General features: G+C 36.3%; 1 pseudogene; it reads right to left on the reverse strand.

The window, feature by feature from the left end:
* Positions 1-103,286: 103,286 nt before the first annotated feature.
* Positions 103,287-103,943, reverse strand: LOC101607650 (annotated as a pseudogene).
* Between the last annotated feature and the right edge of the window lie 40,236 nt (positions 103,944-144,179).

Below are 144,179 nucleotides of genomic sequence, written 5' to 3' on the forward strand. Positions count from 1 at the left end.
TACTCTGATAAGTCATCATTAGTTGACTTTCTATCAGTAAAAATTTACTTATTGTGGATATATAACATAAAGAGAATTATAAAATGTAGAAACAAATACCTGATTTTGTCTGCTATATTTCAATTTTAATTTTTTGCTCATATTATATCATTTAATTTTATTAATTAATCTGCTCTATGGATATACCACAATGTATCCATGCACTATATTCTATACTTTTCAGCCATTTTTTTTTTACCTTTTGGCCATTATAACTAAAGATTTTATAAGCATTTGTGTACAAACAATTGTTGGGATCTATATTTTCACTTCTTCTAGGAATAAGATTAGAGGTACAGATTCTGGGCCCTATGTAGCTTCCCATAGAAATAAAAACAGATTCCTAAAACCTTGTATAACTACATTCATAATCAAATTGTCCCCAGTAGCCAATCAGAGACAAATTTCTTAAGTATAAGACTGTTTAAGACTGAAATACTATCAGTAGTAAATGCTCCAATTTCTCACAGTTCATGGCCTGATGAGACAGAAGGGCTTCTGTTATATATGTAGAGGGTAAATGGGGAAACAGTTTTTGTGAAATACAGTGTCTATAAGCTAAGGTTGTAGGAAATGAGAAACAATGGTTACCTGTCCCTTCTGGATAAAGTCCTAGGACCAGGCTGAAACTAATGAGAGCAAGAACCCTGTTTTGTTGGTATTAATGTTGGGGGTAGACTTTCTATAACAGAGGAGTTCAGAGTCAGAGTGGCCAAAATACCATTCACTCACCCTTTTATTTCTAAGATTTAGTAGACATTCACTTTTTTTTTTTTAGAAGCTTTTTGAAATTTGTTTCTAAAAGTCACAAGACATTCACCTTTTATATGCCAATACATTCATTGAAACATTTTCCCAGTATATATAATTTTCACCAATTAAATTGAAGTCTTGCTAGGAAGATTATCTACATACCTATTTGATATTCTAGAAATTTCTCCCCATTAATGTTCTAAATCACTGTCTCCTGTGCTGATTTATTTTTTAGATAAAATTACCTGAATATGATACCTGTTAATGTTAGCCATTAAACATCAGAGATGGAAGAAGCCAATAAGCACTTAGTATAGAATCACAGATCAAGAAGAAATATCCTTCAAAATTAAATAAAGACATTTTCAAATAAAAAAATTGCAAGTCATTATATTGGACCTCACGAAACATGTTTTCCAAGCTAAAATGCCAGGTAGAAATTCAGATTATTTGTACTAAATTAGGTCATGTAAAATGATAAATACATAAGAAATGATAAGAGTGAGTATTCTTTAATTAGGCCAGGCACGATGGCACATGCCTTATTCCAAGCACACAGGAGACAGAGGTTGGAGGATCACTGAGAGTTCAAGGCCATACTGAGACTTCATAGTTAATTCCATGTCTGCCTGGACCAGAGTGAGAACCTATCTTGAAAAGCCAAAAAAAAAAAAAAAAAAGAGTAATACCTTAATTACTCTACACACACACACACACAAGCATATATGTATATACATATGACATTAACTTGAGAAGCTTAGAATTTATGTAGAAGAATCAGAGGCAAATGTGGGTGAAACTTTGCAAAGATTATACATTTTATGTAAAGGTCTGAAACATTAAAGGACTGTGAAGAATTAATCAGACACATTGCATTCCCTAGATCAAGCACTGAAACATTAATGTAAATAAATGCAGCCAAAATGCCAGTAGGTAAATTAAAATTCTAAATATATTCAAATAATAATAAATAAGGCAGGGGAGAAGAAAGAGAAAGAATAAATGGAAAAGGCCAATAGAAAAATAAAAGTTATAGAACTTAGTGAAACAAGATTGATACTATATTAAATATAAATGAAATGAATACATCAATAGCAATAGAGTATAACTATATAAAATGTAAGAGATAAATACATATAGAATATAGAAAAGGTAGTTTCAATATAAGGAAACATAAACATTTTAAATAAATTGATTTAAAAACTATATAGAATAGAAATTGCAAGCATAGGGAGACAGAAATGGTTTTATTAGTTTCTGATTAAGTAAATTTTAAGTCCATTTAATTCTACTAAGAGAATAATTTAAAAAGAAAGCCAACTTTGAAGAGGAGGAAAATTCCATCACTATTTAGGACCTCTACTTTCAAATGACTCAGCATTCTTCCTGTTGTCCTAATGTTGAACAGCTGGCCAAATTTCCATGGCAGCTATCTCTCAAACAATTGCACCTGATCTGAGCAGCTGTTTCTAGCATGAAACTTCCACTTCTTTCTGTGCCATAACCTTCTGCTGCTCACACTATTCCATTTCTATTCAACATAATCCTGTACAAATTCTTAGAACATGGGAAGAATGAATTGAGCCTCACAAATTGCTCATTTCTAGCTCAATCTGGACAAAGCTTTCTTTTCTCCATAGCCCAAACCCACACAGCCCAGTTTTTGTTTTTTGTTTTTTTTTTCTTTCACTTCATCAGCTCAAACTAGAGTGGCCCATAAAACTACTTATAAGCACTAAAAAGTGTCTTTTAGACTAAGGTTTCAAATCCTTCTATATTCCTTCCAAAATATCACTTTTTAAAGGCCAAAATCCACAGTCAGGTTTTAGAGCAAAACTCCAGTCCACTGTTACCAATCTTCCGTGGCAGCTAGGTTATCATTGCTGAGAAAAAGCACCCCAACCAAAAGCACCTTACGGAGGCAAAGTGTGTGTTTTGGCTTATCGTCTCCAGAGGAAGCTCCATCAAGACAATGAAAAGATATTAGAGCTGGAAATCACCTGTACCACACCAACAGGTGGAAATAGCAGGAAGAGGAAATAGCAAGACGGAGCTGGTTATACCACCTCTAAGACTACCCCCAACAACACACTGTATCCAGGAAGCCTCTACCCCCAAAGTGGCCATCAGCTGGGAACTCAGCAGTCAGAAACATGAGTTTATGGCAGACATCTAATTCAATCTACCACCCACAGGAAGCTTAGATAGAAATAAATGAAGGAATAGATTATCCAACAATCATGCTAAAAAAAAAAGAAAAATAAACATTTTCTCTGAAATTAATAGATAAACCACACCAAAATATCAATAGAGATTTGATGGCTGGTTTTAAATAAGAATTGTTAATTACCACACACTCATAAATATTTATAATATATTATACCAAACAACTTCACATATTTTTCTGAAGCATGATGACGTATTAACTAAAATAGATAATATATGCTGAACCATGCATGCAAATAACTAATGGAATATACATAAATGTTTGTTTACTTGAAACAGGGTTTCATTATTTAGGCCAAACTGGCATAAAACTTCATAGCTACCTACCTCACCCTCCCTAGTACTGGGATTTTGGGTGTGCATCAACATTCCAAGGCTAGAATTTATAAATAAATATAAAAGAATGAGAAAAGTTGGTAGTGTGATACAGTCAACATCTAAAAGGCCTGGCAAATAGGGGAGCCAATGATGTAATCTTTAGTTATATGCCAAAGACTTAAGAAGCTGAAGGGAGAATTTGTGTACTAGCATAAGCCCTAGAATCCAAGGCTTTAAGAACCTGGTATCAAATGTCTTAGTAAAGAAAAAAGTGCATGTTCCAGCTCCCAAAGCAAGCAGATGTGAAATGTCAACATGTTTTTCTTCCAGTAGAGCCCCGAATGGTTTGGATGATACTCATACCCTCTTTGGTAGTTTCAGATCTTCCTCCACAAGTCCACTGATTAAAGTACTATTTTATTCTTAAAGATCTTCATGTACATACCCAGGTACATTATTACATGTGCAGATATCCCATTACCTAATCAAACTGATATGCAAAATTTGCTATCATATCAGATCTGGAGTAAGGCCAAAAATCCAAGGAGATATGTCTAGAGAGACAAAGGATGCTAGACTTTGCAGCATGGGGTACTGGATATGAAGATTATTCATATCAATACCGATGTGTCCATCTGTATGAGGAAACTGAGACAAGGAGAAATAGGCCTTAAAAAAATTAGAGAGGGTAGCACTCATGTCTCCCAATAACAATGTTGACAAAGTTCCAATTCACAAAGAATTATATAGAATATTTAAACTGGACTTATTTCAGAAAAGAAAATTAACCTTAGTCTAAATATTGTTCTCTATTATAGCTGACAAGTCATAAAAACAGGATCTAAATACTCAAATAACAGATAACATATAACAGATAATAACATCTCAGAAAAAAGTCCAACAGCATTCATTGCCAAAGAACAAATATACATATAGTGACTCTCACCTAAAATACCGGGCATCCAGTCAAAACTTATGAAGTACATAAAGGAAAGTCAACAAGCATTGGAAAGAAAAATCAATCAACACAAGGTAAGCAAAAACAGACAAAAATATTAGACTTAGAACAGATATACATTACAACAGTTGTCATAATTATAATCAAATTGTGCAAGACAAGAAACAAAAGATCAAACAAAGTATACATAAAATTAGATAAAAAATTTGTAGAGACAAAACTATAGTACTTAAGATGAATAACATAATAAATTGTGTCAATGGCAAATGAGATTCCAAAGAATAAAAAGTATGTGAACTGAAAGACAGTAGTAGAAACTGCAAAATGCAATTCAGCGGGAAAAAATAAGGAGTATCGCAACAACAAAATGATGATGATGCCCTTCTAAATAACACTCCAGTTAAAGACATAACACAATAAAATAGTTTAGTGAAAATATCTTCTTTGAACTGAATTGAGGATGAAGTCTAGTGATTAAGTGTTTGCTTGGCATTTTTAAAAATATTTTATTTATTTATTTATTTATTTATTTATTTATTTATTTATTTATTTAGAGAGACAATGGGTGTGCCAGGGCCTTTAGCCACTGCAAATGAATTCCAGAATCATGTGCCCCCTTGTGCATCTGGCTTACATGGGTCCTGTGGAATCAAACTGAACCAGGGTCCTCCGACTTTGCAGGCAAACACCTTAACTGCTAAGCCATTTCACCAGCCCATGGCTTGGCATCTTTAATAGCCTACTTTCAAACTCCAATACTGACCAAAATATAGAAGTAAGTGAGAATGAAAATTAAACATATAAAAATTATAGAATCCTGGGAAAAGAGTACCCATCAAGAAATTTTAGTAGTAACTCTTTAAGAGAAGTACAATCTGCATCTTAAACCTCTACAATGAAAGTTTTAACACAGTTTTTAAAGAAGTAAAAATAAAGGCAGACTATTTCCATTACTACCTTCTCTTGCAAGGAAAAAAACAGCCACCTCAAAGCAGCTAATAAGAAGAAAGGATTCATTTCAGGCTTACAGTTTCAAAGGATTGTTTCATCATGGTTGGGGAAGCTGGTTCACTTCATCATACATCATGGCAGAGAGAACAAACAGGCAAACAGGCAGAGCCCAAGCTGGCTTTGAACACACAGTTGGCTGGATTCAATATCTGTCCCAGTGGCATACTTCCTCCAGCAGAGCTCTGCCTTCTGAGACCAACTAGAAAGCTTAATCAAAAATACATGAAATTAGCTGGGCGTGGTGGCGCATGCCTTTAATACCAGCACTCGGGTGGCAGAGGTAGAAGAATCACAGTGAGTTCGAGGTCACCCTGAGACTCCATAGTGAATTCCACGTCAGTCTGAGCTACAGTGAAACCCTACCTCGAAATCCCCCCTAAAAATGAAAAAAAAAAAACATGAAATTATGAGGAATTTATATTCAAACCACCACACTGACCAATAAAAGAAGGCACAGGAATAGTACTTGCATATTTTCTGTCAATGGAAACTGACCAAAAAATAAAATAAAATAAAAGCAAATTGTAGAACTAAATTCCTCATTGCTATTAATATAGAATTTCTAAAAGTATTGGCCATAGAAACACTATTGTCATACAAATGAGGAATGGCCAAAGTATCAACAAAAAGTGGTTAATGAATAAAGAACCCCATTGTCTTCTCTGCCCTTCAGTACTAGGCTTGTGAAGAGAATCTACATTGAAAATAGTGATGAAATACCACAAGCTGGTAAGATGGGACTGTGAAAATGAAAATATTATATATGACCTTTTGTGCAAGTATATTTGTATGTAATATATATGAGTTTGTATGAATATTAATATTCATGTAGTAACACATTTGTTTGCATGTACATGGAGATTACAGATGGATATTAGGTGTCTTCCTTGATGGCTCTTCATATTATTTATTGAGACAGGATCTCTCACTGGAACCCAAAACTTGCCACTTCAGCTAGTCTAGTGACTTACCTCAGGGATCTCCTGTCCTTGCATCCACATCCACATGACATTTACTTGGGTGTCAAGCATAAAACTATAGTCACCATGTGCTTTATACACTGAGCCATCTTCTCTATTTACTAGATATGTTCTTTATGTGAACCATTTTAACATCAGAAATAAAATGTCATTCTAAAAATAATGATAATAAGATTCTACAAGAAAACATAGATGTGAATGAAGAAAATGATGATATAATTGGTTGTGTGGTAATTAACTGTAGGTTTATCTCTATTGAGTAACAATTAATCTCTTCTTGACCATACTCTAGCCAAATTCTTTTGAGGCCTTCCCTAACTAGGCTTCAAACTTGGGCTACAAAAAAAAAAAAAAAAAAAGATGTGATTCAAAGACTATCATAGTTCCTAACTTTTCAAGATCCCTAAAATAACCCTAATGTAGCTCTCCTGAGGGATGATAAATTAATTTAGTATTTTTTCCTCTTCTATAGTGATGTGGTCCATATTCCAATATCCCACCCCCCCCCCAAGATGGATGAGAATACTCATGTTACAAGATTTACATGGGCTGGAGAGATGGCTTAGAGGTTAAGGTGCTTGCCTGCAAAGCCAAAGGATCATGGTTCAATTCCCCAGGACCGACATAAGCCAGATGTACAAGGTGGCACATACATCTAGAGTTTGTTTGCAGTGGCAGGAAACCCTGGAGTTCCCATTCTCTCTCTTTCTCTCTCTTTTTCTATTTCTCAAATAAATAAATAAAAATAAATATTTTAAAGATTTACAATATTCCAGAACAGGGTTTTTAAAAAGAGTAACATTTGCTGGAGGGAGATGGTGCTCTCCTTCAAATCAAGTAGACATGAAGAACGTTGCTCTCATGAGTTGTCACCAATATTGGTGTGGTGTTTTCAAGGACATAACTATCTATAAGTCATCTATGCTTCTGAAATTAACCGCAACGAACTCAGTTTTTCACCATGCTATATTTGAGTCAAATTGTCTTTGATCTAAGGTTAGTGTCCTATCTGATGAGTTCATACCATCCCTCCAGATAAAATTACACATTTCCTCATTCTAATACCTGAAATTCAAATGTCTTGATGGATTTCACATGAACCAATCTCCATTTACCTGCATTATGTAGTTTTTTCACTTCCCTGACCTGTATTAACCTGCACTCACTTCATTTCCTAATCCTGCAGAAATGTTCACTGACTTCTATACAAATCAATGTTTAGTGCATTTCATTCTGCACACTTTGCTCTTGAAATTATTATACTACAGAATAAAATCTGACATTACCACTTTAATTTCTATCTTTACTTATATTCAGCATAGTTTAATCCCAACTTAATTGAAGTTAGGTATTCAGGAAACATTCTCTAAGATAGAGGCTATGATTTAACCATTGTACATGGACTAACATAAAGTAAGCATTTATGGTGGTTAGAATTGAGTATCTACCATAAGCTCATGTTCTTTGAAGACTTAGTTCTGAGCTGATGGCAATATGGGAGGTAGAGCCTTTCGAGAGGAGGTGTGTTGCTCAGGGTGGACCTTAACTTTTATTACTCCCTAGCTTTCCAGTGTTAGTTGGCTCACTCTCTTGCTGCTATTTTCACAGACTGCTATCACACAGTTGATATCTCTTCTCTTGCCATCTTTCCCTGCCATCATACAGCTTCCCTTTCAGACTATAAGCCAAAGTAAATTCTTTCCTGACATCAGTTGTTTTTGATTTGGTTTCTTTTAGAACAGAATTCAAATAAATTTATATTCTACAGAATAACGTTGGTGGATAGTACCCATTAATTTTTTTTTTCTCATACTATGTGTATTATTCAGAGTTCTATAGAGGAACAGAATTGATAGAATGAATTGTATTAAAAAGGAATTAACTGGATAAGTTTATGGCAGTACAGAAATAGCAGTTTGCAGGCCTAAAAGTTAAGGGACCTGGTAGCTACTCAGTCTATGAGGCTTGATGACTTAGCAGTCCCAATCCAGCACAGAAGGCCCAGAGACTTCTTAGAGAGTCACTCATTTTCAGTCCACACTGCTTTTCCCTGGTATTTAGTCCAAGCTGGTCTTCAGTATATGTTGGAAGGCATCCAGTAGCACTGGAAGCCAGGTAGGAGAAAGAGATCCTTTTTCCCAGAGCTTCCTTAGATAAAGCTCCCCTTCCAAGAGGGTCCTCCTACTCTCAGACAAGGGCTCACCCTGGGAGGATTTTTTTCTTCAGCTAATCTTTCCTGGAAGCAACCTCAGAGACCTACTCAAAAAGAAGTCTGTGGATGCCAGATCAAGTTAACAACCAAATTTTACCATAACAAGTCTATCCTTTTTCAGCTAGACACCAAACCATATGTCCTTATTGCACACTTAATTTCCAAATTAAGACAGTAACAAGGTCATAATTCCACCTAACATTATATAACTATCCCATGTTCAACTGGAAATGCACAATCTTCCCCTAACACAAAGCAAGGTCCCTTAAGGAATGCTTAGTTTCTAATATAATATGCTAAATATAAATTCAACAACAGTTAACTAGCAATATAATGTTAGTCAATATTAATTATCTAATATAGAAATACAGGACGAACAGAGACCATCTTAATATTGGTGTATATATGTACAAACACTCCTTAACAAGGTAGGACAGAATGACTCATGGCAAATACAACTATTGTTTTTCTAACTGGTCATGTAGCTTTAGCTGGTATTTGTGACTATCTTCTTCTATTACCAATTCTGTATTTCTTCCACCTTCTGCAAGCACCTCAGCAGGTTTTTACCTGTAGGTGGGGCCCATACCTTCATTCATGAAGGATATGGACCATTGATCATACTGTCTTGATTGGGTTGTTGCAGTTGTCCATTGATTTTGATAACAGGGCATGGTAACACCAAGAGACATCCTAAAGAATCTCCTTCACTCTGGACATAGTCTTCCTTACGTCCATTGTGCAGGAGTAGTCCAATTTTTTCCCTGGAAGTAGGGATCAACCACCCTTGCTAACCTTCCTTAGTCTGCTCAATCTAGGTCATCAGGAGCCCAAAGTGTCCAGGGGAAGTCTTAGCTTCCATTTCAATAGTACTTTTTGTGCCTATTGGCAAAAGTGCTCCCCACTCTGGAACCAAGACCTCTAAGCCAGCAGAGTATAAGTTTGCAGGAACAGGAACAAGAAGAAGATACTTGACTAATGGTGGTAAGCAGTACCTTTCCCATTTCCACCCCTTGATTCCTGGACCCATGAATCTTGGATATAGGAGAAACAGTACTATATACAAGATGCTGATTCACACCATATACAGCCTTCTGAATGGCATTACCCCAGCCCTGCATGTTATTGACACCTAGTTGTCACTGTCACTACTTCATTAAAAGGCAGTTCCACTGTTTTATCAAGCCAGATGCTTCAGAGTGATAGAGCACACTCAGGAGGAATGTCTTTAGATTCCTAAACAGATCAAGCTGATGACAAAACTTAGCCATCACACTATATCTTTGTGGAAAATTAACAAGTGAAAGAATGTAATAAAAATATTGCTGCAAACAAAACATCTTTAAAAATGTATGTAAAGGTAGAAATAAAAACAAATGTATATTCCTTGAAATTGTAGAACTCTACATTAAGTCTATATTCACTTAAGATATCTGCTTTTATGGTAACATGTTTTTAAAAAAAAATACTAGTATGTAAGGTGAATTCTGTTTGTATATACTATTTGAGAGTTTGGAAAATACCTTACTATGTTTTTTTCTGTAAGAAGTTAATACACAAGCTGATAGTATTAAAAGGTAAGTATTCTAGGATATAATTTAGTCATGTGCATTCCAACTTCATGAACAGGATCATTGCTCTTATGAATGAGTTCATAGGGTATATATCTTTGTCCACCTTTCCTTTTTGCCTCTCCATCCTGTGAGGGTGGCTTTCATAAGACACTGAATCTCCGAGTCCCATGATTTTGGTCTTCCCAAATATCAGAACTATGAGTAGTAAATTTATATTGTTTATCAAATACCTAGTGTAGTAGCCAGCTTCAAGTCACTGAGATGATAACTTCAAAACCAGGCACAATTATGGAGGAATGGATATTTATTGAAGCTTACCAATTCAGGGGAAGTTCATTATGGTGGAAGCAAATGGCACCCTCTTACAGAACCAAGCAGATAGAGAGAGATAAAAGCCAAAAAGCTACCACAAGCAAGCACACATCAGGAATTTCAGGCAGAAGTCAGGTACTTTGCATACTTTAGGTTAAAATTCAGATCCACGTTAGGGCTGGACCCTAAGATACACTTATAGTGACACATCTTCCAGCAAATATGCTGTAGATCTAAACTATAAATTTCAATAAAATCCTGAATATATTGGGGGTCATTCATGTAAAGTACCACATTCCACTCCCAGGCCCCAGTAGATTCATAACCTTTCACATTGTATATTGTCATAGTCAAAGGTCCTCACAGTCTTTACCAACAAGACAATTTTAAAGTCCTAAGTCTCATTTGAGACTTAAGCTTGTATCTTAGATATAAGTCCTGTAAAATCAAACAAATTATATGCTCTCAAAATAAGGCTAGGGTAATGATTTTCAATTGCTATAAGACATAACAGGGAGATATTGGAATAATGCAAACTCAACAACCATCAAGCAAACATCAAACTTCAGCAGTTCAAGTCAGATATAACTGGTGACTGACAGTCTCCAGATTTCATATATCACCCCTCCAACTGTGGTGAGTAGACTGGGAAAATTTCCATCTTTATCCTACAGCCTCCATGACAGACCTTGCATAGTTTTGGTAAATCAAAAACATCTTCAGGTCCCCATTCAAACCATGGCCCATCTTCCCTATATCTTTGCAGCCTCAAAGTCATCACACACTGCCCATAAGTTGCATCTCAGCAGTGGCTCCTGAGACTGTGTGTATTTTATGACCATTCTATGAATTTTTCATGCTTCCTATATCAATATCAGGTGTGCAGGACACAATTCTATTCTTAATTCAGTGACAAATTAAATCTTAACCTTAAAGAGCAGGTCCCTTCTTTAGTCAACTCTTTCCAGAAGAATTTGCATTTCTACTATAATCTTTCCTTAGGTATCTTCTCCATTGTTTTAATGAGAAACAGTTGGGCCATCTTCCTTAAGGTTATTATTGTGTTTGACAGTAACCAAAAACTAGTCTCAGAGCCTGTAAATTTAACTTGTTTGAGTTTTTGCAACTTAAAATCTTAAATCTCTCAGTCCAATATCTTTAGCTAAGTACATGAGTCCATTATAAATTTACCACTGATCAAACTCTCTGGGCCTGGACAACAGAAAACATCCAGCCTTTATGTTAGTAGCCTAGTTCCAACAAAGTCCTCTGCAGGCTTTCCTTCCCCTTAGAAAGGTCATAAGCCATGTTTCAAAATGCAATTTTCTCTGCACTTAGTGTTCTCAAATTCTCATCAGAATAGTCCATAAAACTTTGATTTGCACTCCAGAAGGTGTTGTCAGTTTCAAGCATAAAGTCCTTGCGCATTCCTCCAAAATTAAAGTTCCAAAAGACCAAAATCCACATGGTCACATATCTTACCCCACTCGTGGTACCAATATTGTAATAGAGAGCCTCAGGTCACTGAGATTAACTTCCAATGTAGACAAAGTTATGGAGGAAGAAATATTTATTGAAGCTTACAGATGCAGGGGAAGTTCCATAACAACAGAAAAAGTTGGCCCCTCCTTACAGGATGAAGAAGAGAGAGAACAGCCAAACGTCAACACATGCAAGCATACTTCACAAAGTCCAGGCAAAACTCAGGTGCTTTGCATAATTTAGGTTGGAATTCAGATCCATCTTAGAGTTGAACCCTAAGATCCATCCTCAGTGATACCTTCTGCAGCCAGGAGGGTCCAGATCTAAATTACAAACTTCAGTAAAATCCTGAATATATTGGGGCCATCCATTTAAGCTCCAGCACCTTGTTTGTCTTAATTTGGCATGCTAGTAACAATGCACTAAATCATATGTTAAACAAAATAAAGATTCTTTAGGAGATTAGAAAAGCAGACAAGAATTAAAAAAATATATATATAGGCAATTGTAGAATGGCTGGAATATATCAAGTTAACTGCTTTTAATGTACAAATATTAATGGACAGACAGATAATACCATGTCCCCTTTTTTCACCCTTTGTTTTTTTTTAAACAGTGGCACATTGTAACTCACTGTGTAGCCCTGGCTATTCTAAAACTCACAACAACCCTCCTGCACCTGCTTTATCAGTGCTAGTGTTACAGGTGTCAGACACCAGACAGCTCTATTTTCTTTTACTTTAATGGAATTTTCTACTAATACCTGTCATTAATATTTTGTATGAAGTCCACTTTGAAATTACATCTTAAATTTAATGAGTCTTTAAGTTTAAGTGGTCTAGAAACTATTTAGAAATGAAGCTTCTGTTTAGATCATGTACATATGACTGGCAATATATCTACTTAGTAAGGAAAAACAGTGAATCCATGTTTTACTATACTTTTTATTATTATATTTTAGTGAGATGTGTAATTCTTAGAGTAAATTATTGTCAAAGTGCAGTTACTTCCATAAAACTCCAGCATAGTTTATTCATATTTACAATTATCATAAATCTTCCCAAACCTCAGCCATAATAATCTGATTGAAGCAGAAAAAGGATGGCAGTAGAATCATGTCTGCAGAGCTGCCACAATTTTATTACAACATGTATAAGGAAAATATAATTATGCAGTAAAAATAACCTTAAAAATTATGAGTCTAGTTTACAGATTAAGACATTAATTCCTTCAATATACGAGCACTCACTGGTAGTGCCAGTTACCTAGGGCCATTCCTCAACTCAATAAGAACTGTGTTAACTCAGTAGTTACCATGGATTTTCTAGAGTCCACACAACCGGTGATTTTTTTTTTTTTTCTAAAGTGTTTTTAAGCGAAGGAAACACAGGTATAATTACTTAATTCTCAACAACCATGATGTCTTACTTTTCTAGTACACTACAGCTGTAACTCAGCCTAGACTCCAAGAGTGACATTAAAAACCTTTTTTTAACTTTCTTATTTAGTCAGTCCCCATCCTTGGGCTATACCAGACCCTGTGTTTAGCTTGATCACAAAGTTTACCCTCATGAGTTCCTCATTTTAATTTACCTGTAACCCTGAGTTCTCATGTGCCAGGCACTTTTCTATTCCACCACAACAGTTGCCCAACACTTGAAAATAAGGTGTGGTGGTAGATGTTGATTGCTAAATTGATCAGATCAAGAAATACTCAGGAGACAAACTTTTGATCATATCTATAAAGGAATTTGCAGCTTTGGTTAATTAAGGAGAAAAGAGAACTGTAAATGTGGGTGACACCATTCCATGGGCTGGAGTCCTATACTAAATAAAAAGGATAAAGTTGAATAAACACATGAATTCATCATCATCATTCTCTATTTTCTGGATACAGATTCAGTATGGCATGCTGCTTTATACCCCTTCTACCTTGCCTTCCCATCCATATGAACTATGCCTTTAAACTGTGAGCCAAAATGAGCCTTTCCTTCTTAAATTGTTTTAGTCAGGCATATTGTCACTACAATGAGAAAAATTAGCATAAAAATTATTAGTGCTGGAGTGGGATCACTGATGTGATAAACCTGACCATAAGTATCAAAGATATTTGAACAAGATTATGATAATAATATAAACGTGTGTGTGAAACTTTTGTCTAGAAAAATCCCTAGATTGCTATAATAATAGCTTAATGAGCCATTCTTGTGAGAGTTGTCTGGAGTTTTACTACAGTGGCTAGAGGACTGGGTGCACCAATTCTCTCACTCTCTCTCTGTCTTCTCTCTTTGTTAATTTTTCTTTTTTTTTTTAAGAAAAGAGAAAAATGGACAGTGAATGCTGAGTTCACAAATACTCTATCAAGAACTAAGCTAGAGAAATTCCAGTTACATTCTGGCAAGGAATCTAACTGTATCTTGTCTATTTTCTAAGAACTTGAGTAAGGGTAAATTCATAATTAATGGACTTATTTGTCTTGTGGAGGCTTTCTAGATAAGATAGCATCCAGGCAATGCCATGACTACTGCTTATGCCCTGATCCAGGTCAAGTGAGTGGGAGCAAACAAATATTTAAAATGTTCCATTTGGAAAGGAAAGTAGGCTGTTTAAAGTTACATACAGGGTGGGTATTAAGAAAATAGCTGTTTTGTTAAAAAGATTAGTCCATTAGAGAGAAGCTTACTATTTGCACTGGGACAATGAGCAAATTGCCCAGAAAGCACTACCCCATTCATTGAAAATGTCATATTGTGAAAATAAACATTCATTACAAAGGAGAGAGGGAGAATAGAGAATGCTACTGAAAGGGATCTCCAATTGGGGGGGGGGGGGAAGTACCGATGAAATTTCTTCCCCAGGCCAAGAAAATGAAAGGCAACACAACTGAGATTGAAAGGGTTCATGGTCCATCGAAAGCAGGCAGAACCCTCTACATGATTTTGTTTTAGCAAGAATAAAAGAAGATTGAGGTGTCAAGGGATCTTTCAGCATGATTATGGAGGGATCCTGAAGCCTGACAATATACAGCAGCATCAGAATCTCTGCATGATGCTGCTAAATTCTAAATTTCAAAGGAGAACCCAAGATACTGGAGATGTCAGAATCATGAGGCATCTGTCTAGGAGAGGTTCAGGCGCAGAATGAAGCTGGCACAACAGAAAAGCTAGGTGTCCTACTATTTCAGGTCTGCCAAGCTCTTGGAAGCCAAGATAATTGTATCACCATTCCCAGATTTTATTCTTGAGACTGCAGGGTTTGGACTTTGCCAGGCTGACTTTTCTGTCTTGCTTTGGCCCTATATTTCCATGTCATTTGAAATGAAAATTTTTACTCTGCGACATTATAATACAGATTAGGAGAAAGGTAGTTTTTTTCCTATAAGTAGTCAGCTAATGATGGACCCACAGAAACATGGGTGAAACTCTGTTTGCCCTGGCAAGGCTAGAATTCCAGTCAGACTCAGTCTCTTCCATGACAGATGTAAGCAGCAGCAACTTCCTGATTCTTCTTGAACTTTTCACATTCCTAGAACCTATGGGTTAAGGTCTTTCTGATTTAAACCATTATAATGGTAATCATGAAATTGATTTCAAATATGTGCTCCATGGCTTCATCAGCCCTAAGTGACTGAATCTTACTAACAGTACATCTCTCCCAAAGTGAGCTAGTGATTTTGTCTAGAATTTTGAACTGAAAATCAAGTCTAATAGAAGTGTCCATGAGTATGCCTGGAATTTTACTCTAGACACTTAAAATTGTACAGCAGCAATATGCCCTTAATGCCCTCATAAGAAGAACACTGAGGATGTGAAGAGCAAGAAAATAATGATTTAATTGACAGAGCCTATAAAATAGGAGAAAATCTTTGATGGCTATACAACTGATGTTATTATATTAGCCATCAAGAATATACAAAAAGTTAAAAAGTTAAAAAAAAGTTAAAACAAGACATTAGCAGCATATAAATTCATTAAATGAACACATAGTTGTCAAAAGATAAAACACAAAAGTCCATTGAAAGAATAAAAAATTCTGCTCAACTTCATCACCAGAAAATAATGTAAATTAAAACTACATAGAGATTTAATCTCATCTCATCAACAATGAATAAGGATTCCTCTCCCCCTTTCCCTCATCAGCATTTTTTGTCATCCATTTTTGCTAGAACCAGAATGTCTCTATTTTTGGAACCAGACTGCCATTTCATTGTAACTCTGTTTCCAGGAATGCCCCAGACCATTCATCCCAATTATCACTTTTCAGGAATGACCCAAAACCACCTGTCCAGTGATCAGTTCCCTGCAATTGCCTAATCTCTGAGGCAAGGTGGACTGCCTTGAAACCATAGCACTCCAGTGTCCCCATGGCTCCATAAGGATTCCCTAGTCTATAAGGGAACTGGCTTCTGACATGCCTAGTCAGTAGCCTTTGCTGGAATTCCCTGAAGAAAAACTGCTTCTGCTGTTGAGCTGAGCTCATTTCTTTCCTACTCTTTTTCCTAACATTTGGTCCTGAAACCCAGGACTGGTGTTCAGAGCCTCTTCAAACCCAGGGAACAGTAGGTGGTAGCAGCTTGTCCCTCCATATCCCCTGGATCCTGAAGTGTCCTTGATCTCCTCTTTGTCCTTCACCCCCCCCACCTCTCTCTCTCTCTCTCCATGGTGAATTGCATGAGAATGGCAACTCCTCTGCACAGAACTGCTAGGCCATGGCTGAGGTTGCACTTTGATGGTTTCTCAAAACTCCCTGGTGACTGGGGTAATTCTCTGATGGCCTGGTAGGGTAATTTGTCTGCGTTATAGCTTTTCCGCATCCCTCTTGTCCACTCCAATCATAGACCATTCACCATATCCACTTGATCATGCAACACTGGATCATCTTTAGCCCAAAGTGGGTGGTGAGTTGTACATGCTTCTGGAGTTTGTTTGCAGTAGTTCAGAGATCCTGGCATGCCAATTCTCTCTTCCTTGCTCTCTCTCTCATTTTCTCTCTCTCTCTCTCTCTTCATGTGTGTGTGTGGGGGGGGGGAGGGGGTATGTGTGTGTGTATGGTACCTCTTCTATCTCTCCATGCTTGCAAATAAATGATTTTTTAAAAAGGCTTTTAAACTTGATGCCTTAACTTCAAAATTAGTTAATTTCTTAATTTTTATATTGTTTAAAATTGTTCAAGGTGGGCTGGAGAGATGGCTTAGCATTTAAGCGCTTGCCTGTGAAGCGTGAAAACCCCGGTTCCAGGCTCGGTTCCCCAGGTCCCACGTTAGCCAGATGCACAAGGGGGCGCATGCATCTGGAGTTCATTTGCAGTGGCTGGAGGCCCTGGCGTTCCCATTCTCTCTCTCTCTCCCTCTATCTGTCTTTCTCTCTGTGTCTCTCGCTCTCGAATAAATAAATAAAAATTTTAAAAAAAATGTTCAAGGTATTTCAAACACTTATTCAATGATTGTTTCGTTTTTAATTTTTTTTGTTTTTTTAATTTTTATTTATTTATTTGAGAGTAAAAGACAGAGAGAGAAAGAGGCAGACAGAGAGAGAGAGAATGAATGGGAACTCCAGAACATCCAGCCACTGCAAACGTGGCCCCCTTGTGCATCTGGCTAACGTGGGTCCTGAGGAATTAAGCCTTGAACCGGGGTTTTCAGGCTTCACAGGCAAGTGCTTAAATGCTAAGCCATCTCTCCAGCCCACCTTGAACAATTTTAAACAATATAAAAATTAAGAAGTTAACTAATTTTGAAGTTAAGGCATCAAGTTTAAAAGCCTTTTTAAAAAATCATTTATTTGCAAGCATGGAGAGATAGAAGAGGGACCATATACACATACATACACCCAGCCCTCAATGATTGTTTCTTATACCACCTACCTTACCGAAAACCAATCCTAAAATATTCACAGAAATTTCAATTAATTCCCTCTGTTTCCAACTAACAGACAGCACACCATCTTTTCTTACATACTGCCTACCTATTTTCAACCTTAAGTATATTTATTTCACCTGTAAATGCTATGTCACATACAAAAAATGCATATATAGATATATAATGACCAGATCATAGTAGATAATGTAATATGACCTAGGAGTTTCCTTTGTAACAGCACTGATAAGTATAACTCTCCTGAAGAGCTGCCTCCCTGCCCATTCAGCATCATCTCTAATAGACTCTAAGGGAAAGCCTCTTAGCCACTTGTGACAATAGCCTGCCATATGCACAAAATGTAAAGTGAAGATTGGCAAATGGGATTCTAAAACTTAAGGTTCCAAGAACTTCAAAAAATGACTGCAGCACTTGGGAAGAACTAAATGTTACTAAACTCATAAGTTGAGGTAATATTAGCCTTCTAAACTAGCCAGCTTATTATATTTTTGTATATGACTTGACATCCCTGGGACCAGCTGAGACATCCATTATTTTTGGTTATATTTATTATAGACGTATTCCTATTAAGCTAGACCTTTACATGATACCTTACTTATTTCCTCCAAGGTAAAACTCATTGTCTTTTGTTTGGGATCCCTCTCATTTACTGTTTTTTTTTTGTTTGTTTGTTTTTGTTTTTTTCCTTTCCAATGTCATGACTCATTCTTTTTTTAAATATTTGATTGTTTGAGAGAAAAAGAGAGAGAGAGAGAGAGACACATATAGGGAAGGAGAGAATGGGTATGCCAGGGACTTTAGCCACTGCAAATGAACTCTCGATACATGTACCACCTCGTGCATCTGACTCTATGTGGGTACTGCTGTCTTTAGGCTTTGACAGCACTTGGCTTAAACACTAAGCCATCTCTGTAGCTCATGAGTCAATCATTTATTTGTCATTTTATATAACCTGCTTCAGCAGTCCAAGTACCAAAAGATTTAATAAATGTCTTTTGCTGTTTGGGATTGTGAAGCTGCTTTGCACTATTTTTTGCTTTTTAATTCCAGAGCCACCTATCAGGACAAACAGAACCCATGCTATAGTCCCAACAATCTACACATTCATGTCCACACTCATGACCAGGACTATGTAATCAAAACTCACTTCTGTAACATCTTTTACCCCAGGCTTCTATATAATGACAAAAGAAAAAAATATATGTCATTTTCAAAGCCAGATGTGATGGCTCATGCCTTTAATTCCAGCACTCGGGAGGCAGAGGTAGGAGGATCACTGTGAGTTCGAGGCCACCCTAAGACTACATAGTCAATTTCAGGTCAGCCTGGGCTAGAGTGAGACCCTACCTCAATAAAACAAACAAAAAAATTATGCCATTTTCAGAAAAATGAATATAAATAAGGACCATCATACTAAGGAGACTTAGGAAGACATATATGGAATATATTCTCTTATACACAATTCTTATGATTTGTAAAGATGCCTAAAATCATGAATATATGCAACATCAAAATGAAACTATACACAGAAACAAAGGAGACAAACTGGAGGTGTGAAGGGGTGAGAAAAGGGTGAATGCGGGTAAGGGAGGGCTGTGCTTAATAAAAAAATCATACTTCTATGAAAATAATGCAATATGGCAACATGTACAATGAAATCAAAAATAATAATAGGGCTGGAGAGATGGCCCAGTGGCTAAGGTGCTTTCTTGAAAAGCCTAAGGATCTGGATTTGATTTCCCAATACCCACATAAAGTCAGACGTACAAAGTGACAAATGCATCTGGAAGTTATTTGCAGTGGCTAGAGGTCCTGGTGTATCCATTCCTTCCCTTCCTCTCTCTCTCAAATAAATAAATCAATAAAATATTTAAAAAGCAATAATAAAGATTTATATGTTAATCAAAATCTACCCCCAGAATATGTTATGAAGACTAACCTTTTCTGTCTCATAATTTTCCAATTCCACATATACACACAATTAAAGAATATATATATATATATATATATATATATATATATATATAGAGAGAGAGAGAGAGAGAGAGAGAGAGAGAGAGAGAGAGAGAGATGATGACGACTAATGTTTAATATTTATAAAATAAATTGCCTAGAAAAAGTATTTTTGGAGATGGATAGTCTTTTTAACATGAAACATGATTTATCACTTTAATAAATGGGTTGGAGTTGGCTATGCTGCTGCTGATTAAATCTATTTCAGTAATTCTATTAATGCAATAAATATATTTCATACAAATTTTCTGAGCCAGTGATTGGTTTCAATTCTGATATGGAAATTTCAGGCTGTGTTGTTTTGTAAATAAACAGTATTTGTTGGCAGTGATTCTTAAAAAAAGATGTCCTTAATTTTACTAATTATGCTGGATTTTTATTGCTTAGCTATAGAAATTTTGTTCAAAGGAATTCTTACTATGAGTTCCTGTATATAAAACATGTGAAAGTAACTTGCTGTGTTGATTTTGGAGGACTTTCTACAAATGCCCATCAATGTTCCCTTCTGCCTATTATGTTCCAGAAACACTAGAGAGATAGCCACATGATGCTCTTAATAGCACAATAAACTAACCTTTAGTTTATTGAAAACAAAGCCCTTTGAAGTGATTTGAAATAATGTTGAATCATTTACGACATTGCCAAATGTTGCCTTTGGCACAGTGATATCTTGGCTGTATCTCTTAATTAATTAGCTCTATGGTTCTTTATCAAGGAGTAATACAGATTTTAGCATCATTTCTCAAGAAATGGTTTGTGTATCACCTAAAAATTCTAACCTTCCTAATGTCACATATTCTTCAGTGGTATTTCTCATAATACACTTAGAAACTGACCAAATGTTGTGTTTATTTAGCCAATCTCTTTACAGTGCATATTCATTTTGATAATTTGACTAATGAATCTTTTCTGCATTTTTTTCATGTTCGGTGTTTTTTATTGACGTCTACAAAAGGAAATAACTTTTCCAAGACTGCTTCTCATGTTATGATTTTTAACGGATCCATCTTGATTTCCTGGGACAGACTTGAAATGTGGATTTCCAAGGACACTGCTGCAGCATTTGTGTCACGCTGGTCCTGCAGCTAAGTTTCAGAGTAGTGTATTTGGCAGCCTAACGCACACAAAGTAGATCATCCCAAAACTAAGTTCAGCCATAGTTTTCTTGCATTATTAAAGCAAAATTAATGACCAACATCCACAAATTTAACATTTGTCATCAATTAACTCACATCCAAAATTAAAGAAAACACTTGACCGAGAAACTAAAGGAGCTTCAGCTGCTACTGGCATCCCTGCAGGAAGTGATGAAGATAGCAATGACAATGACAATGACTTAGAGAATGAAAATTGTATGCACACCCATTAAGGAAAGTCCTAGGAGCCATAAGAAAGACTTTCCTGATGGTGGTATCTCTGGAAATGAAGTAACCCACCACGTTAAAATAAGAGTCTGAGATGGGGAGTTTCAGATAATCGAATGTAAATCTTTTATCAGATTTTAACTTGTGGAGTACTTGAAGTGAAACACAATGAAACGTTAACAGAAATTGTCTCTTAATACGTTTACAGTCTTGTATTTACAAACTAAATATATAGGAAATCACAAATAAATCCCTTTTAAGTTTGCTGCTGTTTTGATGAATTATGTTTTCTTTTCTGTATTTTATAAAGATGTATTCTCCCCACTTGATACACGCAAGAAATTATCTTGATTGCAGTATATACTGGATAGCATTATGAGACAAATTTCAATTTGAGCAAATGATTCATAACCAATTGAACACCACAGCCATTTAAAACGGGGATACATCCTGACAAACAAAATTGGAAACAGGAGTCTAGGAGATAAGTCTGTATGCAGGGTTTTTTGATTAAATGACAGAAGTTACTAAGTTAATTAAAACTTCTTCATTTTATAATTAGGAAACTTACACAAAACTTTTGTGTATCAACAGTTCTAGAGGCTACCCAGCTTTTCCTCAGATGCTAGCACTTACCTCTGATTTCAGGTTTGTCATGACCTTTGCAATACAAAAAATTCAGCAAAACTGAAAAGAGGAGAAAGAAATCAGAAAGTGTTATCATGCAATTTCCTTTATTTTTGTATCTATCTTAGCTTATTGGAACCCATTAATTGATGAATGAGGACTTTATCAAGCCTGACAGGAGTCGTAATGTCTCTGATTTTCCTTGAAATGTAACTGTCCTGCAACTCAAAATTGAATAGCCAGTTTGGGGCTTAACCAAAGACATGGCACTGTGTTAAAACACTCTGAAGGGAATGAATGATTAATGCAGTTTATAGACAGGATAGCGCTTCCTCTGTCTCATGTGCTTTTTGTATGTAATCTCCAATGGTTCAAGTTCAGATGGATCTAATGAAAAAGGACTAGATGTTTTCCACCTTCCCTTTAGAGCTTGCTGTACGATTTATCCACTGACAAAATGTGCTAATGAAATGTCACCTTGGACAGCTTGCTAAAGGATTGATGGGCTGAAAGTTTTGCACTTTATTTAACTTTTGCAGGAAAAATGAATAAGTCCTCCAAACTCTGTATGATATAGAGATCTATTACAGTGTTCTAACTCAGGTTGTAGCAATGGCACTGATTGAGCAGAGAACAGAGAAAGAGCTGACACTAATGGGGCAAACAATAGAGATGCAGATGCTGGTAGGGCAAAGTTTAAAATACACAAATTCAGGTTGTGTGCTTGCTTTATTATGGTCCCACTCTAAATTTTTCTGAATTAAAATAAGTTTATGAAAGCCTTTCCTTCCATATACTCTCTACCATTGTTCCCAGTTTATCAATAAATAATAAAATTTCAGTCTTTGTACCTAGTGACATTCTTCTAGTTGTTTTTTCCTTCATTACCAAATTTCCTAAAATAAAAACATGTTGTGAGAATGGCTTAATTTCTTTTTATCTTTTGAATTCTCCCCTCTCATAAAATCTTTATGATTTCTGAGCAATGACTATTAGGTAATATTAAAAAGAACTGAAAATTCCAGATCAAAAATTAGGGTGTAACAGACAGAAAATTATGCATATGCCAAGGTAAATGGCAAAATCCACAGTAACCTTTTAGTGATAAAATTAAAGACAATTGTGGAAAAGATGGTGAAAAGAGTATAAGAGCCACAGGGTGAGAGGGAATACCCAAAGGCATTGCCCTTCCCCCAATGACTAACTGCTGCTCTCATAACAGATAACCCACAAGCCCAAGGTGAATACCAAAAATCACACTGATGACCACCCTCAGGGGAATTGGAGGTAGGGACGGTGGAAATAATACCAACACATGATATGTACATACAAAGTTTCTACTTAACTAAAAAATAAAATTAAAGATAAAAGTGAAAAGTGCAAAAATGTACTAGGATGGTGTAATGGTTTGTATAAGATGGTACTTATAAACTCATATGTTCCGAATGCTTGGTCCCCAGCTCATGGTAATTTGGGATGCAGAGACTTGCTGAAGGAGATGTGTTGTTGGGGGTGGGCTAAAGGACATTATAACCAGTTCCCCTGGGCTGAAATTTGACTCACTCTCCTACTTTTGTTTTCCACCTGTAAGGAAGTGATTTCCAACCTCTGTTCATGCCATAATTTCTTCTGCCATAATAAAGCTTCCCTTCTATATTGAAAGACAAATTAAATCTTTCCTTCCATTAGCTGCTTTTAGTTGGGTACTTTATCCAAGCATGAGAAGGGAACTACAACAAAAAATTGATGCAGAGGAGTGGGGTCATTTCTACTGGCAACCAGACTGTGTGGCTTTTGGATATTTTTGGAGCTGATCCACAGACGAAATGAGGGATTTGAAACCTGGGCCTAAGAGATGCTATAAGCAGAGTTTTGTGGACATTCCTGGTCAGAGAGTTGAAAGATGTAAATGCAATAAGCACTACGGACTATTCAGGCTTGGTTTATCAAGGGAAGAAAACTTTATCTAAAGTAGGATAAAAGCAATCTGTGTGAGAGGCTTGCTTTTCCACCTGTGTTCTGAGAACTGGAGCAGGGTTGAAGTTCAAAGAAATGAATGGATATGAGCATAGAGAAAACAAACTGGTTCATTTGCAAGTGTTTCAGAGATCACCAAGGTTGAGACTGAGCCAGATGTTCTGCTTTGGGATAGCCGAAGTAATGCTGATTCATCTGAAAGTCAAGGGGCTGAATGCTAAAGGAGTATCCTGCTCTACCAAAACAGCTTTATTCCCCCAGGATTAACAAATCTTGTAGCCCAGCTTGTATTGTATAGGTGTATAAAATTGATGGAAAGAAACAATGCAGTTTTGTTGAGAAAGTCCCTGGGCAATGTGAGGCAGGGTTGTTAGTATCCTTGTCTGAAGACCCAGTGGAGCCATGAGTATGAACCATGGGTTGCAGTGGAGATCCTTGAATTTTATGAAGATGCCATTACTATGGAATGCCTGCCAGGAAGAGTTGCTGGGTCAGGATAGTGTGTTCCCCAGACAGAGAGCAGCTCCATTAGAGTGGCAGAATTGGAACCCCAGAGACTCAGTCATTATCATAATTACAATATGTTCCAATTATTGATTGGATGAAGCACTGGCCAGAAACATCTAAAGGGAGAAATGGGTTTATTTTGGCTTATAGTCTCTACAAGCTTCACTGGTCACAGATGTAAGATTTGGAGTTATGTAAATTGATAGTTGGCCTATTGGCTTTATATTTTGCATTAGTTCAATCTTTTTACACAGTGTCACCTTTGGGAGTGTGAATATTTACTAGGTATCAATTGTGTTTTGGTTTTATAAGCTCACAGTTAAGAGAGCTTGGACTATGATAATATGTGAACATTGTTGGGATTGATAATATATAAAATTTTATTGAATGTATTGTCTTTCATATTATAGATGGTCATTAACTTATAGGAGCCAGGGACAGAATGTGGTGGTTTGAATCATATTTCTTCCATAAACTCATTCTTAATACTTGGTCCCCAGCACATGGCAATTTAGGAGAAGAAGCCTTGTTGGAAGAGATATGCTGTTGGGGGTGGACTTGGAGGTGATATATCCTTCTCCCCTTTACCAGAAATAAGTGTACTGTCATGCTGCTGTTTTCCATCTACTATGCAAGGAGATGTTGTCCAGCCTTTATTCAGGACACACTTTTGTCATTGTGAAGCTTCCCCTCCAGCTCAAAGTTAAATCAATCCATTTCTCCAGTTAGCTGCTCTGGCCAAGTGCTTCCTCAAAGAGAAGGTAATTGGAGCAGATGGTGATGGTGATGGTGATGATTTGTATGAACATATGTTCCCCATACTAGAAGCATGTTCTCTCCCTTTCTCTCTTGCCCTCTCCCTCTCTCTCTCTCTCTCTCTCTCTCTCTCTCTCTCACACACACACACACACACACACACACACACACACTGAAAGAAGTGATGGAACAACATAGATCATATATAAATTTATGCTTCACTTTAACTGGAATAGTGATTTTAAAAAACAGGATATTTTTTGATCCCTTCATTCAAGCATAAAATATGGAAGGCCCATACCAGGGAAAGAAAATGACCTCTGAACTTCTTTTCAGTTTCCATCTATGTTTAGATGTGAGTGATACATTTCCTAGGGTAAAAGTAGCTGATATATTAATAGAGGCTTAGTTGAATAAAAAGTGATTTTGTAAACAAAATTAAATTCCAAATGTGGAAGCCAGTCTCCTCTAAAGTTGTGGGATCTTGACTTGTCCTAGATCAAGGCTTCACTACTTTTGGTTCGTAGCATTCTAGGATGTTTTGATTTACTCCATCTAGCTGACCTAGGAAGTGGAGCATATGTGTTTCTTACAACCCAGGATTGGTAGATGTCCACATTCCTTATTCTGGTTAGTAGGCTTCACATGTAATATTAAAGGCAAAAGAAGCTAGCAAATGTTCAGCATTTCAGGGTCTAGGTAAAATAGGAAAACGGATTAGTTTGGGGATAGAAATTTCTTTAGGTTTTGTTTGAAAAATTAAATAATATAATACACATTAATAATATTACTTTCTTCTTTCCCCCATTTCTCTAATATTAAATATCCTATAAACATACAAACTGCTATTATTTGTGTCAAAATAGAAAAACTACTTTGCTATCTCTGTAAGAAAGTGAAAAGACACTACCAAAAGATTATTTACTTAGTAAAGCTAAAGCAAACAGATTATGATATGTAGATTCTGAAAAAGTGGAAAGAATTAAGTGGCAATTCCAAACTCACTGAACTTCACAATCATTTTGAAATGGAGGGCATGTCTGTCTTTAACTAGCTAATACCGTTATGCCATAGGATATTCTTCGTGCATCCATACTCTGTTTACTACACCTCTGCAGGATGTCTTAACTGTTATTTTGTACATTCTTAAATGCAGCACTGGCATCAAAGCTACTCAATATTATATTAAATATTTACACTTGATTCAATTTTAATCTGTTTCACATGTGTTATGTCCAATTTTAAATGCCAGGTTTTGAAGCATATACTAAGCTAAATTAAAATATATATATATATATATATCTCACATATATTTAGGGAGGAGAAATGAAGTACAAGATCCAAGCAAATAAGCTGATGATGGAAAAGAAAGAATGAACTTTATTTTTGTTCAATATTTTATTATTTTTGTGCTAGATATCCTGCACTTTTAAAACTTGAATTTATGATCCAAAATATTTTGTTTGTTTCTGTCAATTATACCTTCATTTTATAAAGGAGATGAGATCAGTTCCTAGTCACTGTGTAGTCAGTTTTACAACACTATGACAAATACCTGAGAGAAACAATCTAAAAGGAGAAACGATTTATGGAGGCTCTCAGCATCAGAGATTTCAGTACATGGTCAGCTTGCCATGTTATTTTGGGACCCTTGGCTAACCGAAACCAGCTTAAGGAAAGAAATGGTTTATAGTTTCCAGGGAAAGGGTTTATTATCGTAGAGAAGGTATGGATGGCAAGACTCAAACCTGTGTCATTTTCATATCAGCATGAAGTAGATAGAGAAAGCAAACAAATCTGGACTGGAACACCTCAAGGTCTACCCTCAGTGATATGCTTCCTCCAGCAAGTCTTTAACTCCTTAAAAGTAATCATTCCTTCCCAAACAGCACCACCAGCTGCAGATTAAGTATCCTAACACATCAATCATTTTACATTGAAGCCATTACATATATGATGGAGAGACTACTCCATGGAGCCTATCAGTGTACAAGAACCAGGTTGATCCCTTGGACAATGACACTGGTTATCAGATTTAAAAGTCACTGACCATCTTTCAGGATAAGAGCTAAGGTTATGATAATTGAATCACACCTTGACTAGAACTACTTAATTGCGCATGCCTCTTGCCCCTATGTCATTTTTTTTTTCTCCATTCAAACCTGCAGCACAGGTCAATAGCCCAAAGATTCCGAGTCATGAAACTCATTTCATTTGATTGTTATGAAACTCATTTCATTTGATTGTTTTCCCTAAGTGTTAATGAAAATCTCCTTTCTCCTTTGAGATATCCTTTGCAACATGCTTTGCCCTCTCATTGGTTATTTCTAAAATACATTTACAACTACTATCACCACCAATAATAGCACAACATGGCACCACACATAACAAAATTAGACAAAAAGAAATATTAAAGAACTTTAAAATGCAAGTGAGGGTCTGGAGAGTTGGATTAGCAGTTAACACACTTGCTTGCAAAGCCTAAGGACCAAAGTTCAATTTACTATTATTCAGGTAGGCCAGATGTACAAGGTGGCTCATGAGTCTGCAGTTTATTTGCAGTGGATGGAGGCTCTGGCACAACCATTTTCTCTCTCTCTCTCTCTCTCTCTCTCTCTCTCTCTCTCTCTCTCTCTGAAATAAATCAATAAATAAATACAAGTGAGTAAAATGAAAAGGACCAGCTCTCTCAGCCTATAATGTCAGTGCCATTTATCATGAGGATGGAGCTTGCAGATGGCACTTGGGTGGCCTCTAATCAAGAGCCCTGCACAATAGCTAACATATCCTTACAAAGAGTGCAGTGAGCAATTTGAGATTAGTAGGTGAAATTTGATGACGGTTTGTTATCTTCAATCATGTATGTACTAGAATGATTGTTGAAGGTCATCGCCCATAGAGTATTATTATAGGACTTTTTCCACTTTATTTAAAGATCTCCTGCTAACTTTTTATAATGAAACCATAATAATTTACAACACATGCTCATAAATATAATTTCCTGAACTTGCTTCTTCAGTTTATGTTAAGAATGGATCATCTGATAAAATCTTTTTAAATTTTTTTTAAAAAAATTATGTATTGATTTGACAGAGAAAGAGAGATAGAGAGAGAATGGATGCACCAGGGCCTCTAGCCACTGCAAGTGAACTCCAAACTCATGTGCTACCTTGCGCATGTGGTTAATGTGGGTCCTGGGGAATCGAATCTGGGTCCTCTGGCTTTGCAGGCAAATGCCTTAACTGCTAAGCCATCCCTCCAGCCCTGATAAAATCCTTTTTGCAAGAAAAATAAGCTTTGGTTTGCAATATTCTAGTATTGAAAATTTCTCTCATAGTTTCCTATGCCTGTTTATTACTTAATGTCAAACTTTCTAAATGACATTTATGACAAATGTGCTGTTCCTAATAATGAGCCATTAGACAAAAGAAGGTCATAAATGTTCAACTGTATTCAGTGTGGATTTTATTCTGTACATTTTAGTGAGAACACACAAAAAATTATAGAGATAGGATGCAAGCTTTCTGTATCATTTTTTGATCCCTTCAACTTCTCTATAGCCTTCCTTTATATGCACTGTGTAAGAACATTTTCATTACATTGAGCTTTATTTGCCTCTGTTCTGAGTCCTTGGATGTGCAAAGGATGCAACAGTAAGGATTCCTACATGAATGATGTACAGAAATGTAAGATAGTCTTTAAAATATTTAAATATTTGATGCACAAACAGGAAGCATGGGTGTGAATAATATCCTTCCACAACTTTACTCAGAATGACTAGAACCTGGGAGTTCTGAGAGTTTCCAGTCACAACAGAGAATGAAATGAAATCATAAAAATGAGTCCTAGCTTTGGAAGTCTATTTAATATTCACCAAGGGTATTCCAAAAATGTCAGGTCTTGCTCTTTAAACTTTCATTGTGCATTTGTGCATTTTCTGCCCTTTTAAAATCCTGATTCAATAAGTTTTTAAGCCAATGATGAAAATATTTCTAGATTCCATTGAGACAAATGGGGAAAAAGTGGTATTTAATGCAATAATAATTAGTTGTAGTGTGTTTCAGTACTAGTTTGAAAAGGGAAATATGGGAACCTTCCTAAAAGGCTTGCATGCAGTGGGCCATAGAACTAATAATCTGCATATAATGTGCTGAGAGGAGAGACCTCACTATATGCTATTACTAGACCATTCAAAAATTCCTGACAAGGGCTAGAGGGATGGCTTAGTAGTTAAAGTGTTTGCCTGCAAAGCCAAAGGACCCAGGTTCAATTCCCCAGGACCCAAGTTAGCCAGGTTCACAGGGGGCACACTTGTCTAGGGTTCGTTTGCAGTGGTTGGAGCACTGGTGTGCCCCGTTCTCACTCCCTCTCTCTCTCTCTCTCCCCCTCCCTCATTCTTTCTCTTTCTCTTAAATAAATAAATAAAATATATTTTTAAAAAATTCCTGTCTCCTGACGACTCTTTTTTGTGTGTGTGTGTGTTTCACTTCTTTTATTCAACATAATGATTTTGAGATTCTTTTGTAGTCCATTCTTATTTTTACATTTAAATTTTGACATAATTGCTGATTTGCATGTAATTTGGAGAAATAATACAGGCTGCAACTGTGTACATTATACCCATTTTCCCCCAATGGTAACTTCTTGCAAAACATAATACATGTTTAAACTCAAAGCATTGACAATGATTGAATCTCCATAAAGAAGAATTAGAATCACTTATGTTGCCTCTGTGAAGGCATACCCATTTTCATCATATCTGTAGCATCATTTTAAAAAATTAATTAATTTGAGATTGAAAAGGAGAACAGGCATACCAGGGCCTCTAGCTACTGAAAATAAGTTCCAGATGCATGAACCACCTTGTGCAACTGGCTTTATGTGCTTACTGGGAATCAAACCTGGGTCCTTTGGCTTTGCTAGCAAGTGTTTTTGAATACATACAGAATCCTAAATATATACAATGCATACACTGTATTGAATGAGCATCCACAAAATAAATGAAAGCACACGCACACATATGTATGCACACATACACACATACATACATATATATATATATATATATATATATATATATATATATATATATATATCCTTTCCCCTTGAAGTGAGTTTGCAAGAGGCAAAGTTATCAATTATTTTCTATGTATATTTTATTTATTTCTTTGTAAGCAGAGAGAGATATAGCAAGACAAAGTTATAGAGAGAATGGGCACATTAGTGCCTCCAGCCACTACAGAGAAACTCCAGATGCATGAGCCAGTATGCATTTGGCTTTATGTGGGTAGTGAGGAATTGAACTTGGCTCATTAGGCTTTGCAAGAAAATGCTTTAGCTGCTGAGATGTCCCTCTAGCCCAGTTTGCAACGTTATGCTGAAGTTGTATTCTTTCTTTTTTTCAAAAATTTTATTTTTATTTATTTGAGAGCAACAGAGAGAGAGAAGGTGAACTCCAGATGTGTGCACCTCCTTGGACATCTGGCTAACGTGGGTCCTGGAGAATCGAGCTTCAAACCAGGGTCCTCAGGCTTCACAGACAAGTGCTTAACTGCTAAGCCATCTCTCCAGCCCTGAAGTTGGATTTTTTATCCATACACTTAGTATTGGAAAAGCCTACTGAGGCAATGATACATAAAACTGAAAAGCATGATCCCCTACTCCAAGAATTAAATATGGACCATAATAAATGTTCTACGAATGCAAGTAATTAAAATTAATAGTAAAAATGAAACAGAAGAAGTACAATTTGAGAACGGAGTAAAGAAAATGTCCCCAGACAACCCCTCTCTCCTCTCTCTTTCAAATAAATAAATATGAGAAATGAACAATTATTAACATGTTTACTTATCAATTTTCTACTCAACTTGTCGATATGTATGTTGTTAACCATGAAAGCCATCGCTTTAGAGGTATATCTCTTTCCTATTACTGGAATAAGCTGGTAAAAACTCAAGGAGTCCTTCCTAACAACACAGTTTTGCTATTGAGCACTTCTGGAGCTCAGAAATCTAAAGCAAGTTTCTACGGCTAACATCAAAGTGTTGGCAGAACTGTAGGAGCTCTGGGCTAAATTTCACTTCTTGCCTTTTTCATTTTCTGAGAATCAGACACATTACTTTATTCTTAAGCCCTATAATAGTCAGTAATTTATAAAGAATCTCTCCCCACCCATCTCTTTTCTCCCTCTCTTCTCTCTCTCATTTTGACTCTATCAAGCAAAGATATTTATAAACTAAATATCAAAGGCTTGAAATTGAGCCACTGAGCAAATGAAAGCTGAAAACCAGTAAGGACATACATTCTTATGTTAGACAATGAAGATTTCAAACCAAAACTGATCAGAAAGGCCAGAATCACGTTCTCTCTGATATGCAGATCTCAGCTTGTAATATTTATTATGTATATAAAGCAAATGTGTACAAAACTTATAAACATAGATCTTTCACCAAAGTGAATATCAAGGGATGAGCTGGAGGAGTGGAGGTCTAGGCAAATTGGTTTTTTGTGACATGTAAGCAGAAGGGAGAAACCATAGTGGGGAAATGATGGTGGAGAAGAGAGTCAGAAGGAAGGAAGAGGGATGAGAATCAACAAAAACATACTGTATTGGAAAATGGCCTTAAAGTAAAAAATGCTGAAAAGTTGTTTGCTTGCTTGTTTTTTAAGATTCTATACAAGCATGAGTTCTAAGCGGTTTGTTCAAGTGACTTATCTTGTGTTACTTGCATGTGTTTCAAGAGTGATATACATGGGAATATTAGTTCCTTTGTTTTCTCTTACTAGTCTATTTGTTATTACAAGGCCCCTACAGAGAGTTTGGAATTGTAAAGGGAAAATAATTTTACCTACATTAGTATAAACATGCATACATATTTTAGAGTCCAAACTAATTGTGATGTACTATGCATGTGCTTCCTGTATCATCCCTTTAGATTCTCTATACAACATTTGCAAAACCTGTTATTCACTCAGTATCTGAATGGGTAATATCAGTAATGTGCTAGAATTAAACTTTCTTAACAAATATGCATGCTGGAATTTATACAGAATATATAATTTCTAGAATCCTATTCTTATCCATTGTTTCTGCTTTATGGGTTTGTTATTTTTTAGTTACATGTTAGCTATACAATGTTAGCTTAAACAATGATTAAAACAGCAGGATGTCTAAGATTATGCAGTGTATTTATTACAATTTTAATTTCAAGTAAATCCTTTGCTTCCAGAAAGTTATTCTTGAATGATAATAATAATAATAAGCAATGTTTCTAATGTTACCAGGTAGTCTGATTCTGCAGATGTAAGGCAGTTATAAAAAGAACATACATTTTCATCTTTTTCTGCTGGAAGGAATATTTTCCATCTAAGCATGGCAAATAGCCAAATTGAATATCACACATTCTAAAAACCTCCAGGGAATATTCCTACAAACACCTGTGAGATAGCAGGTGCAAACTGCATGAAGAAGAGAAGGGAGGAAATATTCAGCAAATAAAACTAGCCAGGTGCTCAACATGATGAAATTACTCATTTTTCTACTAATAACTTCATAACAGGTTAAGTTCAAATGGCTAAATCATGCTAAGAGAAGACCTAGCTCCTTTCTAGTGCAATGTTTTAGGAACTAGGTATTAGTTGTGTATTTGTAAGACAGAATGACTTCTCTAGAAACTTCTTAGAACATGTGCCAAGAGAAAAGTGTCCAAACCTGAATCTTAGGTTACTACCAACTTAAAATATTTTGGTTGAGTATTATGATGCAAAACTGTAATCCCAGCACTCTCAAGGCAAGAACATTCCCAGAAAAAGGAAAGAAAGTAAACAATAGAAAGAAAGAAAATTATGGAAAAGAAATATATAAAGATGTTCTAATAAAGCTTTTTTAACCTAACATCTGTTATCTATACATTATGATTAAAAATTTCTGAAAAGTTCACTGATGAACTAATCTTGTTGTATAAACTACAATATGAAAGGAAAGGTGATGACACTAAGGAAAATATTTTTGTACATATAAGTGTAAGAATGTCTCCATTTTCCTTTTGAATGACATTTTACTTATACCAAGAAAGAAATTAATATTTAAGGAGTTTCTGCATATGTTTATCTTTATGAGATGTTCTGTATATGCTGCTTATATAATTCCTATAGTGTTCCTATGATATACATTGTCCCTTTTAAAAACTGAATTTCAATAAAAGACAAAAACAAATTAACTGTGGTAGATTACATCATTCTTCATATACATTATTCATGTTCTTTTTTCCTGTTAGTACTAAAGGGCATGGACTTATCCCCTTAAATTTAGGCTTGATCTAAATGTAACAAACAGACCAATAACTAATTATGACAGAATTTGACTGCTTGTTTTACAACTGTTATGAGACATTCCTCTGATAACTAAGCATCTCTTGACCTAACTTGCATAGCTGGGCCTACTAGTAGGAAACAACATTAATGCTGTGGGTGGAAAAAAATGGCTGGATGGATCAAGTGCTCACTGCTGATTCTGCAGTGCCTGAGTTCAATGCCCAAACACCATGTATAAAACAGTAAGTAGTAGTGTGTTCTGGTAATCTCAGCTAGCTGACAACAGTGTGAATCAAGATGGGAGGCAGAGACAGGAGATGTTCCCAGAAGCTCATGGCAGTACAGCAAAATGAGCAAAGTGAGAATCCAAAGCAAGAAACCCTGTCTCAAATGATATGGACAGGCAAGAACCTGCCCAAAAGTTGTCCTCTGACCTCAACATGTGCACTGTGGCATGCATATACAAACTTATATGAGCATACAAAAAATAATAAAACAATGCATAAATCTTTTAATGTTGCATAATACTAAGATTTTGACATATATTCTGAAGTAGCAACATTTTTAAGGCCTTTCACCCTTCCCAGCAGGAAACACAATTTTCTAGGAATCTCAACACAAAACTCCATTTGCAATGGAAACCATGTCCTAAATCCATTATGCAACTTTAGTAGCTCCTGGTTTTAGATTAACAGAATATAATCCCATACAAGGCACCTATGAAGTCACCCTGTATTCTCAACTACCAAAAAGACAGTAAAAGAAAGTAAAAAGTTCCCAGCAACCTTTTGCGATATACCATGAGAACCACCACTGCTAAAACACTTAAGAGAGACTCTGCTTTGCGAAGACCCTATCCCATCTACTAACAGTGGCTTCCTTTATTCCTGAGCTCTCTTTTCTCTTAATCTTCATCTTTAAAAATCTACATTAAAAGTGTATTTTACAAGCAAACACCTTTAACCACTGAATCATCTTTCCAGTCCCACAAAATATATTTTAATAAACTCTAATTCTGCTTTGTCTTCAAATTTGTTTCTTGGTAAGTCTAAGATATTACCTAAGTCTGGTCATATCCTTAAAGATTAAGGGATTTCTTCAGGCTGTCACAGGCAACTGATATTGTTCTGATACTGCTGAAAATATGCCAAATAAATGCAGCTCTATACATCTGAAATGGGTTGGTAAACTTGGGTGACATCTATTGCTAACTGAAGAGTTCAGGGATACTTAGTGAGTTCCATTTTTGTACTGATCTCATCAAATCATCTAAATCTTAAAAACTTTAACTTACACTCACTAAGCAAATGAATCTTTATGAGAAAGTAAATGTCTAAATGTTATTCATTAATAAATAATTAAAGTAACATGTTTTGCTGTGTGTTCATGGTGTTCTGTGTGTGATCAATGTGTATGTTGCTGCTGCAGGGCTCCATGGACTTGCCTACAATGGGGTGCAGACACCTGCCTTTGGTGGCAGGAGCTAAATGTGAGGTGTTCTGCTCATCACTCTTCCACCTGTTCATATTTATGTGTTAGGCCAGAGCTTGCTGTTTTCCGTAATCCCAAATTATTCTTGGTATCTGCTCTCCTTTGGTGGAACTGGGGTACAGAGAACATAGTACCCATTTGTTTATTTGGGATCTGGAGATTCAGACTCAGAAGCTTTCAGGTCCCCTCAGGCCATCATGCTTGCACAGGAAGCTCACTTAACCACGAAGGCATTTTTTTCAGCCCACATGGCACTTTAATTAGGATAAATTTACATGCTGATTTATAGTTCTAAGTAGAGCAGAATCTCCTGAAAAAATCCACTTGGACTTTTTTTGTTCTTGTTTTACATTTATACCTTGTTATTTAATATTTGGATATATTCATATATATAAACAAATTTGTCAAAAATCTAAAAATCAGAAAACAACTGAAAGTCTATTGCTAGTATGATTACCATAATTACTGGCTAATAACTTTAAGAAGAGAAAGACACATTTTGGAATCAAATAAGCTACTTTACCACACTTGTGGCCTGAAATACCTATTTAACTTTCATAAATATCAGAGTTACTCTCTATAGAATGAAGCTGATATTAAAATCCTCCATGAAGTTCACATGAAATTAATTGTTTCGGTATATGTGAAGTTTCTATTGAACAGAGAGCTCTTAAAAAATTAATTTTACACCTCTCCCCCATGAATACTCACGTACCGTTTCATTAATACATAAGAAATTGTTTACCTGACATGAAGTATTAAAATGGAATTTTAAAATGGAATCTATAGACATGTTCAACTCTATTCCATATTATTTCCCAGTCCTTACATAGTGATAATTGTTTTCAGAACTTGTTGTTCTATTTGGTGTCTGTTTTGGTTGTTTGTTTGGTTTTACGATAGTGGCTTGATATAGTAAGGTACAATAAAATCAAAACCACTTAACTTAGCACGCTATTTTGAAATAAGTGAACTTTCAAAATAAGTAAGATGATTTAATGAGGTAAGTTAAACCTTTAATGGACAGGGTCTTATGTCAGATAATGTGGAAATGTGGATCTATGGTATTTATCTTAGTTTTAGATGCTATGTGAGAAATGAAAAAGTTTTTGGAATAAAGTGATTTGTCAGAAGGATGCCTTGGCTTCTTTTTGTTCTGCTTTCTTATTCAATGAAACAGTGGAAAGCACCTGTTACCTCTGTTTTCTTTCAATAGCTCTTTCCCTAAGTTTTGAAAGACCCTTCCCTTTTACATGTTATTCTAAACTCTAAATAAGACCTTTGTAACATCTCCCTCTTCTAAGCACAGAGAATTGACTTATAGAAAGCAATGTGTTTGTCTGAAAAGGAAATTCTGGTTCTGGCACCCAGAAGGTCAAGAATTTGGTGACTTTCCAAGGAAAGGAAAAAATTGTACTAAAAAAGAAAAGAACAACTGTCCAGCACATCCTATCCATTGTGATGTTGTAGCCCACTGTGTTCCATAAAAGCCCTCAGCACACCTAACCTAAAGGCCCAAGGTGAATATTTTTAAAATATATTGTATTTATTTATTTGACAGAGAAAGAGAGAGAGAAAGAGAGAGAGAGAGAATGGGTGTGCCACTGAAAACTAACTCCACATGCATGCACCCCCCCCCAGGTGAATATTTGAGAATAAAAAAAAACTCCTCTATTTTCTTCAGACCAGTCCTAAATAAATCTGTTTCTTTCCATTTATTTTGTCTACTGTGTTTTTAATGCAACAAGAAGCAGGAGAGTCTTAGGTACTGGTAACAATAGGAGCTGGTCTTAACTCATTTAAAGCATGTGTATTTGGCCTGTCTCTAAACTGCTGTCACTGAATTTTGAATGACTGGTTGCCACATTATGTAGGAGATGGAGAAAGAAGTAGGTTGATAAGCAAGTAGGATGAGAGACACAGCAATAGCTTGGTTAGAAGAGAGAAACCCAAGACAAGGCCTTTTTCAGAATTGTAGTAGGAGGTTAGAAAGTACTATTACTAAAAAGAAAAGGTCGCCTACAGGGGTCTGAAGCCAGAGAAGCTGGGGGATATAGGCTTCACAAATCCAAAGAAAAGAAGGTGGTACTTGCCATGAGTTTCTGGAGGAACAGTAATTTCAATTCCAAGTGATCCAGTATATATGCTAAGAGACATAGAGGCACTATATAGGACCCAGAAAGCCTTGGGTTTCCCTAGCAACAAAGTGCTCTTACTTTTTTCTGACAACAATGGGTAGGAGCTTGTCTTGCCAACCTGGTTTTGGACCCCACATATCAGGACCAGTTAAAGTGACCTCTTGTCCTGACATAAGTGTGATGCCAAGCCTGTGTGGTGATGCCTATGAAGTAACTAACAGGAGAAGCTGGGGGTCTTAATCTGTGAATTTGCCCATTCTCCTTCTATAGCAGAACATCCCCTGCTTCTCTGCCCTTCCAATATTTTTTCGTAAGAATCAACTTCCATTCATACTCACAGAGAGCTTCCAGTCCCTTAGTCCTTGTGCCATATACATTCTTTTCTCCTTCAAATCATAACATAATGCAAAAGGCAATATTCTTCCCACAATGTTTATCATTTTTCCTCCTGTAATTCTGTACAATTCTCTTTTCCCCACAATTAGTAATACACTGACCTGTGATTTCATCAAGCTAAACACAATACAGTTCATTATTTTTTTTTTCTGCTATCTGAAAACAGATTCAAAACACCATGACAGTGTATGAATAGTGTGAGTCTGGACTTTGTCTTCCTCACAGAAGTATTAAGTGCTGCTTTTATTTTAAGCACAGTGTGATGGAAGAAAGTCACCATAGGGCTCAAAACTGAATTGAGGAGCCTAGATTTATCAAGATATTCTCTGATGTTGAGTATTTTACTTAATTCAATAAGCTTCAGGTTTTTTTGAATTTTGTTTTTGATTGTTTGTTGTTTCTTTTTTGTAAAGCAGGATTGTTTTGAGAAAAGTAACTGATTTGCATATATGTCCCAATTATGTCATTTGATTGGTTAAAGTAAAATCTTTAGTATAGTCAGGTACTCTTGGAAAGATGTGCTATGTGGATCTTCCACATGCCCAGATAAATCAGTTCCTATGCAAATTTCTTTTGTGCATATATATGGGTTTAGTTTCCTCTGTCTCTGAAGTTATCTATGTCACTAGTCAACTTGGTTTATATCAAGAAAATTTAAAATAAAAAATTAAAAAATAAATAAAAAATAGAAATCAAATCAATAAAGAGGCTGGGCATGGTGGCCCATGATTTTAATCTCAGCACTTGGTAGGCAAGGGTAGGAAGATTGCCATGAATCCAAGGCCAGCCTGAGACTACATAATGAATTACAGGTCAGCCTAGGCTAGAGCAAGACCCCACTTCTAAAATCCTAAATAAATAAGTAAATAAAATCCATAAAGAAGTAAGGCTTATAAAGCTAAACATAAACCTGAGTCAAGAAAAAAAAATCATAATTTCCAAATCAATTTGTTTTTAATTTTCTGGTAAATCTTTTGAATTTTTCATGTAATAGGAGACATTGCAATAGATCTATTTTGATAGCTCTTTATTGTCTGTATTTAAAATAGTAGAATTGGGCAACAGTTCCGAGAAAAATGAAAGGGCGGGTGTCTTAAAAGTTCAGCATATTGCCCTTCTCCAGGGCGGTGACAGTTCTGGAAGAGCCCAGGAGGAGCATGCGAGCTCAGGCGTGAAGCATGGGCACTCTCGGTGGGTGCTCTCTGCTCACTCCTGCCTCTGTTGAAAGGAATTGGAACAGCTGTCTGCTCAGACGGCAGCCACCTGCCTACTGGTTGCAAGATAAGGTTAAGAGTAGCTCCCAACAAGCTTACAGATCAATAAGTATGGAGAAACTGTTAGGACAAACTTAAAATGGTATGAAAGCAGCTTTAGGCCAACATAACACATACCAGTAGACAGAGCTAATATTAAACTCAATGAGAGAGTATAAACAGTCAATGTCTATCATGTTTAAAAGTATATCATGTTTTAAAAAGCCTTACATTGATTGATAACCAAATGAATAGTTGAAAATTTTCTAATTTGTTGGCATTTAAAATTATGAAATAATAGTTTAAAATGAGCTAGTATCAGTAAGGATATTCATACACTCCAATATCTTCCAATTAAAGCATAATTTAGTGGCTTTATATTTTTATGTATTTATTTATTTGTTTGAGAGATGGTGCGAGAAAGAGGCAGAAAGAGGGGAGGGTGGAATGGGCATACCAGGGCCTCTATCCACTGCAAATGAACTCCAGATGCCTGCACCACCATGTGCATCTGGCTTACATGGGTCCAGGGGAATTTAACCTGGGTTATTAAGGTTCACAGATAAGCACCTTAACTGTTAAGCCATCTCTCCAACCCTACTAGTTTTACTTTTAATTCAATTTAATCATGAATTTTCATAAAGAATAATGATTACACTTGTACAGATGTGGGAACAGCTCTACCTTTTATTCCATATCTACATTTTTAGGAGACTTTATTTCCTTTTAGTGTTTAGTTTGCATATTTCAGAAAGAAAAAACTAATTTTTGAGATAGCACTATGATTTGTCATGACAAATGCTTAGTGTATGGGATTGTGTATATTTGGATTCAAATCCCAGATCCACTATTCAAATGTCATGTAAGTTTGTATAATTTCTAAAACACCTCAGAGCTTTCTTTTCTTACTTATTAAAAAGTATAAAAACATTTTTCATGAGATCAGCACACATTCTCATATGAAATAAAACAACAAATGTCTGGTGTATAGCTGAATGACCTTTAGTAGTCACTCAACACAAAATAGCTAATATTAATCTTTTAGACTTACCTAATTTTAAAAAATACCATACTAAGACCTGAGGCAAATATTATATTTTATAAAAAAAATTATGCACATTGACAATCTGTCAGCATTTTTTGAAAATAAGAGAAGAATCAGAAATGGATAAAATTGTTATCTGATTATTGTGCCTAGGAAGAGAATGAAATTAATTTCTGAGAGAAGGACACTTACTAAGGGTCATTACTACTGAGAGTATGGTCTTCAGTATTGGTTGTTTGGATAATAAAGTTAGGTTCCTCCCATAATTTTGTTTTAGAATCCCATTACATTTTGTTTGAAGGTGTTAAAAAAGAAATAGTTTCTGGTGACCTTCTAAGTAGAAGAGATATGATCCCTTTATAAAAAGGTATTCTACATTAGAGAGCACATATATCAGAACCAATTTTTTTTTTTTAGTTAGTCCTGCAGGAAGATACATAGAAAATTACCTTAACCACTACATTTAAATGTCTAGAAATGCCCGGCAAGTAGGATCTTGTAGTGAATATGTAAAGAGAAGAAATATACAGATGATTTTTTTTTCTCAGAAAACTATTAGCAAAGTGTCATAATTGCACATTTCCCATGTGACAACATGAATTTGCTTTACTTAGAATCTTATGAAATAAGAGGGAAAAATGAGGCACCAATCCTGAGTGATGGAATAGATGAGAGTGAAAAACCTACAAAGAATTTCCAATATTTGACAGAAAGGACTTTTCTCTGGCAAAAAAAAAAAAAAAAAATATTAGAATGCTTATGATATGTGATGACAAGAAATTTTATAAACTATTATTTTTATTTTAATTACTAGTTATAGAAAATAATGCATTCAAGTACAGTATATCAGTTAATATAAAGTTTTAAAGAATGATAGAAGTGTGATTTCTAATGTTGAGCTGAAACTGAGGGCCAAAGAGTACTAGATATCTGTAACTCATTCCCTAGGTTTAATATACATTCATGATGAAGTAAGCAGAAGCTATGTGGATCATCCAGAGGCCCAGCACGTGTGAAGGACAGTTTTAAGAAATTGTACACTAGAGTAGCAATAAGAAATTAGGCATGCACATATCTCTTAGGTCAGCAAGAGAGCAACTACCATAGTCATCATCCCATCTATTCAAGAGATGCCTTTCTTGGGAATATTCCAAGCTAGTATAAATAATCTCAATGAGATGGAAATATGAGTAGAAGAGTGTGATAAAGATGATAGAGGTGGGCTGTAGAGATGGCTTAGCGGTTAAGCGCTTGCCTGTGAAGCCTAAGGACCCCGGTTCGAGGCTCGATTCCCCAGGTCCCACGTTAGCCAGATGCACAAGGGGGCGCACGCGTCTGGAGTTCGCTTGCAGTGGCCAGAAGCCCTGGCGCACCCATTCTCTCTCTCTCCCTCTATCTGTCTTTCACTCTGTGTCTGTCACTCTCAAAATAAATAAATAAATAATGGACAAAAAGTATTTAAAAAAAAAGATGATAGAGGTTATAAGCAACATGACTTTCTTTTGCAGGCTGTCAGCTCCTGCCACAGGCCCAAAAGAACATAGATGCCACTCTATCATGGAGATACATTCCAAATCATGCCACCCAAGTTGGAGGGTCTTTTCTTGGTCTGTGCTCTTCTGCTAAACCCAACAGCCAATCAAAGTCCTTCATGTACATTTGAATTTGGCAAGGTAGTTCATCCTATTCCTATGCCTCTGGTAAGTAGCTTTGCTCCAGTAAAGACACCCCACCCATGCTCATGCAAACAATCCTAATTAGACCGGGTAATTAAAAAAGAAGACATGAGCCAGGCATCGTGACACACACCCTTAATCCCAGCACTCGGGAGGCAGAGGTACGTAGATTGCCTGAGTTTGAGGCCACCCTGTGACTACATAGTGAATTCCAGGTCAGCCTGGACTAGAGTGAGACCCTACCTCAAAAAAAAAAAAAAAAAAAAAGACATGATAATACTGAAAGTTGGAAGAAGGCTTAAGGCTTACTAGGAAGAAGAAGGAGTATAACAAAAGTGGGATGGTGATGAGATAGGGTAATGGAAGTAAATATGATCAAAAACATTATATGCATGTGCAGTTGTTAAAGGATAAATGATAATTTTTAAATTAAAAACTGTGTTAACTATTTTAATTATACAGTTATATAGAATTTAACTCAAAAAAAAAATTCTTCACAAGTTATCTAAGCACTTCCCACTTCTCATTTCTACTGCAGGCTGCCATCCAACATTTTTCTTGGTGCTTCTGAGTTTGACTAATTTAGATGTCTCCTCTTAGTAGAATAATAGTATTTGTCATTTTCAATTAGATTATTTCATGTAGTTTAATGACTTCAAGCTGCATCTGCATTGTATCATGTGACAGGATTTTCTCTCTTTTTAAGGTTAATATTTCACAACACATACCCTGCCTTTTTGAAATGTGGGTTGTGATACCATGTAGGATCATAACTAAATGCTTTACAAAAAGAAAACAACAAAGAAAATAGTAAAATATGTCTGTATATATCACAAAAAGTTAATTCAGAGACAAATTTTTAATGGATCTTCTGAGAAGATTCTTGAAACTCTCACGTTTCCCAATTTCAATTGCAGCCTTGGTTTGAACAGTATTTGTGCAGTATTTGTACCCTGGATATCATAATGATATGCAACACCAAAAACACCTAAGCCCAGATTTGAAAGTAGTGTATGCTAAGAGTCTCAGCATTTTACTGTGCATAACAAAGGTTTCTGTTCTTATAGAATCATATTTAAATATGGGAAACAAAGAACTTTAATAGTTTTCTACAATTATTCTTCAACATTAAGGTATCAAAATGTATATGTTTGGATTTATTTGGTCCAAAATGTTTGATTTTAAAAACGTCTGGAACTGGAGAGATGTCTTTGCAATTAAGGCACTTGCCTGTGAAGGTTTGACTCCCCAAGAGCCAGATGCAGATGCACATAGTGGTGCATGTGTGTGGAGTTCACTTGACATGGCTAAAGGACCTGGTGTGCCTATTTTCTCTTTCTCTCTGTATCTGCCGCTATCTCTCTCTCAAATAAGAAAAAATAAAATAAAGTATTTTTAAATTTTTCTTCTTAAGTTGTTAACATAAGTTTCATATAAAAAAATTCCAAGAATTTCTACATTGGCCAGAAATATTTTTCTAACATTTTTCATTATGTATTTATTTAATTCAGCATTAATGTTTATAAAATCAAAATATCAATCAACTTTGAAAAATATTGAGGATGCTGTATGTCCTTTAGTAGCAAATATTCATAAAGATTTAATTCTTTTTTTTTAATAAGTTTTTTTAATTTTTATTTATTTATTTGAGAGCGACAGACACAGAGAGAAAGACAGATAGAGGGAGAGAGAGAGAACGGGCGCGCCAGGGCTTCCAGCCTCTGCAAACGAACTCCAGACGCGTGCGCCCCCTTGTGCATATGGCTAACGTGGGACCTGGGGAACCGAGCCTCGAACCGGGGTCCTTAGGCTTCACAGGCAAGCGCTTAACCGCTAAGCCATCTCTCCAGCCCAAGATTTAATTCTTTAGGTAAAAATTAGGAAGCACATTCATCTCATTAGTATAAAAATTTGCTTTAGTTCTTAATAAATGGTGAAATTATATGCGTATTATTGTATTTTATTTCTAAAATATTTATATTTATTAATTTTAAATGAATTTTTGATTTTTATCAATAAATGTTTGATTAGTATACCTATTTCATGTACCTATTTACTATGAGCCACATAAGATTTCCTGGATGATAAGTGGTTGCAAATGACAACAGTTTAAGAAGCCCTGGTGCACCACATTTTGCTTATGTCATCAATTTATAGACATGTACATTGCTTCTAGTTTTAGCTCTTTTGAATCGTGCTACTATTACTTGGGTATACAAAGTTCTATTTCAATTCATTTTAGTAAAATTCCAAAAATGAAACTGTTTTATTTTTTCTTCTATTGTTAATTAAAAAAAAAAGCAAAAAAAAAAAACTTCTATACCAATTTCCATCGCAAAGGTAACATTTTATCTGCCCATCAACAATGCACTAGAGTGCCTGTTTCTCTGCATTTTTGCCAACATTTGTTATTTCCTGCTACTTGTGTGATTTGTCATTTCAATCCTAATGGACACAGCTCCTCAGTGTAGTTTGGGCTTCTGCTTCCCTCTTGATTAACAATTATGAACAAATTTTCATATATGTTTTCTGGCCATTTGAATATATTCTTCTTTGGAGAAATATCCGTTCAAGTCTTTAGTTAGTTTATAAAATTGTATCATTTGTGCATTTACTGAGTCATAAATGTTCTTGGTGTGTTCTTGGTATTAGCCTTTATCATATGGTTTATGAAATGTTCTCCATCATGTAGGTTCCCTTTTATACTCTGGTGTGGGCTTTGCTACACAATGAAATGAAATTTTAATATAGTTCAATTAGCCTAGTTTTTATCTACCTCCCCCTGCCCACTGCATATCTCCACATGAGTATTTCTGAATGTTTTAGATCCAGAATCAAAGTAAAACAGAACTAGCCGTCATAAATAGTAATAAACCACATTTACCGTGTGTTAAAAAGGGAAAAAGTGCTATAACTGAGGGTTTAAAATATGTATAAATATATTCAAGATGGATGAGAGAGAGTTAGAATGAAATAGAAAATCTCACAGGCTAAGATATCAAGGTCTAGCAAAATAAAACTCATCCATGATGCTGCAAAAAATAGACAATCTATCATCTTTCTAGGTTTTATCTATTCATTTGAACTTAATTTTTTTTGAACTTAATTTTTTAAACATAAAAAATATTTTACCTTTTTTACTTTTTCTACTCTCTGTGATCTAAAATCCAGATTTTATAGGACTACATAGCTATTACTGAAGTCCTTACACTTATGGCATCACCTTGGCTATGAACATTTGGCTACATTAAGAGAAAATGACGATACAAAAAGAAATGGAAAAATGAACTTATTCATAGTTTTGGCCAAAACCAGAAAAAGAAATTCTCCATTTGTCTCTGCTCTGCTCAGAGCAGTGTCATAACATATATAAAAGTTGAAACAAAGCCAGGAAATGCATATGGAGATGGTCATTCTTCTGGGATAGCTTAGCCACCTTCAAATCATGGAATTTTCCTAGTGGAATCCTAATGCCTGGTTCTTTCATTCCATTCACTGCTACAGTTCTTCATGGATCATCCATGAAGCATCAGGGTATAGAGTAGAAGTATGACCTTCACCTACTGTGTTCAAATTCATGAACTATTTGAGGCTTTCCATGATGTAACTTTAATAAATGAGGAAGCCCCAATACAAAATTTGATTAATTTTATATTTCTACTCTCATCTCAGATTTGGTGAGTTCTGTCAGTTGTCAAGATCAGATGTCCTTATTATGTTCTCAGTTGCTTTAAAAGTGACTCTAAATAGAGAATGAAAAATGACTACTATGAATGACATATGAAGGCACCCTGATCCATTTGCATGTTATATTTAATGGAGAATGTACATGATCTTCATCATTATCACTATCCCCATCATCACCAATTTTACTCTTACGCAATGGAATAATGGGTTTATCAGACACAGTCAAAATCTAGTGCCTTTCTACAATTCACTGTTTCACCTTTCAATAAGTAAACTGCTTACAGATTATGGAACAAGTTGGACTGTTTATGTTTCTCTGGAAGGAGACGGAACTTCACTAACTTCTTAGGTGAACAATAGTAGGATATGGATATTTACTATCCCATATATATCTTTGGAATGACTAGACAAAAAGAAGTATAAAGAAATGGCAGCATAATTCATAAATATAAGTCTTTGTGTCTAGTTTCTGAACACAGACTTACTCCAACACAGAGGTGCACAAGCAGTACAGTGCATGGTAAGTTATTTTATTGATAATGGCCTTATTGAATAATTAAATGAACACCGAAAGTTCATCTCAATAATGGAATGATATTTTCCATACAGGCCACATGTACCTCTGTGGAAGCACCCCATCAAGAATATGAAGAAAGATAATAGTTCTCAAAAACATTTTAAATTAAAAACAACACATTGTAATTCTAAAAGAACCAAACTTTTCTTTTTTATCTTAAATTATTCTCTCTCTTTCTCTCCTTTCTCTGAATCATTATATATATATGTGTGTGTGTATACATATATATACATGTATACAATGTATACATATGTATATACATGTATAACATACATGCATATACACATATATATGTGTATATATATATATATATATATATATATATATATATATATATTCCCCACTTCAAAACAATAATAAATGAGTTGAACAAATTTTTCATTATCTCTATCAAGATGTATTTAATTCAAAATTAGTAAATTATGTAGAAATACAGATCAGTAATAGAATACTTGATTGATATGACTTCCTACACTTAATAACTTTAAGGAAATAAATCAATTGCATCCTACACAGTTTATGAATTGTGATAAAATGTAGATATGAGTGTTGTGCAAAAGGTAAGCACCCCTATAGTAACTTTATAGAGTTTTCATTTCTTTTATGACAAATTTCTTATGAGTACTTAATATTTTAAAGCAGGAAGTATGCATGACATGTCCATCTGTAATATCAAAATAAGTATTTAGGTTTGTATAATTTATTTTGACTATAACAAAATCCACAAGTCATATTTTGCATACAATAAGGCATAAACTGCATTCTTCATAGTCAATAATCATCTTTATGGCTTTATGAAAATAGTGTGAGTGAAAATGCATGATTTTGAAGTGCTGCTCCACTTGGAGATGAGGTTATGAACAGGGTTCCAAAATGGACACAGTGATATATATAATACATGTGTGTCGTGGTTTATTTGATAATTATTTATCACTCAAAATTAAATTAAACTCCTGCAAGACACACACAATTTGAGAGCCATAACTGCTATGGAGATATCAGTTCATGTGATCGCATTCATGTAGTCACATTGCACCTCTCAATACTTCTGAATTATCTGTGTACCAAGTATAGTAACTGATGTTGGAGGCATTTTTTTATTCTACTTTATTTTTAACTTGAAAATATACCTAACTATTCAGAAAACAATTATAGATGACAAACTATTATAGTAGTTATATCATGAATAGCTGAAGGATACAGTGACAGAGACATAAACACAGCTCAAAGATATTCACTCAATCTTCCAGTACAGTATTACAATTAATTTTGGAATTATACAGGCATTAGCAAGGTACATAATTATAGTGGTAATTTTCTGCAACACTAGAGTATAAATGTTAGAATTCCTATTCCAGAATAAGAAAAATGGAAGTTTCCCTTATAATGCATTCAACCACCAATGAATCAGTTACTTCAATTGCATTCCCCAAATTCTACATATATATTTTATCTTAGAAAATATGAAATTCTGCAAGTTGCTATTTGAAGTGTTTGTTAAAAAGAGAAAAAGTCAATCCGGGCATGGTGGTGCATGCTTTTAATCCCAGTACTCAGGAGGCAGAAATTGGAGGATTGCCATGAGTTCCAGTCCACCCTGAGACTACATAGTGAATTCCAGGTCAGCCTGAGCTAGAGTGAGACCCTACCTCAAAAAAAAAAAAAAGAAAAAAGAAAAGAAAAGAAAAAGAGGAAAAGTCAAAACACTTCATAGGCTATTCTTTTTTTAAAAGACCTATTTATTTATTAGCGATAGAGAGAGGAAGAGAGAGAGAATGGGTGTGCCAGGGCCTCTAGCCACTACAAATGAATTCCAAACACCATGTACATCTAGATTATGTGGGTCCTGGAGAATTGAACCTGGATCCTTAGGCTTCACAGGCATGGGCCTTAACCACTAAGCAATCTTTCTAGCCCATCATAGGCTATTCTTGATAAAGGCAGCAAAGGAGATAATTATGTGTATAATTGTGATCTTTCTGCATGTCATAAACATGTAAATGGACAGTAAAGAATGTGTTATTTTAAATGAGTTAAAGTGGGAAAGGATGTTTTGCAATGTTAATAATCAAGTTCTTATTTGTTAAGTTCAGACATCCACATGTCAGGTTTTATTTAAAAGGGCATATCTGTATGAAATCCAAATAAAAATGAGAAGTATTCATGTTTAATGTATTACCTCATAGAGTTTTATCCATTAGTTCATCCAGTTTCTATAATGTGTGAACAAGACATTATATAATAGAATATATACTAGAATATATACCTAGCATTTCTGTTATTCAGAGGAGACCAGATCCTTCCACAAGATTATTATCTATGTGTTTAGGCATACTTCAACATTTTCAAGCTAAACAAGGATATTTTACAAAGAAGAAATAAAGTCAATTTGTCACATGGAATATGATTGCTAATCAAGTAAAAGAACTTAGTTATCAAAACTCTCAATGTACCGGGATCAAGATCCTCATTGTGTTGGGTCCTCTAAGCAAAGTTATTATGTCATACCTTGTTCTAATCTCAACAATTCCCCTGTTGTAAGACACATTCTGATGTCACTTGGTATACTACCTAAGACCCACCAACTTCCTTCTTCTATAACATCAGTAAAACATTCTCAGAGCAGGACTCTTTTACTGGAGCTCCCATGAGTTGAGTACTTTTCCTTCCACTAGCTTCTACCATGGTATGATGCCCCACCAACAACGTAAAAGCAAATGGCCAAGCAGCCATGGACCAAAATCTCTGAAACTGTTTAAAAGAAATAAATTTTTCCTTCTTAAAGTTGGATTTATCAGGCATTTTGAAACAGTAGTATACAAGTTTTTTAAAAGTAACAAAGGGCTGGAGAGATGTCTTTAGTGGTTAAGGTGCTTGCCTGTGATGCCTAAGGACCCAGGTTCAATTCTCCAGGTCCCACATATGCCAGATGTCTAAGGTGGCACGTGCATCTGGAGTATGTTTGCAGTGGCTAGAGTCCCTGGCGTGTCCATTCTCTCCCTCTCCCTCTCTCTCTTTCTCATTCTTTTTTTTCTCTCCCTCCCTCCCTCCCTCCCTCTGTCTCTGTCTCTAATCCAAATAAATAACTAAAAATAAAAAATAACAGAAACCATACTTAGCAGTTTTTGGACAAGGATATGATAAATACTATGCAAATAATACTGTTTCTTAACATTTTTGTCACTGTATATAGCATGACATGTGAAAGTAAAAGAGTAGAGATTGGATAAAATAAGTTTATTTTGGCTGGAATGGTTGCAAAAATGACAGACTGTTGCTGATCTGATCATGTTTCCATCCCATTAAATGTCCTCAAGTAACATTGCTCCCAATTACCTCAGTAAGCAAGTTTTTCTTTCTTGCCTGATAACTGCCACATTATCTGACAGGAAAAATTCACTGGGCATGGTGGCACATGTCTTTAATCCCAGCACTTGGGAGGTAGAGGTCAGAAGATCTCTGTGATTTCAAGGCCACCCTGTGATTACATAGTGAATTCCAGATCAGCCTGGACTAGAGCAAGACCCTACATCTAAAAACAAAACAACAACAACAACACAACTCTTCAAGAACTGAGTATTTTCCTAGAAGCCTAAAACAAATTTACATGTTTCAGAAAAGTATCTGTAAACTAAAATTAATAATATATTACCCAAAACTTCAAACCATATTAACTTCCTTAGCAAGTTCTCACAGACACAAGTCCATGCCCATTTGAAAGGTTCTGCCTTTCTGAGACAAAGCTCTGTATAACACAAAGGAGATTCTACTAAGAGAAGCTCTGTATCATCATGGTGATTGTTACACTCATGCTAACCTGTCCCCAGGTGTTGGAAGAAAATGAATCATAAACAGAAGGAGGAGCTGCTGGAGGTCAGAGAGGAGTAAAATCTGTAATAATGTGCATGTCTATATCAGATAACAGAAAACAAGATGTTGACTGAAACAGTTACCTTCACAAGTGTCCCCAGTGATACTGATCAAATTAGGAGCATTATTAATTCCTAAATTGTTTTTCCCTCATTTTACAAATTTAATCTAATGCATGGACAAGAAGAAAAGGGCTACTTTGTAGTTGAAACAAATATAGATTGGCTTGTCAGCTATAGGCTGTTAAATGACACTCATCTTTGGACTGATTAATCTTTGCATTTGTTTGTCAGTTCATGTTTTATGGACTCAGTCAAGAAGAAAGTATTAAAGTTTCCAATACCAGAGATCTGTGAAATATTTCCAAAATAAGCATCACGTTAGGTTTTAGATTTTTCAGTATACAATAGGACCCTGTGAATGGCATGTGAGCAGTGAAATGAAGTTGTTTGCAAAAGCTGTCTCTTGGACTAAGGCAAATGAAGCGATCTGAAACTAATGGACACTTGGCGAAGGCCTTGGAACATTACCCTGGATGGCTTGGAGGTGTCACTTCAAGCAAATCACTTAAATATTCCAGGCTGGTATCTCTCTGTTCGTATAAGACAGACATTATGTACTTGCTATGCTTTTACCTTTCAAGGCTACTTTTCACACTGATTTCTTTTTATTTCAAATTCCTTCTAAAGAAAAATGAAAATGGATATTATTAATATGATCTCTTCATATTGAAAATAGATTAAAATATATCTTGCTCTATAATTGACTAAATATTGTTCTGAGAAACTTACTTTAAACTACTTACTCAAAATTTAGAACATAGTAAAGCAATAAAATATTTTAAGTATTATATGAAAAAAGAAATATGTAAAAGGAAAATATCTAACAATTGATACTTATCAATGAAACACAGTTCTATTATTTATACAATTTTTGAGCCACTAAAAGTGATGCTAGCTGGTCATGGTGGCATACATGTAATCTCAATGCTTAGGAGGTGTAGACAGGAGCTCATTAACTCAATGCCAGTCTGCACTACATAAAAAGACCATGCATAATAACAAACAAAATAACACTTATGAAATTTTATGGTAACACTTAAATGTTACAGAAAGTAAACATGAACCTTATTTATTAATATTAACATATATGATCTATGTGTGTCAATGTGTGTGAGTGTAGCATGCAAATACCATGGACAAAGGACAGCTTTTACCAGTCTGCACCTTCCACCTTGTTTGAGGCAGCATCTCTGTTGTCCATAACTGCCTGGATAGCTTTTTCATGAGCTTCCAGCATGCTTCTGTTTCTACTGCCATCTCACTGTAGGAGGTCTGGAATTATATATGCTCACTAGGGCATCTGACTTTTCCATGGATTCTGGGAATCAGAACTCAACTCCTCATGTCTGTATAGCAAGTGTGTTTATCTACTGAGCAGTCTCTCCAACCCAAAGCTACATTTTCCTAATGATCAATACTTGAAAAGATTAAAAACATTAAAATGAATATCTTGTTGGACATGAGAAAGGACCATTCATTTATTTTATTGCTTAAACATCTATGTAACATATTTTTCTAAAATTCAAAGTTTAAGGCTAGAGAGATGGCTTAGTGGTTAATGTTCTTCCCTACAAAGCCTAAGGACCCATGTTTGATTCTCTAGGTCCCAGGTAAGCCAGATGCACAAGGCAGCACTATGTCTAGAGTTTATTTGCAGTAGATAGGGGCCCTGGGGTGCCCATTTTCTCTCTCTCTAGTTCTCCCCCCCCTCCCCTTTTCTGTGTCTCTAATAGATAAATAACAAAAATAAATGCTGGTGAGGATGTGGAGAAGCAATTATTTTTTAATTCCAAATTTAAAATTAAGATTTTATAATGAAAATAGCAGTGTCACGTAACAACATGCTGGAATGTTGCCTGCTCTTTCCCTTTTCCCCATTTTTCCTTTCTTTCATTCTCTAGACTCAGCCAATATTACTACCTGTACTGGAGCTTTCTCTGAAACTCACAGCAGTGTTTAAAGGTTTGTCATTCACTGTGTTCAGATATGGAACACATTCTACAGATGCCTCAGGCTCTGTCTAGCTGTCTTTCTTCCTGACTACCCTTGGGTCATCCACACCACTGGCTGTAAAATGCCAACAAGGAAACTAATGGAGCTTCAGCCTACACCCTGATGCCTCCCTGGGGGAGCTTGTCTCTGAGGAGATGCTGAAAGGGCAGGAAGAATATGCAGAAACCTCATGGGAATGGGGAGCTGTAAAGACAGCTGGTGGATCTGGCAAACCTACATCCCTGCAGAAATTTGTCGTGCATAAATAATGTGACCTGAATCTCTATGAATATGCATTTTACTGGGCTGAAAGTAGAGGGAACATCTTACTCTATTAATGCAACAACTTTAGAGACATTGAGCTGGGTGTACCTGAACTGTATTTCATTTACTTCTCACAACCACCTCATAGACAAAACATAAGGTCCAATTTTGTAGTTAGTAGGCCTTGAAAGAGTTAATGGCTTCCATAGTGATACACAACCTCATACACTGGAGATTTCCTGAGCCTTTCACAATTTCACATGCTGTCAGAAGATGGTATAACCACAGTTATGCAGACAACACAAAAACCAAGGAAATAGATTTCTCCTCCACATCAGGAGAATGACAGACATGCCATTTGCATCATCGTGGCTCTGAACCAGGGACTGAGGCCCATTGCTTCAACTGCTATTCATCAGTTGGTTATGCTTTAAGGATATAAGCTTTCCTAACCAAACAAGAAACTCTCAAGCCACCTCTCACTAGCAGCTGGTTCTTCAACTGAAGCCTTCCACCTAAGTGGATTCTTCAACTCTTTGTTCTTTGACAGACATTGATTCCAAGTTGACATGGGCCAGAGAGTTTGGCTGAACCAATGTTGAAACCAATTCTCAGGCCCAGTTTCAGTTACTTATTCATTGCTAGGATAGAACACCTGCTCAGAGGCAGCTTATGGAACGAAAAGATTGATTTCAGCTTGCAGTTTCTAAGGGAAGTTTCCTCATGGTGGGAAAAGCATGGCAGCTCAAGGAAGCAGCCTCACAACTTCATGCATCAGCAGGAATGAGTTAGCTATGAGTATCCAATGAAGCTCAACTAGTAAATCTCAAGGCCCAGCCCCAGCAACACACTTTCTGTATCAAGACTTCACCTGCCAGAACTTTCACAAATTGCCACAAGCTGGGCACCAAGCATTAAAAACACATAAAGCCTATGGGGGACAGTTCCTTCGACAATAAGCCACAAAGGGCACAGCATAGCAAGCAAGCCTGTGGTGAGTCTGAGTTTCTACCTTGCTGACCAGCAGCCAGTCACCAGAACACAAAGATCTTATCGGACACTCCCACTGCCACTGACAAGCACAGATGTTCATGTGTGCTTCTAGTTCTCACTCTTTGGGCTTAGGATATTGTAAATTTCCCTTTAAAATACAAATAAACCTAATGGAGATAACAAATTTCTAGCAACAGAACAACTCCTTAGAGCCTTCTATTTGGTAACATTATCTCAAGTAAAAATCAGAGATCTGTAGATAGGCTGAAGAGAAAAACAAGTTGATTTGGGTTCACAGGTAAGAAAAGACTGCAAGAGAGGAAAAACGAAAGAGTGAGGGAATAATCTCTGTATTGTTGCCCAGTTGTCTTTTGTGAAGTTGAAATTCAAGGCAGGAAATATGACTGCAATGAAACAGAGGCAATGTGGCTGTAAAGTTCCATAAGTGACACATGGTCATGTATTCCCTCCATCCTTGATTGGACAAATATTTTGAATGCTTATGCTGTCGGGCACAGAGCTGGTATGGGCAACACAGGATTATGTAAAATCGCTCCCTTCCTTCCTCATGCTTGCTCTTTTCATGTATGAGCCACTCAAAAGCTCACAGACATCTCCCAGTCAGGGGCTAATTCTCAGGAAACCAAACTTGCTCATTTTCTTCTAAAATATCTACCTGGCATGAAATGAAACTAGATTGCACTGGTTCAGTCAGTGTTTAATATTCTGAAATCATAATTTGAACCATAAATTCTGTTCCCTTCAAGTGATTGCTGTCTGGGGACCCTCATTGCAGCCTTGAGCTTAGCAGGACTCAGATCTTTCCCTGGCTGTCAGTGGCTTGTTTAAGTGACCCGAGCAAATGAGTTAAGCATCTCGGGGACTTGATTTTTTCATCTCTAAAGGAGGGATAAAAATACCAGCCACCTGTTGTGAAGATCAGGGAGCTAATGTGTCTCAGAAGCTTTCAAATATCTGGCTCTAAGCCTTTTGCTATCAACGTATTAGGAACAAAGACAAGTCCTTATTGCTTTCACCCAAATGCTGCATTCAAAGGAAGAAAAAGCACAATATTTGTGTTCCACAGGGCTCGAAGGTTATTTCGTATTAGTTTGAATTTCAAACTGTTCTTCTCTGTTGTACTCTTGGCACTGCCATTTTTTAAGTACAGCACTTCATTTGCATAGTAATTACAAAGTTTAACAAATAGCATTAATGTCTGAAAGAAAGAGGTACACTCCATTTAAATTACTGACAGTATTACATTACACATTTTTAACAGCAATTTAAAAAAAAGGAAAGCTATTCCATCCTAATGTGCTTTACAGATTTCCCAGAGCTCAGCAGTATTTGTGCTTTAAGAAGGTAAAATCTCTTCCTGTGCTCTTTAGTGACTTCTAAAACCCTATTCATAAATACTGATTAGGCACTATTTCACCATAGGACAGAGCACTGTTGGCACAATTCCCTACTCGGAGCCAGATTGGAAATGTTAGTAGAGTAAATTAGGCCAAATGACCTAGCTGTACAGTACATGGAAGATCATCTTTAATAAATAGATGCTAATGTAACACTAGGATCACTTATAATTGTAAATGTCGACCTTGGTTGTAGGAAAAAAAAAAAGATATTCACACAGTATCTGGTATTTTAAGGCAAAAAATGGGATAAAAACAAATGTGAAAATAACATTTGTTAAAATGTATTGTATTTGAAGAGTGCCTCACTAATTACTGGCAGTGTGAAGAAAGAGAAATACTTCTGATTCTCCTCACTCATGCCAGTGTAGTATGTAGTTTTGGCTTCACTTACTTCTAAGCGTCATCTCTGATAAATTTATTTATTCCATTTGAACAAATGTTTTCCTACCCCTTGAGAAATGAATGCTCAAGTTAGGGAACCTACACCTGTGTTAACTATTCTGCAAACCTGATTGATTAGAATTTTGGGATTGTGAAGAGGTAGAATGTTGCAGATCCAATGCTAAATTACTTGAGCTATATTTTAGTCCACTTTCTAGCCACTCATTGACCATCTCTATCTTATCTCCTTGGGATTATCAAATAGAACATCTTGGGAGTGTCATACTAAAGAAACCCATAGCTTTTCACAAGCTAAGACTTAGGAGTACCATCAGACAGGATCTGAAAACCTATAGCAAAGATATCACCTCCTGGATATAAATAGCCCACTTGGGCTTTCAACCATTGTGTTTGTGACTGTTTTCTTTTCTTCTTATTCTTCTTCTTTTTTTTGGTGCTATATCTTCAAATTTTTCATTAAATAAATTATATATTGAAACGTTATTTGGGACAACCTGAATCCATATTGCCAAGCCATAGTCACTCATATTTAAATTAAAAATAAACTACCTCTCCTTTTTGAGATGAGAGCTATGCTTTATATCAAAGCTCCTTTTATTTTTATTTATTTATTAGAGACAGAGAGAAGGAGAAAAAGTTAATGAGTGTGCCAAGGGCTACAGCTACTACAAACCAACTCCAGACCCATGTGTCACTGTGTGCATCTGGTTTACATGAGACCTAGAGAATCAAACCTGGGTCCTTAGGTTTCGCAGGCAAGTACCTTAACCACTAAACATCTCTCCAGCACTCAAAGCTTCTTATGCATGATTAGATCAAACCAAACCACATGTAGCAGAAAGAGAAATCATGAGCAAATAGAACATAAAAAATATGAAAATTTTGGTAGAAAATTCAGGGAAATAATTCTCATTTTTATCCTTATGCTTAGCCTAAGGTAAAATCGCCTACTTTCAGTTATTAAATTATCTTAGAACATATAGAAAATTTAATGAAAACAAACTATACATATAAAATAGGTACAAAATACATAACATAAAAGAAACTTGATATGGCTTGGTACTTTCTCTAAACAATTTAACCAACCTATTAATTGTTTTGAAGTTTTTACTTATTTATTTATTTTTAAATTTTTTACCTTGTGACAGGAGAGTGTAACACATATTCCTGATTCCCAATCAAGCGCCAACTGTTGGATGTGCCATTTCCATCACCTGAACTTTCTAGGGTTTAGTTTCTTTTGTAAACTGCTGGTTAGATTTAACTCAGGGATTCCTGGGGCAAAGCTATATTAAATGACTCGATATAGTGCCTGATATAGAAAGGAAACCCCCCCCAAAACAAATTACATTGAAATATTATTTCTAGGACCATTTCACCTCCGCAATCTGAGTTCCCTGCCCTGACAGGGTGCGGGCAGGCACAGCGATCTGGAGTGCGTAGGCCAGACCCATATCCGCTCCTCCACCTTCCCCGTGTGAGGGTCTGAGTTCCTTGTGTGGACATGAGTGGGAGAGTGCTGCGGTCTGAAGTGAGTAGTGCAGAACTCTGTTTCCGGGCCCTTGCTCTGACAGTTTGTGTGTGGGCAGGGTGGTCTGGAGTAATTAGGTCAGATCCCTGTTTCTGGGCTCCTCCCACCTCACTGGAATCCCTGTGCTGGCCTGTGTTTTGGAGGGTGGGGCACAAGGTAGGCCATATGCCTGTTCCCATACTCCTCCCAGTCCCCTGGTCCTATTGTGCCTTACCTGGGGAGGCCTGGTCCCTATGTGAGCTGTGAAATCAGGCCTTTTGCTCTGGTATACTGACTGACCACTGGGTAACAACATCCCTATTCACCTGAGTCAAAGGTTGAATGGGCCAACAGACAAAAACTTACTTCCCCTTCAATAAAATAGTCTTCCTAAAATAGGTAGACAACAATGCAAAGAAGCCAATGAAAGTCAGAAAAGTGAGAGATATCCACCAAGGATGTCTAGTCCTACAGTGGAAGCCTCCAATAAAATGGAGAAATCAACAGAAATTCCATTGCCAAAATGAAAACACAACCAATGAGACCCTGATATATATATATATATATATATATATATATATATATATATATATATATATATATATATATATATATATATATATGTGAATTAGAAACAAACTATCAAAGAACCAACAATCACATTGATGAAATTGAACAGCACTGTCTCCTAGAGTGTTTAGCTTTTTACAGTAGGCTTAACTTGATTGAAGAAAATGTTAGATCCCTCCAAAGAGATATAAATAAATTGAAGGTAAGGCAAGAAATGGAAGATCTCAACAAACAGTTGATTAAACTTAATGAAGACTTGATTAAATTCAAGAATGAACTACAAGAAGCATCAAGAAAATCAGAACTCAAATTGAAATTGTCCCATTCTTGACACATTTTTTAAAATATTTATTTATTTATTAAATCCAGAACCAGATGGCTTTTCAGGTGAATTTTATCAAACCTTTACTGAAGAACTGAAACCAATTTTTCTCAAACTTTTCCACATAATCAGAGACCAGAGAATTCTCCATAATTCCTTTTATGAAGCTAGCATCACTCCACAACCAAAACCAGACAGAGATGAAATGAGGAAAGAACTTAGATGCAAAGATCGTGAACAAAATCCTTGTAAAATGAATTCAACAACATATCAAAAGCATTATCTTCCTTGATCAAGCAGGCTTCATCCCAGTGATGCAAGGATGGTTTAACATATGGAAATCTGTCAACATACTATGCCACATAAATAAACTGAACCAGAAGAACCCCGTGATCATCTCAATTGATGCAGAGAAGACCTTTGACAAAATACAACACCACTTCATGATCAAAACACTGGAAAGAATAGGCATGAATCATTTATGTCACAACATAATAGAGGATATATATAAAGCTTCTAAAGCCCAAATAATTCTTAATGGGGAAAAACTCAAGGAGTTCCCACAGAGATTGTGAACAAGACAGAGGTGCCCACTGCTCTTCAACATAGTACTAGATGTACTAGCTCAAGTTATAAGACAGGAGAAATAAATAAAAAGGAATTCATACTGGAAAGGAAGAAGTCAAGTTAGCCATATTTACACATCTCAAAACTCCTAAGGTGATAAATTCCTTCAGCAGAATAGCAGCATACAAAATCAATGCTCAAAACTCAGTAGCTTTTCTATATGCAAAGGACAAATATACAGAGAAGGAAATCAGTGATGCTGTCCCGTTTTCAATAGCAACAAGAAAATATTAAATATCTTGGAATAACACTAACCAAGGATGTGATGGATCTATATAAGAAAAACATAAAAACACTCACTGAAATGAAAACTAATAAATTAAATTAAAAAAAAATAAGTTTACAAATAGATGCTGCCAGTGGATAAATTCCCTTGGCTGGCGCCTGAACTTCTTGTAAGGTTCCCTCAACCATCCACTTACTTCAACTTGGTTTCTATCCCCTCCTGCCCTCCACGTGGCAGGAGCTCTTTGCACTATCTTCTCGTTCCTTCACTTAATCTAATAAAGTCTCTCTAAACCTTAAAAAAAAAAAAAAAAAGAAATAGAGGAGGACTTGAGAAGATGGAAAAACCTCCCATGCTCCTTAATAGGTAGAATTAATATTAGGAAAGTGGCAATTCTACCAAAGGCAATATACAGATTAAATGCCATGTGCCACTTTGTGCATTTGGGTTGACATAAGTATGAGGAAATTGACTCATGTCATTAGGATTTGCAGACAAATGCCTTAACTTCTGAGGCATTTCACCAGCCCCATGTGTACTATTACTGAGGAGCAAAGTACACTGGGAAGCTTTCAAATCAATATTCTTTCTATTTTTATTCTTGTATTCTGAAGTTGGGAAAACCATTTAAATCTAGGATTTTTTGGCTCTTCATCTGTAAAATGAGTGATTTTTGTTCATTGAAATAAACAAGAATTAACCAAGCACATTGTATCTAACATTGTGATTCATGTAAAGTAACTTTTTATATATTTGCCCGCTATCTCCCAATCCTCACCTTTTATGACAAAAGACATTCTCTCCAGAAGGGTTCTGTCTGAATTCAATAATAACAACAAAACAGCAACTTTCAGTAGCAGTGGTCACAGTACTTGCCATGCTGTATTCTCCAGTGAAGATGGCTATGAGACAAATACCTGGTCAAGATTCATCTCATAATTGGTTATGGACCTCTGACTTTTAACTTCAATTCGATTTATGCCTTGAAACTTTTTATTTAAACAATGTATGCTGTGTAGACCATTAAAAACTCATTTTATTAATTTAATTCATTGTTAATGAGATAAGGTCTCTCTGTGTAACTATTGCTTGCTTGGAGCATGTTATATAGACCAGGTTCAGATCTGGAGTTATCCTCCTGCCTCTAGCTCCTTTGCACTGAAATAACAGACCTGCACTACTATTTCTTACTAAGTTTTACTTTGAAATTACAAGTTAAAATTGTAAATATTTAATATATTTATAATATGTAACATTGCATTTTGAGATTGTATATATAAATATGTTTAGGTAATATAGATATACTATAAATATGTCATATGTATGTATATATAAATATATGTATATTACATATAACTGTTTTTATAAACATTGAACATAAATATTCATATATTTTTTTCCATCACACAGAATTTCTATACAAAGTAAGGTAAATAATTTGTGTAAAATATTTCATATTACCTAACATAAAGATAACTCTCGGTATATATGAGCTAATATCACTTTGTAATTAAGCAAAACTATACTCTTTATTTAGTGAAATATTTATTTATACTGGTAAATGAAATAGTATGATTAATTATATATTCTAGTTAATGGTTATTATGTTTCATTTGTGAATTGATAGTTTTATAAAAACTAGAATATATAAGATGGTAACAGGGAAATTCAAATATACATATTTCCCCTATTTCTTCCTCATGAATAAAATTATAAACTTTGGAAAATTATACCAACTATACATAAGTATCCTCAAAATAGAAAGAAAGAAGACCAAGTAGGGACCTTGGATGATATTGTGCAGTCACAGAACTACAAGAGAAGCTTTGATGTATTTTATGAGTTTCTGGGTTTAGAAATGAAGAAGCCAGCAAAATTCTAATTCCAATGTGAGAGGATGAAAGCCAATGTGATTGGCTCTTTCCAGTTAGGACACTGGGAATGTGCAAACATAGCCATAGCAAGAAAAGAAGGAGGAGGAGGAGGAGGAGGAGAAGGAGAAGGAGATGAAGTAGAAGAAGAAGAGGAAGAAGAAGAAGGGGAGGATAGGAGGAGGAAGAAAAAGAAGAAGAAGGAGGAGGAGGAGGAGAAATTACATCATTGCTATGGTTATGGTTTAGCTTGGGCTTGTAACAATAGAATGAATAGCATAAACAAAGGAAACGATTTTCTCATTTGGAAATTACAAAGTCTAAGCTCAACGTACTTTCTAACTACTTCTTAGTATGGGATTTTCTTTCTTGCATATGGTCACATTACCCCTATATCCTCACATGACCCTCTTTGGTTAATGCACACAAAAAGAAAGATAGCTCCTTATTCTCATGAAGTTACTAATTCAGTCACAAAGGCCCAATGCTCATGAGCTACTTTGCCAATAATATACTTGAAAGCCTGTCTCAAGTCCTATTGAAATAAGGGTTGGTCTTCAGCATAGGAATTTGGGGAAAACACAGATATTGAATGAATACCATATGGCTTTTTCTCACCAAATATCATACACACACATATACATGCATGCACATGCACATGCACACACATCCCTCACAGCTAACTAGTAAGAACCAAGCAGTTCCCCTAGACCTTCAATAAGAGTAACAAAATAGCATACCACTGTCACTTCTTGGCCAAACCCGCTTTTGCCTTTGATTATCATCAGAGAAGGATTAACAGAATCTGGAAGTTTCACACCAATTGATACTAATGAGGCTTCAACTCTGCAGGGTCAGTGAGACTGAGCTTCCATTGCCACTCAGCAGTAGGAGTGTGGAGAAAGGTCTCCACATGATGGAGAGACTGCCAGGGGTTGAGAGGACAAGAGCTTGACTACTGTCCAAATGTAATGCAAACACCTTCTCCCATTGAACACTGGCTTTTGCTGTCAGAGGAGCTAAATATAGAAAGTCCTGAATCACTTCTAGCCTTCCCACACAGGGGAATAGGACATGGGATAGACACTGCCTGAAAGTTCTAACTTCAGTTAGAGTTCTCATCTTAGATGCCAATAACTCTAGATCAGAACCTGTTTTGGTGCCCTATCCACTGTCTCTTGATGGAACAATGCCAGTTAAACCTGTCTTAAATACAATACATAAGAAAAAATCAGACTCTCATAACATAATACTCAAAATGCAAACTTCAATATAAAAATACTCATGGAGATCTTAAAATTAATGAAAACATAACTAAGGATCTTTATATGCAGCTAACACTAAGATTACATATAAAGGCATTTAAATTATCTGCTTCATATTAGTGAAATTGGGAGAATCATCAGGACTTCTTTCAAAAGCCTCTACTCCAAAAAACTAGATAATGTGGAGGAGATGGATAAATTCCTGGACACATACCATCTGTCAAAGCTAAAGTCAGAGCAGATTAAGCTCCTCAACAAGCCTATCACACTCATTGAGATTGAAAAAGTAATAATAAAAAAAAAACCTCCCCAAAAAGAAGAGTCCAGGACCAGATGGTTAGATGGTTTCTCAGCTGAATTCTATCAAACCTTCATGGAAGAACTCAAACCAGTCTTCCTCAAACTGTGCCACACAATTGGAGAACAGGGAAAGCTACCCAACTCCTTCTATGAAGCTAGTATCACCCTAATTCCGAAACCAGGCAGAGATGCCACAATAAAAAAACAAAACAACAACAAAAAAACCACGACTGGCCTATTTCCCTGATGAACTTAAATGCAAAGATTCTGAACAAAATCCTCACAAACCGAATCCAACAACACATCAAAAGCATTATCCTCCTTGATCAATTGGAATTTATCCCAGGAATGCAGGGGTGGTTCAACATATAGAAATCTGTCAATGTAATACACCACATAAACAAGGGTAAACATGAAAACCACATCATCATTTCAATAGATGCAGAAAAGACATTTGACAAAATACAACATCACTTCATGATCAAAACATTGGAAAGAATTGTCATGGTTGGATTATAACATAATAGAGGCAATATACAAAGCTCCTAAGGCCCAAATAATATTTAATGGAGAGAGACTGGAGGAATTCCCATTAAGATCAGGAACAAGACAGGGTTATCCACTCTCACCTCTGCTCTTCAATATAATACTGGAAATCCTAGCTCAAGCAATAAGACAGAAGGAAATAAAAGGAATACAATTTGGAAAGGAAGAAGTTAAGTTAGCTCCATTTGCTGATGACATGATTGTATATGTAAGAGACCCAAGAGACTCCATCCCAAAACTCCTGAAGGTGATTAACTCCTATAGCAAAGTAACAGGATACAAAAATCAATGCACGAAAATCAGTAGCCTTTCTATATGCAAATGACAAAGATACAGAGAAAGAAATAAGGGACGTGGTCCCATTTTCAATAGCAACAAAATAAATAAATAAATAAAATACCTTAGAATAACGTTAACCAAGGAAGTGAAAAATCTATACAACAAAAACATAAAAACACTCAAAAAAGAAATTGAGGAGGACTTGAGAAAATGGAATAATCTCCCTTGCTCCTGGATAGGAAGAATTAAGATTGTAAAGATGCCAACCCTACCAAAGGCAATTTACAGATTTAATGCAATTCCAATTAAAATCCCAACATTCTTCTTCATAGAGATAGAAAAAATGTCCTCAAATTTCATATAGAAAATATTCTAGAACTGACTATATAAAAATATTTTATGAAGCATTTGCTGGTGCAGGTATGGTGGCACACACCTATAGTTCCCACTCTGAGGAGGTAGAGGGGGGGAGGCATAAGTTGCAGGTCAATCTGAGCTTTATACTTAGACTCTGTATCAGAAAAAGAAGTGGTTAATGTACTTAAAATGAAAAAATTGGAAAATATAAGTAAAGGATATCTCATCAAAAAATCATGCTTACTGGGCAGAGAGCTGAACAGGGAGTTTTCAGAGGAAGAATTACAAATGGCTAACACACAATTAAGAAAATGTTGGGGCTGGAGAGATGGCTTAGCGGTTAAGCGCTTGCCTGTGAAGCCTAAGGACCCCGGTTCGAGGCTCGGTTCCCCAGGTCCCACGTTAGCCAGATGCACAAGGGGGCGCACGCGTCTGGAGTTCGTTTGCAGAGGCTGGAAGCCCTGGCGCACCCATTCTGTCTCTCTCCCTCTATCTGTCTTTCTCTCTGTGTCTATCGCTCTCAAATAAATAAATAAAAAATTAAAAAAAAAAAAGAAAATGTTCAACATTCCTAACCATCAGGGAAATTCAAACTTAAACAACTATGACATCCCATCTTACCCCAGTAAGAATAGCAAACATTAAAAACTCAAATGAAAACAAATGTTGGTCAGGAGGTGAAGAAATAGGCACCCTCATTCACTGTTATTAGGAATGTACGACGGTACAACCACTAGGGAAGTCAATATGAAGGCTCCTAAAAAGGTTGACTATAGAGTTACCAACAGATCCAGATATTCCCTTACTGGGCATTTTCCCTAAAAGCTCCATGCTGTTCAGAGAGATTTGCTCAACCATATATATAGCTGTTCAATTCATAACAGCTAAGAAGTTGCATCAACCCAGATGTCCATCATTGGAAAAATGGATTAGAAAGATGTGGTGTATCTAGAAGGTGGAATTCTACTCAGCAATTAGAAAAAAAAAATGACACAATGAAATTTGTTGAAATATGGCCAAACTTGGAACAGATCATACTCAGCAAACTCACCCAATCACAGAAAGACAATCATCGCATGGTCTCACTCATCTGTGGCTCCTAACCTGGATCAGCCTGAGACACTGACATACTTAATAGGCCTCTTGAGGACCATACAATAAGGAGGGCAAGGCTGGAGGGGAGGGAAAAGGTGGGAGGGAACACAAAACTAGACCCAAATGGAACTGATACCATAAAATCTTATATCCTAGAAGACAGACTAAAAGGATGAACCTTCCTCAGGACCTTAAAGGGAATACCTGAATCAAAGGACCCTGGAGAAGGTGAGATTATGCCTAACTTTAATTTTCTACTGTCTCTCCCTCACTTCCTGCTTTATATTTTATTTCGCTTTCTTCTTTGCTTTACCTTGACACTGGTCTGTAACTCCTAGTACCAGGATTCGGTTAAACCCACACAGAGCTGTTGATCAGAGAGACCCCACAAGGTTTCCCAAAAGAAGACAAATTTCTGTCAGAGCAACTGAATACTCACCAAAGGTTAATGGTAAGACCCTACTGCTGAAGACACCATATGCTGTCAGTAAGGAACATGGAGAAACTTGGCTGTAATCTGGAAGAGAGCCAGTTCCCAGACAGCCCATGTAGATAACCCAGAGAGTGCTACATGAGCTACTGGGAGAAATTTCCAACATTTGTCCAAGCAATGAGAGGTTTAAGCTACTCAGAAGCAAACAGCCTAACATGATTCTCACACAAGTGAAATAGTGGCACACAGCCATGGTGGGCAACCAACTACTCTTAATTGGCTAACAGACCCACTCAGTAGAAAGGAAACCATATCTCGAACTGGGAAACAAGTCAGAATCATATCCACATAACAAGTTCCCTCTCTAGTATCAAGCTCCCACCAATCTTGGGCCCCTATTAAAGTCTCTCTACACTAACAATAGTTATCATTTATCTGGTGCTGACTTCCCCCTCAATTGCAGAATCTGCTTCTCTTTTTCAGATGTATACAGAACCTGAGGAGAAAATCAGCCCATCACACTTCAACAGGGCTCCAGCTGAAGCCACAGAATAATTGGGGAAATGAGAAAGATTGCTGCTTTCTCTGTGAACCTGATCTTAGTAAAGGGATGAAGGAAATAGACAAAAAGGATACTCAACTCCTATCAAATCAGATGTCCAGAAATAAGAACCCAACACTGAAGTAGACTGTGGTGGTTTGATTCAGGTGTCTCCCATAAACTTAGGTATTCTGAATACGAGTCTCCCCAGCTGATGGCAACTGGGAATTAACACCTTCTGGAGGCAGTGTACTGTTGAGGGCAGGCCTGTGGGTGATATAGCCAGTTTCTCTTTGCCAGTGTTTGGCACACTCTCCTGTTGCTATGGTCCACCTTATGTTGGCCAGGGCTGATGTCCACCCTTCTGTAAGCCAAACTAAACCTCTTTGTTCCCACAAGCTGCTCTTGGTTGGGTGCTCTCTACCAGCAATGTGAACCTGACTGCAACAATAAGGTGGTAAGGAGTGGGATTGCTGCTAGACACTTGACTTTGTGGCTTTGGCCTTTTGTAGCTGATTTTCAACGGGGAATGTGGAAGGATTTGAGACCTTGGCCTAAAGATGCCTTTCAGTGTTGTAAGTACAGCTGATGGACTTTTCTGGTCAGAATTGAAAAACCTGAATGCAGTAAGAACTATGGACTGTGAGGTTTGGCTTGTGAGGGTGAGAAAGAACTTTGCTTGGACTGGGCTAGGCTAGCAATTTGTGTGAGAAACTTGCTGTTATGCCCGTGTCCTAAGAAGTTGTACAGGGTTTCACTGCATGGAAATGGACTGGTGTGAGCAGAGGAAAATAGCACAGAAAAAAAAAAAATTAAATCTCTGGGCCTAAACTGATGCTTGTTTACCTACAAATTGTTTGAGAAATTACAACCATTGATATTGGGCCAGCTGACCTGAACTGAGGCAACAGGAAAAAATGTAGACTCTTTTATAAAGGGGCCTGAGTCCTCAAGAAGTGTCCTGTTCTTCAAAGTCTGTTTCACCCTCCTCCTGGTTTAGCATATTGGTACCCCACCTGGTATTGTGGAGCATAAGAAATGCAGGAAAGAGAGGGTCATTGAGTTTGCAACATGGTCTTGTGATTTGGAAATGATCATGGGCAGTGTGAAGCAGATTTGCTGGATGCCTGCATGCAGACCTCATGGAGCCATGAGGATGAACCAGATTGCAGTGGAGACCCAGTGGAGATGCCAGAACCATGAGATGGCTGCTAAGGAAAGCCACTGTTCCCAGTGAGGTTTTCCAGGACTGTGAGTAGCCTAGTTGGAAGGGTGGAATTAAAACTCCAGAGACTTGTTGCTGTTTAGAATATTGGAACTTGGAGATTTGTCACTGGCTAGTGCTGCTGGACTTGATGCTACAGAGTTTGATGTTTGCCTGGTTATTTTAAATCTTGCATTGGTTGAATATTTCTTTGCTATGCCCAATGCCATCTTTTGCAGTGTGGGAGTTTATTCTGTTTCATTACAGGTTTGGGGGGATTTTTTTTGGTATTATGGCTCATTTAAAAGACCTTGGACTATGGGGAGGTATGAACATTTCTGGAATTGATAAAAACTATGGGGACTTTAAAAGTTGGACTAAATGCATTGCATTTTATATTACGTATGGATATCAGTTTATGGGAGCCAGGGACAGAATGTGGTGGTTTGATTCTGGTGTCCCCATAAACTTAGGTATTCTGAATGGTAGTCTCCCCAGCTGATGGCAATTGGGAATTAATGCGTTGTTGGGGGTGGGCTTATGGGTGTTGTAACCAGTTTCCCCTTGCCAGTGTTTGGCACATCCTCCTGCTGCTATGGTCTACCTTTTATGTTGGCCAGGGGGTGATGTGCGTCCTCTGTTCCTATCATGGTGTCTTCAGCAATAGGATCTTACCTTTTAGCTCAGGCATATAATGAAGTGCTTTGACAGAAGCATGTCTTATTTGGGGGACCTTGTAGGTATGCCTGATCAATAGTTCAATGTAGGTTGTAACTGATTTTGAGTACTGAGAGTTATAAGCCTGAGACAACTATTTTAAGGTTAGGCTTTATCTCACCCCCTCCATGGCACGTCTTACTAGACAGTATCCCCATACTCTTATTGAGGGTTTTATCTTTACATTTTTCTAAAACAAAATAAAGTGATAGAATTAAATCCACTTGATTTCAAGACTTATATACGACTACAGTAATCATGACTACATGATATTAGGGAAAGAATAATACATATGAAGAAATAATAGGAGTTGGAGAGATAGCTTAATAGCTAAGGCATTTTCTTGTGAAGACGAGAACCTAGTTTCAATTACTTAGTATCCATGTAAGCCAGATACACAAGGGGATTTCATTTGTAGTGTCTAGAGGCCCTGGTGTGCCCATTCTATCTGCTTATCTTGCTCTCGTTCTCTCTCTTGTTAATAAACAAGGTATTTTTTTTAAAAAGAAATAATAGAATGAAAAGAAAGGAGAGGCAAGGTGAGAGGAGGATAGGAAGGGGGAAGAAGAGAAGAGAATACAGATTTCAGAAGAAGTGTCCAAATTATGCTTGACAAATGTACCAAAGCAATTAAATGGGGAAAATACTGAATGTTGAGTTAATAATGACAGAGAAATTGGATACCCATAAGTAAAAAAAAAAAAAAAGAATGAACCTCATCCTTAATCTCACAACTATAACATAAATTAATTAAAATGGATCAGAACTTTAAATAAGAAATATAAACAATGCAGTACTTAGAAAATCACTAGCAAAAATCTTTAGAATCTGGGGCTAGGGAGAAGGTTCAGTGATAAAGAGTTCTGGCTGTGCAAGCATGAGTTCCTGGGACAACCAAAGATGCCCAAGCACCCCATGACACGATGGGTATGGCCTAGAATATCTGTTACCACACCCAGTCCTGGTTGTGGGAGAAGTGGGAGAGTTAGGAGGATAGAGGCCTAAAAATAGTTGTGGCCCATTGCCTGAAAATTAAATTTAAAAAAGAAAGAAAGAAAGAAAAAAAACAATGGAAACTGCAGCTCTGGGTTGAGTGAAAGTCTCAAGGAATTAGGTGGATGATTGCAAAAAATGAGGACAAGTCATGTTTGTACACGTGCACTTATGGCATAATCATTTGTACATGCACATACAACACAAACACACACATCCCATCCACACATTACACCAAGCATCCAGGCATGCACCTGCTTCTCCTCAAAAATGCTAAGAATCTAGAACAAAGTAACCATAAAAATACAATCCAAAAAAGGAAATGGTGACCCATAGAATGTATTAAAGACTTTGTGAAATCCTTCTCAAAGTTGGTGAAACCCAAGGGGCAAAGTACACACCTAGAGGAAATATTTGCAAACCATGTATGAGAGGATGCTTATCTAGGATATATAAAGTACACTTTCAACCAAACAATAGAAACAAAAGTGATATGAGTGAAAAATAGAGGAGTAATTTCACCAATGTCGACATACAAATGATGAGAAAATGTTCAACATTATTTTCCTTTATGAAAAATTCATAATGAAACCATAAGAAGATGTGACTCCAGTATAATGGCTAAAATAATAAAAAGTTTTCAGAGATCACAATGCTATGGTAATGGGGAGAATTAGACCACTCATATTTCTGTTTAGAATGATTCACATAGTCTAAAAATGTCCTTTCATTTATTTATTTATTTATTTATTTATTTATTTATTTATTTATTTATTTGAAACAGAGAAAAAGAAAGGGTGTACCAGAGCATCTATCCACTGCATATGAACTCAACACATTTGCCACTTTGTGCATCTGGCTTACATGGGACTTTGGGAACAAAAGCTGGATCCTTGGGCTTCACAGGCAAGTGCCTTAACTATTAAGGCATCTCTCCAGCCCCCAAAAATGTCTTCTAAAGTATAATTAAAATACGTAAACATGCAATTGATCTGAGTCAGTTATATTCTTGAGCATTTTCTGACAACTGTGATCACTGAAAAGTAAGTTTATGGCAACTCTATTAAGAGTGTCCCCCAATTGGAAAGAACTTGGGTACCTACAAACGAGCAGTTAAAAGATATTGCATCATATCACATTACCACTGTTCAAATGCAACAAGGAGCAGATTAATGAGATATCTACACCGGGGAATTTGTTACATTATTTATTTATTTGAGAGAGGCACTATAAACGAAATCCAGGTGCTTGATCCCCCTTGAGCATCTGCTTACTTGGGTCCCCTAAGCCATTTCACCAGCCCCTGCACCGGGGAATTTTACTGGGTAAGCATATGGTCTAAGTGACTATACTCTGTATAAAACACTTATGTAATATCCTTGAAATTATGAAATGGAGAACAGCCAATCAGCTACATGTCAGCATTGAGCTTCACCAAACACTGCTCAGTGTCAATTCTCTTTTATGGATGGTTTTTGGAGGGCCTTGAAATGCTACACTGTGGGATGAGCCCTAAAATGCAGAGAAGTTTTCTTTCTTTGTCATCAAGAGTGGAAAGGAGTACTGGGGAGGGTTGGGAGCACAATGGACAGGACCTAGGGATTTTCAGACTCCCAATGGTTACTGTGACTGTCCTTTGAGGCAGCTGTCTTTTTATATCCTTCGCAGTCCTGGCTGTTCCTTTCCTGCATGTTGTTTATTGTACTGGAAATAAACCCCTCTGAAACAGCATCTGAAGTAGTTATTCCTTCCTTAGGTATTTTTCAAGAAATGAGACATTATTATATACATTGCCTATGCTCATATAACACAGTATTTTCTTTGACATTTTAGAAAATATTTTATTTTTATTTATTTATTAGAGAGAGAAAAAGAGGCAGAGAAAGAGAGAGGGAGAAAGGGTATACCAGGGCCTCTAGCCACTGCAAAGAAACTCCAGGTGCATGTGCCACCTTGTGCATTTGGTTTAAGGGTATAGGGGAACTGAAGCTGGGTCCTTAGGCTTCTCAAGCAAGTGCCTTAACCCTAAGCCATCACTCCAGCCCTCTTTGACTTTTTAGATGAAGGCAGTCAGGAAATATTTTGTATTTATTTCATTCTTTGGGTTTTTTCTCACCATTCATTATGACAGCAGCCAGTTAATTTGGAATCAGCTTAACATGGTGTCTTGCAATCAGGAACTATGCTCAGAACCTATACTATGTGCTTCCATTTGAGCAAATTATTTAAATTTTTGAATCATCAGATTAATGAGTGCATTGGTAATCATAAGATCAATGTCACATGATTTTAGGAGGGTTAAGTAAATGGTGTTTAGATGTACTGAAAAACCTGCTAATCTATAATGAAAATTACTCACTCTTCTAGCCTTTTTCATATTATTCTCAGATATGGTTCTAACCAGTTGCGATGGCATGATTCAACACATCATTTTCCCCAATGTATACTACCCAACTACCCCCTTGGAACAGAGCATAGAGAAACATATCTGCATCTCTCATATATAAACAGTCCCACTGCTCATGATGCACATGCAGCCATCACCTCATGCCATCAATTGTTCTTCCTATGTATGAAATGTTACTATTTAGACATAAACAAAATACATTAAGATATAAAACTCTTGATTAATGTTTTCAGGCATTACTAGTTTTAACAAATTGGTATCACTATTTTTTTTTAATAGTGAATGTTTGATGTCCCTTGGAAAGCATAGCTTTGCTCATGGTCTTAAAATATAAAGTATACCACCTCTTTGATATATGTTCCCAAAACATGACAATACAAATAGGGACAGAAATACCCAATATATCTCTTTAAGGATGTTTTGTGTAAGAAGAAATAAGAAAGAAAAAATTAACAAATAATAAAACAAACAAAAACAAAAAAATCCATTCAAAGAAGCATGATACAGCTGCTATTACTTCCAAGACTGAAATGCCATATTAAGTATAGCTACCAGTCACTGAAGTGCCACTCAGGCACATTAGCCATGGAAGAGAGTAATAAATTTAATACCAGCTTGTTTCTTCTATTGAGTTACTTGCTAATGTTAGTGGCAGTGGAGTTACTGTGATCAAATGAACACATTTACGTGCACCTGTGTTATTTAAGTGAGACATTAAATCACAAAAATATAAACAACAGTGTGTGCTATTTGTCAGAAACTTCCAGGGAAAATTGTCAACCAGGACTTTATTGCTGCTCTGAGAAATATGTGCCTGCTGCTTAACCCAGCAGCAGCCTCCAGGGTGTCTGTGGCCAGCTTTGCCCCCACTCAGACCCAGTCCCTGATGTCTAGTATGCCATTTTAGGTTTGTATAGAAAAAGAGATCTAACACTACCTAGTGTGTCCATATGACCATATAAAATGCTGTTTCATTTTGATTTTTTATGTCAAAACAACATAGACATCTGTAATCTCGGTACTTGCAAAGTGAAGGCTGTAGGCTCCCGAGTTGAAGGCTATATAGCAAGATTTAGGCCAGTCTAGGCTGCTTAACATCTTATCTCAAAAGAAAAAAAAGAAAAACTAGAGATAAAAAGGTGGTACAGAGGGTAAGTACTGGCCACACAAGCAGGAATCCTTAGCAAGTGTATAACAAGTCTAGCATAGTTGTGCACATTTGTAATCACAGCACTCAGGAGGCGGAGACAGGGAAAGCAGGAAGCTCAATGACTAGCAAGTCTATCCTAATTTTCTGGTTCGGTGAGAAACCCTGGCTAAGTTGAGAAGGACTGAGGAAGATGCGAGACCCTAACCACTACACTCTGTAGGCACATGCACACACATGTAATCACACATACTTGTGAACCTACCCCCACACACACATGTACACATACAATACATAAACCTATGCAGTGAAAAAAAAACGAACATCAGATTTGCTCAACAGATCAATGTCATCAACTAGAAATACAATAAGAATCACAAATGTAATTTAAAGTTTTCTAGTAGTGATTTATGTTCCAAGACAGTAAAAAGAAGCAAATATATAGTTGAGACTTAGAGCATATCTCAGTGTGGAACAGTGTCATTCCAAGTGCTTAAGAGCCACAAGGGCCAAGATACCACCATATTGGAAAGGAATGTAACATGATATAATCTTAAGTGCCATGGAATTCAGAGAAAGACTGTGAGTTTTATCTGAACTGTAGACAACTATACTACTAAGTAACACAGAGCAGGAATAGCAATTATTCAAAAGTTTGCTATTCCAGAGGCAAAGGATGAGTGTGCAGTGCATGCAGATGGAGAGAAAGTTGTAGTGTTTAGGCAATGACTTGCTTTACATTTTAAAGCTAATGATTTATCAAAATGACATAAAGAGGCAATCAGGCTGAGCAGTTGAAAATAATTCATGTCACTGAATTTGCAACTCAATAACAGGATTAAAATTAGAACTGGATTGAATTAAATTTTTGATGACATTTTATATGTGATACATGTTGGAATGTAAAGATGGCTGAAGAAGAGTTCTTTTCCCTGAATGACTCACTACCAAGAAGAAGAAAGAGGATGGGGAAATGGCTCAATGGGTAAAAGCACTAGCTTCATAAGCATAGGGGACTACATCTGAAACACACTGTTGCCTAAAATGCTCTGTGTAGTCACACATCCTCTCCCCCAAAAACTGAGAAGGGCAAAGACAGGAGAATTTCTACGGATTGATGGCTAACCAATCTAACTGAAAACACGGTACAAACTGTGAGTTCAGCGAGAGACCCTGAATGTAATAAGATAAAAGAGCAATATAGGAGGACACCCAAATGTCCACTCTGGCCTCTGACATCATGGGGCATGTGCATCAGCACCCGTATGTGTTTACGATATACACATGCACCAAAAAAATAATGAAGACTTTGTTCTATTGGAAAGACATAAAATTTAAACAAAATCCAGAATATTTTAAGACTAGAATAATTTAGTTCATGCATATTGTTAATATTTTTAAAAATAGTAGGATAACTTAACATGGAATTTTTAAAATATTTTGTTTTTGTTTATTTATTTGAGAGAGAGAAAGAGCCAGGGCTTCCAGCCACTGCAAACAAACTCCAGATACATGTGGTACCTTGTGCATCTGGCATTCAGGGGTCCTGGGAAATGGAACCAAGGTCCTTTGGCTTTGCAGTCAAATGCCTTAACTGTTAAACAATCTCTCCAGTCCCATGACATTTTTAAATAAATATTTCAAGGTAGGATCTCTGTCTGACCTGGAATTCACTATGTAGTCTCAGACTGCCTTCGAACACAAGGTGATCATCTTGCCTCTACCCTCCAAGTGTTAGTATTAAAGGCATGTGCCTCCACACCCAGCAATCAATCATAATAGTAAAAAGATTCTATTTTGCCATTTTCAGGCATTTAAATATTTTTATAGCTTGAGACAAAAATAATTTGTGGACATCTTTTTAAAATAAACAATCTGAAAGTAGCAAATGAATATCCAAATATACTTTTTAAAGTGTTTTATATTTATTTGAGAAAGAGGCAGAATGAGAGAGGTAGAGAGAGATGGGCATACCAGAGCCTCTAGACACTGCAAACTCTAGACTCATGTCCCACCTTGTGTATCTGGATTTCTGTGGGTACTGAGGAACTGAACCTGGGCCCTTTGGCTTTGCAGGCAAGTGCCTTAATCGATAAGCCATCTCTCCAGTCCAAATATACTTTAATATTTATGTTTTTCATAATTCACAACTTTGTAAGATAATCAGTCTTATTAATTAAACCCCTCATGACAGAAAATGCAGTTTACAATGTTCTCAAAGATAAAGATATGATCATGATATTTTGTGAATGTATAGGTACACAATTTTAGATGTACTGTAATCTTAAATATATCATACTTACAGAGTAACTAACAAATTGAGAACTGGAAATCATATTTTGAAAATTTATATTTAAAAAAATAATTTTAATGAGTCATAAACCTATTAATCATGTATATCCAAACAGAACACCATTAGTTTTGTTTAAAAATGCAATTGATTAATATTTTAATGGAAAATTACATCCTGAGTCACTTTCAAATTAAAAAAATGGACCTGAATGATATCACACTTTGTAATCATAGCCAATTAATGCAAAATTTCATTTGGATTCATATGTATAATATCCATTTAGTTGTGCTACCTAATAAAACCATATATTTATACAAATGGAACTTTGAACAGGTCAAAAGAGCAATTTGATTATATACTTATATCTCCATTTTCTGCAGACATCATATCCACAAAGCATTTTTTTCAAGGTCCTTGAGACATTATCCATCTATTAATCATTTTATTCCACTATATAGATTCTGCTTGAGGTATTTGATCCAGAATGATTTGGTGGCCTTTCTTAAGTGGCTAAAATGAGAAGAAGAAAAAATGGACAGCTGGATAGGAAAGGGGAGATTGACCTTTACTGCATCTGCATCATGTCCGCATTTTAGTGTTGTATGGTGGAAGGAACAAAGGAAATAAGGAGACAAGATAAAACCCTTAAACAATACTGAAATAAGGCATTTTAAGTTTTTATTTTTTATAAAAGTAGTAAACAGATTCCTGGATTATCTCCACATTACACAGAAATATAGTTTTACAAACTAACCTGAAGAGATCATTAAAATTAAATTAGAATCTGAGTCCTCAAGAAGTCTCCTGAATTCAGTCAACTAAATATTTTCAGAATTAAGGCCAAACTTGGGATCAATGAGGTTCAGAACTTGGGATTAAAGATTTTAGGTTCATACCCAATACATAATATGCTCTCCATTTATAAGGGTATGTAGCAGACACTAGTCCCAAGTACTGTTCTTATTTGTTGACTTGAACTGCCTGGCTCATATCCTGGCAAGCATTGCCTTTACTGATTGCCCAAGACCTAGGTCTCAGTATGGTGTGAATGAGTATATCATGGTCAACTCCTCCATGGGATGGTTTGTGTCAGAGTTTTAAATACCAAGGCTTTCCTCACCCAATCTTACTGCTTGCTTTAGAATAGACTGGTACACACCTACAATTCTATTTTCTATTTTCCCTCTCTTCTGTGAAGTACACTCACATAATGTTAAGGTACTTCTTGGCTGTTTCATTGGACACTAGTAAAATGTTAGTGCAATAACAAAGGAAGAGTCACATTGCCTTCATCTTGCTCTCTTAGGAAACACAAAAAAGAATGCTTATAACTGTGGTAGCAAAGAAATCCTGTAGCTATACCATACAAAATTTAAAATAATTATGATATCTTCAAGAGGGTAAGTTTTCTGCTTCTTCAAATGAGTTTATGTTATATAGATAGATACCCATTAAAATTAAGATTGATAAAAAACTGTAAAGACTTAATAAATATCTATCTGGAGAATATGTGCTAAAAGCATGTAGGCATAGAATATTGAAAGTCATCATAATAATATTTTGAAACATATTAGCATGTGAAATGTTCATATTTTATAAAAAATCTATTCAGATTGCTCTCACTCAATGTTATAAATACACAGTCAGGATAATCGATGTGAAAAATACATTTATTGTTGATCACAATATTCATGGCAGCATCAGTCCATGTAGTCACAGCAAACAATGAGTTAGAAAATTCTAAAGCATTGCTCTAAGAAGACTCATTTCACATTGAATAGAATCTTAAATCCTAAAAACAGCTAATTCTACAGGATTCTGTTTTCTTTATTTTACAAAAGAGAAAATTAGATTCAGAAACATAAACTGTCTCATGTGAAGTTGCCCCCCTAACAGAGATGAGTTCTGATCAGACCCTGTCCAGCTGGGCCCAGAGCTGGAGTTTCATGCCTTACCCTGAGTCATCTTCGACCTTCTTTAGCATTAGGTCATCTTCATATGAGAACTGGGACAAGAACATCTTTTCCACCTCAGCTAGGAACTTAGTGAGAGCTGACTATAAAGTGTCTCCCTGTATAGCACATGCCTGACAGTGACAGCAGAAGCATGGCCTGTGTGGAATCCCACAGTACAGTGTGAGTCAGCTTTAGAAATAGACAGGAGGAATGTATGGAGTCCGTAAGTCATTGGAAATACCAGTGTGTACGTATGGTCAGCAAATACAAAAATCTGTTAAATTTTCTTTAAATGAAAATTTTCATTAAATGAAAACATGCTAATTTTAAATGGTGTTTGACTAGAACAACTTATTGTGTGAAATCTGTTATGGAGAAAAAGGGGAACATATTACAGGCATCTATTTTTATATGTTCCTTTAGAAATTAAATTAAATTTTATATAGTAGAACAGTCACATCAAATTATGTAGCATGGGTAATCACAAGTTGTTCATGTTATGGTGTAGAGAAGGGACTCAAAAATGCATGACACACAGAAATTATTTGAAAAGATTGCTTTTAATTTTTAGAAGCATAGACTTTTGTTTGACTTCTTTATTGTGCGTGTGTGTGTACCTTTCAATGCTAAGGAAAGGAAGCATTTAAACGAGAAAGGAATATTAACATAAAATACAATTTTGATTCTAATGTCCTGACCAATATATAAAAATGACTTCTTTTTGCAGAAACTATTTCTTTTTTGGCTTGATGAAGTAAAAAAGAAAAAAAAAAAATCCCTGCATGCTCAAGTCCATTTCAAACTTCAAAGGACAAAACAGCCTTGGTGTTGGCTTGTTTCTTGAGAGCAGTTGGGTAAATTGACTACATAATGAGTCCTTGGCTGTCCCTAACCAAAACTTTGTTGGACAGGTTCATTTACAATCCTCAAACAGAATGACCTTCCATCTGGCTTAATGGCCCCTGGATTGTGGCAAATGCGACCTGACATTTCCTTATGGGTGAGTTATTAAATTATATCATAGAACCCAATAACATAATTTGGTTTCAGAGTCTAAGTGAAAGTGATAGTCCTGCAGATTAAGATGTAAAATTCCTTTGCAAAATTAAGTTATTTATGATCTGATGCATACCCCCTTGTTTTATCTGCTGTATAATAAAATTACTTTCTCCAGCACAGAAACTGCAGCTACCAACAATGCTGACAGGACAGAAACAGTACTTGAAGTGGGGCGAGGACTTCAGTGGGAAGGTAACTGACTTTCACAGTTATCTTTCTAAAGGGAAATCATTAGTAACTTTTGCAATTTTTTTCTTAGTAGAATTGATCCATTAAGCAGTGTTTCTGTTTTTGCCTAATAATATTAGACATGCTTAGCACTAAGAGCTACAATTCCTTAATTCATTCTGAAATATATGCCTTGAGATGACTAAAGCTAGTATGTTTTAAAAATGGGGTTTCTTATATATTTAGCTGTGCTAGCAATTGTAATTTAGTGAAAAATAAACAAATATCTTATATGGTACTCTTTCTGACATTTGAATTATTATCTGTGCCTCCTTATATTCTGGATAAGTTTCAAATACCAATAAAGCCAAAAAGGGCAACACATATTTACAATGATTTATGCACAACCTAAAATTTTCCTGAATCAGATCTTTTGCCTTTTGAAGAAGGAAGGTTGAAGGTAGGATTTATCTATAAGAAAAGCAAGTATAATTTCTGTTCTAATAAAGAAACTTTTCTGGTATATTTCATAGTAAAAATTATTACTCTTCATTGTTAAGTTATTTTAATAGAATTATCATCCCAGAGTATTTATTCATGATTATTCCATTCACTCATAAGTGCTATTTATTTGCCATCAATCTTTTTTGAATGCCTAATATGTGGGTGGTCTTTATGAAAATAAATATGGTTATAGGAATCATAATTGTAACTAAAATATATTTGAAGTTGTACTAAGGCAGAGGCATATTTAATCCATGTGTATTCTAAACGATTAAAATGTGTTTGAAAATGGCATGGTCTCTAATGTCAAGATACATCTACTTAGTAGGCACTATTATGTTATTGTCTCCTTCTAGACAAGTACAATTAGGTAAATATATATCAAATAATTTATACAAGATTATTGTGACTAATGAATGGCTAATAATATATTAAAGCATGAGATTCTGATTCCAGAACCTATTCTTAGAGAAACTGTCCTCATGTCTCTCCTTACTCTCAGGAAGTCCACTCACTCACATGTATGAACTCATCTAACATTAAGTCCTCTAGTTGCTTCTTTTGCATATTTTGTGTGATTTTGCACATTGTGTGTGATTATTATCATTACATCCATGACACATTATATATATTTCCACTACTTAAAAAATGCTTTGTGTCAATGACAGCTAATAATTTCACTATGAGGAATATGATGCCCATAGCAATGATTTTTTAAACATATAATTCTTCACACATTCTGTCTTCCAAACTACTTTACTTATATCTTTAACTCTAATGTTAAAGCTAATTTTTAACATTAAACTTTCCCTCATTTAACAGAATTTACCAGTTTATGCATCTCTTAATATAACTGGCTGTGTCCATAAAAATCCAAAAACTTCATGAGGAGGAAAACATCAAGCATGTGAGTCAATATCATGCAAAATAAATATTTTTAAATAATTTCTCACTAAGCTATTCAATAACATGGAAATGGTTTATATAATATCAATTGGACAGTACCTGGTATCACCTTTGAGGGGTTACCTGTTAGGCTCTGGTTAGCCAGTGAGGCATGATCTTGATTAGATTAATTGAGATGGGAACACCAGCAGCTTGGTTCCTGGACTATATGAAAAGGGCAGATGGGCTGGAGAGATGCTTAGTGGGTAAGGCACTTGCTTGCAAAGCCAAAGGATGCAGGTTCGATTCCCCACCCTTATGTACAAAATGGCACATATATCTGGAGTTCATTTACAGCAGCTAGAGACCCTGACATGCTTGCTCTCTCTTTCTTTCTCTCTTTTCCTTTTTATCTCTCTCAAATAAAAATTAAATTTAAAAATAGCAAAGCTGGATGAGCAGCAACATTCAGTGTATTCATTTTTCTCTGCTTCAGCACTGGAGACTGAAAGGAAAGTTATCAGCTGCCTGAAGCTCCTGCCACCATACCTTTTCTGCCATAATGGACTGTAATCTTGAAATATGTGCTGAAATAAGTCCCTCCTCTTTTATTTTGTTAGCAGTATTTTGTTGGAGAAAGGAAAATATAAGGACTACAAAAACCATTTCAACAGATAACCTTTTTTAAAAATTGCAATGTATTTTATTTATTTGAGAGAGAGAAAGAGGCAGATATATATAGAGAGTGGGCACACCAGGGCCTTCAGCCACTGCAAATGGATTCCACACACATACGACCCTTGTGCCTCTCTCACTTATGTGGGTCCTGAGGAATCAATCCTGGGTCCTTTGGCTTTCTCAGGTATTGCCTTAACTACTAAGCAATCTCTCCAGTCACATAGACAATATATATTAACACAAACATGGTTCAAGCTCTATAGTGTAGATCTTGAGATCAGCAAATAACAGATAACTATTGAAACCAGATTTACTCCATGCTTTTAGCATTTCCATGTGGCTCTTTTGTGAGAGCTGGAGGAACCTACAGGATGCAGAGTAAACGTCATGCATTTCTACATCAGGGCATTTAAACCTAAAACTCTTTTTCCTAACTAAAGCTAACATTTTCTAGGCAACTATTTAAAAGAAATAGAAAATATATAATGTAGTCAATATTTCATAATTGAGTAAATAGACTCTCAAGTTGAACACCCATAACCGGACCTGATGACACAGGCTTGTGATAACTACTCAGTAGGCTGAGGCAGGAAGACTGCATGGTCAAGGTCTTTCTGGGCTGTAAACTGAATCCAAAGCTAATCTGAGTAAATTAGTAATTACTGTATTACAAAATAATAAAATATATTCAATAAATAATAAAAAAAAATAAGGGCTGGAGAGGTAGCTTAGTGGCAAAGGTGCTTGCCTGCAAAGCCGAAGGACCCAGGTTCATTTCCCAGGACCCACATAAGCCAGATGCATATGGCACGTTTCTGGAGATCATTTGCAGTGGCTGTATGCCCTGGTGTGCTTATTTTCTCCCTCTCTCTCTCTCTCTCTCTCTATCTATCTCTGTGTGTGTGTGTGTGTGTGTGTGTGTGTGTGTGTGTGTGTGTATGTGTTTGCGTCCCAAATAAATAAATTAAGTTATATTAATTTTTTTAAAAAATCAATAACTCATGACCAGGGATAGCCATCTATTATAGTCATATTGTTTTGAGATAAATGGCTTAGCCAAAAGCTTACATTATTATCACCTCATTACTTAGATATTATGAGATAATTCCCTCTACCCACTTCTCTATCCTATTAAAAATCTGTCTTGTGTCACATGTACTTCAGCCAACAGAATAACCAGTACAGTACTTCATCTGCTGCATGTGTAATTCTGTTCATTTATTCTTCCACTGCATGAAAATGACAACTTCCTTCTCCTATTTGGGGATAAACCTCTAAAGACAAAGACTGAAATCTACTAGCCTTTAAGGGTCAAGCTCCATTGTTAAATACTTTCATTTGATTTAAAAGAAAAATGTAAGTTCTCCATGAGCTGTAAACCAATAACCACATTTTACTTCAAATTGAAATTACCTAATATCTTAGTTTTCTCTTTTCTCAACTTAGTTCACCTCCTAGATTACAAATCTCCAAGTGCAGGGGAAATATGTATGCCCTAGTACCTTGTCATACATCCTCATACATACATTTCATGTTATATAGTATATATATTCTACATATATATGTGATGTATATATTATACATATATATGTATATATGTATGTATGTATTATATGGTATACATATGTTGCATTTGATATTTTAACCCAAAGAAAATCAATAAATGGCAATACTTCATGATGCTTTCATATTTTCATGGTGTAAATGTTCCTTCGTGATCAAGTTGTCCAATTTAAAAAAGTACCAACTCTATCATACAGTTTTAAAAGTTTCCTATTAGGCTGGGTGTGGTGGCACACTCTTTAATCCCAGCACTTGGGAGGCAGAAGTAGCAGGATTATCGTGAGTTCAAGGCCACCCTTAGATTACACAGTGAATTCCAGGTAAGCCTGGGCTAGAATGAAACCCTACCTCAAAACACCAAAATTAAATAAGTAAATGAAATTTCTTATTGGTTTAAAAAATGTTTTTTTTTTTACTTTTTTATGAGTTGATATATATATCAATTATATTCTACCCTAGTTCCGTATACATAATCACCAATCTGTGGTAATTAATAAATTATGAAATTATGTCAGTATAAAGGAGTATAGGACAGAAAGATAGAAAATAAGGAACTTAAATAGGAAAATTTTAGTCTTTAAATTTACAGCAGTACTAATAAAACAACATAAGATACTATTACCATTGTGTCCTTATTCTTAATGAAATTTATCTTCTCTGCATCCTTCTTCCTTTCTCTCTCTCACACACAACATTCTTGGCCACTAGTTTTTTTTTTTTTTTTTGTTTTTTGTTTTTACTTGATCCTTCCCACTCTTCAAGTAAAAGTTAGCTCATTAGAAAAAGAAAGAAAGCATACTAGTATTGAAAACTAAATGAGCCTCCTGCACAGTACACAACTCCCTTCTTGTCATCTGCTCTACATTGTTTTTACTCATCCAGGCTAAGGGCCCCAGGCCTAAAAATTCACTAAATTTACCTCTCTGGCACCCTACTTGGTTGCTTCCCACTAGCCCTTGATGTCTTTGGGGCAAAATAATAATAGTTGTTTGGGAAGTCTTTTATTATTATTATTATTTTATTTTCATTTATTTATTTATTTGACAGAGAAAGAGGGAGAGAGAGAGAAAGAGAATGGGCATGCCAGGGCCTCCAGCCACTGCAAATGAATTCCAGATGCCTGTGCCCACTTATGCATCTGGCTAACGTGGATCCTGGGGAGTCGAACCTGGGTTCTGGGGCTTTGCACGCAGACAACTCAACCTCTAAGCCATCCCTCTAACCCTGTTTAGGAAATCTTTTAAAAGCTCATTTTGGCCTTGCTTAGATTCTTGTCATTGGATCTGGAGGGGATTATACTAAGTGAGGTAACCCAGGCCCAGAAAGCCAAACGTCACATATTCTCTCTCATATGTGGATCCTAGCTACAAATGATTGGATTTCTGTGGTGTAGGAAGAAAACTCAGTAGCAGAGGGCAGTAAGATAGAAAGGAGATATAAAGGGGAATGAAAAGGGAGGCAGGGGGGACTTAATAGGATGGCATTATATATACATAAGTAGAAGCACAGAACAATGGGGGTGAAAAGGCCTAAGTGAGGTCAGGGGTGGAGATTGAGTAAAGGAAAGGTAAAGGGAGGGCTAATCAAAATCATAAATAAGTCATATGGAAACCTAATTTTCTGGACAATGGAACACACAGGAGCCATAGCTCCTTACTAGAAATTTTCAGTGCCAGATATGGGATACCTTCCAGTGAGTTGTTGGTCAGGGAGGTCCCTGATGCCCCCAAAACATTACAGGCCATTGCCGAGGCCCTTGGTTTCCAACCAGGAATAGATGTTAAGACCCTTTTGCTGAAGACTCCACATACTTGGGCTGCAAGTTCACTGAGAAATCCTGGAGCTGAGCTGAAAACATCCTCCATGTAGACTGGCTGACAGAAACCTGGAAAAAGCCACACTGTATGCAGTTCACTGGAAAAGAGAGAAGTGACTCAGGAAATAATATTCAATTCTATTGGGACAAGGCTGATAGCTACAAGACATCTGTAACATTTCTTTAGTAAATCAATGGCCTTATAAAATTACATCTATCATGAAAATGCCCAGGAAATAAACCAAAGAATTAGCACATTGACTGTAAGTGAAACCTTATAGAATAATAGTGACTAAGAACTCAAACTGGATTTTAGAGCTATCATTCTTGCTGACACTGAGAAAGAAAAATAAGTAAAAATAAGTTATGTCAATAAGACTACTAGTAGTGAATTATCTATTTAACTACATAATTTCACATATCTAGATCACCTGGAATTTTCTGTCCTGGTTTGACCACATCTATTTCTGAAATTCTATACAATTCATTGAAATGTTCCAATTTCATATTCTCATCTGCAAGGACAGGGTCCGCTGCACGAGAGGCAGTGTGGCTAATTTCCGGCTTTATATTATTCCCAGTATTTGTTTCAGTTTTCATTTCCTGGGGCTTGTAATAAAAATTGGCATATCGTAGAAACTATGAGAAAGTAACACTTTCTATTGAGATGGAAATGACAATGTAAGACATTTATGCTAGGTAAACAGGTGAAGTCAGTAATAATGCCATTTTCAAAATATGCATTATTCGTTACCCACATTCACACTTAAATTTTCCCTTGTCTTTCTCCAAAGTTTATACAAATGTATATCCTCCTAGGATGTTTAGTATTAGCTCTCTAGAAGGAACCATCCTGGCCAGATTACGAAGTCTGAAGTCAGTTTATGTATTTTTTTGCTATGTTTCTATTATCACTTACTGTAATATGAAATGATTTTATTTTCTTGTTTTACCCTTTTTAACTTTTGATAGATCTTTCCCACCAAGCTCTATTCCTCATGACAAATGTATGTGCATAATTATCACCTTCACATCCCTAGAACTCAGAGTTATACCTAGTGTAATAAATGGTGATGTACTAAATGAAGGACAAAACATAACATATAATTCTACTGTGGAAATATAACTTATTCTTGTAGAAGCAGAAAATATACCCTTAAGTGTGTGGATTATAATGATACATCCAAGTAAATCAATGCAACAGGTATGACAAAACACAATCTTTCTATCTCAAAATTTTAAGTTTCAGGTAAATATAATCATTTTCTCAATTTCACTCTTGCATATGGTTTAGAAAAAAATTATGCTGTTCTGTTTAGATACAACAATTATATTTCCTTGAATAAGTTATTTAATTCACTAAGGGAGAAAAAAATTCAGATTGAATTTACATTTTCACATTATATTAATTATTTTCAACAAAAACATTTGAGAAATTAAAAGACATAGTTTGGGCTCTTAATGCAGCCCTAATATGATTTGTAATGCCTAAATAGGATCTTTAAAACTTCAGTAATAGTGAGAAGCATTTATTTACATTTTTGTACCAAATTTAGGGAAAGTTAAGTCAATTTCTCTTTCTGTTTCTCTCTCCTCCTGTACATATATACAAAGAGAGAAATATGTGTGCACATAGACATATATCAACTACCATTTCCCTTTAATCAAGTATTCTTTTGTTTTCATTAATATCCTTCTATCTTTGAGGATGGGAAAAGAACAAACAGCAAACCAAACATGACTTTCCCTTCCACATATTAAATAAAAAAGATATATCAGTCACTTGTAACACATCTTAATTGCTTCATTATATTTTTATAGAGCACCTGAACTACTTGGATTCAGCTTAATTAAAATACTGCTTGTTTTATTGTTACCAGAAATGCAAAAGGCACATATCCTGCAACACAATCAATCATGTTTCTTTGCGACAGATGCAAAGATGGTGAAAACTATGCAGACTAATAAGGCACTGCACCAATTGGGCACCACCAGAATTTAGATGTGTGCATTCTTGAACATGAGCTGTCTGCAAAACTTAACATGCTTTTACCTGAACTCCACTGCTCTACGTAATGAATTGCTGGCCATGAGGGACTCTGTACACTAAGGGAGAAAGGAAACATTCAGTAAATCACTATTTATCACTAGGCACCTTTTACCATTGCATTTACAGTCAGTTCCATTACTTTCAGTAGAAATTACTTGGAAATGAAGACATAGTTGTGAGTCCTATTTCAGTGAAGGTATGTTAGATGTCACTGACTGAATCACTTATTTATCTGTGTTTATTTCTATTTATAAATACAATGGCTACTTTACAAGAAATCAGTGATGTAGTAAAGTTTTTGTTTTTTCATGACTAAATCCTGATGAAGATACAGAAGACAAAGGAACAGAATCTAGAGATTATACTGAGTAAACTATTCTTATAGACATTGGGCATACTGTCTGCATGACAATTGCAAGATGTTTAAAATAATTGGTTAGCTAATCAAAAGACTCTTGGAATAATTTTGCTCTGTTATTATTTAACAAAACAAATTCTGTAATGCAAGTATATTTTTCTCCCCTGAAGACTCAAAGACCATGAAGAGCAAGTATGTAAGATGCAGACACTCATGTTTTTTCAGTATTCTGTTTTAATGATATGATAGGAAGTATGTTCTTAATAAAAAAAAAGCAAAAATAAAAAAGAATAAATTCCCTCTTTCCACAAAACACACATTGTCTTACTTCCATTTTTTCTGTTTATTATTTATTTATTTATTTTTGATTTTCACAATTTTTATTAACATTTTCCATAATTATAAAAAATATCCCATGGTAATACCCCCCCTTCGCACTTTCACCTTTGAAACTCCATTCTTCATCATATTACCTCCCCATCTCAAAAGGAAAATCTTTGACAATTGTTGCCAATGTTTGAAAGTGACTTAAAGTTATTTAGTTATTAAACATGTGACTTAAAAATGCACTTTGTATTTAATCTATGACTGGTACATGAAAATTTAACTTCCAAAAAATGTGTTTCTAATGAAATAATGAAACTTCTATGCAAACAAGTTGGTTAAGATAATTCTCATCTACACCCAACACTTCAATGAAAAGACAGGTAACTAAATAACAAATAAATGTGACTGACTTTTGGGTTTTGTGTAAAGGTTATAAATCTTTTGGAAATTCCATTTCAAAGCAGAATAATGAATTTTTTTCAAGTGCAACATAGTGTTAACCTCTTTTATAAATCCAATTAATTAATTCCCTCAAAAATAATATTTAAGGGCTGGAGAGATGGCTTAGCGGTTAAGCACTTGCCTGTGAAGCCTAAGGACCCCGGTTCGAGGCTCGGTTCCCCAGGTCCCATGTTAGCCAGATGCACAAGGGGGCACACACATCTGGAGTTTGTTTGCAGAGGCTGGAAGCCCTGGCGCACCCATTCCCTCTCTCTCCCTCTATCTGTCTTTCTCTCTGTGTCTGTCGCTCTTAAATAAATAAATAAATAAATAAATAAATAAATAAATAAATAAATAATTAAAAAAATAAAATAATATTTAAATTGCTTATTGCACATATATTTTTCATACCATTCATAAATATTTTCAATATACTAAATAAATAATGTGACACTGTTTAAAAAGTTGCTTTAAATTAATGTTATTTATAATATTAAAATATTTCATTAAAAACAAAATAACTTTTAAGTTTTTACAGGTCTACACAAGAACATCATGTGGGAACTTTTTATAAATGCTCACCTTGAACTTTTCACATTGTTAAAATAAACTCATAATAAAGTACTTGGTCAATCACTTACCATATATTCTAGAATGTATCCTGAGCATTTATGATGTTTCTGACATTGTATCAGTTTTGACAGTAGGAACTAATGACCAGATTCAGATATAAGATGTAGAATATAGGAGAGAATGCAGACAATATGATCCTCAAGGCAAGAATGAAAGTTCAAATATTAAAATATGTATGTTTTGTTGTAAACATTCATGAAAAATATTTCTGGCCAATAAAATACTGTATAAAATTTTCTGCTATGAGTAGTTATGTTTCTGATTTATTAAAATAGTGTGGAAGGAGACTCACAGAATAATATACTCATATAAGTGTCAGAGGAAAATAGTAAGCAAATCTTCTTTCCTAGAGCTAGTTTTGAATAATAAAAAATCTAAAGTACAATACTTAGAACTATCCATCTTTCCTCCTGGTAAAAATATATAAACACAAACCTATAAATATACACAGAGATTCTTATGAATATTCAGAAGAGGAAATAGATGTTAATTACTTTAGACATAGGATTCATAATCACATGTGGTCTTTATAAAATAACACACGATAATGGAAGGTATGTTTAGTAGGTGAATTTGGGGGATGCAACATTGACCCTAGTGTTTGGGGAATGGAACTTGGTACAGTGAGATGAATGGCAGCTAAGAAGATTGTCCACCTGGAGGGGAGGATCATGCATACAGAACAGTAAGAGAGTAGAGGTGAGCAGCCACAAGCCAGAGAATGTCTAAAGCCAGCCAAAGCTGAAAAAGTGAAGGGAAAATGTTTCCCTAGAACTTTCAATCACACGGGCACTATCATTTCAGATTTCTGGACTCCAGAATCTTAAGAAAAATAAATTTCTTCTGTTGATAAGGCAGACATTTTGTGATAATTTGTTATAGAAGTCCTAAATAATGAATACATTGGCAAATACCTTCTTCTCATAGTTCAGAACAGTGCCACTCAGTGGTGTATGCTGCATGTTTTGTGCATGCTGTCTGTACAAGCTCCCGGCTCCTGCTGTTCAACATATTTCTGCACTTTGTTCCATCAGAGGAGATTTTATTACTTCTCTGTTCTTGTTCCCTCACATCCCTCCTTTCTTTGTGCATGCTATATGGTCATATTATTCTATCATTCTTACTCATCATCTTTTTTCTTTTTGTGTTTGTTTCAAATTCTTTCAGAATAGTAAAAATGCTATGAAAACATTTACTATTTATTTCTGTTTTACATAGTAAAGCTTTTTATTTGCAACAAACACTTGGTTAACATCTTTATATCAGGTTGTAGAATAGTTTGGTAAAATCTGTTATAGAGCTAACAGAAAGACATGAGGGGCAATAATTTGTGTCTTCTTCTTCCTCTGTGTCTATGGAAGGATTTTATGGATTCCTTAATTTTGTATCCAAAAACAATAGTCATATTTCTAAGTATAATCCAGGCGTGGTGGTGATTCTTTAGTCTCAGGAAGCACCCTGACATAGCAAGAACGTACCTAGAAAAAATAATTCTAAGTACCTTACACAGTATATCATGAATTCTTCTCAATAACTATGAAATTAGTATTGTCATTGCTATCTTCATTTTTATTAGATGAGGAAACTGAGGCACAAAGTATTCTGTGATTTGTTACAAACTCATACAATAAAATCATGCCAGAGGTGGGTGCACTGCCATTTCCTGGGAAGAGCCAGTGAAGCGCATATTGCTTTATCAAAGCTGGGGAGGAAGGAAACCACTGGTAAGAATTCCCACAAGATAAACCTGGTTTTTGTTGTTGTTGTTGTTTATTTGTTTGCAGCTCTGTAATTCCCACCAATAAAGTCCTTTCTGAGAACTATCTTTAGGATACCAGATCCCATTTAAATGACCACTGTCTACGCCATTCGTGATGCTCTTCTCTTGGCCCTGATCTCTTTCCAGAACGAGGCCAGTGTAGCTTTTATTCCCAAAATGTTCATCAATGCAATTTCTAACGTGAGGAGGCTCTATTCTTCTTCCATCCCCAGTTGTCACATGTTTCTGTCTTTCCTGTCAAGTTTGAAAGAACGCAGTCTCACCTTTAGCCACCACAAATGCAAGAATGATTGCATTCACTTTTACATTTCTGTTTTACCTCCCTTCCTGTCTATTGCTGTCTTATACCCTATAGCCATTTCTGTGGAGCTTGCAGCAGGAATAGTGAGATGTGGAGGTTTAAATTGCCATTATATACAGGATTCTCAGCAGTCTGCCTTTATGAACTGCCTTCCCACTACCATTGACAGCTTTTCTTTGAAATCTGACACTCTGCATGATATGCACTGCTTTTAAGTTTACAAACAAAACTTTTGCATTCATTTTCTGTCATTCGTTTAAAATTGAAAAAATCAGTTTGTTCTTTCATATGTGTCTGCAAATTTGAATGAATATTTGCATAGCTACTAATTTACATATTAATTTGGAAACATTCCAAAATATTCCTAGAGAGCATTTTTTGTCATTTTTATGTACCTTTCTCTACCCTCTATTGTCTGATAACTGAGTGGATGGATGAATGAGTGGATATGATCTAACACCATCCTGCTATTTATGCTACATTTGTTCAAGAGGCCTTGTGCTGGAAATGTTTAACCACTTAATAATCTCCTTGAAGAATTGTCAATATTTTAAAATAAAAGCATAGTATTTTTTGTCATATGACTGAGTCTCTAATTTATTGAACCTGAATCACAAGAGTTACTCATGAAAAAAAAAAAAAATTCCTCAGTTGCTCCTGAAAGTGTCAATAAGAACATGACAAAAATAGGCGTCTTGCGATAGCACACTTTTGATACAAATTTAATGAACTATGACCTTTAGGCAAAAAACTCCTCACTAGTAGTTATTTAGCTTCCTTGAAATATATTTTATGTTCTTACATGTAAAGTATAAATCATCTATGAAACCGTGTGCTTAAGAATTTGAAACTCTTTTGGTAAATTTTGGAACCTACCAGAGTCCAGAAAATTGTTTCTTTGCAGTGTCTGTTGTGTTCATTTCTGTTCTTTCTCTTACATGCAGACATAAAAAAAAGTTGCAACCAGATTAAAAGACAAGTTATGAGTAAATGCAGGATAACTTTATGTTATTTCTAATTTATAAAATATGTTAACATAATTCTTAATAAAAATAGATTGCAATGATATTATCAAAATTGAAAAGTCTGGTATATTTAGTAACATGTTCTAATGATAAATCATTACTAATATTTTTCCTTGACTGCTAATAGCTTTTTTTGATAGTCAAAAGACAACCAGTTATAAATTTGTGCTTCTCATAATATGTTAACTAAATAAATAATGCTTCAAAATAAATAGATTAAAAAGTTAAAATGAAGGAATAATTGAAGGGATTGAAAAGCCAGTATAAATTGAGAAAAAAAATGGATTTTCCATGAGACTGCAGTTGACACCCAGCAAATGAAACATACTGTTGACTGAATACAAATCATATCAAATATATCAGAAAAGGCTTGGCAAGCAGAATGCAATAGCATCCTGAAGGGGAAGTAACAGCCATCAAACAGCAACACTCCCCAACCACTTGGCTTACAATTAAGAATAATCTGTTTGACAATGAGAGAGAGTAAAGGTTAATTAGTCATAGTGTTCAAGCACAGATGATCAATACAGGCCAAATTACCAAGATGGTAATTAATAATTTTATAATTATTTGACTTTTTGAGCTCAAATTTTAGACTTGTGAACTTCATTTCTTTTTTTTTTTTTTTTTTGCTTTATATACACTTCAGTGCATATAAAAAATGTAATGCATAGTTGCCCAAATTCTGAGGGCCTTCAGCAAATTGCATAGGCCGCTTATCTCTCAGTTTTCACCCTGACAAAGGATGTTGTTAATAATGTCTAATTCTGTGGCAGGATGTATAGTCCTTCACACAGCTTGCTCATATGGTGGTTCAACTTTCATATTTTGAGCAACTGCCTCAGTGATTTTCGTAATGGCTATATTTGCTTACCTTCTCACCAACAGTAAAAATAGTTCTGCTTTCCCCACATCCTCACTAGCATTTGTTTTCTTTGCTTTCTTCATCCCAGCCATTGAGATCTGGGTGAAGTGGAATCTCAGAGAGGTTTACATTTGCATTTCCCTGAAGCCTAAAGATGGGGAAAAATATATTTGCTGGCTATTGTGTTTCTCCTGAGAACTATTGCTTGGTAGTTTTGTCATCTGGAGATTGATATTTGCAGTACTTTATATAGTTTGATATCAATCCTCATATCTGAAAGATAGCTGGTAAAGGTTTTCTCCCATTCTCTAAGCTCTGTTTAGTCTACTTATAGCTTCCTTGCTGTGAACATGAAACTTTATTTCATGTTATCACATTTGTTGATTCTGGGGGCTATCTCTTGTGCTATTGGAGTCCTGCATATATTTGTAATTTGAAGTATATTTTGTTTTCTTATAGCACTGTCAGAATTTCAGATTTGAAACTAAGGCCTCTGATCTGCTTTGAATTGATTTTTGGGCACAGTGAGAGGTATAGATCTAATTTCATCCTTCTGAAGGTAGATAGACATTGCCATGTTTAGAATAGGCTTTTTACCAATGTGTGAAATTAGATGGCCATAGCTATGGGTGTTTATTTCTGAGCCTTATATTCTTTTGGTTTACATGTCTGATTTGGTGGTAGTACCATGCTCTCTTTGTCACCTTAATTCTGTTTTCTCCAACATGTAGATCCTAACTTTTAGTGTTTATATATGTGTAAATAAAAGGATGTGAGAGTAAATATATGCTTTCAACCTTAATTGGAGATAACAGGAAGGGAACAAGAGATGCTGGGAAAGGAGGATGAAAGAAGACATGCAACATGAAAGCTGTAAGGAGGCTCTGTAGAGAGGATGGAATAAGGAGATTAAAAAGAGAGGAAAGGGGAATTTTTTTTAAAAGTTTGAAATTTACATAATAAAACCTAATTCTTTGTATCATAATATTATTTAAATGATGCCTAACTCACAGGTCTATTGCAGAAATTAAATGAATGATCTGCTATGACTGGTAATTTTACATATCAAAGTGGGATTAGATTAAAGGATATCTAAAAGACTGAGAAATCATTATTTTGGTTTATAAGTGAGGTTATTTCCAGACAAGGTTGGCCTGTGGGTTTAAATAGACTATTTGGGAAAGAAGTTTCCTCACTGTAGACAGATGACATCCAGCCAGCCTACTGGAATAGAACAAGTACAGAAGATACTGGTAACTTTTCTAAGAGCTAGGATAGACTCCCAGTTCTGCTAATTTAGAAACCAGAACTGTAGACTTCCTGTCTTTAGTACTTTAAGACTTAAACTAGCATCCTCCTGGAGTATCAGGCCTCCAGCTTTCACTGGACTGAAAACTGCACTAACACTTCTCCTGGTGCTGCAGCCACTGTGTTTGAAGTGAGCCATGCCACTAGCACCTCAGAAAATCCAGCCTATTGACATCTGGTCTTAAAACTGCAATCTCTATTATTACATGAGCTGATCTCTATAATTAATTAGTTACTGTATAATTAATACTATCTTATCTACTTATCTATCATGTATCTGTCTAATCTCATATCATCTGTCTATCATTTTCTTCTATTCTACTGTTACCTGGCCTAGTCTACCCTATCCTATCCTATCCTATCCTATCCTACCCTACCCTACCCTACCCTGTCCTGTCCTGTCCTGTCCTGTCCTATCCTATCCTAAATATCCTATAATATCCTATCCTATCCTATCCTATCCTATCCTATCCTATCCTATCCTATCCTATCCTATCCTATCCTATCCTATCCTATCTTATCCTATTCTATCCTTTCCTATGGCATTTCATTGGTTCAGTATTTCTGGAGAGGCTGGCTTATGTAAATTTCTGATTTATATAAATAGTTGAAGCATTTACTTCCACCAAGCCAGGACTAGGTAATTGATAACAATTAGTAGTAGCAGTTATACAAATAATGAAAAAGCAAAGTGTCAAAATGACTAAAGCATACATAGCAGAAAATCTTAACTATCTATGGCAATGGATCAATTTAAATCGCATGTAATTATCAGCATAACGGCTCCTCAGTGGTGTCTATATTATAATCGCAGAAAATCTGGATATGCTACTTACATGACAAAGGGGACTTAAGATTGTACATGGAACTTAAGGTGCTAATCAGCAGAATTTGAGATGATAATATTCTGGATTATCTACATGGGACCATATAATTATAAATTCTCTTGTTAATCTGTCTTTTGTTATAGAGGGTTCAGCCATTAACCCTCAGACGAGTATGAAATTACATTTTCTTCATCAGGAAGAAATTCAGGGAAGAATTCTTTATCCCTTCTTGAAAGGGATGGGAATTGAATAGACTAGATCAGAAATAATACATTTCATCATGATCATTCAAGCAACTACACGTACTTGTATATTTGATTATGATTCTTCTTACTTTTTTAACTTAAGTTAGGTACAGGGTAATTTTCTCTAGTTGTGCTCTTCCTTGACTAGATATTCAAAAGTAGCAGTAGTTCTCTAAATAAAAGATCTACATGTCACTGGTCAGAAATGTTATAGTCATCAGATAATATATTTAAATTGTGAAAACTGTTATATGCCCAGAATTTTTATGATTAATGAAATTAAAATGGATTTCTTTTAATGTGACATTTTAATGTGTTATTAACTTATTCACAACTTAATAAATGATTTTGCTAGATTGCCCAGATAAGATGGTGGAAACAAGCAGTGGAGATATTTGTTCAAAATAGATTATTCAGTAAACTGTTTAAATACACAGAATTTGAAATGAAGGGGTATAGTTGCATGAACTTGAAATTTCTGGAAAAGCTACCAGATGCCAAATCATCTTTGTATTAAGACTGCCTGTGTGGCATCTTCACCTGTGTAGTTTTAAAGTAAATGTATACTCCTTTCTGAAAGTCAGTATACAACAAATATTTCTTATATATTGAAGAGTGTTAACCTTCTCAGTATCATTTTTGTTTGGTGAACCTATCTCTTGGCACAAATAAGTGTGTTTGAAAAGAGCATAGAAATATAACTTAGAAGGAATCACATCATTAATTCTTAAAATAACTTCCTCATTGTAAGAACCTAGGCCAGCACTGGAATCAGCATTACATGAATTTGTTATTTATTTATTGTATCTGTTTATCTGAGAGAAAGAGGAGGGGATAGAGAAAGAATGGCCATGGAGAATTTCTTGCAACTTTGTGCATCTCATTTTATGTGGGTACTAGGGAATTGAACACAGACCATCAGGCTTTGTGCAAGCAAATGCCTATAATTATTGAGCCATCTCTCCAACCCTCAAGACTTCATTTTAGGGCTGGAGAGATTGCTTAGTGGTTAAGGTGCTTGACTGGGATGCCTAAGCACCCACATTTGACTCTTCAGATCATACAGAAGCCAGATGTACAAGGTCACACAAGTGCTAGGTTGCACATGAGCATAAGGTGGTGCATGCATCTGAAATTCAATTGAACTGGCTAGAGGCCCTGGCTTGCCAATCCCCCCACCTCTCATAAAAAAAAGAGAATTAATTTTAATGAATCTGTTAGCAAAGATGGAAGTAACTGTAGCTGAACTATGGTTTTGCTTTTGAACTGTTCAAGTTATTCCAGTCATTTGTTTTAGTTAAATTTTGTTCTTTTTTACAAAAGGTTATACTCTTATATAACCTCCTCTTACCTCCGTTCCACTGAGGGCCCTGGTCAGTGGGGTTCTTGGTATTCACTATGATGTCCTGAAGGCCTTAATCTATGTCATGGCAGGGGCAGGTACTGTGCTTCAGGCTAATCCTACTCATCCTGTGACTTTACAATTTTTCCATCCCTTCTTCTGCAATGTTCACTGAGTCTTGGCAGACATGTTAGAAATAGGATTTAGTGTTTTGTGCTGAATTCTTGGTAGCCTCTGGAATTCTGTTTTTATAAGATTGGATGATCATTGTGTCTGTCATCATTGCTTTCAGTCTGGCTCTCAGACTAGCAGTAAGAGCAGTACTTGTGTCATTTTGCCACTTTCTCTGCAATGAATCTGAGACACCTGAAGATGCAGTAGAGGTGACCCATCTCTGGGAGGCAGTTGGCTTTCTTTTCTTGTTGTACTAGTATATCCTTTATCTCCCCAGTATTCTCTTCCATCTGTATGAAATAAAAAGGGTTCTCCAATAAAAAGTGAGAGCATCTGGGATTAAAAGGGATAAGTATAGTTATTTGGGAGACTTTTTGATAGGCCTATCTGCTCTTCTCAGATAAATAATGGTGGGGATTTCTCGGGAGTTTATGAGTTTTCTCTCAATGGGACTCTGACTTGTTTCTCAGAACTAGGTATGAGATCTCTCCTGCTGAGCAGATCTTATGCCCAATTTGAAAATAATTGGTTACCCACATAAGGTGTGTGTCATTACTGCACAGCTGTATACATTTTGCCTAAATGATTTTTTTTTCATAACTTGCAGGATCTCCTGCTTATTCTAACTGTTGGTAACCATTATCCCCATGCAGCTTCCATAGCACTGTCCAGTACTATGAGGGCTACTCAGGAGGGAACTGGTTTCCTTCTCAGTTCCAGTGTGATCTCTAGATGGCCTATGAACACCTGCTGTAATGTCTTTATCAAAAGGGTGTTACTTTTTAGATATTCCAGGGAGCCAAGTGCTTTGGCAATATACGCTGCATTATTTGAGGGACCTCATTAGTCTTCTTGACTAAAAAGCTCATGGAAGGGTTGGAGGAAGCTAACCCAAGTCTGGCCCTGGGATGTACTAGCCAAAGCCCACGATTTTAGGTTTAATCTTTCTTTACCTTCTACTGGAGACTACTGTCACCCCTCCCTTATCAAGTATTATATCTTGCAGAATAATATCCATGAGGAGAGATACAAAGTACTGATTTATATTGCCATTAGTTTTGTGTCATCATTCTTCTTTTTTCCCCATTCCCCAAAGACCTTTCCATTTCCTGTGTTCTATTTTCCTTTTAGATTTTTTTGTTTCTTGACTTGTTTCTTGAATAGACCCTCCTCCCTATACACACCCTTTTAAAAAATATTAATTAAATATGTGTTTCAAATTGAAACTTTGTATGGATACACTGTGTTGATGCAGTAATTCTCTCCCCTACCCCCACTCCATGGAGGGCCCCCCTTTGTGAGTTTGCTGATATTTATCATGGAGCTGTTAACTGAGTTGTGAGAGCATTAGTTGGTCATTGGAGGTGGCAGAGCAATGCCTCTGTCTGCTCCCTCCCACCTTGTGTCTCTTACATTCTTTCTGTCCCCTCTTCTGCAAAATTCTCTGAGCTTTTGTGGATGTGCTTTAAGTCTAATTTAGTGTTGAGCTCTCAAGAACCTCTATATATCTGCCTTGGTGCATTTTAATATCCTCAGTGTCTGTCTCTATCACCCTGGCTCAGGTTACCTGGCCTGCCACAGAAGCAGCTTTCCTGCTCATCTCACCAATTTCTTTGTGTTTTTATCTGGGTCTTAGCTGCCTTGCTAGGGATAGTTCACCTGCTGACATGGAGTCAGCTATCCTTGTCCTGTTGATAGATTGTGGTTGTTCATGGTGCTCACTGCTTTCTGATAAATAAACATATTTTCCAATGGAGTGTGAGATCAGGATAGGTTAAAGAATATAAGCATTTTTAATTTAGAGAGATTTTGTTGGGCATAGCCTCACTTTTGGCCAAAGACTAGTAAAACCTTTTTATTGGCGTCCATAATCTTGGCTTCCATAATATTCTGACTTGGTTTCCAGTCTACCTAGCATGTGTGCCTCTATTTCACAGCTGTACATCTTTTCAGTATGGTTGCTTGCATATAGCTGGTTTCCCTGCTTCCTCACAGTGCTATTGGCCATTTTTGCACAGCATCTCAATTCACAGTTTTTACCACTTTATGGGCTAACCATCTGGGAGCTGACTTCCTTCCGGTGCCAGGGATGGGATACCTTCCAGTGATTTGTTGGCCAAGGAGGTCCCTGATGCCCCCCAAAATTACAGGACACTGCTGAGGCTCTTGATTTCCTACCAGGAATAGATGGTAAGACCCTATTGCAGAAGACTCCACACACTTGGGCTGCCAGGTCACTGAGAATTCCTGCTGGAGCTAAGCTGAAAACCTCCTCCATGTAGTCCAGCTGGCAAAAAGCTGGAAAAAGCTATGTTGCATGCAGATCAAAGGGGGAGAGAGAGAAATCACCAGTTTAGAAACTCAAAAGTGGACACTGCAAGCCATACATTTGGCCAGCCAGGCCAAATGAGCCAATGGGTACAATAATCGCATGGCTGTTATGGGGGAAAGCAACTGCCCTGTAATTTGACTAGATGCCTGCTGCATGGGAAGGAATACATCTCTGATACTGATAACCTACAATGGGATATGTAGCAGACAGCTTCAGGTTCACTGAGATGAACTTTCAGACCAGACATGGTTATGGAGGAAGGGATATTTATTGAAGCTTTCAGATCTAAGGGAAGTTCCATAATGGCAGAACAAACTGGCCTACCTTCACAGGACCAAGCAGAGAGAGAGAAGTACAAGCCAAAAAGCCAAAAGCCAAAAGCACAGCACTCTTCAGGAACTCCAGCTAGGTACACTTCGCAAATCTTTAGATTGAAATCTGAAACCCACCACCACACCTTAAGACCCTCCCAGTGACACTGCCTCCAGCCAGGTATCTGCAGATGCAATCTACAAACAAATAAACAACTGAATATATTGGGGACCATCTATTCAAACCACCACATTCTGCCCTGGCCCCCAATAGATTTATAACCATCACACACTATAAATTGTACTCAGTTCAATTTCAAAGGTCCCCACAGTCTTGACCAATTTAAGATATTAAGACCTATAAAATCAAACAAGTTAAACATTTCTAACATATAAAGGCACAGAGTAAACATTTTCAACTGGTATAATGCATAGCAAGGTGAGAATAAAACAATGCAAACTCAACCACCATCAAACAAATATCAAACTTCTGCAGCTCAAGTTCAATATAACCAGAGGTTGACAGTCTCCAGATTTTCCAATTCTGCCCCTCCAGCTGGGCAGAGTAGCTGGGGAACACTTCCCTTTCAGGCCAACATGTGCTCTATGGTAGCACTTGCATAGTCCTGGTATATCCAAAACACCTTGAGGTCTTCATGCAAACCACGGTCCATCTTCCAAAGGCTTTTTCAGCCTATCAGGGCATCATGCCCTACCTCATTCTTCATCTCAGCAGCAGCTCCTGGAACCATGTGCAATTCATGACCACTCCTCACATTTTCCAAAGGCTCTTTCAGCCTATCAGGGCATCAGGCCCTACCTCATGCTGCATCTCAGCAGCAGCTCCTGGAAGCATGTGCAATTCAAGACCACTCCTCACATTCTTCATGCTTCTGAAACCAATACCAGGTGTGCAGGACACAGATGTATTCTTAATTCACAGACAAAATAAATCATAACCTTGAAAAGCAGTTTCCTTCTCCTATCAACTCTTTCCAAAAGTATTTGCATTTCTATGATAGTCTTTCTTCAGGCATCCTTTCCATGGTAAAGCAACTGGACCATTTTCCTTTAAGATTGCTAATGTGTTTGACAATAGCAGATTCAGTAACCTAAAACCAGTCTTAGTGACTGTAATTTTAACTTGCTTGAGGTTTTCCAGCTTAAAATCTTAAATCTCTCAGTCCAATATCTCTAGCCAATGGACATCACTCCATTACAAATTTAACCTTGATCAAATTCTCTGGGCCTGGACAGCAGAACGCAACCAGCCCTTATGCCAGTAGCCCCATTCCAACAAAGTTCTATGCAGTCTTTCCTTCCCCTTAGAAAGCTCATAAGCCAAGCCTCGAAGTTCAATGCTGTCTTCACTTAGCATTCTCAAACTCTCATCAGAATAGTCCATAAAACTTGGCTTACCACTCCATAAGACATCTTCATTTGCAAGCACCAAGTCCATGCTTATTCCTCCAAAACAAAGGTTCCAAAAGATCAACATCCACATGGTCAGGTTCATCTCAGCCCACTCCTCGGTACCAAATTCTGTAGCAGACAGCTTCAGGTTCACTGAGATGAACTTTCAGACCAGACACAGTTATGGAGGAAGGGGTATTTATTGAAGCCTACAGATTCAGGGGAAGTTCTATAAATGGCAGAAGAAGCTGGCTTGCCTTCACAGGATCAGGCAGAGAGAGAAGTACAAGCCAAAAAGCCAAAAGCACAGCACACTTCAGGAACTCCAGCTAGGTACACCTTGCATATCTTTAGATTGAAATCTGAAACCCACCACCACACCTTAAGATCCCCCCAGTGACATTGCCTCCAGCCAGGTGACTGCAGATGCAATCTACAAACAAATAAACAACTGAATATATTGGGGGCCATCTATTCAAACCACTATAGGGTACTCACAAACTGTGTCAAAAATGATGATACAGCAATTTGTGGGTGTCTTAGAAAGCATTGGTTAAAACCTTACAAGTTGTGTACCAGATCTAATTTATAATATTTTCTCATTTTCTTAAAGAAAGTCACAAAATTTATGAGCTTAAGTTGCATGTCATCAAACCTGGATTTACCATTTCATTGCAACACACAGTTCAATTTAAAATTTTTAAACTGAAAGTATTTCTTTTATAATTTTTTGACAATTTATTTATTTTCAAGGAGAGAGGGGGAGGGAGGGAGAGAAAATGGTCACAACAGGACTTCTTGCCATTGGAAACAAATTCCAAATGCATGAACCACTATGTTTATCTGTCTTTATGTAGGTAGTAGAGAATAAAATTGGGGCTGCCAGGCTTGGCTAGCAAGCACTTTTAACTGCAGAGCAATCTCCCCAGCCTGAAACTAAAAGAATTTCTTTGAACAAAAAGTTTAACATATTTGTAATAACTTAGATGCTTGATCCAAATTACATATTTTTTTCTGTGTTTTCTATTCCTTTTTTGGGAGGAAAAGTCTCTGTGTTGAAAAATTTGATAAAGTACACCAAAATCTGCCAATTGATATTTTCAAAATCAGGAGAAGCAGAAAAGGCATTCTCACTTACTCCTCACAGAGCCCACCCGGTTCCCACAGGAAAGGAACATGGTTGTCTCTGCACTGGGACATGGGAAAGCACTGGACACACAGGTTTGCTAAGTTCACTGTAGTGTATTATTATTAGGTTACACCCTTTCCTCTCATGTATTGCTTCTTTAAGGTTGGCTACTCTTACCAAACCCATGTCTCTATCTAAGTATAAAAGAACTCAGGTGCCTCTATTTCTTTGGGTCTTCATTTCTAAAGCTACCTGAATAAATACATAAAATAAAGTTGTGATATTTTCATCTTGTTTATCTTTTGTTACAAGTGCCTCAGCCATCAACCTTATGAGTATAATAAAGGTGTTATTTCCCCATTCAATATGGACTCTGTTTGGTTTATATGTTCTTTGTGCTGTTTCTTTTATCAATATTTGATGAAACATACTTTCATTGAAAAAATATTCACTAAAGTTTTCATTTCTGTCTTTATATACAACTAATTCACAAGAAAATTTTGTTTAACAAAACAAACTATTTCAATTTCTGAAAGTAACTATATTTAAGTGATTAAAAGATGCAGCATATATCTGGCTAGAGAGATGGCTTAGTGGTCAAAGTGCTTGATTGAGATGCCTAAGAACCAGGTTCAATTCCCCAGTTCCCATATAAGCCAGATGTACAAGATGGAACATGTGTCTGGAATTCATTTGCAGTGGCTAGAGGACCGGGTGTGCCCATTCTTTCTCCATCTCATTCTCTCTCTCTTCCTCTCTCTTTCTCAAATAAATAAATGAATAAATAATAAAATTAAGAAGATGGAGCATATAAACTTTATATGTATAGATCCATGCATGTATATAGCTAATTAGTGTTTTGAATACATTGATAGTTGATTGTTTACTTAAACTTATTTATTATATTATTTGTTACTTATATCTTTTCACTACTGTCATCTCTGTTTTGTCAAAATAATGAAGTAAATTCAAAGTATGAACTCAGATTCACTGAGCATATTTATAACTAACATGTTAATTGTCTTATCCTTCATGGTGAAAACCCTTAGTCTTGAATTCTATTTCAGCATTCATCATTATTTTGACTTTACTAATGTATATTTAAGAAACAATGTTAATTTTATTCTTATTATTCTTATATATTTCTCTTTCTTACACTTCTTGATTGTTCCCTGTTATATCAATGTTGCTTTCATTGTTTTTTACTAAAATATATGCATTGTTTTCAGGAAAATATGGTATATTATAAAATATAGGGTTAATGTAGTATATATTTGCTCATTGGTGTTTGCTATCTTTATTTGTTTTGTTTTCTGAAACAGTCTGATGTAGCCCAGGGTGGCCGTGAACTCCTCTGACCCACCTGAAGACACTGCAAATGCTGAGTTTACAGACATGCACCACATGTGCAGTTTATGTGGTCCTGGGGTTCAAACCAGGGCTTTGTGCATACTAGGCAAACATTCGATCATATCTTGTCTCCTATCATTATTTTTTAAAGCAAATTTATAGACTTTTATAGTCAAGAACAGAAAGCTCCATTCTAAATAATATAAATTTTTGTCTACTCTGACTTTTCATATTTCCCTCAAAAATATTTGTAAATACTACACAAAAAAGGACCTGACTCCTAGTGAAAAAACATATATGATTTGAAATGATTGCATAAGAAATTCCCCCTTTCATATTTATTTGATAATTTTATGCCAGAATAGATAATTGTTTTATAATGTGAACTGTAATCCAATACTACTTTGCATATGTTGTTAGTCTAATTGTTCTAGCTTTGGATAATGGGAGGTCTCTTAGGCTGGCTCCTGAAGTCTGTTCATTTTGTTATTCAAAATCCTCCTTACTTTTCAATTTATGTGTTAACTTAATCACTGTGCTGCCATGAAGCCTCAGTCAGTCTCTATGGGTAGCAGGGGACCCCTAGCTTCAGGGTATTCCTACTCTCTCCGTGGCTTTTACAGTCTTTCAGCCCCCTCTTCAGCCATATTCCCTGAGCCATAGCAGGCCTGTTGGCAGTCTGATTTAGTGTATATTATTGTAGTCTCTGGATTTCTGCTTTCTTTCATAGGTTTTGATTATTCTATGTGTCTGTCATTATCAACCTGTGGCCTAGTCAGGCTAGCAGTAAGAGCAGTAGTTATGACATTGCTTTCTCTGCAGGTTCTCTTATTTTAAGATCAAGTCATTTGTATTATGTTGTAAGAGATCTTTGAATACAAGTATGCTTTAGATACATACTTGCAATATTTATATCCCATCTATATCTGTATTTTTCATTTTCTTTTTTTAAATTTTATAAACATTTTATTTAGAAGTTTTATACAAATTGAATATTGTTTTTCACTTTACTTGGTACTTTTGTTATAATTATATAAACAAAACACAGTGATTATTTTCACTAAATCTCCTGTGAGATGTTCCCAAAAATCCCTTGAATTAATCCCAGTGTACCTTCACAAATATGATCATTTTCTGTGTATGACATTGACAGGAAGTCTGAGAATTCCTATGCAAGCTATACAGTGTCAAATATGGAGTTATATAAAATATATGTATTACATCTAACTTTGGGTGAGAGACACCTTCATTAAAAAAAATAGTAGAAAGGAATTAGAGAAATTGTGATGGATTAACATGAAGTCTACTTTTACAAAATTGTTTTCAAGATAAGAGTTCTACAAAATATATGGCATATATATATACATGTATATATATATATATATATATATATATATATATATATATATAGCATATATATATATGTATATATATAATATTCTACCATATAAATATATATTTAAAGTTAAAGCACAAAAGTAAAAATTACTTAAACAAAATTGATGAAAACCATCAATCTGCTGCCATAATTCCATCACCAATTTGAAGAAAAAAGAGACATTAAAAACCCAGTGATGACTTCATATACTAGTGTGAATTATTTCCCTTAAATAAATGGTTATGAGGAACTGGCCAATGTATCCATCTGTTCTCCTGCTCTCGTCTTGCCATTTTCCCTGACATCTGTCTGATCCATCGTATTCTTTATGGGTCTATCACCTGGAATCCCCCAGAAGACTCAACACTCCCATAGGACACCAATCCCAGACACTAGCACTGAAACTGTACTTCAGACCCAGACCCCAAGGAACAGACACCACATGCCATTTTCTTGACTATGTTCAAGCACATGGGTAACTGGTTATGTACAGCTTTCAGTTTGGAAGCAGTAAGGGGACATATTCACAATAACAGTAGTTAGCAGCCAGTGTGTACAAAGGAGTAAGATCACCTCCCACATAGGATACAATGGCAATAAATGCCCTAAGTAAGGTATTATCAAATATTAAGTTTATATGAAAAAAAATTGAAATAATATTCCTCAAGCAATTAAGAGTACTTGGAAAAAGGAAATTTTAAAAATAAATGTAAATCATTATTAATGCTATTGTGAGTTATTCCTAACATAGCACTTTTGTGATGAGATGTCATAGACATTTTATTTCTAGATCACCTGAAATCATAATAAATATATAATTTGTAGAAAACAATCTTATTGAAATGTCCCTTATATTAAATTAAAAGGTAAAATTAAAAGCTCAACCTAGCAGCTTTTATTTTTTATTTATTTATTTATTTTTTTGAGAGTGACAGTCAGAGAGAGAAAGAAGCAGTTAGGGAGAGAGAGAGAGAATGACGTTCCAGGGTCTCCAGCCACTGCAAACGAACTCCAGACACATGTGCCCCCTTGTGCATCTGGCTAACGTGGGTCCTGGGGAATTGAGCCTTGAACCGGGGTCCTTAGGCTTCACAGGCAAGTGCTTAACCACTAAGCAATCTCCCCAGCCCCCTTAGCAGCTTTTAATTCATCAAAATCACTTACTAATTTCTACCCTATCTTTGGTTATTTTCCTTAACCACAATTCTGAAAAAAAAAAAAAAAAAGCAAATTCAGGACAATAAGGCAGATACATTGTATCTAGTCTGAAATTTCAGTACTATTAAGGATATTAAAAATACCTAGCATCATGTATGAACGTTGAACTTGTTACATAAATTTGAATTCATTTACATCTTTAAAAACTGAACATTTAGGAAAGGCATTAGTGATATAAGGTATACTTCACATTAAAAATTGTTGGTTATCACAAAGCAGTTTCCAGCCTGTAAGTATATCAAATGGCAACAACAACAAAAAAAAAAAATTGCAACTAATTTTTTTAATTAGCTTAAAGGTCTAAGGAATTAAAATACTGCAAACAACTGATCAGTCTGTTGAGTTATGCAGCAATTATTCCAAGCAACTGAACCCACAAAAAGTACCCAGATACAGTGTAATACAGACATGTAGAAATTACAAATATCTCGTCCTAAACAACTTGCATTCTTCCTAGTTCATAACGAATCCCTTTATGTTGTTTTTGGCATGGTGCCAGAGGCTCTGTGGAGATTGGATGTAAGGCGTTGCTGATTCGGAGGTTCACAACACGTAGCCCTTGGAGTTTTCAAGTGGAAGAGCTGTTAAAATGTAGGCTTGCTCTTGTACTCTTCCATTGTCTGAGGACGGAGTCCCTCCATGGTCAGGAGTAAGTAATCAGCGTAAAGTGCAAGACAGTTGCTGGGGAATCATGCCTAAGGTCTTAGTAACTTAATCAGCCTCTTAATTCCAAACAGCAGGAAGAATGGCGTTAGGCCCAATTTTAAAAAAAGTACCGTATAAGTCTTGCAATCCTCTTGACTCTTCACCTGCTCCTGCAACATGTCAGAGTCTTCAATGGCTTTGACAGCAGATTTCTTGGATGTTTCCTGAATTTCTCCACCTATGATAAACTCGTCCAGGATAAAGTATGCCTTTTCCAAATTAAAGATAATATCCAGCTCGCGGACGTTTCCAAAATACTTGTCCAGCTACTCCACGTACCGGTGTACAATCTCTAGGGTCAAGAGCCCATTGTCTTGATTTTCTATTGCATAGCAAAAATATAAACTAGCATATCTTTTATAAACAAGTTTTAGCTCCTTCCAGTCAACAAAACTGCTTGTCCTGTGACCACGAGACAGAATGATCTGAATGATTTCCCGGGTGATCTTTTTCCTCTCTTTGTCAGGGAGAGTGGTATACCACTTCTGCAGCTGCAATTTTCCTTGTCTACTGAAGCGCAAGATGAAATGTATCATGGTGCCCAATAAGGCCCGCCCGCTCCGCCCGCAGGTGCGCGCCCGCCTCACTCCATGGCTGCTTCCCACAATGGATTTTTCGTTTTCTTAATAGTGCCTTGTAAAGCACAAATGTTTTTGTATTTTTATTTTAAAATGTTTTATTATTAATTTGTAAGCAGAGGGGAATGAGAAATGAGTATACCAGGATCCTTTGCCTAGGCAAACAAAATCCAGAGATGTACAATTTTGTGCATCTGGATTTACCTAGGTATTGGGGAATTGAACCCAGCTGGTCAAGCTTTCAAGAAAGATGTTTTAACTGCTGAGCCATCTCTCTAACACACAAATGTTTTAAATCTAAATCAAACTTAACAAACCTTTTCTTATATGCATATATTTTTGTGTCTTATTTAAGAAATCTAAATCTAAGATTAGAAATATTTTCTCTAATGATTGAAAATTGGAATTTGATGAGTTTTAAGTTTTATATTAAATTAATGATCTAGGTTTGTTTGTTTGTTTGTTTGTTTTTTGTCTTGTTTTTGTTTTTGGAATTCATGATATAATCTAAGTTGGCTTCCCTTGAACTCACAGCAATCTTCCTGCTTCAAGCTTTCTAAATACTGAGATTGCAAGTATGTGCCAACCATAACTACCTTAATGTTCTACTTCATATCAAATTTTACATGTGATTGAAAAAAAAGGGTCAAAAAAAGTTAAGCCATTAGTCTAGCAAGCAGAAGGAGATCATAGCACAGGCAGTAAGTTGGCTTCACATAAGGAAAGAACCATGGCTGTAAGACTAGCAGACTTCTAACTTCTACTCAAAACATGATCTTTAAAAAGCTGCATGCCAGAGTATCAAGAAACCCAGTAACTTCCCAGTCCATGTGGCCAGATGCTTCAGCAGTCCCAATACAGCACTGAAGGCCTGGAGGCTTCCTGAGGAGCTGCTGGTTTTCAATCCATGCAGGTCTTCAGTTGACCCTGGTCTTCAGTCAGTACTGGAAGGCAGCAAGCAGCTTAGGCAGCCACGCGGAAGGAAGGGAAGGCCTCTTTTCACCCAGCGCTTCCTTATAGAAAGTTCCCATCTGAGAGGTGCTGCCCACTCTGGAGGAAGGACTTCCTTCTTCAGTTAATCCTTCCTGGTGAGCAACCTTAGAGACCCACCCAAAAGGGATTTCTATGGATTACTAAACAAATCAGGTTGACAACACCCTAACTATCACAGGAGGTAAGCTTTAAAGTAATTTAGAGTAGTTTTATGTAGTTAACTTTTTTATTTATTTTTTCATCAAAATAGCACTCCTTTTATATCGCATAACTACCCTTTTTTTTTTTTTTTTACATGGTGGGTCTTTCTTTTTTTTTTTTTTTTTTTTTTAAATTTAATTTATTAGTTTTCTTTTCAGTAAATACAGGCAGTTTGGTACCATTATTTAGGCTCATCTGTGATCTACCCCCTCCCATTAGACCCTCCTTATTATTGAAAATGGGTCGTGCATTGTGGAGTTAGCCCCCAGTTATTAGTATGATAAATGTCTCTGAAAATCATGACCCAACATGTAACTCTGACATTCTTTCCGCCCCCTCTTCCGCAAGATTTCCCTGAACTTAACTTAACTTCCCATAACTACCCTTTTACAATTTCATTTATTTGTAAAGAGAGGGAGAGGGGGCAGATAGAGATTGAGAATGGGTATGTCATGGCCGCACACACACACACAAAAATATCTGTACACATGTACCACCTTGTCCATCTGGCTTTACATGGGTCCTGGAGAAACAAACCTGGGCCCTTTGGCTTTTCTGGCAAGCATCTTAACTTTGAAGGCAACTCTCCATTCTAATCTAATAATCAATTTATGTGTTTTTACTACATTTTTCCATTGCCTTTAAAAAATCATCTGTAGCTTACAGCAACTGAATTACTTGAACATAAACAATGGAATTCATCAATAAAAATCAGAATACTAAAAGCAATAAAATATCTCTAAAATGCCATCTCTGTTCTAATTTTTAAAAAATATTTTATTTTTATTTATTTACTTGACTGAGGGAAAGGCAGGGAGAGAAAGAGAATGGGCTCACCAAGGCTTCCAGCCACTGCTAACAAACTCTAGATGCATGCACCACCTTGGGCACCTGGCTTACATGGGTCCTGGGGAATCGAACTGAGGTCCCTTGGCTTTGCAGGCAAGCACCTAGCACTTTAACTACTAACAGCCCCTCTGTTCTAATTTAAATCACTCCTTATTTGGTTTGTTTGTTTGCTTTTTACTTTCAAAGGAGGCTCATGCAGCCCAGGATGGTCTCATACTTGTTGTGTAGCTGAGGATGGCCTTGAACTCCAGATACTTTTTGCTTTAACTCCCTGTAGAGTACAGGTATTGCAGGCATGCAACCCCATATGCAGTATTTAATGTTTAAGAAGTTGGGTTTTGTCATAATCAGAGAAAATTGAGATTTCAAAAATATTATGCCCATAGAAATCTACAGAATAACTCTAACGAACAGACCAATAGTAATAAACAATGGACTTACATTACAATGTCACATCAGCACTGTGTTCAGATTTAGTTATTCACAGACATCCTGCTTCTCAAATGTTACTCTGAGGATTCATGTAGCTTATGAATTAATCTCTCAAAAGGCTGAGATTGGTTTCCTTCAAGAATTCTAACTAGTTTAGACCAAAGGAGCTATAATTTATTTGAAGACAGTTAGCATGAATTTTTTTTCATTTAGATACTATCTTACTGTCTAACACATGTGAAATGTTAATATTTCAACTATTGAAAGTAGGAATAAAGTTAACAACTAAAAAATAGTCTTCCACAATGACATTGCATTTTCAAGACAGATCATCCTTGTTCGTTGTAGACCCAATACAAATGATTTAATAGGATAATGGTTTTGCTCTCATCTCTAGGTAATAGTGTGTATTTAACATTTATAGTACATTATAAAAGACAACTACCAATACAGATAAAATATTTATTAGAATCAACAAATACTGTCCATAATAAATGCATGTAAAATACAGGATGTTTCTTGGGGACAACAGAAAAGACTTAGGGAAAGTAAACAGATGACTATGCTCTCATGTAGAGATGGGCTCCACTGGGCTCTTTCTACATTTCTTTTACTCCAGACAATCACATGAATTTGTAAGACTCAATAAGAGAGATACAAGAGAAGTTTATTACTTAATGTAGCTCTATTTTACTGTGTCAGACCAATTAGTTATTTAATACCATCTTATTACAACATATATTCTGCTGTTTAGGCATTTATATCACGGTGCCTTTCAGATAACAATTCAGAAAATTCACAATTGCAAGCATGTATAACATTATAAAAACAAAAAAAAACTTAAGGAAAATAAGGACACACGCATACACACATAATTAGATATCATTATATATAATTATTGTATAATAATATAAAAAATGATACCTAATTACAAAAAAATGAGGAAAACTAGTAATATAGACAATGAAAATAAACTATATCCAGAAGGAAAAATAGCATCTCAGCCTCGTAATATGACCACCATAAACTTTGGAAATTATCAGAGAAAGCAAGAAACCAAAAAATTGACTTAGTAATTTTCTATTCATAATACTACTACTTTTATATAATTCCAGTAAAAATTTTCATTAAAATTGTTGCAGTCAGGTTCACATTGCTGGTAGAAATTACCCAACTAAGAGCAGCTTGTGGGAAAAAGAGGTTTATTTTGGCTTACAGGCTTTAGGGGAAGCTCTATGATGGCAAGGAAAATGGTGGCATGAGCAGAGGGTGGACATCACCCTCTGGCCAACATAAGTTGGACAATAGCAACCGGAGAGTGTGCCAAACACTGGCAAGGGGAAACTGACTGTAACACCCATAAGCCTTCCCCCAGCAATACACTCCCTCCAGGAGGCCTTAATTCCCAAGCTCAATCAGCTGGGAATCTAGCATTCAGAATATCTAAGTTTATGGAGGACACCTGAATCAAACCACCCCATGCTGCCCCTGACCCCCATAAACTGATAACCATGCATGATTTAAAACACAATGCATTCATCCAACTTAAAAAATCTCCATAGTTTTTATCAAACCCAGTGATGTTCATACATCCCCATAGTCCAAAGTCTTTTAACTGAGCCATAATAGCAAAAATTCCCCCTAAAACACATAATGTCACAGAATAAACAGAAGATAGCATTGCACATAGCAAAGAAATATTCAACCACTACAATATTTAATACAGCCAGGGTAAACATCAAACTCTGTAGCTTCAAGCCAGCAACTCTACCCAGGGACAAATCTCTAAGTCCGATAATTCTAACCAGCAACAAATCTCTGAAGTTCAAATTCTGCCCTTCCAGCTAGACTACTCACACTCCTGGAAAACTTCATTGGGACTGGCAACTTTCCTTAGCAGCCATCTCTTGGTCCCAACATATCCAGTGGGTGTCCACTGCAACCCATGGTTCATTCTCAAGGCTCCATGGGGTCTCCATGCAGGCATTCAGCAAACCAGCTTCACATTACCCATGGCCATTTCCAAAACATAAGACCATGTTGCAAACTCAATGACCCTCTCTTTCTTGCATGTCTTATATACCACCATACCAGATAGAATTCCAATTTGTTAATACAGGGGGGAATAAAGCAGACTTTGAAGAACAAGACACTCCTTGAGCACTCAAACCCCTTCAAAAGAGTCTACATTCTTCTTGTTCCAGTGCAGGTCGGCTGGCCCAATCTCTATGGTTGTAATCTCTCAAACAATTTGCAGGTGAATGGGCAGCAGTTCACCCCAATTTTTTCTCTCTTCCATATCCCTCTACTCACAGCAGTTTACTTCTATGCAGTGCAATCCTGCATAACTTCTCAGGACATGGGCATAACAGCAAGCTTTTCATGCAAACTCCCTCTAAGTGAGTCCAAGCAAAGCTCTTTCTCACCCTCATGAGCCAAACTTCACAGTCCAAAGTTCTTACTGCATTCATGTCTGAATTTGACCAGAATAGTCCATCAAGCTATATTTATAGCACTGCAAAACATCTCTTAGGCCAAGGTTTCAATCCTTCCACATTCCTCTTGAAAATCAGCTCCAAAAGGCCAAAGCCACACAGTCAGGTGTCTAACAGCAAACCCACTCCTTGGTACCACTTTACTGTTGCAGTCAGGTTCGCATTGCTGTTGAAATCACCCAACTAAGAGCAGCTTGTGGGAAAAAAGAGGTTTAGTTTGGCTTACAGGCTCGAGGGAAAGCTCCATGATGGCAGGGAAAACAATGGCTTGAGAAGAGGGTGGACATCACCCCTGACCAACATAAAGTGGACAATAACAACAGGAGAGTCTGCTTATCACTGGCAAGGGGAAACTGGCCATAACACCCATAATCCTGCCCCCAACAATACACCCACTCCATCAGCTGGGAAGCTAGCATTCAGAACAAATACCTAAGTTTATGCAAGACATCTGAATCAAACCACCACAAAATAATCTTCTCAGAGTTACCAAATTCTATCACATGACATAAAAGCAATTCTAATTAACTAGTTAATAAGACATATAGAGAGAAAGGGAGGGAGAGAGATTGGGCATGCCAGGGCTTTCAGACACTGCAAACAAACTCCAAACACATGCGCCACCTTGTGCATCTGAATTATACAGGTCTTAGGGAATCAAAATAGGGTCCTTTGGCTATAATAGGGTGTTTCTGTCTTTCTAAATAACCTGTTCCCTATTAACTCATGAACAGTGTGATCTGTTTACTCAGACTGGTTGCCCATTTGCCTCTCTGTCATATTTTTCCACTTCTGCATTTCTCTGCCTTTGCACATGTTAGTCTTTCTACATGTAACTCTAACATTGCTCCCTTCTTCTTGTTCAAATTTTAGGAATCCTTTTTGAGCAATGTTCCTTGTTGCTATGAAGAAATACCTGACAAAAGTGAGTTAAGGAAGTAAGGGTTTATTCCCACTCATGGTTAAAAGTACAGTCCATATAGCAGCAGATGTTAGCATATACTATGCTTATCAAACTTCCCAGTAAGCACTTCTCTTAATGTTCATCCCCATACATTAATGCTACTCTCACTTTTGGTAGAGAACCTTCTCTTTTCAGATGGCAGTGGCCTTGGATAACTCAGAAGGCACCATGGTGCTTAGAAGAAGTGACAGAGGAGTGCTGAGCACTGAAATATCTCTATCACATCTTCCAAGGCTCAGGGTCCATTGTGAAAGTTCCTAGGAAACTGACATATGCAAGCAGTGACCTTGGGATGACTCAGAAGGCATCATGGTGCTGGAAAGAAGTGACAGGAGTGCTCAGCACTGCAATATCTCTATCATATCTTCCAAGGCTCAGGGTCTATTGCAGAAGAGGTGGTGGAAAGAATGTAAGAGCCAAAGGAAGGGTAGGACTCCTTACAAAATGCTCCCCACAGACACAAAATGGCCTGGATATCCATGATCTCACAGTGCCTGACACTACCTACACAAGACCATCATAAGAGGATGAAAAAATCATGACATCAAAATAAAAGAGAGACTGATTGAGAGGGGGAGGAGATATGATGGAGAATGGAGTTTCAAAGGGGAATGTGAGGGGATGGAGGGCATTACCATGGGATATTATCTACAATCACATGTAGATATTATCTACATGTGTCCAACATGTAGCTCTGTCTGTGCTTTGTTTGCACTGGCAATGTAAAACATACTTGGGGAGCTGGTGTGTGTGTTTGCTGGGAGTAAAAGAGTACAGCGTGGGGAAGGGGCAAAAAGAAGTACAGTCCATTATTATAGGAAAGAGACAACTTCTGGTCACAGGGCAGCTACAGTCAGGCAGGAAGCAAAGGGAGAAATAAGTAGTGGTATTAAGTTTCTTTTTTTTCCTTCTTAACCAGTCTGGGACCCCACCCTATGCAATTATGCACTCCACAGGGCAGATCTTTACTACTCAGTGAAGCTTTTCAGGGAATGTCCTTGCCAATGGGCTCAGCTGCATGTTTCCTTGGGAATTCTGAAGCCAGCCAAGTTGACTTTGATGATTAACCATCACACCAGCAACATTTGCCCCTCTGGAAACTTCTTTGTGACCACAGAACAGTTTTGTCTCCCTGTGTTGTTCATACACTAACATTTGAAATGGTTTCTGATTATAATATGGGGTACTTCCTCAAAGCACTGTAACAACTTTCCCTCTGTCTGCTAACCTCAATGCACTGAGAGTCTAGAAACAGTCTTCAGTTCTTCATTCTCATCTTCTAGTCCACTACAAATATTTTGTGAGGATAAAGTACACCCCAAACTCCTTATTTTAGGTCAATGGTGGAGCTGACAGTGGAAGTAAATGAAAATTCAATGATCAGAAGAGCCATAACAGGACTCATATTGGAATCTACAGCTTAAAGAATATGAAGGGCATTACAATTTTGGATACATCTTTCTTAAAAAAATGGAATAATTGGTTGGGATTAACCTTGGTTCAAGAATTTATTTTAAAAAATCATGGGAATATAGACAAAGTTATCAAGGGCTTAGTAATAACAATATAGCCCATATAGGAATTCATATAATGTGGACTGGAGGGATGGGTTAGCGGATAAGGCACTTGCCTGCAAAGCCAAAGGACCCTGATTCAATTCCCCAGGCCCTATGTTAGCCAGATGCACAGGGGGCCGCACACATCTAGAGTTCGTTTGCAGTGGCTGGAGGCCCTGGCCTGACCATTCTCTCTCTCTCTCTCTCTCTCTCTCTCTCTCTCTCTTTCTGTCAAATAAATAAATAAATAAATTTTTAAAATTAAAACAATTTTATATAATGTGAGTTAAATTGTTAAGGAAAGTCACCTCCTTTGGTTTGCACACCAAAAGTGTTTTCTATTTCATTACATACAGCCTTCTTTTATGGTTGTGATGAGCTATCAAAGTCCAATTTTATTTCAATTGCACAGTACAAAGAAATTCTCCTAGGAGCTTCCTTTGAAGATTAAAGCACAGAAATAATTTTATTAATGCATTTTATTTTATATAACACTATTCTTTAACAAGCTTAAATTCTTCATGAATATCAGTATTACCCATATAGAACTTAATTTACCAGTAGTATAATATAAAAATGCCCTGGATGCCTGTTCACAGAAGTAAATAGGTACCTAACAGTTAATTCTTTCTGTGAATTGTCAGAAACAAGAAAATTAGAAGAACTAGACTTGGTAGCATACTTCCATTGTGTTCCAGGTTGTAAGTTACATATAATATACTTCATCTCATTTACTCTCATTGAGGTTCTGTGACCTAAGAAATTTTCAAAGTTTATTTTCTGTAACAAGAAGAGTCTCAGAGAGTAATTTGCAAAAGCTTAGGACAGAGGAAGACAAATTTGGGGTAGAAACTGTGGCTGTGATAGCTCAGCAAGATTTCCCCATTTGAATTCATTTTGGGGACTTCATTTCCATTTCATCAGAAATTATGACAAGTTCAAGACCCTGAAATGAAGGGAATGTATAGAATACAGAGCTGGTAACATAAAATCACAAGGAGTATTAAAAATATTAAATTGTTCATTCATTCTTAAAGAAATATTAGTTATCTATTATGGAACTATCATATTTCTAAGTACTTGAGGCTTCACATTGGATATACAGTTTCTACTTTGCTAAAAATTTTAATGTTATGTAGAAAATATAAAAGGTAGGGCCTGGGCTGGAGAGATGGCTTAGCGGTTAAGTGCTTGCCTGTGAAGCCTTAGGACCCCGGTTCGAGGCTCGGTTCCCCAGGTCCCACGTTAGCCAGATGCACAAGGGGGCGCACGCATCTGGAGTTCGTTTGCAGAGGCTGAAAGCCCTGGCCCTTTATCTGTCTTTCTCTCTGTGTCTGTCGCTCTCAAATAAAAAAAAAAAAAATTAAAAATACAAGGTAGGGCCTACATCATGAATCTGAAGAAAATATGCTTGGATATATTAGGGAAACCATGTTAATACATATACAAGAAATAAATATACATGAAACACAAATATCATTAGAGAATTCTAAAATCATGTTTGCAGTGTCCTAAAATTATCTATTAAAAAACTAATATTGGTTTACAAAACTTTAAAAAAGTAGAAGATTTAAGAATGCACTTTTGAAAGTAGTTCATTATAAAGTAAAGACCATCACATATTTTCATAAAAAAACAATGAGTAGATATATAAGTTCAGAACTACTCTTTGAGGAATATGAAAGAATGATTTATCTTATACAATCTGGAAAGCACTGCTTCACTAAAAACGATAGCTGAGAACAGAAAACGTTGGTGCATCTACTTGCTAGTCCACTGAGGTGGGGTGCTATGCACCTTTAACCATAGAACAAGGGTGGCTAAGGCAGTAGGACTGAAGTTTTAAATAAGCAAATAAGGGCTGGAGAAATGACTTAGTAGTTAAGCGCTTGCCTGTGAAGCCTAGGAACCCTAATTCAAGGTTCCATTCCCCAGGACCCACATAAGCCAGACGCACAAAGGGGTGCATGCGTCTGGAGTTTGTTTGCAGTGGCTGGAGACCCTGGCATGCCCATTCTCTCTCCCTATCTGCCTCTTTCTGTCTGTCACTCTGAAATAAACAACAACAACAAAACCCCCAAAATAAAATAAACAAATAAATACACATGAACAAGGAAGTTAGTCATTCTTCTGCCTAAATATGCACTAACCTTGAAAACCACAAGCCTCAGAATGATGTCAGAGGCAAATCTGCTGTCTGGTTGTCACTGGTGGAAGCAGAATATCTTGGAATTAGCTGGCAAAGCGCCTTGTTACACATTAGTCATTACTTGATGTAGTTGGCAGTGCTTAGAACCCTCCACTCCCAGCACTTCTCCTTATTTGACATGCCTCAAATTTACTCAACAGCCCCCTTTCTCCTAGAGATATTGGTCATAAACAATCATAAATAATTTTTTGACATCAGAGCCACGTGGGAAGCGGATAATTGAAGAAAATAATTTAACAAAAAAAAGAAAAAGTCCAGAGAAAATGCTTAGACATGCAATGTACATAGCAGTTCTTTGGCAACATTTGATTCCTATAATTCTTGCAATTTCAAAGAAAGTCCTTAGAATAATCTCACAATCCTAGATGACCTTGAAGCTCAATAAATTCAGAAAGAGAATGCTAAAATGGATTATAAGTAACGGTGCTACAGAAGCAGAGCCTAACAGAGCTTGACAGGCATCAAGAATCTCAAGGAAATTTGTTGGTTCAAGGCACATGAGGAAGTTTTGTCCAATAATTGACTAATTTCAGTGGTCACACATGACAAAGAATAGATATTTTACAAAATTAGTTTTGGAAAGACACTTAACAAGCCAACAAAACAACAAACACTGGGATGGAGAAGGAAGGGAACTCTGGTTTTCATAATTGTTTCCTTGTATTATTCAAAATATCCTTTCAGCAAAAATTAAAATATGCATAGATCTAGCAAAATCTGACTGATGTAGGAAAGAAATGAACTTAATAAATACCATGAGTAGATCATGGTTTTAAATTTAAATGGTTTTTGTTCAACTTCTTCATCTTTATCTTTATACCTATACATGTAATTAATAATTTCTTTCTTGGAGGCTAGAGAGATGGCTTAGTGGCTAAGGCGTTTAGCTGCAAAGCCAAAGGAGTAAGGGTTGATTCCTCAGTACCCACATAACCAGATGCCATTTCTCTATCTGCCTCTTTCTCTCAAATAAATAAAATGTAAATAAATTTTTTAAAAAATTACAAAAGAAGAATTTCTCTCTTGAACTGGGAGCCAGTTCAGTGATTAAAAGCACTTACTTGCAAAGTCTGCCTGGCCGGGTTCAATTTTCTAGTATGCATGTAAAAATAATATGCATCTGGAATTCATCTGCCATGGCAAGAGGCCCTGGCATCTGTCTCTGTCTCTTTCTCTTTCGCTCTCAAATAAATAAAATTATTTTTCATCTCGGGTTTATTTTTTTTTCTTCCCAATTTTTGTGAATTTATTGATTTTCTAATATTCTTAAACATGAAATATTTTCTACAAATAATTGAAAACAAAGTGATAAATGATAAAATTATCAGTCAAGCTTATGATTTTTTATAACTTAGCAAATATTTTGTAGTCATTTTTAACACTTTTTATATTTTTAATACATTTTTTTTATTGACAACTTCTATATTTACAACAAACCTTGGTATTTCCCCCATCCCCCACTTTTTCCTTCATAACTCTGCTCTCCGTCATATCCCCTCTGTTTTAAGAAAGAATTTCTCCCTTAAATACTGAGAAAAAGTTCCAACATTCTATGTATTCCAATTGTTATTAAATGTGCAATGCTCCTTTCTAGGGTCCTGCAGAATAAAGCAGCACTGGTAAGAAAAATAAATGAGGCAGGGGGAAGCAGGGAGAGGGAGAAAGGCATAAATAATACTTAAAGTAATATGAAGCTATTGATCTCTATTGAAAAACCATAACAAAGTCTAAGAAGGAAAAACTTGGACCTATATCTCGTCATATCGTCAGCAAACTGTGAAAAGACCAGAGAAAATCATTAAAACAGCAAAGAAAATGACACTTTGTACACATGAGATCCTCAGTAAAATAAACAACTTATCCATCACAAAAAGCTTTCAAGACCAAAAGACAGTGAGATTACACATTCAAAGTGCTAACAGAAAATGAATATTAACCAAAACTTCCATGTCCAACAAAACAATCCTTCAAAAGCAAAACCAAAACTAAGACCTACCAAGTAAATAAAAAGCAAAAAGTCAATTTGTCACTAGTAGAACTGCTCTGCATAGAGCACTAAACAGAATCCTTCAGGCTGACATGAAAATCCATTGGCAATATTTGAATCCCCAGGAAGAAACAAAGAAAAATGTTATATGTGAATTTTTGCTTGTGATAGTTTATTTAGCTAACTGATATAAAGGGAGCTTCTTGAATCAGTAATTATAAAATCTGTTCATGGGCTTAATATTTACAAATATGTAACTTGTATGCTAATAACAAAGGTAAAAGGAAGGCAAAGATATAGAGGACCAAAGTCTTATTTGATATTCTATTCATGATTGTAATAATTTAAATTGGATTGTTAAAAGAATAAAAATTTATTGTACTATATAGAGAAGCAACTAAGAAAATAACTCAAGAAGTATTTATAAATACAAATTATAAACAGATATATAATGTTATTTAGATGAGATGTGTTTAAAATCCTACATTGTATTAGTACCAATGATTCAAAATGAATATTGATTATGAAGTTATTAAGAAACAAAAAGAGGTGATCAGGGCCAACATGACTGGGTCTGCTGCTGGGAGCTGAAGTGCCACCACCAGGCAGCCAGGAGGAGGAATCCGCTCGCATCGCCGCATCGCCGCCCTCGCCAGCCGGGCAGCTGAGGGCCCCAGAGCGCCCTAGGCTGGGGCTGGGGCCGCGCAAGGGCTCCCACAGCAACCCAGGCGGCTGTGCCAAAGGCCCTGAGCGGTCGCGGAGGGAGAAGGGGGCTGGTGGGAGGGGGAAGTAGACAGTAGACCTTCATGCGAGTGCAAGCTAACCAGCAAACCCCACTGAATGCTTGGGTTGGGAAAATGAAACCGAGGAAGCAAGATGAGGGCGGGTAAGTCCTCTGTGCAAGCGCCCCCAGGCAGGATGGGAGCATCAGATGTGTAGGCGTGTGGCGCATTGCCTTTCTAACAGAAAAGGCTCCTGCATGGCTCAGAATGCCGGGGACATCTAGCAGGAGAACAACGATCGATCGCTTTGAGGAGCATGAATGGTGTGGGCAAAGGGGGGTACGGGTCGCAACGCTCCTGGAAGGTGGCTTAGGAGGCTCTGGCTTCCTCATGTGCAGAGATCTCCCCACATTCCCCCACACCCACCTCCAGCAAGAGCAGTGACACTGAGAAAATTACTGAAGGTTCAGCTGTAACCACATTTGAGGCCCTGAAGTCTCGGGTCAGGGAGCTGCATCCACATGGACTCATACTCCATGCCCCCAACGTCAATCCTGTGTGGGCACCTGCACTGCGACAAATGCTGGCTGAGGACCCTGGGTGCCCAGAAGCTCTGCCCTCAGGGCAACATGACCACAGCTCCTGGAGACTTGTGGAGGATCTATTTGGAGCTAGCCACCCAGACAGGACTTGCCTCTCGCAATCGCACCTGTCCCCAGCCTCCGTGACAGTGATCCACTCCCTTTTTACTTACTTACACACAGGTTCCCCATGTACCGACATACATAAACACACACATGCGTGCCACTCGAGCCAAAGTGGAGCAGCCATGCTGGTGGCTCCCACTGAACGTGGGGACCATGCTTATTCTGGCCTCTGTTTCCAGAGTGGGGCCAGGAGGTAGGGGTGGAGAGAAGCAGGGCAAGGTTCTTGAAAACCAGAGCTCAGACTGACAGACGGACAGACATGCAAACACCCGACTTAAGCACATGTAAAATAAGCTGTGCATGTTTACATTGTTGTGTATAAATGAGACAACTTTGCCTTCCCCTTTGTTTGTATGATTTTCTTTCTTTCTTTTTGTCCTTCCTCCCTCCCTCCCTCCCTCCCTCCCTCCCTCCCTCCCTCCCTCCCTCCTTCACTCCCTCCCTCCCTCCCTCCTTCCCTCTCTCTCTCTCTCTCTCTCTCTCTCTCTCTCTTTCTTTCTTTCTTTGAATCCCTGAAAGCAGTGCCCCTTTCAGGGGTGGCTGAGGGCTCAGCCTGTCCATGTTTTAGGGTGCCTGCCTTTTCTTCTCCCATAGTGTCCCTTCCCTCTCCCATGCGTTTGGTGTTCCGTGGTGTATATTTCTTCTCCCGGACATGGGGCATGTGCCCCAAGGGATTTGATTGTCCCCTTAGTCTAGCTCATGCGGCTTTTTATAAGGAGCTTGGTGCAGAGGCTCAGATCTAGGTGGCTAAAAGTGCTTCTGGCTGCCCAGCCTTCTGTTGAGAAGCTTTCCTGGGAGTAGGGCTGCTGTCCCCAGAGGAAAGTGCTGACTTCTCTTGTGGGCCCCTTGGGGTGATGCTGTGTCTGTATATTCTATATGAAGGTACGTGTCCTTTCCCTTTGCAAACTACATTTGACATGTATTAAATCAATATAAACAAAAAAATAAAGAAATATTTCAAGTTGTCCCTTATAGTAGGGATTTTCTGACCATTCCCTTTGTATCAGAGCAGTCACTTGGCTTGATTTCATCAATAAACTAAAGAAGCAGAAATGACATGTTTCATCTCCAGGATGTAACTGAGGGAGATAGTGTGTGATCTGCTACATCTCCTTTTCTACCTTCAAATCAGTGGAACACATATATTCTGTCTCTACAGGACCATGATACCCATAGATCTCTGCTAATCCAAACAAGACATGTAGTACTGGTAGAAATCTACCTGAGCTATGTCAAGCCACCAAAATTTAAGGTAATTTGTTATTTCCACATAACTATTATTACAAAGACAGGGATTATGTAACTTATGATAATAGGAATGTATGGGATGACCGCACTTTATTTTATTTTTTATTAGTTTTCTATTCTGCACGTACAGGCACTTTGGTACCATTAGCCCCTCCTTCTTGAGGTAAATGGGTCGTGCATTGTGGAGTAAGCCCACAGTTATTGGTATGATAAATGTCTCTGTATATCATGACCCAACATGTGGCTCTAACATTCTTTCTGCCCCCTCTTCCACAAAATTTCCCTGAGCCATGTTGGGTTCATTTTTGGTCTGCTTCAGTGATGAGGTGTTGGGGGCCTCTGGGGCTCTGGCTCTCTGATTTGGTAGGAGTTGATTTTTTCTCTGTGTTGGTCTCCTTCCCCCTGGTGCTGGTATCCAGTTCATCAGGAAAACAGCATCCTTGCTTGTTTTGCCAATTTTCCTTAGTTTCAGTCAGTGCCTTTTTGGGGTATGATGGGGTGGCTCTCTCCTTAGGATCTGAATCTATCTGAAAAAGAGAAGCAGATTCTCCAATGGAGAGTAAGTTAGCACCAGGACAAATGAGATAACCCTTACATTTTTTGATAGAGAGTTTAATAGGTGTAGGCCCTCTTATAGCCCATGATTGATGGTAGCTTGATATTGGAGAGTGGGCTTATGTTTGGATATGGTTCTGACTTGTTTCCCAGCTCCAGCTATGGGTCTCGTACCACTGAGGGGATCAGTTAGCCGAATCAGCAACAGTTGGTTCCCCACCATGGCTATGTGCCACTATTGCACTTGTGTGGGCATCACACCAGGTTATTTGCTGCTAAGTAGATTGGACCATGAGTTGCTTGAACAGATATGGGTCGTTTCCCCCAGTCACCCATGTAGCACCTTCTGGCACTAGACACGCTGACTGTCTGGGGACTGACTCTCTCCTGGCTTCCAGCCATGCCATTCCATTTTAAGTGTCAGTTGCATATGGAATCTTCAGCAATAGGGTCTTACCACTAACCTTTGGTGGGGACGACCATACTTTAAAGTAACAAAGGACAGAGTTCTTAGTAACTACATCAGTTGGTATAGAGGTGTAGATGAAATACTCAAACTAAAACCTTGAGCAAGAATAGACCTTTTATATGTGGAGCACAAATGTTTTACCTACATCTTTAAAGATATATACTAAGTACATTTATTTAACTTTCATTTGATTATGGTGTTCAAATGATATGGAGTACTCCCCATGTTTAATTTATGATTTGTGGTACAAACACAATACCAGAAATAGTAACAAAATTTTTATGTGCCGTACTTTTTTATTTTTATGAGGTCCCATGTGTTGTTTATTATTTCTTGAGCAACTCGGTCCTAATTAGAAAGTCCTTCCTTATGTGTATGTCCTAATGGATACACCTTAATTTTGCCTCTAGATGTTTCAGAGATTTTTCTTAAATTGAGTTCTCAGATGCATTTGAAAGTGGTTTTCATACAAATGAGAGATCAGGCTCTAGTTTCATTCTGTTACATGTAGATATCCAGTTTTCTCAAGACCATTTTCTGTCTTTTCTGTAAAGCATGTTTTTGGCACCTTTGTAAAAAATCAAGTAGCTGTAATTGTATGAACTTATTCCTGAAACATCAGTTCCTTTCCGTTGATCCATTGTTTGTGTAATGTGGTGTGATGTGTTAGTGGTAGTGGTGTGTGTGTGTAATTACCATGCTGATTTTATTACTACAGCAGTACAGTATAACTTGAAATCAGACATGGTGATATATTCAGCAGTTTTTATCCCAGTATTGTTTTCACTATCTGGTGTCTTTTGTGATTCCATGTGAATTTTATTATTTTTTTCTATTTCTGTGAACTGTTTTTACAGAAATTTTGATTGGGATTTCATTGAATCAGAGGAATATGCTGGGTAGGATGGTCACATTAATGATATTAATTCTTCTAATTCATGAAGATTTAAGGTCTTTCCATCTTCTGGTGTCCTCCTCAATTGTTTCCTTCAGCATTTTGAGATTTTCATTGTAGAGGTATAGAAGATTTCTGGTGGAGTGTTTAGAATATTTTACATATAGAAGCATATGGTCTGCAAAGAAGGATAGATTGACTTCTTTATTATTTATATTTCTTTTTTTCTACTTATCTTATTTTTCTAAGTAAGACAGTGAGTACTCTATTAAAAAGAGTTGATCTTAGCAAAAATTGTTGAGTTCTTATTGAAATAGTCTTGTCCTTGGTTTTAGTAGCAATAGTTAAGTTTTTATCCACTTAGCATAATGTTGACTATAAGTTTGTCATATGCAGCTTCTAGAATATTGAGGTAAGTTCATTCCTTCTCTAGTATCTCTAGGCTTTTATCATGAAGGAACCCTAATTTACTGCTGGTGGAAGTATAATATGATACAGCCACTGTGAAAAAACCAGTTCTGAGGTTCCTTACAAAGCTGAAAAATTAAAATACCATAGGACCCAGATATACCACTCATGCTATTTTCCCCAAAGAATACTATAGAGATACTTACATATACATGTTCTTTGCTGCCCTATTATCAGTACCTAGGAGCTGGAACCAACGTAGATGTCTATCATCTGATGTGGATGAGGAGATGGTCAAGAAGAGGGAGTTAGGGTAAGGATAGCCCAAAATAGATATATGAAAAAGCCATAAGAAAACCTACTAAACATTATCTATCTATCTATCTATCTATCTATCTATCTATCTATCTATCATCTATCTATCTATCTGTCTATCTACCTATCTATCTATATATTGAGGTAAGGTCTTGATCTAGCCCAGACTGATCTGGGACTCATTCTGTAGTCCCAGACTGGCCTTGAACTCACAACAATCCCCTCCCTCTGCCTCCTGAGTGAATGCTGAGACTATAGACATGTACCACAATGCCAGCAGTAAATATAATTTAAAAAAATAGCAACCCCTAGAATAATAGGTGAGATGAGCAAGAGTGATGCTTCCACAGAAACTCTGACAACCTGTGCCAGGGTGAAGGAGACAGACACTGAGGTTGATACTCAAAACATAGTAAAACAGAAATCCAGAAGTTGCTGAGAGCTCAACACTAGAGTGGTCTTAAAACATACCCACCATGGCTCAGATGATTTGCAGAAGGTATGTGGGAAAGATTGTAAGAACCACAGGGTAGGAGGGAATGTCCAGAGGCATTCAACCACCCCCATCCCCCCAACAATGACTGACTGCTGCTTTCACAATTCATAACCCACAACCCCATGGTGAATATCAACAGTCCCACTGAGGAAGACTCTCAGTAGAATGGGGGAAGGGAGGAGGGAAATGATGGTACCAACACATGATGTTTCTATACAAAATTTATACTTAATATAAAAAATTAACAATAATATAAATGGAGGCACTTTACACAGATGGATAACATTGCTCCTAATAGCCATGGGCTATCAAATAATATCAGAGCTAGGTAGGTAATTTTCATAGGAGGTTTTCATTTTCTGTTCTGAATGTTGAATATAGCCCAACCCAAACTTCTCACATTAAACATGAAGATGATAGAAAACAGAAGGAGTTATATTTTTAATATTTTTTTTATTTGAGAGACACAGACAAAAAGAGTATGAGATTGGGCATGCCAAAGCTTCCTGACACTGCAAAGGAACTTGAGATGTATGGGCCACCTTGTGCATCTGGCTTTACATGAGTACTGGGAAATTAAACCCAGGCTGTTGGGCTTTGCAATCACATACCTTTAACTATCAGTCTCCCATCCCTGGTTTTAGTTTCTTATGTTAATTTTATCATTCCTGTAGTATTTGGACAGGTCAGAATTTATTTACCATGTTTCTCTCAAGAGAAGGACAATGCAATAAATAGAAGAAGTAAAATCTTCTGTAACTATTCTAAATCATTACTTCTCATTAACAATACTTCAAGCCTAAGAAACTAGATGATGTTTCATGTACTTTTAGGAGAGAAAAAAGAGTTTTGAACTATGTGGCTTATTTTGAGATGAAGAATTGAATAACTTGAATCCTACTTTTTATACTTGGCTCAGGGTGCCAGGCTCTATTAGTGACTGTTAAAATAGGGGAAGCCAAGCCTTTTCTACATCTCATACTCAGTATACCACATTTATGATAGAGATTGCTTGAGATTGTCTCACATACTAAGAAATTGTCTGACCAACATCACCTTGGATTTTTATAGTTTAGCTCAATTCTGATATTATCTGAATCATATTACATAAAGGTAGTGTGGTAGTTTGAATGTGATAGTTTAAATGTATAGCCCCATAGGTTCAAGTGGTTCATTCAAACTGAGCTTGCAACTTTAGATCCCTGCTAGAAGGGGCATGTCACTGATGTGGATTCTGGAGTCCAGTCCTAAGGTGTGTTTGGGGGCAGATCAGAGTCCAGCCCAAAGGTGTGGTGACAAAAGTTTCACTCTGGTGGTTAGGACTTGCTGGTTTTGGGTTTTCTCTCTCTGCTATGCTGATGTATGATAGAGTAAGCCAGCTTCTTCTGCCATTGATGGAACATCTTCTGGAAGCTATAAGCCTGAAATAAACCTCTTTCCTCCCATAAACTATGTTTGGTTGTATGTTTGTCCCAGCAAGGGGAAGCAGGTTGCAACAGATAGCAAATCATATCTCAAAAGTTAAGTTCTCATTTCTACAAGACTGCACCAACTTTACATGGTAAACATATACCTCAGTTTGTTTTAGCTGTGCTTCTGACCAGTTGTATAAATTTAGCCCTCTATTTGGGTTTAATTTGCTAATGGCAGCTCATAAAAGTCAGAGAAACACTATTCATTGTTGAATTGCCAAATTGAGAAATACATAAATCAACATTTGGGTGAATGGGCATAGAACTCCCACACTCTTTCTGGGCAAACCTTCTTCCAGGTACCTAAATATACTTAGCAACCAGAAGCTCTCAGAAGCCTATCATTCAGGGGTTTATGAAGGCTTTACTACGTAAGTGTGATTTGTTAAATTATTGATGATTGACAGTCAGTTCAAGCTTTAGTCCTTCTCCACTTCTTGGAAGTCAGAGAGGGAAGGCAAAAGTTTGGGTGGATATAAAAGAAGTACAAGGAAGGAAGGAAAGGAGGGAAGGAGGTAGAGAGGGAGGGAGGGAGGGAAAAAGGGTGGGAGGAAGAAAGGAAGGAAGGAAGGAAGGAAGGAAGGAAGGAAGGAAGGAAGGAAGGAAGGAAGGAAGGAAAGAAGGAAGGAAGGGAAGGGAAGGGAAAGAAGGGGAAAGAAAGGGAAGGAAGGAAGGGAGGGAGGGAAGAAGGAAAGAGGGAATAAAGGAAGGTAAGAATTGAAGAGAAAAAGAATTTAAAAAAAAAGAAGAAGAAGAAGAAGAGAAAGTAAGGGGCAAAACCCCAAACCAAGCAGGGGTATGTGGTAACTGACATCTTGGCGCACGCGCGCGCGCACACACACACACACACACACACACACTCGTCATTTGCACCTCACTTGCAAGCAGAAATACTCAGTTGTTTTTTACTCCACTGATGTTATAAAGGTCTGGCTTATTGAGGTATTATTTTTATATAACAAAATTACCTATAGATATATACAAAAAAGTATCAGTCTCTTATCTTGTGTCAGTAGGGAATTCCCAAATAATAACTGATTAATTAGAATATGAAGTACACTTTGGAAATTTAAAAGTTATTTATTAGCTATATTTCAAGATGTCATATAAATCAAAATAATATATAGTATAATATATAACATTATATGATATCATATACACAATAAAGCACCATGTAATAATTTCTAATAGCCAGTGATTTAGTTAAGCCTGCCTATGTAATGAAGCAACTATTCAAGCCTCCCACTGCAAGGTTCAGAAAGTACCTGAGTTGGTGAATGCATCCATATGTTAAGAGTAGGGTGTCCCTCACATTTCCAGACACAGCAGCAACTCGCCCAGGACCCTTTCAGAGCTTATTGTACGTCCCTCTTTATGCTGCTGTTCACTTAGACTCTCTTAATACCCTTAGTAATCGTTATCCTTTGCAATTAATAGTAAAAATTTGGTTTTTTCCAGCTTCTGTGAGTAGTCTTAAAAAATGATTGAACCTAAACAAGTGTGCAGAGTAATCCAAATTTATCACCTCTACAATTGGTCACAAGTTTTGGAGGTCAGGTCTTGCAACAGCAAGGGGAAGTGGGACATTCTGGTACAGTTGAGCACTTAACTTGTGAAATCTGAAGGTTACTCCAGGTATATGAATAGAGTAGAACTGATAAATACCAAATTTTGTATGTGAAAAGTTAAAAAATTGCTTGTTGGTGGTAGAGGAAAATCAGCCCATACAACTGAGGTTAGGAGAGTGTTAGTAGAAATAATTCATTACCTTTTAGTACTGGCATTTATTTTAATCCACTACTATCTGAGTTTAACATATTTCCAGATAACAAACTTGTATGGGGACTAACAATGCCTAATATTTTTAATGACTTTTTTTTTCTGAGTAACATTTGACACAACAACTAGGTCAATAAGTGCTTTTTATGTCTTCTCTGAAGTGTTTGAGCACTAAATACACAGCTATGACGTCAAGTCCACCATCTTAGCATAATGATCTCTTATTTAACAGTCATAGAAAGAGTAAAGTATCAGAATAGAACTAATTTTCTAAAATAGCAGAGGAAAAGTAATCAACCACAGTATTCTAGGAGGCAACAATAACATTTTTCAAGTAAATTGCAAATTGTTAAGATGAGTTCCAAGTATGAAAAGTCAATAGACAATGGTAACATGCTGAGAGACTGTATAAATGACATTGAGTCTGAGAATTCTGTGAATAAAGTCTGCTGATTTAGGTCAATCTTGAGAAATTGCTGGGAAATAAGAAACAACAATAAAGATGATAATCCTTAAAATTTTCATTCTTTTACTCTATGAACAATGATCTTCCACTGACTGAGCTATGGGAGAAAAAGAGATCAAAGACCAGCACTTGAGTTTTCATCACACCTTTGTGAACCTAGAAGCAGGGAATGTGTATTTTTAATCATTGTAAAGGCTGAATAACACATTGCAGATTTCTCAAAATTAATGCCATCCAAATGTTTATAACTTGTTAAGAATTTCTATTCCCAAAAGTGTTAAAACTTTCAGTTCTAATATACCACAAGACCTGTATCATCAGAGGTTATTTCTTAACTTCACTGTTTTAACAAATCAAGATTGAATATGGCTGAAGAGATACATCCACTGAGAAAATGCTGAATAATTCAAATGATGAATTCATAACTAAAGCTTACCTTGCTTTCACTTTTCTATAAGGAACAAACACTTCTATGTACATCAATATGTATTTATCATTTTTTCCTCTTTTTAGATATGTATGAATATGTATTTGTGTGTGTGTGTGTGTGTATGTGTGTGCAAGTACACATATGTGTGCTGTAAATGTGGGTGTGTGCATGTGGAAATCAGTGGTCAATCTTGGGTGTCATTCTCTAGTGATGCTGTCCTCCTTTTTTGCCCCTTATAGGGGGGCTGCAGATAGGTTCTGTCATGAGGATGAATTTGCTGATCACTGTGACCCAAGGATCATTTCATCTCTACCTCTGCAGATGGGGAATCACAAGCATATGCCACCACTCCTGGCATATTTTGCCTATTTTGAGGATCAGACTTATATTTTCTTGTTTGAGATAAAAGTATGTTACCAACTGAGCTATCTCCACACTGCATTATTCTTTCCTATACTAAGTTATGTAAGCATTGAGCTTACATATCTCAATGGTTACCTATTATTATTAGTTTATCAGTGACCACTTTTAAAGTACATGCAGTAGAAACAAAGGAGAATTATGGCTGATCTCTCTGAAATATTGGTTAAAACTATTGCCCAAGAACACAACAATCCCATATTAAGTTAGTGTTAAACCTTTTGCATAGCAGTGAGTTCCCATACTCTATTTGTTGTTTGTTTATGTCCAGGCCAACATACTTATTGTTTCCAAGTAAGGGAAAAAGAAAAAAAAACTTGTGGAAACTGAAAAATATTAATAAAAATTAAACATATCTTTCTACTCTTTTTAGAGTTCCATAAAAGCTAATATGTTGAAACATTTAAAGCATATCATAAGCAGGAGCAAAGCTAATGTCGTGATAATTCCTAGGGTATAAGATGCTACAGGAAAAAGCTGGGAAACACTTCCATGAAGCATTGTTGCCTTGGCTTATGATTGATTACTTGTGTTTAACCAGAAAAACAAATTCTCAGCTTGAGCCAAAATTTGGATTTACCTTTGTTCAAGTTTGTTACATATTACTTTTCTGAAGTGCTCCAAGTTAGAAAGAACTTTGAGAACACATTTTAGAATAATGTAAGAGATTTAGATAAAATTTGGGGGTAGAATGTTATAGGAACTAACAGTTTTCATTAATAAATCATAGTTCACAAATATCACCTCTTTAAGTTGATTTATCCCAATAACATAGATTAGTTGCAGTTCACATAGAAAGATAGGAAATAGCTCAGAGGAGCAATAGAAACTGCTGAAAGTTGCCCAATTATTTTGTTGCTATGCCACGACATAAACACTGACATTCTTTATGTTACCATCTAAACTGTAGGTCTTCTGCTGATGCTAATGATAATGATATAATAATAATAATAATAATATGATATTCAATGAGTTATTTTCCTAATGTCTGAGTCCTCATTTCCTCTTCTCTTAAATGAGGAAAACCATCAAAATCACACTGTTCTTAAATTGTTTAATGACAAATTGGAAGCAAATTCAATGTATTTTTATCAAAGAAAGGCCCTATGTGGTACATTCTTCTAACTCATGGTTTGTTGACTTACAGTGGAGGGAGGGCCAATGTGCTAACACTCTTGACCTCTATGCCTCCTCTTCTTTCATTCTGCACATCTAACATTGTTACCACTGGCAACAATGCTAAATCTGATCCACTTAACTCTTTTTACTCTTAATTATTTTGAAACTTGAGAGGGATTTATTTTATTTTATTTTATTTTTATTTCTGAAATTCATTATTACCATCCCGGCTGTTTCATCTTCTACTTTCAGCCAGTTATTGGCGGTTTTAGGTCCCTTGGAAGTGTCATGCTTTGATGATTGATATAAATTTCAATCTTGTTAAGATTTACTTTTTGTTAGTCACTTAAATGTGGGTATTATAAACAAATTATACCTTTATATAACAGGAAAAAGATGCTTGAGGGGATAACTGCATATTTGAATTGTTTCTTTCAAGCACTAAACTTTAATATTAGATAGCAACAAAACATGCTCACAATCTTTGGAAACAGATGGAAGATTGAGTCTATGGTTATTAAAATATCCGTTTATTGTTCTATAGTACAATATATTTCCCTAATGAGTTTGAGCTTTTTATGAGCTTGAATGTTATTGTTAAATAAACTCAATTATGAAAGAAGTAGGCAACGTCTTGCATACATGACATCTCAAGTAATGCCTGACATATATCTGGAGAAATACTTCCCTTTTGGAATACATGATATAGTTATTTCATACTTACTTCTGTTAATTTGAAGTAAAGAAAATATGCTAATTACCCATGCATTCTTAGATATCAGATTTGTTAAGTAAAAAAAGGATTTGGTTGATATGAATATGAACACTCTTTGTAGGACATATTCTTTAGTAGGTAGCATAATATTAAGTCTCAGAAAAATGTTATAACCTTTATTGAGATTTCTGCAATATTATAATTCTGATGATGAGTTGGTGTGAAGGCCTTGTTTTAAATGTGATTCTGAGAATTATGAAAGTTTAGAGTTGTCAATAAAAAGTTTCTAAAAAGGTCTGGAGAGATGACAGGTCCCACATAAGCCAGACACACAGTGACACAAGTACACAATGTAGCGCATGCAAACAAGGGGGCATACACATTTAGAGTTTGATTGCACTGGCTGGAGGCCCTGGCACACTAATTATCACTCTCTATTTCTCGCCTGTATCCTCCTCACATAAAAAAGGGGGGGCAATCTGTTTGTCTTGCATAAAAATAAATAAATAAAAATAATTTTAAAAAGTTTTGAAAAGAAGTTTAAATGATGGGGCTGAAGAAATGGCTTAGTGGTTAAAGGTGCTTGCTTGCAAAACTTGATAGCTAGGCTTTATAGAAATTCCTTCATGCCCACATAAGGTCAGATGTATAAAGTGCTCATTTGCAGTGGCAAGAGGTCCTGGTGTGCCCACTCTCTTCTCTCTTTCTCTCTCTCTGTTTATATATTTGTGTGTGTGTGTGTGTGTATATACCCTTGTAAATAAATAAATATTTTTTAAAAGCTTGGACAATGGTTATCCCATTTATCCGGTGCTGAGTTCACTCTCCATTGGAGAATATGCTTCTCTTTTTCAGATGGACGCAGAACCTGAGGACAGATTCAGACCATAGTACCTCACCAGGGCCTCAGCTGAAACCATAGAGTAATTGAGGAAAAGTGCAAGAGTGCTGCTTTCTTGGTAAACCTGGTACCAGCACAAGGGTGAAGACGTAAACACAGAGAACACTTAACTCCTACCAAACCAGATATCCAGAAACACAGAGGTTCCAAAGACCTCATCACTGAAGTAGACCTAAAATAAACCAAACATGGCTCAGGAATATTTGCAGAAGAGGAGACAGAAAGATTGTTAGAGCCACAAGATGGGACATTATGCACAAAGACATTGCCTCTTTCCCATAACCAATGTCTACCCCCATAATGTATGATCCACAATCCCCAATGAGGCAGATCCCTTCAGAGGAGGGAGGACAGGAAGGAGCCTAATGATGGTACCAACATGGCTGTTTAGACACTGAGTATGTACATAGCTAATAAAGAAAAAATAAAAATAAATAAATATATAAAATTAAAAAGTTTAGAGCTTGAGAGATGTGTTAGCAGTTAATGTGCTTGCCTGAGAACCCTAAGGATCCATGTTCATTCCTCTCCAGGTCCCTAGTAAGCCAGCCCACAAAGGTGAGCCAAGTACAAGGTTACACATGCCCATGAGATGGCACAAGCATCTGGAGTTCTGGAGTTCGATTATAGTGGCTGAGACTCTGGTGGGTCAATTCTCTCTCTCTTTCTCTCCTTAGGTCTTGTTCTCTCTAAAAAAAGAAAGAAAAAAAAATAGATATGTAAGGAATAAAAATGATCAACTATTCCAGTAATATGTCAAGGTTTAATTCTTCAAATACCGTCACTGTGATTGCTCTTTCATCATCTGTACCATTATCTACATAATACTTGCCAAAAATTATTTTACTAAAAAATAAATATATGCATGCATACATATTTTAAAAGAAATTTGACCAAAGTTTTTTAATAAAATATTAATTTTTAAAATAAATCAACATTAAATATATTATATATGTGTAATATAAAATAAAGCATAGTGAGGGAATTTTTTTTTTTTTTCAAGATAGGGTTTCACTCTAGCCCAGGCTGACCTGGAATTCACTATGTAGTCTCAGGGTGGCCTTGAACTCACAGCAATTCTCCTAGCTCTGCCTCCCAAGTGCTGGGATGAAAGGTGTGTACCACCATGCCCTGTTTAATAAGGGAAATTTTACATGTGTGTTTGATATAGCTTTATACTTATCTCTCAATATCCATTGAAGATTGCCCTTAGTAGGTCATGTGAAAAGCAAGTGTCTTATATAGAATGGCATAGTAATTCCATATAACCTTACTACATATGTCCATATACTTCAAGCCATCTCTAAATTATTTGTAGTACCTAATACAATACAGTTCCATGTTAAATGTATAAGACTGTAGTGCTTAGGAATCATAACAAGAAAAATCCATGCAATACTTACAGTATTCTCAATCTGTGGCTGTTTAAATTCACAGATACAGAACCATGGGTATTCTGACTGTGTATATAAAACATGGTGTTTCTTTATGGAAGGGAGATATCAATGCTGCAAATAATAATCTTTGTGAAAACCACTTATTGTGTTGCTGTGTGAGCCCCATAATAGGACACATCTGAGAACAAACATGAGCAGATATCCATATCCTTATAGCATTTTTCTTCTGGATTAATTTCTGTACTTTTATACGAAACTAAATATGTCTTCAATACAACAACTACTTAAGTGTCCTTAATTGGAGTTTCAGAAATTACCACATTATTTAAAATAAAAACATTTCTTCATAAAGTACATGATGAAAACATATACTGAAGATGAAACGTGAACAATGTTTCCTAGCTGTGGGCCTTCAAAGCTCAAACTGTGCAATGGCAGAAGTCGCCATGCATTGTCAGAGTCTGTGTGGTATGACACTATACTCAGTGGGAAATCCTTCCGAATAACTTTTACAACTTTATGTAAAAAGAATGTCTTGTAGAATGCTAATTAAGTGAGTGCAACCAAAGCAATACTACTCAGAGATCTTTTCCTCCCTATTGCATAATAGTCTTCTTTCAAGCATGACAGAAAGAATAATGGCTCACACTTCTCATTCCAGGTAGCGAAGTAGTCAGCACCTTCACACCAGAACTATTTTTTTTTTTCCTTAAGCTTACAATGGAAAAGACTGCTAAAGAGTACTGAATATGCATGAAACGAGATGAGTGTGTGAGACGACAGACTGTTGACCTTTGCTCTCTCACACACAGAGTGCATACTCACCTTCCCTCAAAATCTTTGTCTTGCAATCCCCTAAAAGATATGTCTACATATACCTAGTAAGATGAGTATGGATATCAAAGTACACATTTGTTCTAGAATTCTAGAAAAGGATCAATTTGTTTTTGGAATCTTTATTCATAATGAAATAGAGTAAAAAGTCTGTCAAATACCTAAAGTCAGTGAGGGTTCGTTTGTCTCCATTTATCCTCATTGAATGTATAAGCTTCATTTCAGTCTGAAGTTATACTATTATTTAAATACACACGCACACACACACCATTGCAATACAGTATAATGGCAATGAATGGCAGTGTATGTGAGCCACACAATTGTCACGGTTGCTTGGCAACTACTAGAAGGTACTGTGTATTGGAGAGTCAGTTGTACAAAGCAACCAATGAAAGGTTTATCATCTGCATTGATTTAGGGGGAGAGAAACTGTCTGAAAGCAAGAATGTCTCTTTTGGATTATGAAAGAGGGACAGAAAAGTATGTTTATTTGACTAATTAAAAAGTAAGCTAAATCAACAGTTTTATTGTGACAGAAAATGGTAACTCACTTCATAAAAAGTGTTTAATTGTTGGGAAAAAGAAGCTACGGATATACCTCATAGACTAGATCTGGCGTGTCCTCAATTTTTGTGAGGAGAGCTGCTGCCACTGCTTGGAGTACACATTTCTTTTTCTCCTATTACTTGCCTATTGAGAAAGCTTTATAAAATCAAACTAAAAGCTTTTTTGATCTATTTGATAATTTTGACATATTTAATTCATTTTTATAAATGTTAATTTAATTGGTTGTCTTTAAATTACTGTCTTAAAATGATTTAAGTGAGCACATTTTTACTCATTACTAATGACAATTTTTATTTATTAACTACTTTTTAATCATTAAACCAGAATGTTTCATCTGTCATACTGAAGTTGTTATTTTCTACAATGTACATGGTTATCTCTGCTTATACTCTTGTGTCTCTCAGAACACTGATTTCTTCCAAATATTTATCTATATTCCCTGTGTAGTCAAACTAATAACCCAAACATAGAAAAGTACTTGATTCATTTGAACAGTTTATTGTCAGACACTTCCAGAGATATAACATGTGTGATCCTAGGAAAAATAATTTATCATATTTCAGTCACTATTTACATACACAAAGATGAAATACTTACAGAATTTAAACTTTTGGTTTTGTTGTTCATACTTTATACTATCAATTTCCTAATTCCTACAACTGTAGAAAATACTATGGATTGTATTTTTCTTTTTGTTGTTTTTTGTTTTTTTTCAAGATAGGGTCTCACTCTAGCTCAGGCTGACTTAGAATTCACTATGTAGTCTCAGGGTGACCTTGAACTCATGGTGACCCTCCTACCTCTGCCTCCCTAGTGCTGGGATTAAAGGTGTGCACCACCACGCCCGGCTTGGATTGTATTTTTTAAAAACAAAATTTTTAATGGGAGATGTAGAAGAAGCCATATGCTTGATTCCATATGTAATAAAAGGTGTAAAAATAGAGACAGGTACAATTATGCATTTGTATTTAACAGTTTCTGTGGGAACTCCCATAGTAGAGCAAATTATATAAAATTAAATTATTGTAAAAGAAACTTTAAGAAAAATTCATTCAATATTTCCTATATTCAACCATATCCTCCCCTTATAGATAAGAAAATGCTTCCTCAGAGAACTTCTATAACATTGTCAGCAATTCAGTGCTAGCCAATTACAGGGCACAGTCAAGACCTACCAGGTATACTCTTAAATTTGTATCTGGTGGGCTGGAGAGATGGCTTAGCTGTTGAGATATTTTCCTGAAAAGCCAAAGGATCCATGTTTGATTCCCCAGGACCCACATAAGCCAGATGCATAAAGTGGGGCATGTGTCTGGAGTTCATTGGCTGGAGGCCCTGGCACATCCATCTCTCAAATAAATAAATCAATAAATTTAAAAGAATGTGGCATCTAAATGCCACATATTACTTCCCCTCCTCTAAAAAATTACATTTGGTGTTTCTTGGCATATGAGGTCCCATGAATATCCAATGACAAAGTTAACCTTTTTCTCTCTGCTTCACTAAAATTCAGTACAGATAACTAAACATACCAGTTTCCTAAATTTTGAGGATATTTCTGAGAATGCATCTGCTCACTTGGAAACACATGTGAGTTCAATAAATTTGCATGAACTTTTTGACTTTTTCACTTCTACTACCATTTGTTCTTACTCCTATGTTCCACTGGAAAAGCTTGTCTTTGCCTGTCCTTAGTGGACAGTATAGCCCAGAAAAAAATGTTGATGTAATGGTCATCCAATCTCTGTTTGGATTTCCCTGGACACTTGACAATCAAGTACACTTAAGCAGGTGTTAGTTAAAAAAAAAAAAAAAAAATCCTTAGTCCTGTTTAGAAAATCCAGTCCTCTCTGAACTTTCTAGTAATGTAATTGTTTTTATTGTTTTGTGGAACAAACTACTAAAAACGCTGTGGATAAATAACATGGATTGACTTAAACACCTCTAGTTTAAGACATGAAACTAGTTTATTGTATTGTTATAGTTGCTCATAAGAGATGGAAATTTCCAGCTCAAAGTATCCCATAATAAATTCATGTTATCTAAGTTGAATATAGAAAATCTTTCTCAGAAGTTTGTAACTATTTTGTTACTGTATTTTCAAACACTAGTGCATTAATATAAGGAAAACACAACTATTTTCATTAAATATTAGATCTTTTATTCTTCATCTTCTAACTACAAACAGAATTCTATATAATTTCTAGAAAATGTTAATTAAGACATTACTTCTATCCTGCTTTGAATAAGGCCATAGAATGAAGAGAAGCCATCATTTGCGTGATATTTGAGTTATAGGGATTGGTATTTCTCAGAATAAAATACTAAAATTAACCACAATTCATTTTTGTTTAGAGAGTAGATAATGCTAGTATGCAATAATATCTCTATGTAAAATGACATTAAGAAATTTTGTATTTTTACTTACAAATCTCAATGTAAATAATGTCTTTACTTTTAAAATTTAGTCGATGAACTGATTTCCATAAATATTAAGATATTTTGACTTATCTAAATATGTGGCTTAAGAGAATAAATGTAACACTAATTTAGAGAGTGGGACAACTTTTTATTCTGATTGCTAAATAAGTAAAATAATCTAATATAAGCAAAATATTTGGAAGGCAGGTAAAATATAATACATAAATTAATGACAAAATGGCATTTTATTGATTACAAACCACAACACATAACAGATAATTTTATATCCTGCTTTTTGAGGAGCTCCTTGACTTACAAATTCACCAAACTATCTTCCTCCAATAAGCATGCTTGTATTCATACTGATTTTTCCTTTAAAATACTTGAAGGACAGTAAAAATGCGAGCATGCTATGCTTGTATTCATACTGACTTTTCCTTTGAAATACTTGAAGGACAGTAAAAATACGAGCATGCTATTGGAGGAAGGCAGTTTGGTGAAGGAGGCTATAAGCTTTGAGAATGCTTGAAGGAGATGCAGTTATTTACCATGAAAAAGTAATAGAAATGTATTTTGGCTTAGGTAAGAGTCTGTCCTAAATAGAGACAAGAATTCAAGTTTACCATGAGTAAAATTAAAAGAAAGATGAAAACCACATTTTTAAATGGTCACGCCTACCAAATCAGAAGGTGAGTTCTCACATACAAGTTTGAGAGCAATCTTACCACATCTTTGCAAAGAATATTCAATGATAAATCCTAATGATAGAGCTTATGGAAATGAGGTCCTTCAGAAGCACACAAAGTTATGCTGTTACTGTTTGCCAACAGTATGATTGCCCCTAAAAAGTGAGGTCAGATATAGGCAGGATAAGTATCCCCAAGTCCATAGCATCTGGACAGTGAGCAAGACAGGCCTAGGCCTATCCTCTGACCGGGTCTCCTTGGCTAGCATCAGCTTTTGTCCACTTGAAAGCTAGCTTTAGATGCATCTCTTGTCTCCTCTCTTTTCTGCTTTCTGCAAGGTAATGCTTCAATTCGAACTTTAATATGGAAAAATTAACTGGGGATCTCCTTAAGTTTCATGAAAACACCAAGGACCCTACATTCATATGTGTATATCTCTCTGTTTTTTACTAGCACTGAAATGATTCCATAAAGTGCTTTATGCTTTAATTGTAGTGTGGAGTGAGTCCTTCAATGGTTTGATGGCTCAAACAGCATTGTAACAAAAGATCTGTCCTAATTCTGGAGCAGGTCCTAAACTGCTGACAGTGACACTGACACCTCAGAGTACATCTATGCCAGCCTCCATGGCAGTCTGGTTATCTGTTCCCAGAACTTGACCTTCATTTGGTGAAAGCTGGTACAAGGATGAGGAAAACATATGGACTTTCCATCAGATTAGTGTCCACCATGGGCTGAGAAGAGTTCCTCACTTATACTTACTATTATGTTTAATCTAAACTGGAAAACTATGAATCCTTCAATTTTCCAGATAAGGAAACTAAAGTTCTCCTCAGGAGGAAGAACTTACTCAAAGCAGAGTACTGGCTGGTGTTAGATTTGGAATCTATAATTACACACTTAAGTTCATCCCACTGAGGGAGATGGAAACGCAAACAGCCCTAGACAGAATGAGCTTTCAAAAATCTTGTTCTTAATTGCTGCAAATCTACTCCCTGGAAAGATCTGCCATTTATAAACACACAAATACAAATAACTTCAAAATAATTAGCTGTAGGCCCCAGGGACTCTGGGAAAGTGGAATCACAGGAGGAGAAATCCAGGCTCTAGGCCTCATTCTGGGCTCCACATTAGAAGTCATGACAACGCAAGTCATCAACATTTCTGAAATAATCACAGAAATTTTTATTTTAGTTTTGCTGTAACTTCAATTTTTACCATGCCTTAAAAGAACAAATCCATTAAAATCACAAAAATATTGTTCAAGATTTTTTAATTTGACTAATAAAACCCCAGAATAGACTTTTATTTCTGATATGACCTATTTTTTATGGACACACTCATATGTTACCCCTAAAAGTAAAACTCTATTGTTTATATTATACTTTGTACAAAAATCTTCAAGAGGGAAAATTTCTTTATTTTTATTCTCACTATGTGGCTGTGTTTGTGCTGACTTATTTTTGAATAGATAACTAGGTGAAAAAATTACTAGGTCCAATTTTATAACATAAAATCCCATTTGAATTATTTTATATTTCAACTCTTGTTTGCTGCACTGTTATTTTGAATGAGATATGTGTTTATATAATATATAAACAAACACCAGAAAAATAGTTATATTATTTACAAATTATAGATTCATAGTATGTGTATAAAACACGTGGTTCCCATAGGAGCAGAACTTCTGAGCATTGCAATCCAATGGAGATAATAGCCACCGCACTATATCCACTGTCCATTTTTAGAATTAGTTGAGATATACTCCTCAGATGAAAGTGAGGACTGGATCAACTCCTCTGTAGGATGGATTCAGGTTTTATGTTTTGAGCTTGTGTCTCTGGAACCATGATTTTAGGGAAATTACTCAACAGATTAATTTTCCAACCATACATATTTTTAAATTCTGTTTTTTCCCATTTATGAATAAGGCTATCTTATAATTACCTTCCATACTAAAGATACTTTATGGAATTTTACATTAGATAACATTTCTTAAAGTATTCCTCTTCACATAAAAAAGGGTTTAGTGAATGTTTGTTAAACCAATGAAAAAATCAATGAGTAGATATTAAGAGTTCATTTTATACTTTAAATTCAGAAAGGGCTGATAAAATTGGATAATGTAGTTCAATGGAAGAGCACTTTCCTGAAATGTGTGGGGTCCTAGGTTTCATCTGAGCAACAAAGGACAGGGAAAATGGAAAAAATAAAAATATAAAGGCAAAATTACATCAGGAAGTTTAGGAAAGGACCATCAGTGGTGTTTGGTACATGTGAGAGAGTCAGAAAACTGCAGAAGAGAACAGAAAGGAGCATCTTAAGAAGGGTTGGAGTTTTGACAAAGACTAAAGAAAAGGAAGTTCTGGGGATTTTTAAAATTTTATTTATGTTTGTGTATTTTCATGTACACATACACACACACACACACACACACATAAATGTGTGCATATGCCAAGGTCTCTTGTTGTTGCAAACAACTGTTAATATAGCTTTATGTGGGTATCTGGAGGAATTGAGCCCAAGCTAGCAGGTAAACGCTTTAACCATTGAACCATCTCTCGAGTTTCCATCCTACATTTTTACACACTAGCTTGAAATCTTACTTAAACTTCTCTGAACTGAACTTGTACTTTGTGATTCCTTTATAAGATTAAAAATTTAACAGTGGATTTAGAAAACAGTTTTATGAATTCCTATGACAGAGTTTTGTATCCATTTCACTTGTCAGAGTGAATAACATTATTATCATTTTTCAAACAATTAAACTGTAATATTTCCAATGGTGGAGAGATAATCAGTGGTTAAAGAGCAAATCACCTCTTAGCTTTGAAAATTCAATACTTTTAAAATCATTTCATTCCTAAGACATATTACTTATGTAGAACTAACACTCTGGGAGCAAGACTAGCTCTTCATAAGAGTCCATCATCTGTCATATGCTGTAAATAATGCTGTTTAACCAATAATTTATTGTTAGGTGAATAACAAGACTTCGTTTTGTTCACCACTGTATCTCCAATCCATAGAATAGGTGCCTGTTTGACACATGATAGTGTGCTCTATAAGACTTTGTTGTGACATTTATTGTAATTAGTATTAATCAGTTCATCTATATTAACATGGTTACATAAGTATTCTCTACTGAAGAAACCATTACTGGACCCACAGAAAGGAAATTGAACCCCCTTTATGTTCTGTCATTGACCAAGTGACTTTGGTCCCATTGTCTCAGAATATGGTGTTACCTTCAGCTAATGATATGCCAGGCTGACAATGTGTAGGTCATAGGACACTGACTACACATCTCCTCTCAAGCTCAGGTTCAGCAGTGTCATGTTGGTGAATTGAACTTGACTATGAAAGGAGTCTTAACACCAAATTTGGCAGGAATGGCTGATATGAGTTTCTTTCCCAGAGTCAGCTATGGGTAACCAAGAATTTTGTTTTGAATTTTTTTTTAATTTATTTATTTGAGAGTGACAGACACAAAGAGAAAGACAGAGGGAGAGAGAGAGAATGGGCACGCCAGGGCTTCCAGCCTCTGCAAACGAACTCCAGACGCGTGCGCCCCCTTGTGCATCTGGCTAATGTGGGACCTGGGGAACCGAGCCTCGAACCGGGGTCCTTAGGCTTCACAGGCAAGTGCTTAACTGCTAAACCATCTCTCCAGCCCGAGAATTTTTTAGTTACCCTCAAACCTACTGTGGTGTTGTGAATCAGAACAGTGCATGCTTATGTCTAGGAACTAGACCACCTGGAAGAAAGAGTGATCCTGCCCTAACCTATCACCAAGATAGGATAGAAATACAAATCAAACTATGGTCCCCTTGCTCTAAAGTTTGGGTGAAATGTCTAGCCAGCAGTGAATCAAGAATTCCAGAACAATTAACATTTACTTAAAACCTTTCTCCCTTCACAGCTTCAGAAGTGGTGTCTTCTAGGAATCCCTTCAGAAAGTCCATTTATAGTGAAAGTCATGTCCTCACCCCCTTGAGCAACCCCAATGCCTCCTGGGTTTTCCTCATCAGATTATAATTCCATCCAAGGAATCTCTAAGCCACCTTATTATCTCACTTATATAAAAGAGTTAAGTTGAGAAATAGGCAATCCTTTAATATAAAACTTGAAATCCACCAAAATGGTATATATGTCCATTGCTTTGACACTTAATGGTGACTCTCTTGTCAATCCCGTACTCACAATTGGGTTTCTCTTTCTTTGAGAAGCCCACAGCCATGTTCTTTGTGTGCCTTTATTCTGTTTTGGAGTTTGTGGTAATTTGAATGGATGTCCCCAATAGATTCAGGAGCTTTATTCAAGCTTGTAACTTGGATTTCTAGCCACCTGGCTTGAGGAGCTGTCACTGTGGACAGATCCTATGGTCCAGTGTTAAGGTGTGTTTGAGGACAGATCTAGAATTCCAGCCTGAGGTATGCTGTTCACTTGGTGCTTACTTTTGGAGGTACTGGTGGTAGTTTTACTCTGTGTGGACTAGTGAAAAGGAGCAGCTTCCTTAGCCATTATGGAACTTCCCTTGGATGCATAAGCTTCAGTAAATCTCTTCTCCCCATAAACTGTGTTGGGTTGGGGGATTCATCCCAGCAATGTGGAGCTAACTATAATAGATTCCCTTTCTATTTTTAACAAAACCTCTATCTTTTGTACTATCTCATCAGATACTTAGCTGTGTTGAAACCATGAATCCAGGGCTTGCCTAAGTAACGGTCCTTAAAAGATAGAGGAAACTACTCATGCTGCTCAGGGTGACAGCATAGAACTCTGTATCTGCCCCTGCCCTCTGCTCATTCTATTTTCCAGTTGACCTATAGCTAAATTTCTATGCTGTCCTAAACTTATCTTATCTTTGTGGGCCTTTATTGGTCAGGAGTCATTTTGAAGGTAGGTTAGCTACAAGAATGAAAACCAGAATCTCCAACTTCATTATAATGTCATTTGCATGCTAGATGAAATCAAACAGTGTCACAATAATTGGTAATTGCCATGGTATTAATTGAAAAGAGCCATACTTACAATGAAAAGAGATAGTGACAAAATTTTTGAAAAAGTCTCCCAGTAAATAACTTATTTTCTCACCTCATTTTTTTGTTTTGTTTTGTCTTTTGTTTTTGAGGTAGGGTCTTACTGTAGTTCAGGCTGACCTGGAATTCACTATGTATTCTCAGGGTGGCCTCGAACTCTCAGTGATCCTCCTACCTCTGCCTCCCAAGTGCTGGGATTAAAGGCATGTACCACCATACCCAGCTCACCCCTCATTTTTTGATCATATATCTATGACCAACCACCTCTGCTGATTGTGAAGTTCAATTACAAATTTATTTTTCACTTCTCTTATTTTCATCCAAGGATAAAATCTTGCTGGTCTATTGCTTTTCAAACTTGTTATAAGTTTCAAAATTCTTTTTATTTTTTTTTACATTTTTTAAAAAATTTATTAGTTTTCTTTTCAGCAAATACAGGCAGTTTGGTACCATTGTTTGGGCTCATCCATGACCTACCCCCTCCCAATGGCCTCTCCTTGTTGATGTAAATGGTTCCTGCATTATGGAGTTAGCACACAGTTCTTGGTATGATAAACGTCTCTGCATATCATGACCCAACATGTGACTCTGACATTCTTTCTGGCCCCTCTTCTGCAAAATTTCCCTAAGCCATGTTGGGTTCATTTTTGGTCTGCTTCAGTGATGAGGTGTTGGGGGCCTCTGAGGCTCTGGCTCTATGGTTGGTAGGAGTTGATTTTTCTCAAAATTCTTAAAAAGGAAAAAAAAAATTATCTGGGTCAAAAATGATGATACAGAAATTTTTGGGATTCTTAGAAAGCATTGGAGCATTGGCATATCTCAGCTCTTTAGTGGGCCATAGCTCAGGGATTAGTATGCTGGAAATCACAATGGTCACACAGAACTGCCACTCAGTCAGAAATGTGAAATCCACAGGCCAGTGGATTAGGAACAAAAAAGGTTTATTAGACTATTAGATAGAAGAAAAGGAAAGAAAGTAGAGCTTTTGTCCAAGAAAGGAAACAGGTGGTTGAAAAGTCCATATTGAGGCTCAGGCTAGGGTTGTTTTATGGAGTTCCCTGGATGGACTACTGATACAGAGAGTCCAGTGTGGTGTCGGGTATCTAGGTCAGGGTTTCTTAGAAAGGATACTTTTCCTAGAAATCTTAATTCTCCCAGAAGGGCCTTTTCAGAAGAGGGTGGATATGAAAAGGCCAGACTTTTCTGACTTTTCTAACCTATAGTAAAGTGAAATGACTTGGATTTTCCCCTATAGGTCCAAGGACAATTCCCACATTTAACCAAGAGAAAGCTTTGGGGTCCTTTTACCCTAAACTGCCCAGTGAATTTCTATCTCTTATTCTTCATTGACTTATAGAAGGAATAGAGAACGGTAGAATATTTTAATCTAATGAGAATTTGCCTGAAGGTTTGCATGGATTCTGTCTGCAGCTAGCTTGGAAAGAGGCTGCAAGTTCTATAGGAAAATTTCTATTCCCTGAAAGGACCTCACAGGCAAAGAGATAATAGGAAGTATTTTAGGATATTGAGGGCAAGAAAATATCAACCCAATCATAAATTTCTTAAGTACTTTATCCAACAGAAAGCTTATAATTTGTTGGTTCCTAGATTTCAGAACCAATATCTCTATCTTGAGGGAGAGATTAAAAATGTAAAAGAGAATAGAGGAACCATATCAGAAGAAGCATACTTGAGAGAAACTCTTGCCAGGCAGCAGTTAATGTGTGTGGACCATTTCTACCAGGTGCCCTTGACTTCACATCTACTGCAAATGCTAATTTCATCTGAACTTTGGAAAATAGTTCAGAGGAAAAGTGAATAAAAGCGTCTTCTTTTATCTTTGGCTTATACAACCAGATTATCTGAACGGAACAAAGAGTTAGCCTACATTTATGCAAAAAGATAGAAATTGAGAGACCTCTTAACATATTGTGAAGCACACACACACACACACACACACACACACACACACACACACGTGAACATGCACATGCATATGTGTGCGTTTGAAATAATGAGGATGTATGCATTCAAGTGTCCTCCACAGTGCTGGTACTAGGTAAGATACTAAGCAAATCTGAAACTCTCCCCAAAACTATCAACACATTCACCCCAAGCATGAATCACCATCTCTCTTTACTTAAATAAATTATATTTTGCTTTCCTGAAGCCATTTTAAGCCTTTGTTTCTTTCCTATCTGGGAAATAACTGATAACGTGACCCTGTCAACATGTGTTCAACTGCTAATACAATGCCACCCAAGAACTAGTGAGACTGTATCAATTCAAACACTGAAGGGGTGGGTGGAGAGGCAGCTCAGATGTGGCTTTGATGGTATTTGTAGCAGGAGGTTAATTAGCATTAGCAGAAGTATGAGCAGTTGCTTAGACTTACTCATAAGGTACCGGCTGCTCTCAGCAGTGTTGTTCAGAGGAAAACAAGTCAAAATACTTTTTGCTCCTCTTACAGAAAAACCATTTACAAAAACAAACATAAAGTAATTGGATTCTTTTCTGTTTGCTCTCTGTTTCTCTTTTCCAGCTAAGTGTTTGATTTAGCTGCTTTTTTTCCCCTTTCAAATCCTACATACTCTGAGCAGCAACTTAGTTGTAATTTCTTTTTCCCTTGTTTATTCTCTCCTCACATACTGTCTCTCCTGTCCTTTGGTGCTTTGATTCTCTTTAACAAACCACTTTGTACATAGACTTTCATTTCAATTAATGAGGAGTATATTTCTATGAGTTGTAAGTTTGTGATCATATAGATCCAAGGCACACATCTTTCTTCTGATCACTCTTCACCATTCAGATCTCTCCAAGCTGCTGCCTACCTCTAATCTTTGCAAAGATCTGAATAACTATTGTATGCAATGCGCCAGCCTTAAAGCCTAAGACAGGCCTGCATCGGTTTAACATTATTTGTGGTTTTTCTCTATTTATTCCAATAAAGAAGAGAAAATGGATTATGTTTTCAAAATAGCATTTTCTTTTATTTACTTGCAAGAGAGCTTAGACTCACCTGGCAAACTATTACAGATATTCTCAGAATAGACATCCAGTAGCATTAGGACTATTTAATAAAGGGGTCCTCATATTATTTACCCAGTTTTTATTATTTATGCAAAGCTTATTATGATAACTCATTGAAAAATGTTAATTAACAAAGAAAGATAAGTGAATAATAGCCATAGCATGAATTAAAATATCTCCTGCTACGTAAAAACACAAAAAAGGGTTTTGAGTATTTCAAAAATTAATTTCTTTGTTCTTTCCTTTTATAGGAAAAACTAGAAATGAATCTAAAGAAAATTGAAAAGCTACTCAAAAGAAAGTGTCTCAGACACAAATCAAAGAGCAATATGTGCCCCCATGATGACAAGGTATTTAGGCTTGACTATGCCACCATTGTTTTCATAGAAACAAGAATGTTAGGAGCAGTAACAACTGATTCTTCTTAGACTTGCTGAATCACAGCCCAGAGATATGTCTGAAGATATTAGCTCATAAATGTAAATGGCAGAATGACAGATACACAAATACATGAATATTTCTGACCATCCTGATTCATTGAGTCAACAATGAATGGATAGCTCTCAAAACTTACTTATCTAACCCTAAAACATTATCGGCTTAGTGCTAGGCTAATGCAAAGTCAAATCCTTACCTCTTATTCAGCAGTCTTTACTTTCCTTAAATTTCCTATGCCATACAGAAATGGAAATTGGAAATGAGAGTGAAGAAATCTTTGATACTATTGTGACGTATTGTCTCCCTTTTCTCTGTTAAAAAAAAGAACAAAAAACAATTTAGGAAATATGACTTATGACATAAAAACTGAAAAATTGGGTATATGTTAAAACCAGCACAATTTTAGGATTCAAATAAACTATTCAAAGCTATATATGCCCAAATTTCATTGTACATCAAAATAATAGGCTTATTTTGATTCTTTATACTTGAGAAGTAGTGTTTTATATTTTATACCTATCCTCCACTGAAACAAGAAGATAAAACTGTGGTTTCCTCAGACCTAGATGGCTAACCATGCAAACCACCTCAGCAAAATGGAAATTTGACATGGTGCAGAGTGAGAGAGAAAGATATTGAAATGAAATCTGCACTTTTTTTAGTCAGTGGAGCCTTTTCACTCTTCATAGATTCTGTCATTGTGCATTAATGACATAAAAATACATAAATAAATATAATAACTATGTAAGTAAAAATTTTAAAAATCATAGGAATATGGTAATTGAACATCAGATATATATTTGAGGGCACTTAATATTTGAACATTGAGTTATTACTTGAGGTAACATATTCTATACTGCAGAAACAAAATTATGTATGTATCTGTGTTTGTGTATGTGTGTGTGAGAGAGACACAGAGAGAAATAGAGAGAGAAAAATAAGGAGAAAGACAGAGGGAGACTCAACTAGAAAAAAG

Source organism: Jaculus jaculus, chromosome 1 (genome assembly GCF_020740685.1).
Source record: "Jaculus jaculus isolate mJacJac1 chromosome 1, mJacJac1.mat.Y.cur, whole genome shotgun sequence".
Taxonomy (NCBI): Eukaryota; Metazoa; Chordata; class Mammalia; order Rodentia; family Dipodidae; genus Jaculus; species Jaculus jaculus.